Here is a 121,896-nt window from a genome sequence, read left to right as displayed (position 1 = left end):
ATGCAGAGACCCCGAGGAAAGCGCAGCGCCGCGAGCTGTGTTAGGAGAGAGAAGAGCGGGGAACGGGGGACGCCGGAGGCCCCGGGAAGGCCAGGAGCCCGGAGCGCCCTACACTGAGCGGCCCAGGACAGGTTCCAGGGGCGGGGGGGGGGGGCGCGAGGGCGGGGCAGACCCACAATGGGTGTGGAGTAATAAAGGGGCGGGCCGAGGGCGGGAAAGGGAAGCTCCGGAGGAGCGGAGAGGGGGAGGGCCAGCCCCAAGGGCAGGGCGGAGCACAATAGTCGCGTCTCTGGCGGCGCAGAGGCCTCCGGGAAACCGGAACTGAAGCTCGCACCCAGCCACCCTCCTCCTCCTCCCTCCGCCCCCGCCTCCAGCTTCGGTAATTATGAGGTAGTGGTGGGGGGTCTGCGGGAAAGGGGGGGCTTCAGGGAGGGGGGAGGGCGGGAGGCACAGGACCGGATTGAGTTCGAATCCTCCCTTTTACGAGTCCCCCTGTGCGTCCTGGAGGCCCTCCCCTCCCCCCATATTCTGGGAATCTGCATTTGGGCGGGGCTGGCTGGGCCGGGAGCGGAGCGGGACGGGCTGCACCGGGGTGCGAGTTTCCTGCGGGGTTCAGTGTATCCCGGGGCTGCTCCGGTGTCTGACGGGTCGGCTGTGGCCTTCGGCTTCCTCTTCGGGACCTTCTTGCCGGGAGGGGGTGTCCGGGGAGCAGGGAGTCAGGACCGGATGTAGTTTTACCGCGCCCTGAACGGACCCAGGAGTCCTGCCTTCCAGCCTCTGGGCCCGGACCCCGGGCTCCTACTCCCCCGCCCCCCGGGCAGCCTCAGCTTCAGTCACCCCAAGCACGCTCTGTTCAGGCTAAACAGGCAATAAGGAGTGGAGAGTGAAGGGGAGTTCAGGAGGGCTTCCTGGAGGAGGCGAGATTGCCCTTTGGGCTATAGGGAAGCCAGAGAGAGCCTGTGAGCCGCCCGTGGGGGACAGCCAGAGAAGGGCTCCCGGCTAAGAGCTGGAGGTGCTGCTGTTCATGGACCCCCCTGCACGTTAGTGTGTCTGGGGCCAGAGGGGGTGTCAGGAAGGGGGACCATCAGGGCTGGGAGTGCCGAAGAGCATCATGGGGGGAATGGGGGAGGAGGGCCCCGCCCCCATCGGGAGGACTGCCCTCTGCCTAAGGGAGCCCAGGGAGAGTGGGGGGCCTGCATGGGGAGGGCCTGGGTTCCAGTGTGGCCTCAGACCCTTCCTGTGCTCTCGGCAGCTCCCCCTTTTGTCTTTGAACCCCGAACCTGGCCTGGTCCTCCAGAAGGGTTTCCTGGCTGGAGGATCTCCTCCTGGAGGCTGGCTGGGCCCCCCAGAGCACTGGGAGGGACCCCCATGCCCCTTTCCCAGCCCAAGGGGCCTCCAGCAGGCACGTGAGAACTTCTGGGATGGGAGAGCTCCGGGGGTCCTCCTGCAGCCCCTCCCCCTCCCCTTTTCCTGCCCCCCACCTGCCTGATTCTTCTGAGATGGATCAACCCCCCCCAAACCCCAGATGGCCCCTCCTTGTGGGCCTCATATTCCCTCAGTACTCTCTATTGGGCCCTGCTCTCCCCCTGGAGCTCTCTGCTGCCCCCACCTTCCTCAGGCTGTATCTAGGGTGTGGGGGGAGGAGGGGCTGGATGGAGGGAGGGGGCTCTTTCCTGCCCAGCCTGGTGGGGGTGGCCCAGGGGGAAGCCCAACCCAGGGGAGGAGTCTAGGGGCATTGAGGGGCCATTCCTGGGGCCCAGGGATGCCTGACCCAGGTGTCCTGACCCCCAGCTCCTGCTCAGAGCCAGCCCTCTGGGAGGATCCCTGAGCTCTGCCTTCCTGCCTGGGACCCTCCCAGGAGCCAAAGCCCTTTCCATGCTCCCTTCCTTGCCCCCCTGGCCCTTGGGCTCTCCAGCTCCGGTTCCCTTGAGGGATTCCCAGCCTCAGCTGTCAGAGGGTCCCAGGTGCCCCTCCAGATTCTTGGGAGACCCCAGCATGCCTTCCTCCTGCTTCCCCAGGCTCAGCCACCCCAGGAACACTTGAGTCTCCCCAGAGTGCTGCCTTCCCTGCCAGGAGCTCTGTTGCACCCTGAGCCTTCCCAGCCTCTCCCTGGGCTCCCCCTTCTGGCAGAGCCCTCAGGCCCCTTTCCTGCCAAGGGGGTTTGGGCTCTCCCTGTTCCCCTCCCATGTGGGATCCCAATGCCCTGCTGCCTCTTGGGGGTCTGGGAGGAGGGGAGAAGGTTGGGGGCAGAAGAGGAGCAGCAGAGGGAGGGGCTCATCTGCTCCTTCACACCCTCTTCTCTTCCCAAGCTGCCCCACACCTTGCCGCTAGCAGGCTTGCCCCTGAGGGCCGGCCTGGCCCTTGGTGACTCCTGTGGCCCCTCACCCCAGGGAGATCCCTGAGGGGCAGCCTCAGCCTGAGAAGAGAAGGGAAAGCCTCTGAACTCTGGGTCCCTTCTCCCTTCCTAGCTCAGGGTGCAGAGGCCCAGGCCTGGCCCCAGGAGGGATGGGCTGAGCCAGATCTCAAGCTGGAGGGAGATCAGGGCAGCTTTGTTGTCAGATCCCACCAAAAGCCATTGGCCCCGAGAGGGAGCTCTAAGGCAGTGAGGAAGATGGGCTTGTCTACACTGGGGGAAAGAGGGGATGAACTGCCCCAGGAGGGGGGCTCCAGGCCAGCTCCTGCTGCTCAGAAGGGCAGAGAAATCAGACATTCCCTGGGCCCAGGGAGGTCTAATGGGAAGAGCTTTGGCTGGATCTCCATTCAAGGGGCCATATGGGGTTGGTGCAGGGCCCCGTGTGGAGTTGTACAAAGGAATTCCTTGTCCCTTTTTTAATTTATCAGGAGACCTGGACTTCCTCTTACCATAGTGATGTGTAGGGGTTAACCAGTTCAGTTACAGGAAGTAGAAACCACAGAAACAGGAAGTGAAGTAGAAAAGGAAACCCAGGGTCAGTTGGTGGGTTTGTCAGTTGCTGACAGGGCTGACAGTTGGGGGGAAGTTTGCTGCCATGTTAGGTTGGTGGTTGTAGGTTAGGTGCTGGAATATAAAGGCAGGCCTGAGCTTAATGAGAGGGCTTTTGGGTTTCGGGGTTTTGTTTTGGCCTGTGTGAGAATTGGAATAATATTTCTACCGAGTTATATATTTTATAAAGTTTATTGGAAAGGGTAGACAATCATTCCTATAAGTAACCTGAGCATGTTGTCCCTGACCTTCATGCCTCTTCCTCCCTCCCTTCACCTGCCTACTCTGTTCCCGACTTCCTCCTTCCCCGTCCTATTCTCAGTTCTCCCTCCAAAAAGCCCAAAACCTTGACTTTTATTGATGTACAACACTTATGCAGAATCAAACCTGGGGCAACTGTGTTATCTCAGAAATGTTTGATGGACAGGTCAAGAGGGGAAGGGGATAATCTTCCTTGACACAGGCTGTTAGGTTTAGTATAGACATAATAACTAGTATAGACATTAGGAAATTCTCTTTATCTCTTTCCTATATTCCTCTCCTTTATTCATTTTACTTCATTCTTTTACTATCTCTATTTCAATTAAACTAAATTGTTAATTGTTAAAAGCTGCTAGAAGTTTTCTTTCCTCTGGCTTAAAGGGATAATATTAATTTGCAACCCACTATATTCTCATTAAAACTTTGTCAAAACTCCTAATTTAACCCTTACGGATTGTAGGTTGGGAAAGGATGGAAGAGCTTCACCAGATGGACTCACTGGGGCTGCTTTGCTGCCTCCACAGGGAGCCTGGAGTGCCAGGGATGGCCTTGGAGAGGGACAGACTCCCAGCCCAGGTAAGTGCATTCCAGCCCCAGATGGAGCCCCCTCAGCCAGGGAGGCCCTTCCCTGGCTCTGACCAAGATGGTGGGGAAGCTGCTGCCTCCTTCCTGCTGGGCCATGTCTGTCCCTACATCCCAGGCAGGAGGAACAGCCCTTCTGGGCTCTCTTCTCCAGTTTGGGTGTGATTCTTGGGCCCCTGGGCAGCTCAGACCCCAAGAGCTCCCCTTAGGCACAAGTAAACACTGAGGATGACCACCAGCCCACTTCTTTTTCCTGTCTCGAGATTGTGTCTTTGCTCTCTCTGCTTGTCTGGTGACACTCACACCCTCCTCCTCTGCTTCTTTTTACTTTTTCCCTCTTGAGTCTGGCCTGCAGCAGAGCCTGAGGGTGTCCCCTGGTCTGTGCCATCCTCAGGGAAGACATTGTCCCCTGGAGCTGCTCACTGACTTTTGCCTCAAGTCCTCAAGTCTTCCCAGATATCTCTGGCTTCTTCCTCTTTCTCATTTTGTAGTACAAGTCAGTCAGTGTGGAGGAACACCTTGGTGGATGCTGGACACTGCTCAGCCCAAAGGAAGGGAAAAGCCATTAGCTACCCTCCAGCCCCTGCCCCTGCACCCAGTTTCTCTCCTACCTTCTTATAGTGTGATCTTTAACATTAAGCTCACATTTCCTTAAATCCCGTCTAGTAGAGTGTGGTGTCGGCTTATGCTCTGAACCTCATTTCCTTCCTGGCTAAATTCCAGTTTTCTTAGCAGTTTTTACCAAATAAGGAATTTTCTCCCAAGTTGCTTGTTTTCCACTTGACAGGAGGTATTTTCTTTAGCCTGTCCCTTTGCTTTACCTCCTTATCTTACCAGTCCCCCAGCTTTAGGATGACGGCTGACTCGTGATCTGGTCTGAGCTCTGGCCGTGCTGCTCCCCAGCTATCCGGGCTTCTTTTCATCATCTTCCTTGATATGGCTGATCTTTTGTTTTTCCCAAATGGATTTTGTTACGATTTTTTCCAGCCTGTCAGATACCCTCTTTCTCCTGCCATGAAGGGAGAAATTACATTTTTTCTCCTGGATTATATTTTCTGGATTTGATACTCTTTTTTTTTTTTAACCCTTACCTTCCATCTTAGAGTCAATACTGTATATTGGCTCCAAGGCAGAAGAGTGGTAAGGGCTAGGCAATGGGGGTCAAGTGACTTGCCCAGGGTCACACAGCTGGGAAGTGTCTGAGGCCAGATTTGAACCTAGGACCTCCCGTCTCTAGGCCTGGCTCTCAATCCACTGAGCTACCCAGCTGCCCCCTGGATTTGATACTCTTAAGAATTCTGTTCAATCTGAAGCAGCTTCTGTGAGGTTTCATTGGAGACATTTTTGTAACTAAAGTGTGGAGCTTCCCCTCTCTGAGGAGAGACACTGAGGCTGACATGTAGGATTGAGCAATAATACCCTTAATGACATTATTTAGTTTAGACATTATTTATTAGTTAGGCTGGATGGTGTTTTAAACCTAAGAGCGTTGTCTTTCTTCTTAACTAGGGCATCTCAAAGGGGTGTCCCTGTGATGAAAACCAAGTACAGGGAGAAACAGGATTCAGGATTCAGAAAAGAGACATCAAGGGGGTAAAGTATTGGTGGTTTGCCAGGGCTTAGCAAAATGCCTGGCACCCCTAGATGTCCTTTCTGTTACAAAACCTGTCAGAAGGGAAGTAATGTTGGCTGACTTAACCAAAGCCTCTTAGAACTACCTCCCTAATTGACCCCTTTCTCCCTCTACCTCCTTTAACATCTTCCAAAGATCTGTCTGACTGCATTACAATATAAATCATCAGTAGTTTATTAATATGACAAGCAAAGGATAGGTTTAGGAAAGTGGAATCCAAGAGATCCTTAGGCTAATCTATCCAGAGTGTTCTTGAGTCCCCAATGGTGGCCATCATCCAGAACCAGTCCAGAAAGAAATTCTTCTTTCTCATAAACTATATTAACTTAAACTAAATTCCTAAGTATCAGCTTGAGTCTTGAGGAAAGAGGTTATAGAGTCCAATGGTTACTTGGGGTCTGACACATAGACTGCCCTCCTGGGATTAATCATACTTGGGCAAAATCTGAAATGTCCTGTCTCACCACCAAAGTTTGACAAGATGAGTTTTTAGACAATTAATGAACACCAGAGGCACTGCAGTCAATTTGGGACACCCCTGGGAATTCGATGGGATTCCCAAATCTGAGCTCAGGGAAAACTTCCTGCCTCTCTTAGACACAGGATCCAAACTCCCTCTCTCCATCAGTTGAAAACTTTCCCAGCATCTCTCTGCCCATTCCGCCTCTCCATCTATCAAACCAACTGCCACTCCTAGTTGCCCCTTTCCCCACCAACTATCAGTCTTATTTCCTTTACATTCATTGGTCTTATTCAATTCATCTCTTTTAAGGTAAATAAGTCTCTTTTCCTCCCTGATTCTATCTCTCCTGTATTCTATCTCCCCTCTTTATTAACCTCTATTCCTACATATGGCTGCTGTTTCCAGAAAAATCTTTCTTCTTCAGTATTCCCATAAAGCATGGTCTCATCATATACGGTAGGGTGTGCGAAGAAGCTGGGACAAGCTGACCTTGTGCCAGCTACTGAACTGATGCCCTCTTGGGAGGGAAAGGGGGGCTCTGGTGCAGAGAGGGGTGAATTGTGGAAACATTCTCCATCTTCTGACTCAGTGCTGGAGTTGGCTTGGTTTCCTTCTGTTCCTTTGTGTGTCTCATCCAAATTCTTTCTGAGTAGGAAAGTTTATTCAATGGGGAGAATTGGGAGAAAGTTACATTTTACGATTTGAACCTCTTCCTGCCTCCCTGAAAAACTGAACTGCCTGTATACCTGCTGTTTAGAGACCCTGAGCCAAGGCCCAAACTTAGGTTGACACAGTAAGATTCTAAGACTAATGAAAGGAGGTTTCTTCTGATTGTATTTCTCAAGCATTCAGTGGGTCTTATCTGCAAACCTGGTTCATATTAATCAATCAGTTATTGCTTCTTTCTTCTTTTGATTGCTTACAGACATTGGGAAGGAGTGGGACCCCTTCTCAGGGAACTTCCTCTGTCCCTCTTCCCCATCCCGACTTAGAAAATCCCTAATCTTTTCTCCAGTTATAAAGCCAGATGACCCATGTAATATTTATGGGAGAGATGTGGGGAAATTGGAAAAAAACAGGGATAATAGGAAAGTCTGTAGTAGGGTATGGAGGAGTTTAATGGGAGAGAGGGAATATTGCTTGGTGAGGCAAGGGAGGGAGATGCCTCCTGCTAAGAGGGCACAGCAGGGGTCCGATAAGGACTGTTTGTTGTTGAATGACTGAACTGTTGTTCAGCTCCCTCTATGCCCAGAAAACTTATCTGACTGTGAATTCAAATAATATAAAGTTTAATAACCAGTTGGGATTGGAGTTTTTCCTTAGCTTCAGAATATAAGGCCGGCCCCAGAGGCTGGCGGAGGGTTCTCCCACTCCCGTCTACTCTATATCAGTCCAGTTTTGTATGATTCAGAATCTTAGCAGTAGACAGAAAGCAAACAAGAACATGTCTAACCCTCAGAGGTGATTGGGCCTGAATCGGGCTGAACCAAGAAGAGGGGGCACACCACACCAGACTGAGCTGAACAAGCTCCTCTCTCCTCCAACACCAGGAAGCAAGTTCTTCCCCCCCACCCCCCCGCAGGAAGAAAGTGTCACAAGACACTTTCACAAGACCCAACTGCCACTCCTAGTTGCCCCTTTCCCCACCAACTATCAGTCTTATTTCCTTTCCACACCCATAATTGCATTATTTCCTTTACATTCATTGGTCTTATTCAATTCATCTCTTTTAAGGTAAATAAGTCTCTTTTCCTCCCTGATTTCGATGTCCAAACCTAAGCCCAGGAAAGGGCCTGGTCCTTATTGGTTAGATAGTTGGCATACATTGCTTTGATAAATTGATGTGCTCAGAAGAGCAGAGCTTTGATTCCTCAGGCATTTAATCTTTCCCTTCTCACAGTTAATCTCATTATTTTCTTCTACATTTACCTGGAAATTGTTATAATTAAAATTAATATATCTACCAGTTATTATTTTTCATAAAGTGTATTAATAGAATAGGTAGATAAGCATAGATTTAAAGTCTCTTCCTTACTCTAAGTTCTGACCACATGTCACCTAACCTGCAAGAATCTAACTCTGTCCCTCATCTTTCTCCTCTAGCCCAGAGTCCCTGCCAAAAGACTCAGGTGGGCTCTGTCCACTCTCTTTTATTGATCTTCAGGGACACAACTCTGGCATGTGAAGAATGTTGATGAACCGGTCAGTAGCTCAGGAGGAGGAGGGTTTGAACTTCCCTCAACACAAAATCTGGTCTCTGGCTCAAAGACCCAATCCTCCATGTGCCGCACTGGACACCTCCGCCCTTGCTACAAGTTGCAGCACCTACCCAGCCCCCAGACTGCTGGTATCAAGTCTCTCTGGCCTCTGCATGAGTCCTCATCTCCCTTAACCCACAAGAACATTCATCAGTGGAACCCCTTTCCATGTCAAGGTAGGGCTTCCCATCCTTCATTTTCTCAGGCTTTGCCTTCTCCTCTGTACCTCCTCCCCTGTATGCTCTTCTCTTTCTGAGATGATAGAGACCACCTCCTCAGTCCTCTCAGTCCTGTCTGCAGCCTTTAATGCTGTTCGCCCACTTTCTCATCTCCAATATTCTCTTCTCTCTAGGGTTTTAGGACATGGTTCTCTCTCCTGATTTATCTCCGATCTCTGACCTGTGATTCTCTGTCTTCTCTGCTGGCTCCTCCTCTAGATCTTATAACAGTAGGGTTAGGGTGAGGGAGTTCCTCCAGTCTTGTCATTGGCCCACTACTCTTCTCCCTTTGGACTTCTTTACTTGGTGATCTTATCACCTACCAGGGATTCAAGCACCATCTCTCTGTTGATGAGTCTCAGATCTGCATTTTCTGCCCCAATCTCTGTTGACCTCCAGTTTTTCATCTCAAATTTCCTTATGGGGATTTCACACTTGGTGACCAGTAGACATCTTATGCTCAGTGTGTCCCAAACACATTGTTCTGTCTCATCTAGACAGAACCCCCACCTTCTCTATAGCTGTATCCTCCTTGTCCCTCATGCTCAAAACCAAAGAGACCCCCTTGACTCCTCACTGGCCTTAAGCCCATATCCAATATGGTACCAGGTCCTGTCAGTTTCAACTTTTCAACATATCTCCAATACCCTTCTGTCCCCCTTCTGTCCTGTGTCACTGACATCCTTCTGGTGGAGGCCCACATCACCTCCCTGCTAGACTATTAAGATAACCTCTGTTGGGTCTGTCTCCCACTGACTCTTCTCACGCCAAGGCCTCTTCCATTCTCCCACCAGAGTGATTTTTATACAGCACAGTTCTGATCGTATCAATCCCCTACTCCATATACCCCAGTGACTTGTGAATCTTAAAAATTCTCAGACCCTACTTCAGAACACTTGGTTAAGACCATTCCCCATTTTAAACAATAAAGGTACTTGGATCAGGAATGTGAGAACTCTACTCCACCCATACTTAAACATACTTTAGGGAAAGATAATGTTGTAAACTCCTTGCTGAACAATGAGAAGTACTTAACGCATACTTATAGTAAGGCAAAAGCCCTTAAGCTGTGCCTATTTTTAGATCTAATACAAAAGGGTGCTAAGTACCTATAAAGGTCAGGCAACTTGTAAACTTGCAAATGGCAAAGAGGTGAGAACTTACTCAGAGGTTTTAGTCTACTCAGGTATGAATTACTCAAAAGTTTCGTCTACTCGGGTGTGAATTAGGAATGGTCTGTCCTTTGGAAAACGTCTACTATGATTGGTAGGTATAAGAACTTAGGGGAGGTGACATAGGAGAAAATTCGCTTTAAAAAGGAGCTCAGAAAGGGCTCTGGGGTCATTCAGCTGGAAGATTCAGCTGGGAAAAGCTGAATTGGAGGAGGCAGCTGGCCAAAGCTGCCTTGAAGGGCTTGGTGGCTGAACTTTATTGAGCTAGCTGAAGCTGAACTGGTGTCTCTCTGAACACTAGAATTTTGCTTTGGACAGATCTTGTGATGAGTTGATAAAAGACTGACTGATCTCTCTCTTAGGGCTTCAGCCTAGGCTGGCCTAGGCTGGTCTAGCCCTTTTCTCATTATTTCCTTTTTCTCTCTCCCTTTCTTTAATTCCTCATTTGTATTAATTAAAATCTCTATAAAACCCAGATGACTTGGGTATATTTCATATTTGGGAATTTTCCCCTGGAGACCACTTTATATTTTGATTTAACTCAAGACGCTATCTTGAACCCATATTTCTGCAGTCACAATTTAAGCCAACCACTCTTTTAATTGTTACAGTTTATGGCTCCAACTATTTTATTTGCTACAGACTCCCTATTCCCTCCAGGATCAAATACAAACCATTCTCTTTGGTGTTCAAAGCCCTCTTTCCCCTCCTCTTATTCATTATTCCCCAGTCTGTGCTCTTGGATCTAGGGGAACTGGCCTACTGGCTTCCTTCAGCTGCAGATTTTTTAAAAAATCCTTTACTTCTGTCTCAGAATTGATGGTAAGCATCTGTTGTTAGGTAGAAGATGGCTAAGAGGTAGGAAATTGGGGATAAGTGGCTTACCCAGGGTCACATTGGTAGGAAGTGTCAGAGGTCATATTTGAACCTAGGGCCTTCTGTCTCTAGTTCTAGTTCTCTATTCACAGCCCCAAAGTGGAAAAGTTTTGTGGTTTGTTTGTTTTTTAACCCTTACCTTCCATCTCAGGATCAGTTCTAAGATACACGATGAGGTCTTGGCAATCAAAGTTAAATGACTTAGCCAGGATCACCCTGCTATAAAGAAAGTGACTGAGGTCACATTTGAACCCAGGTTTTCCTGATTCCAGATCTGACACTATCCACCGTGTGATCTGGCTGTGCCTAGTTCTGGCATTTTCAATAACTTTACTTCATGTCTGGAATATTTTCCCTCCACATTTCAGATCACTGACCCCTTTAAGCTTCCTGTAAGTCCCAACTAAAGACTAAAAACTTTCTACAAGAAACCTTCCCTCATCCTTCTTAGTCAGAGTGCCTTCATTCTTTCCATTCTTCCCTATTTCTTCAAGACAGAGCTTCCTTTGTGTCCATGTGTCTGTGTGTTGTCTCTCTCCCCTACTGGACTGTGAACTCCTGGAGGTTAAGGACTGTCTTTTGCCTCTTGGGGAATCCCCAGAAGGGCAGGACAGGTGCTGGAGATAGAGGGAATGGAAATGAAGGTTTCTTGTCCTTGAAATGCCCTGTGTGTGTCCCTGTCTTCTCTCTATCTACCTCCTCTTCTACCTTATGGTCCTGCAGTCCAACCCAAGAAGCCCCCTCCTAAAGCAGATGGGACACTAGAAGATTCTTCTCATGCTTCCCTCTATCTTTAGCTTTAGCCCTCCCAGCTTTCTGCCTTCCTCCCTTTCTCCTTGACTAGTTTTTCAAAGAAGTCTCTTTCTGCTCTGTCTGATGTGCTTCTGCTGTTACTGTTGTCTTCAGTTATTCAGTCCTTTTGTATTTCTGCTGCTTGGGGTATTCAAGAAGCAAATGGTCTCCTACTAAACATACTACAGACACCTTGATTAATGAACATCTACTCTTCTGTCTAACACTGTGAAGCCTCACATTTTCAGGTATTGGGAGTGAAATGTAACCAAAGGGTAAATTGAGGCAGCTCTCCAAGAAAGACAACCAAGGGAATCCTGCCTGTCACTGAAAGGGGTCAGGGGCTTGCCTCTCTTAATGCTCCAAACCCTAACCAGAAGGCTAGATCTTTTTGATAGGTTTGGGGGAGCACAGAACATAGAACAGACAATATAAGTAATGTCTATCATAGGATGGAAGGTCACCATTGGTTATAGAGCTTGGATAATCAGATACACTGTGATTGATTGGAATAATCAATAATAAGGTGCCAGCAATGCTCCGGCTCTCCATCTTTACCCAGTATAAGACAAAATTCTTGTGTGAGTCCAGTGCAAAGTCAGGGCCCTGACTTTGGGCAGCAACCCAGACATCTCTGAGATGGATGGGAGATTTAGAAAGACTAAACTGACTCCTTGGGGCTTGCCTGAATATTCCAAGGCCAGCTAAATTCTTGAAAATGAGGCTAGAATAGTTATGGGGTACCCAAGAGCTCTATTCTGTACTTCCCCTATTACAGACTAACTGAATGTGGAGATGAGTCAAAAGGCAGGGAGCCAGGATTCAATCAGTTACTGGTAAATGGGATCAATATGTAAATGATCTGAGATCAGCTCAGCCTTCTCTAAGGATAGCCCACCCTGGGCTGGATCCGGATCCTGAGTCCCCGAGCTCTCTGGAACGCCTTCTCTCCTTTCTCTTGCTCTAGGAGGCACTAACATTCAAGGATGTGTCTGTGGACTTCACTCGGGAGGAGTGGTGCCTCTTGTCCCCTCCCCAGAAGGAACTATACAAGGAGGTGATGTTGGAGAATGCCCGGAACCTGCTCTCTGTGGGTAAGGAGCCTTCTCCCTGCTGCCTGAGTCAGCCATCCAAGGGAAGTAGCTTGTTCTGAGGCACACACTTTGAAGTGGCTTGTGGCCAAATGTAAATTCAGGCCTTCCTGCCTCTAAGCCAGTGGTTCTCAACCTTTCTAATGCCATGACCCCGCAGTACAGTTCCTCAGGTTCTGGTGACCCCAAACCAATGTGACCGTGAAAATATGGTTTTAAGACTGAATTGCCATAACTGTAAAAATGATTTTAGTGTCTTGATTTTATATAAAAGATAAGTGGTCACCATGGGAAAATTCCCAAATATGAAATACCCAAGTCAGCTGGGTTTTATGGAGATTTTAATTAATACGAATTAAGGAATTAAGGGAAGGGAAAGATTCAGAGTAAGAGGAAATAGTAGGAAAAATACTTTCTCTTTAAGAGAGAGACTAAGTCAGTCTTTAATCACTCACCACAAGATTTTGTCCTAAGCAAAACTCCAATTCTTCACTTAATTCCTCAACTCAACTGAGTTCCAAGACCCAGTTCCGACTCCTGACCTCCAATTGAGCTTCCAAGGCTGAATTAACCCAGAGCCCTCCAGCTTCTTCCTTTTAAAGAAAATTTTCTCTTCTGTCACCTCCCCTAAATTTTCACGTCTACTAATCACAGTAGATGCTTTTCCTCGAACTGCCCATTCTTAGTTTTTAGTTCTCACCTTCTCTGAGAAGATTATATCTTCTGTGTACTTCACACCCTTTGCTAAGTTTACCCTTTCCAAGTTGCCTGATCTTTTAGTGATTAATTTGACCTTCATAGGTACTTAGCACCCTTTTGTATTACATCTAAAAACAGACCTACTTTAAGGTTCTGGCCTCACTATAAGTATGAGTAAAGTACTTTTTCATTGTTCAGTAAGGAGTTTTACAACTTTATCTTCCCCTAAAGTATGCCTAAGTATGGGTGGAGTAATGTTAGAGTTCCCAATACATTCCTGACCAAGTACCTTCATCGTTTAAAATGAGGAATAGCTTGATCAAATGTTCCAAGGTAGAGTCTGAGAAATTTTTAAGATTCACAATCCCTCCTAAATGATCATTGGGAGACTAGTCTTCCCATTGATCATTTAACATAATCATCTTGTAGTCCTAAACGCACTTCTAACTACAGATTTATACAATATTCAATTTTCGTAAGAGGAAATTACAGTAGTGAGGGAGGAATAGAAAAGAAAGAAATTAAAACCAATGTTTTGCTAGGTGCATTGACAGAAAGCCAAATTAGGAGCAGTCCCCTTTGGCAAAAAGTGTACATTTACAATAAATATTCAATCAAACTTCAGTTCAATCAACCATATTCAAAGTTCATTCTTGATCTTCTTGCTGTAGTGTAGGTTTTCTGGCATCTTTCTGCAACAATTCATCCTGTGGATTTAGGAGTTAACAAGCTTTTTCCTTGAAGATTTTTCTCGAACAAAAAATCAAAATCTTGGATTTTTATAAAAATACAATCTCAAAGAAAAAATCAAAAATCTTGGATTTTAAATTAAAATGCAATCCCCCCTGAAGTAGGTGTTAAAAAACATCCAATTCAGCTCAGGATGCAAGGTTCAGTTATGGAGTTGTAGAAGTCAATTATCAAAAGAAGAGAAAAATAAGCAAAATCTTGAGGGAAAAAAATTCAAAATATGCCCTTGTATAGGTCCAATTTAAAGTAATTTCTATCCCATAAGTCTCTACGACAGAATGCAGTAATATTTCACTTGCCCATTTGCAGCCAAAACTACAGGAAGTTGCCATAATATAAGAAGAAAAGGTACTAGAGTTCTATTTTATACGGAAGTATCATTTTTTTAAATTCTCAGGGATATAGGGAGCCAGCATGATTGTCAAACTTTGTACTTGTATGAGTACTTCACAAAAAGTGCAGATACAAGGAAATCCTATGACTTAACATATGTCAAGTGTCGCAACCTCAAGTCCACATTAGTATTTCCTGTGTGCTCCTTTTGGCACTATTCAGGTTAAGTCTGTGCTCTTTGCTTTTTATCCCATTTATCACAGTCCCATAATATTTTATCAATAAATGGCAGGTTCCCATACTTTAAAGCTTTTGGTATGCATTGATATTATAGCAAGTATATATATATATATATATAAAATTTATATTACTGCAAAAAAATAATATAAATTGTATGTACCTTTATTACAAGAAATGAGAAAAAAATGGAAAAAATCAAATATTCTAATCAAAAGAAAAGCAATAATAAAAATAAAAAAATCAGTAATTCAATGTGTCCTTGGAAAACATCATCCACTTGTCAATGGATTATTATCTCCAATGCATGTGATAGGATACAGTCAATCAGTCTCAACAGAATATGCTTTCTTCACATGTGACCAATGAATCCAAGAGTCCTTTTCTCCAACCTTTATAGATGTTGGAGTAGTTAACAATATTTGAAATGGTCCTTCATAGGAAGGCCGAGTTGCTCCAGTAAGCTTGAAATTCTTCATATACACTTTATCTCCTGGGTTCAGGTCATGAAGAGAAAAGTCTAATGGTCCGGCTTGTACTATAGCTCCAGATTCATGAAGTTCATGTAGTTTGTGCTGTAATTCCTGTATATAAGAAGCAATAGTAGTATCTCCCCCTAATAGTGATGTATTTGCCGGGGAAAAAGGTTTAGCCTGTATAGCAGATGTCCAAAAAGCATCTCAAATGGTGAGATGTGTAGGTCTCCTCTAGGCCTGCTTCTAAGATAAAATAGCGCCAAAGGGTGAATTTCAGGCCATTTTAAATGTGTCTTAGTGCATACTTTTCCAATCATAGTTTTAAGTTCTTTGTTTATCCTCTCTACTTGGCCTGAGCTCTGAGGATGATATGGAACATGGAATTTGGGAGTTATCCCCAAGCAAGAATATATTTGGTTTAGGAAAGAATCAGTAAAATGACTTCCTCTATCTGAATCAATACGTGCTGGTAGGCCAAAGAGAGGGATAATTTCTTTTAATAGTATATTAGCAACAAAAGCTGCAGTGGCTCAGGTCGTAGGAAATGCTTCCAGCCATCTGGTTAGTTGATCTACTATGACTAGACAAAATTTATAATGTCCAGCCTTTGGCATTGTTATGAAATCTATCTGTAGATGTTCAAAAGCTGTGTAAGCCAGAGGATGTGCACCAAAAGCTTTGCCACGAAATGCAGGTTGTTTATATGCTTGGCAGGTAGAGCAGGCTGAACATACTTTAGAGGCTATAGTAGTTATACCAGGGGCTATCCATACTCTCTTAACAGAGTCCAAGATGCCCTGGGTGCCAAAGTAACCATTTTTATTACTAGATTGGCAAATTTGGTTATAAAAACTTCTAGGGAGCAGGGGTTTTCCTTCAGATGACACCCATACTACATTAATCTGTTTTGCTTTGAATTTTTATTTCCATTTTTCCACTTCCTTTTCATTATAGTAAAGTGATCAGTTTAAATCATCAGTGGTTGTTAATGTTAAAATTAATTCAGGTTCTTCTATGGCTGCTGGCTTTGCAGAGGCATCTGCTCAATCGTTTCCTCTAGAGACAGGATCGGTACCACCTGTATTGGCAGAGCAATGAACTACAGCTAGGGCTTCAGGCATCTGGAGGGAAGAAAGAACTTCATTAATAATTTCTGCATTAGCTATAGATTTTACAGCTGAGGTTAAAAATCCTCTCTGGAGCCATAGCATTCCCGACTGAGTGACAGATGCCAAAAGCATATCTAGAATCCGTATAAATTGTTGTCTTTTTATCCTTGGCAATTATACAAGCATGCTTCAGAGCTATGAGTTCTCATTGAGCGCTAATGTTAGAGGACAGTGAAGCTGACCACTCAGTGGCAAATTCTGAGATTACGACAGCTCCAGTGTAGTGTATGACATCCCTCATAAAAGAGGAACCATCAGTAAATAAGATCATATCTGCATTGTCTAAGGGAGTGTCCAAGAGATTATCTCGAGGCTTTTCTTCCATGGACACTAAGGTTTCACAAGTGAGTAATGGTTCTCCTGAAGTTGGTAAATATGGAAGCAAAATGGCAGGGCTAAGGGTAGTACAACATTTTAAGATAATGTTTTCGCTATTTAACAAGGTTATTTCATATCTTGTAATTCTCTGATCTGAAAATGCCTGTGTTTTATGCTTTATCAACAATGCTATTACCTCATGTGGGCACATAATTTTTAATGGGCATCCCAATACTAGATCAATAGTTTTTGTCACTAGTAAGGCCGTAGCAGCTACTCCTCTAAGACGTGGTGGTGCTCCTGCTGCTATTGGGTCCAGTTGGGCAGAATAATAGGCAATTGGGCTCTGAGAAGGCCCCAAAGTCTGAGTTAAAACACCTGAAGGTACTCCTCTTCGCTCATGTATATACAAAGTAAATGGTTTGTTGTAATCTGGGATGCCTAGAGCAGGGGCAGACAAGATAACCTTTTTTAGCTCGGATAGAGCTGGCAAGTGTTCAGGCTCTACTTCAAGAGGTTTATGGACCAAATCCTTTATTAATGCTATAAGGGGTTTATTAATTTCCCCATAGCAAGGAATCCATTGTCTGCAAAACCCTGTTGCTCCTAAAATTGCTCTCAACTGTTTCTTCGTAGTAGGAGCACTTAAATTTTGAATATTCTCAATTTTTTTTGGAGAAATATAGTGAGAACTCACAGTCAGGAAGAACCCCAAATATTCTACTTTAGGGAGATCCCACTGAACTTTATCCTTCGAGATTTTATGTCCTCTTTTGTGCAATTCCAAAAGAAGGTGTTTACTATCTTCTAGACATGTTTCTGCGTCAGTTGAAGCCATGAGTAGTTCATCTATATTTTTGATTAATTTGCTGTTTTTAAATGTTATATTATCTGTGTCTTGGCTCAAAATTTGCGCAAATAAACTTGGGCTTTCCTCATAACCCTGTGGCAGATGACTCCATGTATATGTGATCCCTTCCAGGTAAAAGCAAAGATATGCCTGGAGTTCTCATGTATGGGTATGGAAAAGAAAGCTGAGCACAAGTCTACTATTGTAAAGTATGTAGCTGTGCTAGGAATAGAGGAAATAATAGTATTTATGTTAGAAACTACAGAGTGTCTCTTTATAATGTGGTTATTCACCACCCTTAGATCCTTTACGAATCTATAGAGGTGCTTGCCATCAGGCCCTATTTTTGGTTTTATAACTGGCAGGATGGGCATGTTATATTCAGATTTGCAAGGGATTATTATTCCCTGTTCAATTAATGAATTAATAATTGGGGTAATACCCTCAATTGCCTCCTTTGAGAGAGGATACTGAGGAATGGAAGGAGGTGTGCTAGATTTAGTTTTTATCTGCACAGGAACAGCAGATTGAATTAAGCCTACATTGGAAGAAGATGTGGCCCAAAGAGACTCTGGTATATCCCTAGGTATTTCAAAAGTGGGAGACTCTTTTGCCTCCTAGTTCTCTGAGAGAAGTACAGGTAGTAAATTTAAAGATTCCTCCAGTATTTCTAATGATAAGGAACCATCTGGGGAGCAAGTTATTGTTGCTCTGAGTTTGCATAAAAGGTCTCTTCCCAGCAAATTTAAAGGGGAGTCAGTCAGGGAGATTATATTAGAAGTAGGGTTTTCTGAGGCCGAGGGGGCAGGGAGAGGGGTGGGTTGGTTAGGAGGGTTAGTGTCCAGAGCAAGGTGGGACAGAGACTCTGATAGTGTTCTTAACTCTCTTTTAATGCTTCTCATAAAAGCTACAATCTCCCCCTGACTTTCTTCTATAAGCTCAAGCCGAGTGTTTATTTCTGCATTTTGTTGAGTAGTAGAAGGAACACTCGGTTGGTTTGACTGAGAAGTAGGTTTTGTAAGGAAATACAATATTACACCCATAACAATCAAAATCCTAAGGGGGAGTAGTGTGTCGATTATAATTTTCCATAAGCCCCATGGTATGAGAAATTTCAGAGAGTCAATGATTGCAAATTTTACAAGGTTGATCATGGAGCTGATGAGCCAGTTGTTAACTATGTTGTGAATTGGCTGTATCCACATATGTGGGGTGTCACTTAATGGACTTCCCTGATTAGCAGGGTCCCACAAGGGAAGGGGCTCACCTTTGTGATGGGACCCGGGGAGAGATAGGAACCGAGAACCAGGGTGGAGAATGAAAGACACGGACAAGTCAATGTTTGAATAGGCAGGCAGACCTATGATACTCCCTTTGATAGGAAAGTATGAGTACAAAGGAACACGAGGTGAATGAGGAAATTAAGGGAGAGAATGTAGGCTGAGATGCGTTACAGCCTCAGGGAAGGAGAAGGTGGGGGGGGGGGGAGAGAGAGAGAGAGAGAGAGAGAGAGAGAGAGAGAGAGAGAGAGAGAGAGAGAGAGAGAGAGAGAGAGAGAGAGAGAGAGAGAGAGAGAGAGAGAGAAAGAGAAAGAGAAAGAGAAAGAGAAAGAGAAAGAAAATATATTAAGGAGCCGACTGGAGAGAGAAAGCCAAGAGGAGGTTCATGGGTTTGCCTCTTAATTTAATCCAAACCTGCTTAGGCAGTACTCCCAAGCACGTAGTAACCACATCACAAAGTATAGACAATTCAGATTGGGTGTCAAGGTAGAGGGAACACCTTTGGGCGTGTGACAAGGAAATCACTTTAAAAGACTGATATATATTAATTTAAAGTCGCCAAGGAATTCAGCTATGTAATTCCTAAATGAAAACTCAAGTCAGCAGTCAACCTTTTATGGAGTTTTTAATTACAAACAGGAGGAAGAAATGTATTAGAGAGAGGGAGAGGGAGAGGGGAGAGAGGGGGAAGGGGAGAGGGAGAGGGAGAGGAGGGAATAGGGCTTAAATACCCCCTCTGTTTAGGCTGGGCCAAAAGGCCCAAGCCCTTAGATAGCTGAGGCAAAGAAAAGAGATCAGTCCCTATCACTCACGTGACCAAAATGGAGAAACAGTCTCAGGGGCCTCCACCTCCAGCCTCCTTCAGAGCAAGCTTCTCAGAGCACAACCTCTCAGAGCAAAACCTCTCCAACCAACCCTCAGTCCTCAGACCTTGCTATCTTTAAGGAAACCATCCAAGTTCCCTCCCCTCAGTTCTCACATCTACCAATCACTGTCCATGTCTTCCCTGTGCCAATGGTGGCTCTAGCTTAACCCAGGACCGTCCAGAGGTCTGCCCCTTTGCACATGTATGTTGAAGGTCATATTCTCAAATAATTAAATTTTGATCTATGCTGCAACCCTTCCTAAATCCTGTTAGGACTGAGTAGGGTGGAGATTGTAAGTTCCAAGACCTGGTTCTGTCATTCCAAGTATCTCTATTGTATCAATTCTAAAATCAATCATGACTCAAAGAACTTCCTGTTCTATGCTTAAGCATAGGTCAAAGCCCTTTTCCATTGTTCAGCAAAAGGTTTCTGTCCTAAAGTAATCTTAAGTATGGAGGAGAAGGACCCTCCCATGCCAAAGGGGGGTTCACAATCCAATAGACTATCAGTAGGAAATTTTTCAAGTATGAAATTTCCCAATGGTGAAATTTCCAACATTTATAAGTCTAAGAAATTTTAAGGTTTACAGGTGTGTAGATCGCAAACCGTGCTTTCCCGGGGAATTGAGTCTGAGCATGTTAATGAGTTTGTCTTGGCCAAGGGCCGCATGGCCAGTTCAAGGTTACATTCACAAGCCTCATTGATATAACCTTATGCTTGGAGACACAGTAATCATACAGTCATTTATATTTATAGATGTGAATATGCTTGGGATACTACCACATATTTCTAAAGTAAACACGTGGGGAGCAGGACAAGGCCAAAAGCTTTTCCCAGGTTTCCCTTAATCCTAATTTAGGCAGTTGTTCCCCAAAGGAAAGGATATTTAGATACAGCTCTTCTAGCCAGGACCTTAGGATCCTGTTGCTAAGATTTAAAACAGCTGTGTTCTATTTAATTTAAAGAGAAGTAGAAATTTTTTAAATCACCCACTCTTGCAGTTCTATTTTGAAGCTGAGTTAGCACGTTTAAAAAGACTGACTGACAGAGCAAGTAATAAAGAGGGAAAGGAAAGAGATTTGGTTTCACAGAAATTTTTGAGGGTTGTCATCACAACCTATGTGGTCTGCCATAAACTGTGATCGTGAAAATATAGTTTCAAGACTACGAATTGCCATAACTGTAAAGATAATTTTAGTGTCTTGATTTTATATAAAAAATAAGTGGTCTCCATGGGAAAAATTCCCAAATATGAAATACCCAAGTCAGCTGGGTTTTATGGAGATTTTAATTAATATGAATGAGGGAATTAAGGGAAGGGAAAGATTCAGAATAAAAGGAAATAGTAGGAAAAAGGCTAGGGCCTTGGCATAGGCCTTTCTCTTTAAGAAAGAAACTAAGTCAGTCCTTAATCACTCACCCCAAGATTTTGTCCCAAGCAAAACTCCAATTCTTCACTGAAATCCTCAACTCCTGAACTGAGTTCTGAGACCCAGCTCTGTCTCCTGACCTCCAATTCAGCTTCCAAGGCTGAATTAACCCAAAGCCCTCCAGCTTCTTCCTTTTAAAGAAAATTTTCTCTTGTCACCTCTCTTAAATTTTTATATCTACCAATCACAGTAGAAGCTTTTCCTAGGACTGCCCATTCTTAGTTTTTAGTTCTCCCCTTCTCTGGGTAAATTATATCTTCTGAGTACTTCATACCTCTTTGCTCAGTTTGCCCTTTGCAAGTTGCCTGACCTTTTAGTGATTAATTTGACCTTCATAGGTACTTAGCACCCTTTTGTATTATATCTAAAAATAGACCTAGCTTAAGGGCTTTTGCCTCACTATAAGTATGAGTTAAGTTCTTTTTCATTATTCAGTAAGGAGTTTTACAACTTTATGTTCCCTTAAAGTATGTCTAAGTATGGGTGGAGTAAAGTAAAATTTCCAATACATTCCTGATCAAGTACCTCCATCATTTACATAGGGAATAACCTAAACCATAACCTTAAGATAATGTTCCAAGGTAGACTCTGAGAAATTTTTTTTCCTACTTCTTTTTTTTTTTTAATATATTTTATTTGATCATTTCCAAGCATTATTCGTTAAAGACATAGATCATTTTCTTTTCCTCCCCCCCACCCCCCATAGCCAACGCGTAAGTCCACTGGGCATTAGATGTTTTCTTGATTTGAACCCATTGCTTTGTTGATAGTATTTGCATTAGAGTGTTCATTTAAAGTCTATCCTCTGTCATGTCCCCTCAACCTCTGTATTCAGGCAGTTGCTTTTTCTCGGTGTTTCCACTCCCATAGTTTATCCTTTGCTTATGAATGGTGTTTTTTTTCTCCTGGATCCCTGAAAGTTGTTCAGGGACATTACACCGCCCCTAATGGAGAAGTCCATTACGTTCGATTATACCACAGTGTATTAGTCTCTGTGTACAATGTTCTCCTGGTTCTGCTCCTCTCGCTCTGCATCACTTCCTGGAGGTTGTTCCAGTCTCCATGGAACTTCTCCACTTTATTATTCCTTTGAGCACAATAGTATTCCATCACCAACATATACCACAGTTTGTTCAGCCATTCCCCAATTGATGGGCATCCTCTCGTTTTCCAGTTTTGGGCCACCACAAAGAGCGCAGCTATGAATATTTTTGTACAAGTCTTTGTGTCCATTATCTCTTTGGGGTACAGACCCAGCAGTGCTATGGCTGGGTCAAAGGGTAGATATTCTTTTGTCGCCCTTTGGGCATAGTTCCAAATTGCCCTCCAAAATGGTTGGATCAGTTCACAACTCCACCAGCAATGAATTAATGTCCCTACTTTGCCACATCCCCTCCAGCATTCATTACTTTCCTTTGCTGTTATGTTAGCCAATCTGCTAGGTGTGAGGTGATACCTCAGAGTTGTTTTGATTTGCATCTCTCTGATTATAAGAGATGTAGAACACTTCTTCATGTGCTTGTTAATAGTTTTGATTTCTTTATCTGAGAACTGCCTATCCATTTCCCTTGCCCATTTATCAATTGGAGAATGGCTTGATTTTTTGTACAATTGATTTAGCTCATTATAAATATGAGTAATTAAACCTTTGTCAGAGGTTTCTATGAAGATTTTTTCCCAATTTGTTGTTTCCCTTCTGATTTTAGTTATATTGGTTTTGTTTGTACAAAAGCTTTTTAGTTTGATGTAGTCAAAATTATTTATTTTACATTTTGTGATTCTTTCTATATCTTGCTTTGTTTTAAAGCCTTTCCCCTCCCAAAGGTCTGACATGTATACTATTCTGTGTTTACCCAATTTACTTATGGTTTCCTTCTTTATGTTTAAGTCACTCACCCATTTTGAATTTATCTTGGTGTAGGGTGTGAGGTGTTGATCTATTCCTAGTCTCTCCCACACTGTCTTCCAATTTTCCCAGCAGTTTTTATCGAATAGTGGATTTTTGTCCCAAAAGCTGGGATCTTTGGGTTTATCGTATACTGTCTTGCTGAGGTCGTTTTCCCCCAGTCTATTCCACTGATCTTCCTTTCTGTTTCTTAGCCAGTACCAAATTGTTTTGATGACTGCTGCTTTGTAATATAGTTTTAGGTCAGGGACTGCAAGGCCCCCATCATATGTGTTTTTTTTCATTAATTCCCTGGATATCCTTGATCTTTTGTTCTTCCAAATGAACTTTGTTATGGTTTTTTCTAAATCAGTGAAGAAGTATTTTGGTAGTTCAATGGGTATCTGAGAAATTTTAAGATTCACACCAAAAAATTATTTTGGTGGCTACTTCAAAACTGTAATTTTGCTAGTTATGATTTGTAATGTAAATACCTGATACACATTATGCATTCACATTGCTACAAATCAAACAATTTAAACATAGTGATTAATCACAAAAACAATACTTAATTATATGTTGAGAAATATTAATCCAGCAGGAGGCAGCCTGAGCGCTGGGGCCGGAGTTAAGTCCTGCCTGTGGAGGGGGTCCCCAGACACTGCCTTCTTCCTGTCGTCTCCCTCCAGCTTGAGATGAGGCTTCACTTTGCTGGGGTTACTGGGCTCCGTTATTCGCTCCAGGACTCATTCTTAACCCCTCTGGAGCCAGCGCCCGGATTCTCTCTCTAGGTCTCTGTTTGTGTCCGGTCTACAGGCAACAGGGTAAATCCATCACCCCTCCTAGGGGGAGGGCTGCTGATAGGTAACTAATATTAGTACAATGTGCGGGCAGAAGGATCCCTATTCTTTCCGAGATCTTGCTATAAAGTAGCTCGATTTCTCAGCGGCTAAAGCCATCGGAAATATGATTTTCCGATGGTTTTAGGCAGCCCCTGTTTTGGTTGTTCAACCCCCTCCAGGGTCACGCCCCACAGGTTGAGAACTACTGCTCTAAGCTATTGCCCCAGTCCAATCCCGTTCTAGCTGCCTCTCATTTCCAGATAATGGAAAACTATGGACTCAGTCCAGCGTTTTCTAAAGTTAATGCCCCAGAACCAAACATTAGGATTCCAAATTGGTTCTCTAACCTTCTCCCCCCTCCTTTCCTTATCCATAATGCTGTGGAAACTCTCCTCTATGGCTCCCACCGGTCCTGATTGCCCTCCTTTGTGACTATTAGACATTAGATCTGACATAAGCCCTGGGTCCAGTCAGTAAACATTTATTAAGTAATAAATATGTTCTAGGAATCGTGCTAAGCCCTAAGCATACAAAGGAAGGGAAATACCGGTCTATGCTGTCCTCGGGCTCACAATCTAGAACCCAGACATGGAGGTAGTTTAGAAAGAAGCAACAGATCCTGAATCTCACTCTGAGATGATTTAGGCATTGGTGAATGGAAATGCATTTAATTTAGCAGGGAAATCAGGAAGTAGATGATTGAAGAGAACGACAGTTTAAGGAGAAAAGCAATCCAAGGAGGAAATAATCCAAATTCTAATCATAAAAATAAACATTTGCATATTACCCCCTAGTATGTATCATACACTTTATAAATTTTATCTCTTTTGATCTTCATAGGAACCCTAGAAGTCACTTGATATTATGTCCATGTTATAGTTGAAGAGCCTGAAAACAACAGAAGTCACTCCTGTAACTTCCCTATGGTTAAACATCCTAGCAAGTTTTGAGATCCAATGAGACTGTACCACCACCTGTATTGGGATTTTTAAAAAGAATATCATGAAAATACAAGTACCTATCTAAGGTGGGAAAAAGGAAGAGAATTGTATGAATTTTCTTGCCCATTTCCTTACAAGAGGATCGTGGACTCAACTTACTATATGAGACATCTTTTTAAACATGGAAAATGGCATGTTTTTGTTTAAATTGTATTCAGGAGGAGGATTTTATTTTTGTGAAAAGAAGCATTAAAAGAAAAGTAATGACAAGAAGTAGGGAACTGAACAAAATCTTTTATGCTTTGCATAAATGCAAAAAAGAGTGCTGAAGTTCTTCATCTGATCTCAGATATTAGAATAGAAAATAAGGTTGAAAGCAATCACTAAGGGAATTGAATTATGCTTACAGGGAAACTAGATGTTGAAATAATAGGAATATTTAGTCTACATGAACCCAGTAGTGTCATACCTATAGAGGATTGAATGTACAGATGTATAAATGGAGATTTTGAACCTTTAACTTCATTCCCCCAAAGTCCTTGGTATTTCCCAAAATTCCCTTTAATCTCTCCTGAGACTCCACATTTGTGAGATCACATTATTGGTATTTAAATGGCAATAACTCCTCCCCCGCCCTCTTTTAGGGATGATGTAGCAATCAGCGGTGATGGTGGTAAGATGGGAATTTTGAAATGACTAATCAGCAATTGGCACATGGTTTTTATTTTGTATCCTCTGTATTCATTGATTTCTAATGATCTTTAATAAACCTCTTAAAATATAATATTTTTATTAGAGATTTAATTTTATATTTTACACAGATAATGAAAATGAAAGCAAAAAGATTGAAAGTAAATTGTCTAGGGGGCAACTGGGTAGCTCAGTGGATTAAGAGCCAGGCCTTGGGATGGAAGGTCCTAGGTTCAAATCTAGCCTCGGCCATTTCCTAGCTGTGTGACCCTGGGCATGTCACTTCACCCCCTTTGCCTAGCCCTTACCACTCTTCTGCCTTGGAGCCAATACACAATATTGACTCTATGACGGAAGGTAAGGGTTTTTAAAAAGTGAATATTCTAGTACTGTGGACAGAGCATGCCCACTCACAAGATTTGGTCTCAGCTGCCAGGATTTCAGGTCAAGTCACTCATCGAGCCTTTCTGCAGCCAGGGTCTGAGGACTATAATAAAGCTAGTTTGTCCCAAATTCCAGATTTGTTATGAAGAGCCAATGAAAGCACATGGGAGGCTCTTTTTTATTTAAATTTTTGTTTAGCTTTTGGGCAATGACATTTTCAAAGGACGCATTGTGACTATTTAAGTTGGAAGCCTTTCTTACCTGAGGAAATCAGATATAAAGTGGTTTATATTCTAACAGTTGAGAAATTGTTGCTCTATATGTATGTTTTACTGTTTGTTTCTTTTAGGAGATATCAGACCTGAAATGAAAGCGAATCCAAGAGAGGTGAGCTTTCCTGTGGAAGAAATGGAACTACAAAGATTCATGCGTCATGGTCCCAATAACTTTTCTTCCAGGGAATTCTCTGTTGCACCTCAAAATTCATCTCATATTGAACATCAAAGAATGCACCCTAAGGGAAAATCTAGTGAAAAAAATCAGTGTGGAAAGATTTTTATGCACAGGGTCAGTCTTGCTGAACATCAAAGAATACACAGTGGGGAGAGGCTTTATAAATGCAAGCAATGTGGAAAGGCGTTCAGTGTGAGCTCCAGTCTTGCTAGACATCAGAGAATCCACACTGGGGAGAAACCTTATGAATGCATGCAATGTGGAAAGACATTCAGACATAGCTCCACTCTTGCCGCCCATCAGGGAATCCACAGTGGGGAAAAACTTTATAAATGCACACAGTGTGGAAAGTCATTCAGTCAGCGCTCACATCTTGCTAGACATCAGAGAATCCACACTGGGGAGAAACCTTATGAATGCAAACAGTGTGGAAAGACTTTCCGACTGAGCTCTAGTCGTGCTGAACATCAGAGAATCCACAGTGGGGAGAAGCTTTTTGAATGCAGGCAATGTGGAAAGGCATTCAGTGTAATCTCCAGTCTAGCTACACATCAGAGAATCCACACTGGTGAGAAACCCTATGAATGCAAGCAGTGTGGAAAGACATTCAGTCAGAGCTCCCATCTTGGTACACATCAGAGAATCCACACTGGAGAGAAACCTTATGAATGCAAAGAATGTGGAAAAACTTTTAGTCGGAACTCCAGCCGTGCTGACCATCTGAGAATCCACACTGGAGAGAAACCTTATGAATGCAAGCAATGTGGAAAGGCATTTAGTGTGAGCTCCAACCTTGCTGTACATCAGAGAATCCACACTGGGGTGAAACCTTATGAATGCAAGCAGTGTGGAAAGACATTCAGTCAAAGCTCCTATCTTGTTATACATCAAAGAAAACACTGGCAAGAAACATTATGACTGAAAACAATGTGGAAAGACATTCAGTCACAGTGCCAATTTTGCTGTTCATCAAAGAATCCACACTGAAGGAACCTTACAAATAAAATCTATTTGCAAAGATGTTCATATTCAGCAAAGGTCTTACTACTCTTTGAAGGAAATTCCCCCCCCCCCCTTTCTTGGGCAGCATTGTTTAATTAGAAATCTCTTGCTCTAAAAACTGATTCTCAGCACCCCATTCTCATCCTGTTTTTACATGCTGACATACACAGGATTTAAATTTAGAGGAGCCTTGCCTCTTGCTCTCCTCTTCTTGTGAGGGTAGCTAAGCACATGGAGTTTTTTGAGCATCTAGTCACATGGGTCTATTTTTTAAATAATAAACTAAAATTATAAGTGAAGTGTTAGACAATGTTGCATACCAGTTATGTTAGCATCTTGGAAGTATGATTGGTGTATTGGTATTGTATCTTATGTGTTCATATCCAGACTCATGGTCATGTTACTTATTGATTAGTGTATTTCCAAATTCAATCCAAAGGATAAAATAATTCTTGAGGACAATATTTGCCACAAGGTCCTAGCTCACACCTTATTAGATGACATTCCTTACCAAGTCACCTGTTTGATTAACCTCCTCTTTGATTACATGATTGTCAGTTGAGCCAATGTTAAAGCCTATACCATGTCACATGTTCATTAGTTACCTGCCACTCCCCATTCCTAAAATCTCCAATTAAAGTTTGAGGGCACGTGATGTAAGGTCCTCTCTCAATTCCATCAGAGGGACACGCAAGATGTAGCCTATATTTTTAACTCCTTGTCTCTGAGTATTTCTTTATCACTATCCATTTTCCCTCAGCTTTCAATCTTCTCAGGTGTCCACTCATGAAAATATTAATATGTAACTACAAGAGAATACAGACACTTATTTTAATCTTACAACTTTAAAGTAATCAGCAAACAAAATGTATGTATCATGATACAGGTACTGAATTTAAGAGTCTTTTTCAATTCCAATAGCTGTAGTTATAGACTTCTTCACTATTCAGAGTTAGCAATGGAGTCTGAAAAGCTAAGAATTCACCTCCAGACTCTAAGGTTCCTTTCCTTCCCTCGTGTCATTATTCATCTAGTTTCCAAGGTCATGCCTTTGGCATCTCCCAGAATAAGGGAGAATTCTTCACTGAGCATAGTCTGGAGGAATCTCATTTTGGATGTGTTGCACAGACCAGGCAGTCCAAAATGGCAAGGCACTGTAGTGAGATGAATTTCTAGCCCTGAATTTCAGGAGTATTTCAGCTAATTGCAAGGATATACATTCGGGAACTGTAGCTATTTAAGATATGTAATGCACTGCTTTTCCATAGAGTGAACCATGCTTGCAATTCTACTTCCTATCTGTATTTTGGAGGAGTAACCTTCCTTGCCCTCCCCTCTAGGGGCAAAATGCCAGAGGCCAGTTGTTTCCAGGGAGCTGTTTTTAGGCCACATGGTTGGGGGCATAACATAAGGTTTAAGTGGCTGCCATGCTTGAGACCCACATGGGGGCTTATAAAAAGGAAAGAGCAGACTGCAGGGAGCAAAATAGGGTTAAACTTTGTTCATTACAGCTCAAAAGTCAACAACTTCTAAAAACAAAAGTTTGAGAAGAACTGACTTCCTCCAGTTTTCTGGAGCTACAGGTAAAATCTTGTTGCAATATCTGGGTTGCTTTCCTTAGGTGAAAGAATTCAGGCGGGTTAGAGGCTAATTGTTGCTAAAAAACATACATCTCTCTTCTTTTACCTCACCAGGAGACATATTCCCTCTCTCCCTTCTACTCATTTCCCTGTTACAACATCTTCCTTACCCTCTGTATCCCCTGTACTTCTTCCCTCTACAATCCCTATAAATATTGCAGTACGAATTTAGGGTTAGGGTTAGTCTCAGGCAACTGTATCATGTAAAAAAAGTTGACGGACCAGTTCAGCAACCCAGAAGGGGTTGGGAATAAGATCCCCTTGGCACAATTCTCCCCCCATGATCCTTTGGGAGACCAGTCTCCCCAATGGATCATTTAAACATAACTATTTTAAACCTCCAAATACCTTCTAGCTAAAGGTACATACAATATTTCACTTTCCAAGAGGAAGTTACAATAGTTAGAGATGAGAGGGAAATAGAAGAAAAATACAAAAACTGATTGATAGGCACATTGACAAAATGTCCATTAGGGGTCAGTCCCCTTTGGCATAAGAGTTTACATTCAGAATAATTAAGTTCAACCCCCTTCAGTTCAGTTTATTATATCCCAAAGTTCATTCTGGATCTTTTGATGCAGTGTGTGGCTTCTTCAGACATCTGTACAGCACTTTCTCCAAAAGGGTCCACTTTCTTGATTCAAGATGTTGGCAAGTTTCTTTTCCGGAAATTTCTCCAAAAAAATTTAAATCTTGGTTTTCAGGATAATTGTACCATCCCCCTTGAGGAGGGTGTTGACAAACATCAGAATCACCTTGGGGTACATGGCTGAGTTATGAGGTGTATGAAACCATTGTCGAAAGAAAAACCCCTAAAAATCCCAAATGAAAAGCAAAAATTAAATTCTTTATAAAAACAATAAGTAGTAAGGAAATTATAAAAAAATAAAAAATCTTTTGTTTATAAAATTCTGAGTAAAAAATAAACCTGTAACAGGTCTTTGAATCAGTAGCAAGGCCCAATTAAAGTGACTTATGTCCCAAAATTCTGTAGGACAATATTAGCAATACAACCCTTTACTCATTTGCAGCCAGGACTATAGGAAATTGCTAAACTATTAGAAAAAAGGGACTAGGTTTCAGCAGCAAATGGGAAAAAATCATTCCCTGGTCTGATTGTACCTTCACTGTCAGAGATGGGGAAGCCAAGATGATAGCCAACTGAGGTACTTGATTCATAATAATGCACAAGGAGTGTGATACAAGGAGTCCTACATCTTAACATATGTCAAGCGCCACAACCTGGAATCTCACACTAGGTTCGAGTTTTTTTGCATCGACATAGAAGTTCAACAATCCTCCCTGAATTGCTTTGGTCCTTTGACCACATTCTACTTCGCACTGTATAGTGGCTCTTTTGTTCCCTTCTCCTGGAAGCAGACACAATCATTTTTAAAAAATCCCATTTATCAATAAATGGCAGGGTTCCATCGTCTAAAGTTTTTGGGTATGTATAGTTATTAGGGCCAATAGATACTGTAAACTAATACTGTAAACTTTACCCTTCAAGTCAAAAGCATTAATACTGACTTCACATATTTGAAGTATTACTAAGGATAGGAAAAAAGAAAACATCAAATATTCTATTGTGAATATAAAGAGGAAAAAAATCATAAATCATAGTTCACATTCCATGTGACAATGTGTTAGCCAAGCAGAGGCACAACACAAAAGGTGCTCAATCAAAAATGAGATTTATATCCCTCTTAACTTGTCTAGGATCCAGAATGTGAGTGTACATATTTTTTCACCAGTTAAAAGCCTTTTCAAAACAGTAGTACAACTAATACAGATTCTAAGAAGTACCAAAATCCCAAAAATTATAAGAGCCCATTAATGACAATAGCAAACAAACCTACAATCATTAGGATTCACATGAGTTTTTATATAGCCACTTTCTGTATGACATTCAAAGAAAGCTATGAACACATGAATACTTGTCATAAGTATTACAAATTTAGGCAGTCTTTCAACCTTGGATGAGATATTTTTTTTAACAAAGTCTATTTTTAACATTATTCCAAAATTTGGTAGGATAGAAACCAAAAAACTTCTGTACCATTGATGACAACCTCATGAGTCCAAAAATGTCACCAAGAATCTAGATTATTCTGGTGGAAGTGTAGAATAAGCTGAAGAGTTAAAAGTATAATAAATCCATTCCAAAGTTCCTTCCATTCCATCGGCTTCACAGGAAAAATCATTCCCACCTCCTGGATGAGATTATAATACATCACAGGGTAACTAAGCCACTTGGGCACCTCCCTCCCTCTTGGTATGAGATGGTAACAGTATAACAGAACTGTCTCCAATACGTCCCAATCATTTTCATGTGGAGCCGTGGACTAAAAGTGAAAATTGCTTCAGATGTCTCATCCGTTACATGTTCAAGAAATGCAGAGATGGGAAAACAGAATAATGTCATTGCACTTAACTTCCACTACAAATGGACCCTTATCTCTTGTTACAAACAACTCAGAGGCAGGCAAATGTTTAGTCAGAGGTAGGGATGCTCCTAGATATCTGAAAATCACTTCTGGAGACTCATTACAATCAATTGAGATTTTTAGCAAATTAAATTCTCCAGAACTTGTATACAATTTGAAACCAGTTTGATGGAGTTGTAATGATAGGGAGTAGGACAAAAGAACCATTGTGGGAAATGGAAATGTTGAGAGTTCTACAGTTGCATGAGGCAGGAATGAGAATTAGGAACTGAAGAAGGACTTCTGGAGAATTCTCCTGAGGAGGGCTTCTTGACACAGAAGGGAGTGGAAGGAGGAGCTGTTTCTAAGGGCCATTCAAGTCATCTTTCGGGATTTCTGACACTGACAGAAATCCTAACATCAATCACTCTATCAAGGAACTTTGATGGATGTTCCCTACTCTCCTGCCTGAGGAAAGGAAAACTGAAACCATTTTGGGGCCTTTCTTCCATTGTAGAGCAAACAGCAGTTGAAATGATGGAGTGAAGATATTGACAACAATAACAGTTGGTGGGGGGAAGAGAACTTGGAGAGTGACAGTTACTCTAAATGGTCTCTTTCCTGGCCCTCCCTCAGACTGGAAGAAGCACTCTCTTCCTGTCTCTAGATAGAAGTATCTCTATTCCTGAATTTTTCCAACACTGTGCTCTACTGGATTCCTGTGATTGTGTCATCAACCAAAAGGATTTAAGGGGAGTGGTTTGAACTGTAAGGCCAGTATTCAGGGGCATCAGTCTAAAGAGACAGGCCAAACCAGCTCTGAAAGTCAGAACCTTTTCTTCCTCTTGCTGTCCTCTGCTAAAGACTTTGAACTTAAGAAAACTAGCACAGATTCGCATAGATAGGAATAAAAGAAACCCTCCACCAACCTATGAGGCCTGGTCTCAGTTCAAATGCTGAGAAAGACTCAAACACAATCTGGGAAAAAGTATAGGGCAATCCTGATTCCCACTTCCCTGATACCTTCCCAATATTAACTTGCTATTAAATTCATCTTGAGTTAAATAACCTGCATTCAGATAAGAGGACTGTCATTTCAGTGGGACATAGAGGGAGCAGAACCTAAGGACAGCCATTCAAACATAAAGGGTCCTTACTGGACCCCTACCGGGCAACCTTGGTCAGGGGGAGACTTGTCCCTCAGGAGGGTCTGGGCTTACCTGCCCTGGGGTGTCTTCAACATCAATCGAGAAGATGTCCCCTCAGACTATCATAGGTGGCCCATTTCTCAGGAACCCCATTTGTCAAAGACAGCCTCTCAGCAGGGGGGTATCTCTCTCCTTTTACCTCACCAGCATCCATATTTCCTCTACCCCTTAAACACCTCCATTTCCTGTTACAAAACCTTCTTTATCTTCTGTACTTCTTCAATCCACTACAATTCTTCCTTTATTATGAAGATTAAATTGTAATTTCCTGATTGTAACAATAAAGGTACTTAGCTCTTCCTTTATTGGGAAGATAGACTTGTAACCCATAATATATTTTTAGATTTTAATCCCCAAAAGATAGTAACTCAGTATTTGAAGTAGATCTACCCATTTTAATCTAAAAAAGGGTGTTAACTAACTACAAAAGGTGAACTAACCAAAAAAGGTATAATCTAACCAAAGAAGGTGTGAACTAAAGAGTGGGCAGTCCTGGAGAGGAGTGTCTGCTGTGATTGGTAGATGTGAAATTTAGGTGAGGTGACACAAGAGAAAAATATCTTTAAATAGAGGACCACAAGAGAGAAAAAGATAGAATTCTGACTCGGAGTTGGACTAGAGGATCAGTCTCTTGAGTTTGGAGTGAAGAAGAATCACTCGGATGAGAGATTGGAAGACAGACACTCAGATTTGGCTGTGGAACTGGACCCCTGGAGGAGCTCCTGCAAGAGACCTCAGACTGATTTCCTTTTGGATGATCACCCTTGGTGAGTTAAAGGCTGACTTAGTGACTCTGCCTTTCTGGAGGTGTGAACTTCTGAGAAAGGCCCATAGTCTTGAGACTTCTTTCCCTGATTAGGGCCTTAGAATTTCTACCTGGCTCTGAGGAATCCAGAGCTCTCTCCCTCTCTACTCTTTTCTCACTTCCTTAATATCTTCTTTCTATAGTAAATAAACTACCATAAATTCCATTCTACTTTACTAATTCATTTTGGGATTTAGTAATTAAGTCCCTGGTGAACTAGAATAATGTAAACTGATGGAAAACGACTACTGATTGAAATAGAGAAAATGTAAACGGATTGGAAGCTATTTCTTATTGAAATAGAAAAGGTAAACTGGGGGGAACTGTTTCTTCTTCCAATGACTGCTGTCCTCTGGCTTTGACTGGAGAGAGCTGCTAAGGGGACCTGAGGCTGCTTTTTTGTAATGGAGGTAGGAATGAGAAATGCTGAGGGATACCACACAGGGACACTGCCACACAGAGATGCTGGTACACAGGGGACAGCTCTGGGGAATGCTCTAGGGTTTGCCTACTGATCCCTACTGATGGCTGATGAATCAGTATATCTTTCTAACCTCCTCCCCCCCTTCACTCCCTCCCTTCTCCAAACCTCTCCTCCCAGTTCTTCTTGAAGCCTTTGGCTGTTTCCCTCCATGTTCTTCTTCTTCATAAAATCAGCAAGGTCTCTCAGCTTAACCCCAGAGAGAAACAAAGTTCAAAATCTCTCCTTCGGCCTGGCTTGTCTCCTTTCTCAGCGTCAACCCCAGAGAAAAACAAAGTTCAAAGTCTCTCAGTTTCTCCTGGCCAGCTCAACTCTCAAACAGACCACCAACTCAAAGCCAAGTTTATCCTTCTTGTCAACTTCAATTGTCCAAAGCCAGAGAACCCCCAAACCAAGTCAGCCCCACCAGGGTCTTTTAGCCAGGTTCAATCTTCAGAGAGAGTGACCCCAAATCCAGTCCCCTCCCCCTGGTCAGCTCAAGTGCCACTCCTGGGAACATTTCGTTTTGGAAATTCCTTTTGATTGACAGACGGGTCTCCATTTTCTTGCATCTTGGTTTACAAGTTCTCTCTCCAGCCCTCTACCACACTGGTGATCAACAAATCATATATTCAGAGTCCAACCACTTAAAACTTGACACAGGGAAGTTTCAGAGAAATTGGGCCTGCATACATTTCAAAAGCCTGTGTGACTGTGGAAAGTAGCCATTTTGAGAGCAGTATTGAGTGCAGCTAATCTGCCTAGCAACACCACAGCCAATAAGTGATGACTCCTTCTGAAGGGAGGAGGCAACTCTTAAAGGGCCAGACTTAAAAACTTTTTTTCCTTTGCAAAAGGCTTTTCAAGATACAAGATGGCAAAGAAATTATAACTTGCAATGGGTTATCTAGCCTTGATGGGACATTTATTTTATATGATTTATACCTTATTTTTTGCCATGATTCCAGATTGTATTTATTTTCTGCTTAACATTTGTGAAAGCTTTCAGTGGCTGATGATTAGTTTAGATCACTTAATTTCATTTTGGTCCCACATGTCCTGGAGCATTATTCTTCTTAATCCAATTATAGTATGCCCTGACATAAGGTGTGCATCTAATTTATGGGGAAAAAAAAGCAAAAGACTATGAAATGGCAGTGATGGTTTTAGCCATCTGGGAGATGACACAACTAAAGCAAATGGTTAAGCAACTAACTGAGGAGAAACAAAGTTGCAAAGATATTAACACATGACAAGACACACCTAAAACTGACAATGTAGCTGAGCAAGAAAAGATATGGGGCTAAAGGGGGAATGCCCATACAGCCACTAAGAGATCAAGCAAGCCTGTAAGCCGATGCCAGCATAGTCCATATGAAAACACATAAGCCATTTATAGCAGCAGACCTTGAAAGTCTGAAAAAAAGGATGCCTCCCTGGTTTTCAGAGCCCATGCGATGTTTAAAAGAATTTAAAAAAGAGAAATTAGGCTTTATGGTCCAAATTTCCAGGACACTGAAATTCTTCTCTCAGAATTATTTTCAAAAAGGGAAAAGCAACAATTCATTGATGAAACTAGAAATAATCCATATTTAACATGATAGCCAAAGGAAGGAACAGACTTAGAGTTATCTAATAATGCAAATCTATGTTATCTAAAAAGGCCAGAGAAGATCTATTAGAGGCAATGAAAATTTTTTCAAAAAGACCAGATACTTGGGGACAATTTGAGAAATTGAAACAGGAGAGTGGAAAACATCCATCACAATTCCTGGATAGTGTTAGATTTAAAATAGTTTTGAGCGTTAAATAGTTGTAGATAAGAGAGTGGGAGCCATAAAATGTGATAATTAAAATGTTTGGGAGCAAAGAAAAATTATAACAATTATGACCGCTGAAATATGTTTTCTACTGTGTCTTGGTTTTATATAAGATGGTCGTCTGGGAATATATTCCCAATTTATGAATATGCCCAAGCCAACTGGGTTTTATAGAGAAATTTAATTTATAATACACTGATTAATCAATAGAAAAAGAAAGTAAGAAAGGAATAAGAATGAAGGGCCTCAAGCCAATAAGACCTAGACCTCAGTCCTAAGAGATAAATCATTCAGTTGGTTTTATCACTCACCCAAGATCTCTCTAGGTAAGGCTTCTCATGCCAACCTCAGGCTCCACCTTCAAGAGAGCCTCCTTTCAAGAAATGTTTCCAGAGAATCCTCCTCCTGACTCCTCCTGAGTTCTTCCACAGCCTCCTTCAAGACCTCTCCAGGAGACCTCCCTCCAGGACCTCTCTCCTCTCAGACCTCTTTCAGAGCACCAACCGCCTCCCTCTCAGTTCTCCCATCTACCAATCACTGTCGATCTCTCCCCTCTGCCAATGGTGGCTCTAGCTTAACCCAGGACCACCCAGAGGTCTGCCCCCTTTGCACATGTCTGTTGAAAGTCATATTCTCAAATAATTAAATCTTGATCTTTGCTGCAGCCCTTCCTAAATCCTGTTACTCTGAGTAGGGTGGAGATTGGAAGTTCCAAGACCTGGTTCTGTCATTCCAAGTATCTCTATTGTATCAATTCTAAAATCAATCATGACTCAAAGAACTTCCTGTTCTATGTTTAAGCATAGGTCAAAGCCCTTTCCATTGTTTAGCAAAAGGTTTCTGTCCTAAAGTAACCTTAAGTAGGGAGGAGAAGGACCCTCCCATGCCAAGGAGTTTCATATTCCAATAGAGTTCTTACTATCAGTAGGAAATTTTTTCAAGTATGAATTTCCCAATGGGGAAATTTCCAACATTCATAAGTCTAAGAATTTTTAAGGTTTACAATAGGGTGATTGAAGTAGCAGAGGATGTGCTTAGATTTGAAAAATTCAGTGAATAAAATCTCCAACACATAAGGAGACAATCTGTGAAAGACAGTAACACACCTATTAGATCATATTTTAAATATCAATTCCCAGACTGGGAAACACTAAGTCTGGAAGATTTAAGAAAAATTGCAACTTACATATTCACAGGTCATAAAGAAATCCTAAATGAAAAGGATGAAGTAATAAAAGAGCTTAAAACCAAGCTCAAAGAGGCAAATAGCACAATTAAACAAAAAGAAATTGAGGAAATAAAAAATATAGCCACTCTGCAGTCATACAAACAAACCCACAAGAAATTATACCCAAAACAATCAAAGCAGAAATGTACCTAAATGTTTCCTAATTTCTTTGCTGTCTTGTATCTTGAAAACCTTTTGCAAAGAAAAAATATTTTTAAGTCTGACCCTTTAAGATTTGCCTCCTTCCTTCAGAAGGAGTCATCACTTATTGGCTGTGGTGTTGCTAGGCAGATTAGCTGTACTGATTGGAACACTGCTCTCAAAATGGCTACTTTCTACAGTGACACAGGCTTTTCAAATGTATGTAGACTCTCTGAAACCTCCCTGATACCTCCAACTGCCTTCTTCCTAAATTTTTGGTAAAATAGGCTGGAATACGTCGCCGGCTTCACCAAAACTATAACCAAAAACTCTGCTTACAGATATTACACCAAGGTGAAAGGAGAGAAAGGCACAGATGGGCACCTCAAGATTTAGTCGTCCTTGAGGTTACCTAGAACCTTCTCCCCTAAGAAACTCTCTCTCTTCAGGCCCCCCTGGCCCTCCCAAAGGCTGTCTGACTGTGTTTATTTAACTAAAGATGACTTAATAACAAGCCCAAGCCGGGAAGGTTTTGGGGTAGAGGGAATAGGGACTGTGCTATACTTTAGCAACGTGGTTCTCAAGTCTCCCTCCACTTGTGAGCTGAACCCTGGCCTCACTGTCTTGCGGAGGGTTTTTTATTCCTATGCTGTGCTATACCTATGGGAGCTTTCTAATGTTCCAAGTCTTACAGTAGACAGCAAGAGGGAAAAAGGAACCTGGCCTTCAGAGCTGGGCCCACGTCATAACGACCGGCCTTCCAGGTCAAGCGCTTCTCCACCTCTCCAATGCCGACCCCGCACTACAGTTCCGCCTGTTGGGTGACCCCAAACCTTGGCGGCCACTTCCACACCGCAATTGTGCTGCAGTTCTGATTCGGAGTGTAAATCCCTGATCCGCATTATGCATTCTCATTGCTACAAATCACACATAATTTAAACAGTGATTAATCACAAAAACAATATTTAATCATATGTTGAGAAATATCAATCCAGCAGGAGGCAGCCCGTGCTTCTTGCTGCAGCTCCAGCTCAGGCTTTGCCTGGTCTCTCACTGACTCCTAAAGGGAGGCCACCCCGCCTCAGTCCCCGCCCCCTCTTCCGGAAGGGAGGCGGAGTTAGAGGAGGGAGATGGGGAGGGGGAGGGGAATGCAGGGGGGGGAATAGAGGGGGGGCAGGGAGACCGATGAGAGCGGGAGGCGCAAGGGCAGGAGCCTGAGAAAAGGGGAAAAGGGCTGGGGGGGGGGGGGGTGAAGCCTGAGGAGGCTGCGGGAAAGGAGGAAAGTGGGGGGGGGGGAGGGGATGCCGGGATGTAGGAAACCGCGTGATGGCCGGGGAGAGGCGCCAGGAAGCCTCAGTGGACAGAAAGGGGCTTCCTTGACTGAAGGGAAGGGGGGGAGGGGTTTGCACCGTGTCCAAATGAACAAGTTCCTAAAAAACCCTGCAAGGCCATCGTTGACAGATCCTGGAAGAACTGCAAGGCCACGGCTGGCTGTTGAGGCAGACATCTTGCTTATCCCCCTTTCAGGCTGCTCTCTATAAATATGTTCTCTCGGGTTTGCCCCGCGGGGTTCGTCCTAGTGCGCCTGCGCTAGTAACAAACCTCTCCCTGCCGCCCTTGCATTGTCTGCGTGTTCCTTTGCGGGGTTCCACTCGGACCCTAACAGACGGGCTAGGGAGAAAGCGAGCCCGACACCGGAAAAGGCCCGGATCTGGCTGGCCCGGCCCAGGAACTCCCTTCGGGCATCCTTCCGGCGTCCTCCTGACTGGCTTCGGGAAGCAGCGCCAGAGCAAGTCCCCATCGGAGCACGAGTGCCCACCTGGAGATCGCTCTGCTACCCAGAATGCCCCGCGCGTGCCCGCGGGCCCCCCTCCAGCCTCGCACTAGGCGGGAATGCAGAGACCCCGAGGAAAGCGCAGCGCCGCGAGCTGTGTTAGGAGAGAGAAGAGCGGGGAACTGGGGACGCCGGAGGCCCCGGGAAGGCCAGGAGCCCGGAGCGCCCTACAGTGAGCGGCCAGGACAGGTTCCAGGGGCGGGGGGGGGGGGAGGGGGGCGGGGCAGACCCACAATGGGTGTGGAGTAATAAAGGGGCGGGCCGAGGGCGGGAAAGGGAAGCTCCGGAGGAGCGGAGAGGGGGAGGGCCAGCCCCAAGGGCAGGGCGGAGCACAATAGTCGCGTCTCTGGCAGCGCAGAGGCCTCCGGGAAACCGGAACTGAAGCTCGCACCCAGCCACCCTTCTCCTCCTCCCTCCGCCCCCGCCTCCAGCTTCGGTAATTATGAGGTAGTGGTGGGGGTCTGCGGGAAAGGGGGGGCTTCGGGGAGGGGGGAGGGCGGGAGGCACAGGACCGGATTGAGTTCGAATCCTCCCTTTTACGAGTCCCCCTGTGCGTCCTGGAGGCCCTCCCCTCCCCCCATATTCTGGGAATCTGCATTTGGGCGGGGCTGCCTGGGCCGGGAGCGGAGCGGGACGGGCAGCGGCGGGGTGCGAGTTTCCTGCGGGGTTCAGTGTATCCCGGGGCTGCTCCGGTGTCTGACGGGTCGGCTGTGGCCTTCGGCTTCCTCTTCGGGACCTTCTTGCCGGGAGGGGGTGTCCGGGGAGCAGGGAGTCAGGACCGGATGTAGTTTTACCGCGCCCTGAACGGACCCAGGAGTCCTGCCTTCCGGCCTCTGGGCCCGGACCCCGGGCTCCTCCTCCCCCGCCCCCCGGGCAGCCTCAGCTTCAGTCACCCCAAGCACGCTCTGTTCAGGCTAAACAGGCAATAAGGAGTGGAGAGTGAAGGGGAGTTCAGGAGGGCTTCCTGGAGGAGGCGAGATTGCCCTTTGGGCTATAGGGAAGCCAGAGAGAGCCTGTGAGCCGCCCGTGGGGGACAGCCAGAGAAGGGCTCCCGGCTAAGAGCTGGAGGTGCTGCTGTTCATGGACCCCCCTGCACGCTAGTGTGTCTGGGGCCAGAGGGGGTGTCAGGAAGGGGGACCATCAGGGCTGGGAGTGCCGAAGAGCATCATGGGGGGAATGGGGGAGGACTGCCCTCTGCCTAAGGGAGCCCAGGGAGAGTGGGGGGCCTGCATGGGGAGGGCCTGGGTTCCAGTATGGCCTCAGACCCTTCCTGTGCTCGCGGCGGCTCCCCCTTTTGTCTTTGAACCCCGAACCTGGCCTGGTCCTCCAGAAGGGTTTCCTGGCTGGAGGATCTCCTCCTGGAGGCTGGCTGGGCCCCCCAGAGCACTGGGAGGGACCCCCATGCCCCTTTCCCAGCCCAAGGGGCCTCCAGCAGGCACGTGAGAACTTCTGGGATGGGAGAGCTCCGGGGCTCCTCCTGCAGCCCCTCCCCCTCCCCTTTTCCTGCCCCCCACCTGCCTGATTCTTCTGAGATGGATCAACCCCCCCCAAACCCCAGATGGCCCCTCTTTGTGGGCCTCACATTCCCTCAGTACTCTCTATTGGGCCCTGCTCTCCCCCTGGAGCTCTCTGCTGCCCCCACCTTCCTCAGGCTGTATCTAGGGTGTGGGGGGAGGAGGGGCTGGATGGAGGGAGGGGGCTCTTTCCTGCCCAGCCTGGTGGGGGTGGCCCAGGGGGAAGCCCAACCCAGGGGAGGAGTCTAGGGGCATTGAGGGGCCATTCCTGGGGCCCAGGGATGCCTGACCCAGGTGTCCTGACCCCCAGCTCCTGCTCAGAGCCAGCCCTCTGGGAGGATCCCTGAGCTCTGCCTTCCTGCCTGGGACCCTCCCAGGAGCCAAAACCCTTTCCATGCTCCCTTCCTTGCCCCCCTGGCCCTTGGGCTCTCCAGCTCCGGTTCCCTTGAGGGATTCCCAGCCTCAGCTGTCAGAGGGTCCCAGGTGCCCCTCCAGATTCTTGGGAGACCCCAGCATGCCTTCCTCCTGCTTCCCCAGGCTCAGCCACCCCAGGAACACTTGAGTCTCCCCAGAGTGCTGCCTTCCCTGCCAGGAGCTCTGTTGCACCCTGAGCCTTCCCAGCCTCTCCCTGGGCTCCCCCTTCTGGCAGAGCCCTCAGGCCCCTTTCCTGCCAAGGGGGTTTGGGCTCTCCCTGTTCCCCTCCCATATGGGATCCCAATGCCCTGCTGCCTCTTGGGGGTCTGGGAGGAGGGGAGAAGGTTGGGGGCAGAAGAGGAGCAGCAGAGGGAGGGGCTCATCTGCTCCTTCACACCCTCTTCTCTTCCCAGGCTGCCCCACACCTTGCTGCTAGCAGGCTTGCCCCTGAGGGCCGGCCTGGCCCTTGGTGACTCCTGTGGCCCCTCACCCCAGGGAGATCCCTGAGGGGCAGCCTCGGCCTGAGAAGAGAAGGGAAAACCTTTGTCCTCTGGGTCCCTTCTCCCTCCCCAGCTCAGGGTGCAGAGGCCCAGGCCTGGCCCCAGGAGGGATGGGCTGAGCCAGATCTCAAGCTGGAGGGAGATCAGGGCAGCTTTGTTGTCAGATCCCACCAAAAGCCATTGGCCCCGAGAGGGAACCCAAAGTCAGTGAGGAAGATGGGCTTGTCTACACTGGGGGAAAGAGCAGAGGGACTGCCCCAGGAGGGGGGCTCCAGGCCAGCTCCTGCTGCTCAGAAGGGCAGAGAAATCAGACATTCCCTGGGCCCAGGGAGGTCTAATGGGAAGAGCTTTGGCTGGATCTCCATTCAAGGGGCCATATGGGCTTGGTGCAGGGCCCCGTGTGCAGTTGTATGTAAACCTCAAAATTCCTTAGACTTATAAATGTTGGAAATTTCACCATTGGGATATTTCATACTTGGAAAATTTCTTACTGATAGTCTATTGGGATGTGAACCCCATTGGCATGGGAGGTTCCTCCTCCTCCCTTCTTCAGATTACTTTAGGACAGAAACCTTTTGCTGAACAATGGAAAGGGCTTTGACCTATGCTTAAGCATAGAACAGGAATTTCTTTGAGTCATGATTGATTTTAGAATTGATACAATGGAGATACTTGGAATAAATCTCCACCCTATTCAGTCCTAACAGGATTGAGTAAGGGCTGCAGCCTAGATCAAAATTTAATTATTCCAATCTCTACCCTACTCAGGTTAACAGGATTTAGAAAGGGCTGTAGCAAAGGATCAAAGATTTAATCATTTGAAAATATGACCTTCAACAGACATGTGCAAAAGCCAGAAACCTCTGGGCGGTCCTGGGTTAAGCTAGAGCCTCCATTGGCACAGGGAAATTGATGAACAGTGATTGGTAGATGGGAGAACTGAGAGGAGGAACTTGGATGGTTTCCTTAAAGATAGGAGGGTCTGGAGACTTGAGGGTAGTTGGAGGAGTTTGGTCGAGGTGATTGCGGTGGACTCGGAGAAGCTTGCGCTGAAGGAAGCTGAAGGTGGGGGCCCCTGAGACTGTTTCTCCATTTTGGTCACGTGAGTGATAGGGACTGATCTCTTTTCTTTGCCCCAGCTATCTAAGGGCTTGGGCCTTTTGGCCCAGCCTAAACAGAAGGGGTATTTAAGCCCTATTCCCTTCTCTCCCCTTTCTCTCTCTCTATCTCTAATTCCTTTCTTGCTCCTATTGTAATTAAACTCCAAAAAAGGCTGACGGCTGACTTGAGTTTTTCATTTAGGAATTACATAGCTGATTCCTTGGCGACCTTAAATTAATATATATCAGTCTTTTAAAGTGATTCCCTTGTTACACCTTCATACTGTTTCTCCAGGCTCAGCCACCCCAGGAACACTTGAGTCTCTCCAGGGTCCCTGCCCTCCTTGCCAGGAGCTCTGTTGGACCACGTGCCTTCCCAGCCTCTCCCTTGGCTCTCCTTGCCCAGGCTTCCCTGCTCCGCCTTCTGGCAGAGCCATCAGGCCCCTTCCCTGTGTGTGTGTGTGTGGGGGGTGTTGTGCTCTTCCTGGGTCCCTCCCATATGGGATCCCAAAGCCCTGCTGCTTCTTGGGGGTCTGGGAGGTTGGGAGAAGGTGGGGGGAGGGGGGAGAATAGGAGGAACAGAGGGAAGCGACTCTTCTGCCCCCTTTCAGATCCTCTTCTCTTCCCAAGCTGCCCCCTCCTCTGCTGGTAGCACGCTCTTCCCTGAGGTTAGGCCTCCCCCTGAGTGACTGTTGTGGCCCCTCACCCCATGGAGATCCTTGTGGGGCAGCCTCAGGCCTGGGAAGAGAAGGGAAACCCTATGCCTTCTGGGTCCCTTCTTTTTGCCCAGCTCAGTGTGCAGAGTCCCAGGGCCTGCCCCCAGGAGGGATAGGGCTGAGTCAGATCCTGAGCTGGGAGGGAGATCAGGACAGCTTTCTTCTCAAGTCCAGCCAAGAGCAATTGGCCTAGAGAGTGAGCCCAAAGGAAGTGAGGGAGATGGGCTTTTCTACACTGGAGGAAAGAGGAGGGAGTGCCCCGGAAGGGGAAAGGTTTAGCCATTCCCTTGGCCAAGGGCCGCCTGTTGGAAGAGCTTTGGCTGGAGCTCCATTCAAGGGACCATAAAGTGGGAGGAAGCTGGATGGAGGGTGGGGCAGGACCCTGAGTTAGGAGATATAAAAATGGAATAGTTCATTTTTTTTTTTTAATTTTACAGGGGACCTGGAGGTCCTCTTACCATTGAGATGTGTAGATATTAAGTGCTTACAGTGACAGGAAGTAGAAACCATAGAGACAGGAAGGAGGAACCATAGAGACAGGAAGTCAGGTAGAAAATAATATAAAAGGGGGCCAGCATCAGTTGGTCAGTCTGTCAGTTAATGACAGGGGGGGAAGTTTGCTGCTGTGTGGTGGGTTGGCAGTTGGCAGTTAGGGGCTGGAATATAAAGGTGGGCCTGAGCATACTGAGAGGGCTTTTTGGCTTTACCCATCAGAGGGTTTTGGTTTGGGCTGTTAGGTTCTTTTTCTTTTTTGAAATTTTTGGAAGGTGGCTGGTCCTCATTGACAGACCTAATTGGGGTTGGATTAAACACTAATTGAGTTGGGTTTGATTGGGCTATATTGGGTTGGAAATTTGTGGGGTGGTTGTTATTAGTGGTAGATATAGGAAGTTTTAGGTAATAAATACAGGTAGTTGTAAGATATTTTCTTTTTCTATCTCTTTCCTATATTTCTCTACTTTATTCATTTTACTGTATTCTTTTACTGTCTCTATTTTAATTAAACTAAAATGTTCATTGTTAAAAGCTGCTAGAATTTTTCTTTCCTCTGATTTAAAGGAGTAATATTAATTTACAACTATTATATTCTCATTAAAACTTAAATGATTAAAAGCTGCTCCCTTATTTTGTCAGAACTCCTGATTTAATACTTTGAGAGAGAAGGACTGGAAAAGATGGAGGAGCTTCACCAGATGGATTCACTGGGGCTACTTTGCTGCCTCTACAGGGAGCCTGGAGTCCAAGGGATGGCCTTGGAGAGGGACAGACTCCCAGACCAGGTAAGTGCATTTCAGCCCCAGATGGGAGCCCCTTCAGGCAGGGAGACCCTTCCCTGGATCTGACACAAGATGAACTGGGAAGCTGCTCCCCCCTTCCTGCTGGGCCATTTCTTTTCCCCACATCCTAGGCAGGAGGAACAGCATTTCCTGGCTCTCTTCTCGGCTTTGTGAGTGATTCCTTAGCCCTTGGGCAGCTCAGACCCCAAGAGCTCCCCCCAGGTGTTGCTTCCCAGGTCAGATTTTTTCCTGGGCATAAGTGAGCGCTCAGGGCAATCATTGATTTCCTCTTCCCTATCTCAGGATCATGTCTTTCCTCTCTCTGCTTGCCTGGTGACACTCACACCCTCTTCCTCTGCTTCTTTTCACTTCTTCCCTCTTTTCACCTCTTCCCTCTTGAGTCTGGCCTGGAGCAGAGCCTGTGCCATCCCTCAGGGAATACATTGTCCCCTAGTGCTGCTCACTGGCTTCTGCCTTAAATGTTCAAGTCTTCCCCAGTCTTTCCTGCTCCTTCCTCTCTCCTACTTCTTAGCGCAAGTCAGCCAGTGTGATGGAACACTCTGGTGTGTGCTAGGCACGGCTTAGCACAAAGGAAGGGAGAAGCCATCAGCCACCCTCCAGGCCCCCCCAGTCTGACTGAGGAGATCCCTCAGCAGCCTTTGTTAGGGGTAAAATTTAGGGTTGAGACTGTATATATTTTTAGTTGCTTGCCAGGAAATTTTAAATTCGAAATCCCAATGAAATACTTGAGTCAGTATGGAATTTTATGGTGGTTTATTTACAATAGAGAGAAGATATTAAGGAAGAAAAAAAGAGAAAGGGAGAGAGATAACAGGTAGGAGTTCAGAGGCCCCAGCCAGGGGTTGGGAGGTGGGACAGAGGATTAAATCCAGCACAGCTTCCAGCCACAAGGCCTCCCCCAAGATGGGGGGCCTCCTCAGAAGCTTGTGCCTCCAGAAAAGCCAAGGAAAGGGAAGTAAGCCTTGCACTTACCACGTGACAGTCTAAGGGAAGCAGCCTGAGATCTCATTATCAAGCTCCTCCACAGTCAAGGGTAATTTTATGGTAGTTTATTTACAATAGAAGGAAGAAATTAAGAATGAGAGAGAGAGAGCTAGAAGGGAAGCATAGCTGCCCCGGCCTGAGTCCAGCAGGAATTCAGAGTCCTCAGCCAAGGGGCTTTTCTGAAGGCCGTTGCCTCCAGAAAAGCCAAGGAAAGGGGAATCGTCTTTCTCACTCACCACGTGATCATCTAAGGGAAGCAGTCTAAGGTGTCACATTCAAGCTCCTGCAAGTCAAGTTCCACTGCCAAGCCCCTCTCACAGGAAGTGATGCAAAATATAAAGGCAGTTCTTTACATCACTTCCTGTGTCTCACATGTAGCAATGGTGGCTTAAATTTGGCTTTGGATGGCCCAGGGTATCAGTCAGTTGTTTCTGATTTGTCACTTGCTAGCACACATGGTCATAGACTTTCCTCCCCCACACTTAATCCTTAAGTGGGAGTGTCTACATTCCTGGTGGCTAAAATTCTAAAGCCTAAGCAGAGTGGAGTAAATCTAAAATTTACACAGTGTCCAAACAAGCTCTGTTGGGGCAGGATGGAGGGAAGCATTGTGGGAGGGAAGGCTCTCAGGGTTCTGGGGAGATGGCATTGGTTCCCAAGGGCAGGATTCAGCTGGGACTGGAAGGTAGCTCTCAGGCCAGAGGCAGGAGGAAGAACATTCCCTGCAGGGACACAGACAGCCCCTGGAAAGGCCCAGAATCAGACCATGGAAGGTCTTGGCTAAGAATCTTCCAGGAGGCCAGTGTCCCTGGGTCAGAGGTGTAGGAGTAGTGAGATGTGAGGGGAGAGGAAGGGGCTGGAAGGTGATGACTAATTTTAGATGATACTTGGTGGTATACGGAGGTTTGTATTAGGACCAGAAATCGGAAGAATCTCAGGGTCTAGGAAGGACATCAGGATAAAGTTAACAGATTACCAATAATATGTAACAGGGTTTATTCAAGTTAAGGGAAGGAAGGGAAGGAAATTAGAATGATCTCTCTTAATATTATAACTAAACCTCCCACCAAATCTAGTTGTTATCTAATGACAGTTGGGCTCTGCACTCTCACCTCTACCTAAAGTCCCAGTTCCCACAACAACTACACTTCACTAACCCTAATCCCCCCCCTTTGACAGTGATGGAGGTAATATGGTTGGAAGGTAAGCAGGATCAGGGCTCAAAGGAAAGGTCTCACTCACAGATGGCTCAGGAGTCTCAAGCAGCTCTGCAGGAATATCTCAGACAGTCCACAGGATTCACGGGTACGAGTCGTTTTTAGGATGGATCACCAGGAAAGTCACAGGACAAAGAATAGCTAGTTCACCAGGCCCACCCTAGAAGACTAGACAAAGCTCAGCCTCCAGCCCAACTGTCTTTTGGAAGAACACAGACCTGTCACTTCCCTGGAATTCTGGAACCTTCCTGCTGGTCTCATGCCACTTTTCTGTAGATGTCTACATTTTCCTTACAACAAAGGTCAGCATATGTGACAGCCAGAATCAGGCAGCTAGGGAGGCCCCTAGAGAGCTCCCCTTTGGCTTCTGTATCCACTCCAAGGTGTGACCCCACCACCACTGACCCAGAGAGAGTCCAAGGAGTTTGGGGTGAGCCCAGGAAGGACTCAGAAATGGGGCCTTTTTCTCAAAAGAGGAACTCCAACTGTTCTTGAGCAGAGTTGTTTGTACCAGAGCCAGCACCTGGGAACCTTCCTTCTCTCTTCAGTAGAATTCCTCCCTGGTCTAGTCCTTCCCTGGTTGGACAGGCTGGAGAGAAAGGGGTGAGTTTCTGGAAGGCCTGGAAGTTTTCTGTGCAAATAGGCTTCGGGAGGTTCTGAGGGAGACGTCCTGGCCTTGTCTCAAAGGCATCCTGCTCAGTGACAAAGAATAGGATACAGACAGACTGGAGTGCTTTGTGTTCTCCTAAAAATCTGCTTTCAGCCATCTGTGTAATAAATCTCTGGGGTAAAAGTTCTTATTCTCCACATCTCACAGTTGAGGAAATTGAGGCAAATAGAGATTCAGGTTCTGTGCAGAAGTGTTTCTGTTTTAAGGAATCAAACTTTTCCATTTGGGGAGTAATTGTCTATATCTGGAGTTCAGCTAAACATTTGTGTCCCTGAACTGCAAAGTAAAAGTCCTCTGAGGCACCCTCTCACGCCTGTCAAGAGTCAGAGGCGGAATGTGCAGAGGGATGCTGGGAAGCTTTTCAACTGACTCGAGGGGAGTTGGAACCAGAGCCCTGGAAGAGTGAAGGAGCATCCTGAGCTCTGATGTTAATCATCTTGAAGCTCGTCTTGTGAAACTTTGGTAGTCAGACAGTACATCTGAGATTTGCCCAAGAAGGATTAGTCCTAGGAGGGCAGTCTGTGTGTCTGGCCAGAAGAACCATCCATCTGTTACCTCTCAAGACTCAAAACTCAAACGAATATGTTGGAATGAAGTTTAAGTTAAATATGGTTTAGGGGAAAAGGAAGAATTGCTTTTGGAGTGGTCCCGGCTAGCGGCCACAGCCGAGGACTCGAGACCAGTCTGACTAGATTAATCCCACTTTCCCTTACTTGTCACATTAATAAACCAGTCTTAATTTATATTGTACGCAGTCAGATAAGTCCTTGGGATATATCAGGGAGATAGAAGCTGTCTGGGTTCAAATAGGGAGTCAGTTCTAAGAGACTTCGGTCAAGTCAAACTCGAGGTTGGCCACCATTCCTGACTGCCTGACAGGGTCTGTATCAGAAAGGACATCCAGGGGTGCCAGGCATTTCCCTACGTCCTGGCAAGCCGCCAATACTTCACCCCATTGATGTCTCTTACCTGAATCCTGGATCCCGTCTCACTTTGTTTTCATCACAGGGACACCCCCTTGACACCCTCGGTCGGGTTAAGAAGGAAGACAGCCCTGCCAGGATTCAAACACCATCCAGCCTAGCTAAAAACATCCTGATAAATGAGGGTTTTATTTCTCATCTTATAGCAGCATGCTAGAGCTGCTCTTCTCAAGCCTCCTTTGGGCTCTTACAGACTCAGCTTCTAGTGCTGGCTCTGACATTGACAAAGGGCGGGAGCTTTGGGCCTCTCCTTCTCTGTGGGTCAGTTTCCTCCTGTAACTGACCAGAGGTGGGCTCTTCCTTGTCATGTGACTTTCAGCCCTCTGTGCTCTGCCTTGGTCTGCTCTAGGAGGTGATGACATTCAAGGATGTGGCTGTGGACTTCACGCGGGAGGAGTGGTGCCTCTTGTCCCCTCCCCAGAAGGAGCTGTACAGGGAGGTGATGCTGGAGAATGCCTGGAACCTGCTCTTTGTGGGTAAGGAGCCTCTCCCTGCTGCCCAAGTCTGCCATCCAAGGGAGTATCACCCTCAGCAGCAGGCAGGATTGGGAGCAGTTTTCAGTCATGAGGAAGGGAGGAGGGCTGGTAAGGTGAGTCCCAGAGCCAGTGCCCTCCTGCTGCCTGGTTCTCCTATAAAAGGACTTTGCATTGTGTAATGGGACCTTGGGAGCTCCCTTTTGTGTTCCTGAAGCCTGAGATCAATTGTGTTTTGGAGAATCTCAAAGGTGGATGTAATCTCAGAGCTGATTCTGTCTTGCCTCTCCCTGATCCAGAATTGTGTCTCCCAAACCCCTCTGGGAAAGCTTTTCTGGAGTATTTTCCTCCCACCTTCTTCCCCTCTAGGGTGGATCTACTATTAGGGATCTTTTTCTTTTAACCAGCATAAACTTGTAGCTCACAGATCCTTGGTGTCCCCAGGAGAGATGGCTTGTCTTATTAGTCTTCCTTCCTATTGTCCTAAGCCCCCAGCAGAGCAAGTGAGGAAGGGAGGGAAGGGATGAAGCATTTATAATGACCTGCTCTTGGCCCAGGGCTCTGCTGAGGGTTTTCTCTATAATATTCTGGCACTTTTTCCTCCCCTTCATTTTCCTAATTTAGTGACACAATTACCCTATTTTACAGATTAGGAAATAGATTTGATTAAGTGGCTTGTTCTGAGACACCCCACATGGGAGCTGTTTGTGGTGAAATGTAAACTGAGGCCTTCCTGCCTCTAATCCCAGGCTCTTGCCCCTTCCCCTTCTAGCTTCTCATTTGCAGATAATGGAAAACTATGGAGTAAGTCCAGCCTTCTCTGAAAAAAAATGCCCTAGAACCTAACATTATGGTTCTAGATTGGTTCCCCCTCTCCTCATTCTATATGCTAGGGAGACTCCCCTCCCAAAGGCCCTGCTTGCCCTCCTCTGTGGTTGTCAAGATGAATGGACTGGCTGAGAGACAGCCTTGGACCCAATGAGGATTATTGAGTTCCCCAGTAGAAGAGTCAGAGACTCCCTAAGAGAAGAGTCCCTGAGGCTCACAGAAGTGTCAGGGAGGAGCAGGCAGAGTGGTGGAACAAAGATGATTCCTCTCTGTCCCCATGTTTGGGGCTTCAGACCGACCCAGAACACTGACCCTCACACCCAGTGTGAGAGTTTAGGAATTTCTACCAGAATGGAACAGAACAGGATGGGGAGGGAGGCTGTTGTTCATTTGAAGTCCCCCAACAGGGTAAAAGGCATATCCTACCCTGGGCTCCTTCATTACAGACACTGAGGGGTGAGGGCAGACTCCTGGGGGAATCCTATGGACAGAGTCTCTGAGTGGAGTCACTGGACTACCCAATATTTCCCTAATGAGAACTCAGTTATGAGCTTCTCTCCATCCTCCTCCCTGACTATTCCCCATGCCCAGGGCTTCCAGCTTCCCCAGAAGACATCCTCTCTTATTTGGAGCAGAGGGATGCCCCGTGGATGCTGAAGCAAGAAGGCCTGAAGAACTGCTGCCCAGGTGAGAGAGGGGAAAAGAGGTGTGGGAGAGCTGGGGTGACCAGAGGCTTTCTGTGTGCTCTGGTGAAGCCAGGGCTAGATTTCAGTATAGGAGGATATTAATTGGAATTTTTTTTCTCGGAGGTTGTGACTTACTGGGCAAGTCACTGCACCCCTGAGCGACAATTTCCCTATCTATAAGATGAGGCCATTGGACTCCATTTTCTATTAGTTCCTTCATGAGATCAGTCTATAACCCTCTAAGAGGTCAGTGTTAGGGAGTGAAGGAACTGGAAGTTTCCTGCAGGTGCCAGAAGGGCTGAGCTTATCCCCTCTTGAGTTCTTTAGTATCCAGAGACATATAGGAGTGCTTGTTCTGTGCTGGGTCCTGGGCCAAGTTATGAGGGACATAAAGCGCTGCAGTGGATATCCCCTGCCCTCATTGAATTCACCCTCTGCTGCAGCAGATAACAGCATGCGGACAGTTCTATAGAAGCCCTCTAGATCTGAGATCCTGGGCAGCCAATCATGAGAGGGAAGACCTTGAAAGGAAGGAACACAAGAGAGGTCTAATGGGGGAGGGGGGAGCGGTGGCCTGGGGTTCAGGAGAGCCATACTGAGGATTCTGGGGTTTTATAAAGAGAAAACAACAGAAAGGCATCTGCACAACTTGCAAATGGCCATCTAGCTGTTTAGCCCTCAACCCAAGTACAGATATTGGACAGTATCTCAGGTGGAGGAAAAGATCAAGTAAGAGTGTTTAGAGCATTGGGGAGAAATGGTTTATTGGTTCCCAGAGGAAGAGAGTCATTAGCTCATTAATGTGGGAAAGGCTGAAGCTGAAAGAACTGTGGGAGTCCTGAAGGGAAGCATAGATAGGCTTAGATGAGGGAAGGGATGGCTTCTTTGCCCATAGAAAGAGATTTTCTTTAGCTAGGAGAAAAATGACTGTTTCTTTTCATCCTGAGGCCAGAGAGAGAAAGGAGGCTGCCAAACTGGGTGATATTTTGAGGATAAGAGGACTCTTCTGAGAGGTCCAGTTTTTGTTCTGTGAAATGAGGCCACCTTCTCAGCTCAGAAGTTGAGGCAGGGAGTGAAAGGAAACCAACAGAGAGAGAGCTAGAGACCAGGGAAATATTTGGAAGGCTGCTTTGGTGGGTGGCAAAGGAAAATCTTGATGGAAGCATAACAGGATTGCCTTGCCATGGTGAGCACCCAGCTGAGGTCTAGGAGCCTCAATGTAGAGTAGAGCCAGGCATCTGGTTTCTTGATTTTCCTTCTCTTCATTGATCTGCACCCCACGAACAGGAATGAAGACTGCTGCCTTCCTTGAAAATAATCCAAGGCTAAACTTTCCCTAAATCATTAGCTCCAGGCCCTTTCCTGGTTTCTAGGGCTTTATTCTTAGATAGTCAAGTAAGCACAGACTTTACTTTAGGGAAATGAGAGCCTAGAGAGAAGCCTCTGGAATCTTCAAGATGGGGTCTTCTGTAGTTCCAACAGAATTACTGTTGACTGCTGAGAAATAAGGGCAAGAGAGAGATAGAAATACAGCTGAGGCCAGAGCATGCATTTTTCTTCCAGGAGAGTCCAGACAAGGATCCTGGTAGAGGTTGGGCCTGACATAAGCCCTGGACCCAGTCAGTAAGCATTTATTAGATAATAAATATGTCCTAGGAACCTTGCTAAACCCAATGCATACAGAGGAAGGGAAACACCAATCTGGGCTGTCCTGCAGCTCACAATCTAGAACCCAGACATGGAGGTAGTTTAGAAAGAAGCAACAGATCCTGAATCTCACTCTGAGATGATCAAGGGAGAAAGAAGTGTTGGGGAATGGAAATGTATTTAATTCAACAGGGAAATCAGGAACTAGAGGAGTAAAGAGAATGACAGTTTAAAGAGAAAAGCAATCCAAGGAGGAAATAATCCAAATTCTAATGATAAAAAGAAACATCACTATTTGCATATGGTCCCTAGTATGTGTCATACACTTTATAAATATTATGTCGTTAGATCCTCATAGGAACCCTAGAAGTCACTTGATATTATTATGTTCATGTTATAGTTGAGGAGCCTGAAACCAACAAAGCTTCTGTGACTTGCCCAGGCTTAAAAGTCCTATCAAGTTTATGAAGTACAATGAGAATGCACCACCACCTGTATTGGGATTTTTAAGAGGAATATTATGAAAATACCAGTATCTATATAAGGTGGGAAATAGGAAGAGAATTGTACAGTCTTTCTTGCCCATCTCCTTATAAAAGGACCATGGACTGAATTTACTGTATGAGACATATTTTTAAACATGGGAAATAACCATGTTTTTGTTTGAACTGTGTTTAGTAGAAGGATTTTATTTCAGTTTAAAGTCACTTAAAGAAAAGTAATGACTACTCTCAAGGAGTAGGGAACAGAACACAATATTTTATGTCTTGGATAAATGTGAAAAGAGTGCTGAATTTCTTCATCTGATCTCAGATATTGGAACAAAAAAAATATAGTCAAAAGCAATCACAAAGGGAATTACATAATGCTTACAGAGAAACTAAATGATAAAATAATAAGAATAATTAGTCCACATGCACACAGTGGTGTCATATCTAGGAAGAGAAGATTTAATATTTAGACAATGAAAATAAAAGCAAAAAGATTGAATGTGAATTGTCTAGTACTGTGGACAGAGAATGCCCAGCCACAAGATTTGTTCTAAGCTGCCAGGATTTCTATCGGTTCTAGTCCCTCATCCAGCCTTTCTGAGGTCATTGTCTGAGTTAGGAATGTAATAAAGTTAGCCTGTCCCAAATCACAGATTTGTTATGAAGAGCCAATGAGATCACATGAAACACATTGTTATTTAAATTGTTCTTTAGCTTTGAAGTAATGGCATTTTCAAAGAATGGATTGTGTCCTTTTCAGTTGGAAGACTTTTCTTCTTACCTGAGAAAGTAGGATATAAAGCAGTTTATGTTCTGACAGTTGAAGAAAGGAGATTGTTATATATTTTTATTTGTCCTCTATGTGTATGTTTTACTGTTTCTTTTAGAAGGAGAGATCAGACCTGAAATGAAGGTGAATCCAACAGAGGTCAGCCCTTCTGTGGAAGAAATGGATCTACAAAGTTTCATGAGTGATGGTTCCAATAACTTTGCTTTTAGAGAGTTCTGTGTTGCACCTCAAAATTCATCTTATATCAAACATCAAAGAATACAAATGGAGGAAACACCTAATGGAAGTAATCAATGGGGAAAGACTTTCATGCACAGGGTCAGTATTGATGGACATCAGATAATGCACATTGAGAATAGACCTTGTGAATGCATGGACTGTGGAAAGACATTCAGTCGGATCTCCCTTCTCACTAGACATCAGATAATCCACACTGGGGAGAATCCTTGTGAAGGTAAGCAGTGGGGAAAGACATTCAGTGTGGCCCCCAGTCTTGGTGAACATCAGGGAATCCACACTGGGGAGAAACCTTATGAATGCAAACAGTGTGGAAAGACATTCAGTCGGAGCTCCAATCTTGCTGTACATCAGAGAATCCATACTGGGGAGAAACCTTATGAATGCAAACAGTGTGGAAAGACATTCACTCAGAGCTCCAGTCTTGCTGTACATCAGAGAATCCACACTGGGGAGAAACCTTATGAATGTAAGCAGTGTGGAAAGATATTTAGTCGGAGCTCTCATCTTGCTGTACATCAGAGAAGCCACACTGGGGAGAAACCTTATAAGTGCAAACAGTGTGAAAAAACATTCAGTGAGAGCTCCAGTCTTGCTAAACATCATAGAATCCACACTGGGGAAAAACCTTATGAATGCAAGCAGTGTGGAAAGACATTCAGTTGGAGCTCCCTTTTTGCTAGACATCAGAGAATCCACACAGGGAGGAAACCTCATGCATGCAAGCAGTGTGGAAAGACATTTAGTCGGAGCTCCAGTCTTGCTGTACATCATAGAATCCATACTGGAGAGAAACCCTATGAATGCAAGCAGTGTGGAAAGACATTTACTCAGGACTCCAGTCTTGCTAAACATCAGAGAGTCCACACTGGGGAGAAACCTTATGAATGTAAGCAGTGTGGAAAGACATTTAGTCGGAGCTCCAGTCTTGCTTTACATCAGCCCATCCACACTGGGATGAAACCTTATGAATGCAAGGAGTGTGGAAAGACATTCAGTCGGAGCTACAGTCTCACTGAACATCAGAGAATCCACACTGGAGAGAAACCTTATGAATGCAAGCAATGTCGAAAGGCATTCAGTCACAATTCCAGTCTTGCTTTACATCAGAGAATCCACTCTGGGGAGAAACCTCATGAATGCACCCAGTGTGGAAAGGCATTCAGTCGGAGCTCCAGACTTGCTGAACATCAGAGAATCCACTCTGGGGAGAAACCTTATGAATGCAGACAGTGTGGAAAGGCATTCAGTTTGAGCTCTCATCTTTCTGTACATCATAGAATGCACACTGGGGAGAAACCTTATGAATGCAAACAGTGTGGAAATACATTCAGTTACAGCTCCAATCTTGCTGTACATCAGAGAATCCACACTGGAGAGAGACCTTATGAATGCAAGCAGTGTGGAAAGACATTCAGTCGGAACTCCCATCTTGCTGTACATCAGGAAATCCACACTGGGAGGAAAAATCATGAATGCAAGCAGTGTGGAAAGACATTCTGTCAGTGCTCCAATCTTGCTAGACATCAGAGAATCCACACTAGGGAGAAACATTAAGAATACAAACTAAATGGAAAGATGTCCACTTGCAGCTCTATTCTTGCTATTGTGTGAAGGAAATTTACCCTCCCCCTTTCTGGGGCATCATACCTGGTGTGAGCCTGAATTTGGCTCAAAGAGAGGATTGCATGTTGGAAACCATTGAGAATAAAAAGGTAGCAATAGAGTTGAGATCATAAAGTGATATCAGTCAAAAAAGAAGGCCACAGTTGGCTCCCGAGATGATATTTCTGAAATAGTGGGTGGAAAAAAAGCTTGATAAACTGAGGCAACACTGAATATCCAAGAGTTTCTCTTTTAGTTCTGTTGCTGGCTAGACTTCCTTGTGAGCATGGTTCAGGTCCCTAATGGTGGCCCAGAATAGCAAGCTAAATGGAACAGTGAGGAAAGTACCTCTTCTATTTTTCCATCTTTTTCTTCTACTTCCTGAGATAAAATTAATTTAGGGCCAGTCTCATAATTTTCCCAACCACAGACATTCACACTGAGCTCTCACATTGCTCAAAATCAGACAATTCACTATTTCATGGACTCTCCTCACATTAGGTCTAAATGGGCATATGATTTCGACCTAGTGTGATCCCATAGGAAAATAAAAGGCATGTAAAAATTTACCTTTCAGTTCAATCTATTGATAAGGGAAGAATTTATGACCAAGTTTAATATGAAGTATGAAATAGCTAATTTCCATTATGGTAAAATTCAGAACTGTACAAACAAAACTAATGTGATCAAGATTAAAAGTGGAAACGAAGTTATCATTTGCTTTACAACAATATGCCCAATTAAATACTTCTCTTTTTAAAAATCCTAACTTTTCTCAAATACTTAATTCATCATTTCATGGCATCTGGATATAAAGAGGAGTTGATTTAGAAAACAAATAATGCCTTTGCTCTATAGAAGTCATTTGTAATTATTGTTACCTATATAAGGTTTTCCAAAAAATTCCTATAAAGCAAAAGTTAAAAGAAAAAAATATGATATTGTGGATTTCAAATATGAAATAAAACTTGGCATTGCAATGACAAATTTTACTTATTTGAATGCATTACCAAAATAATTACATAGAAAATCACCATGCATCTTTCAGTTTAACACTGGACTGATTACACCCAGAGGCCAGTGTAACATAACTGATACAGTTAAACTTATTTCTACAATTTCTAAACCTATTACTTGCATATTAAATCTTACACCTTTTTTTCATCAAGGTCTGTGCTACATATGTGGCAAAAATTTATCACACCAATACAGAAATCCAAGCTTAATAGTTTTGTTGGGAGGAGGCCAGACACCCAATAAAGCCTGTCCCCAGTCAATTCAAAAGCAGAGACCCAGAGCCATAAGAGATAGTCTTTTTATGCAAGAAAATCTAGTGACACAATGACAGAAAATAGTCATAATTAAAATGGAATGAATGCAAAGTCATTCATATAGACACCTTAATGACAGAAGTGCTGATAAATCTGGTATGTGTAAGAAAGATCACTATGGGTGGTTGCTGGGAGCCATCAGGCTATGATGCCTTGACAAAATCACTCATGGCAGCCAAGAGGTCACAGAGTGGCTCTTAGCAAAATGGAATTGCCCACTCAGCCCCCTCTATATGACTTCTCTCATCTATATCCCTCACTAATGGAATTGATCGGATTCTTGTTCTCTCCCTAACCTTAGAAGGAATAATATGAGCAATATATTTGCACTCTATCTCCCCAAAACATCACCAAAAGATCAGACTCTGAAATCCAAACCCGAAAATCTATCATGGGTTAACTTTTACTTAGGTACAGAATTCCCAGCAAGCCCAGAGTTCCCCCTACTCCCTGCACCAAAACTTAATCTAAAGCTAACATATAAAATCAACCATAAAGGCCCATACAAAATGTACAAGTACACTAAGCTTCACCATGCCTTAGTGACTCAATTTTACCAGAAATTCCCGTTGGTAGAAACTCCCTACTAACCCTGAATAATGATCAGCCTAATAATTAATCTGAATTCTGTTCTCAATGCCTCTGATCTGTCCATGCCAATGTTATGATTGTTGAATTTTCTTTCAGAATTTTTGACTTTTTTTTTTATCAAAAGTAATAAGTAAATTTCCTTGATTGTTTATAAGCTCAAGCTCCTCACAAGTTAATGAGAAAATTAAGCCACCTGTGAAGAAATCATTTGTCTTAGGTAGAATCTTTATTCATCCTATCAGCATCTGTAATCACAATACAAGAATATAGAATGATCTCAGAATGTTAATCACATGATTTGTTAAAAGTTAATGTATCACTTTTCCAATTATCTTTACTCGAATGTGTGTTGAAAGATGTACCTGTGTGCCAAGAAAATGGGGATCAAAGTAGGCAATGAGAGATGAAAGTATCAGTCTTTGCAGATTATATGATGGTATATTTAAAGAACCTCAGAAAATCAACTAAACGGCTAGTGGAAATAATTAAGAACTTTATTAAGTTGCAAGGGACAAAATAAACCCATGTAAATCAACATATTTATATATTTCCAACAAACCTCAGCAATAGAAGATAGAAAGGGAAACTCCACTTAAAATCACTCCAGTCAATATAAAATATTTAGGAATCTATCTGCCAAGGCAAACACAGGGATTATATGAACACAACTACAAAACACTTTCCACACAATGAAAACTAGATCTAAACAATTGGAAAAACTAATTGCTCCTGGGTAGGATTAGCTAATATAATAAAAATGACAATTCTACCCAAATTAATCTACTTATTCAGTGCCATACCTATTGAACTACCAAAAAACTTTTTTATAGAATTAGAAAAAATATAACTAAAGTTCATCCGGAAGAACAAAAGACCAAGAATATCAAGGGAAATAATGAAAAAAATGTGAAAGATGGGGGCCTAGCACTACCAAATCTTAAACTGTTCTATAAAACAGTGATCATCAGAACAATATGGCACTAAGAGACAGAAGGGCAGATCAATGGAATAGACTAGGGGTAAATGACCACACTAACCTAGTGTTTGATAAACCCAAAGACCCCCACTTTTGGGGCAAGGACTCAATATTTGTAAAATACTGCAGGAAAAATTGGAAGACAATATGGGGAACTTAGGCTTAGGTAGACATCTTACATCCTATACTAAGATAAATTCAAAATAGGTAAATGACATTAATATAAAGAGGGAAATCAAACAAATTAGGTGAACATAGATTAGTATACCTGTCAGATCTGTGGGAAAGGAAGGAATTTAAGACCAAGCAAGACCAATAGAGAACATTGCAAAATATAAATTGAGTGACTGATTATATCAAATTGAAATGCTTTTGTACAAGCAAAACCAATGCAACCAAAATTAGGAGGAAAGCAACAAACTGGGAGAATATTTGTATAACAAAACTCTGAAAAAGGTTTAATTTCCCAAGTATACAAGGAGCTAAGTCAAATTGACAACAAATCAAGCCCTTCAACAGACAAAGGACATGAATAGGCAGTTTTCACATGAAGAAATCAAAACTACCAATAAGCTCATGAAAAAGTGTTCTAAATCCTGACTAGAGAAATGCAAATTAAAACCACTCTGGGCTATCACCTCACACCCAGCAGATTGGCCAATAAGACAGCAAAGGAAAGTGATAAATGGCAAAATTGGGATGCTAATACTAATAATGATAGAGTTGTGAATTGGTTCAAGCATTCTGGAGGGTAATTTGGAACTATTCATAAAAAGCTTTAAATGACTGTCAACCCTTGGATTCAGCCATAGCACTCCTGGGTTTGTACTCCAAAGAGATAATAAGGAAAAAAGACTTGTACAAAAATATTTCTAGCCACGGTCTTTGTGGTGGTAAAAAAATTGGAAAATTATTGTGCTAAAAGGAATAAAGAACTGGAGGAATCCCATGTGAACTGGAACGATCTCCCAGAATTGATGCTGAGTGAAAGGAGCAGACAGCATAACATTGTACACAGAGACTGATACATTGTAGCATGATCAGACATACTTGACTTTGCTACTAGCAGCAATTCAATGACCCAGGACAATCCCAAGGGACTTGTGAGAAAGAACGATATCCACATCCTGAGAAAGAACTGTGGGAGCAGATACTCAGAAGAAAAACAGATAATTGATCACATAGTGTAATGGGGATGTGATTAGGGTTTTGATGTTAAAGAATCACTCTACTACAAACATGAATAACAAATAGGTTTTGAACAATGATGCATCTATAACCCAGTGGAACTGCTTATTGGCTTTGGGAGGGGAGAGGAGAAAAGGGGGGGGGGGGGGTCATGAATCATGTAACCATGGAAAAAATATTCTAAATAAAAATTAATTTAAAAAAAAGAACCTTAGATTCCCCTCCCCCAAAATGGAAAAAGTGGAAAGGGATAGAGATAGAGGTGTGCCTCTTGGGTGGGGGGGGGGGGATATGATAGTTAAGGGAGTCTGCATGGAGAAGAGGATGAGGAAGGGACAAGCAGAGAGTATCACTCAAATACCATGGACTAGAGTTGGAATTACTAGGAAGCCTAGACCCCAAGGAGATGAGAGAGTGCTGGGGCAGGAGTTTGGGTCTTGTTTTATACTTATCTGTGTTGGGAGAGGGGAGGGAAACAGAATAGCTTCTCTCTGTGCTACCTTGCTTCATGTTCATGAAGATATCCAAATAATTTCCAAGTTATTGTTGTTACTTCAAAGTCATGTTGCTCTTCTGGTGTTCTGATGGTTCCTGCTGACTGGTTTATATCTGCGATTTAGAGATCAGAGGATCATAGAACTTGAGCAACACTACCTCAATAGTTTCTCCTAAGTTGGCACACATCACTAGGATGTGAATTATAACAAATATGTGATATGATTTGTAAATTATGCTCCTTTGATCTTTGGCATGATTTGTAGGTGACTTCCAGGTTCCCCTTGTAATCTTATTCCCTGTTAAAACATTCTTATTGACCAGGAGAGGGAGTGACCAGTGTGTGATAGAGGCTGGCACTAGAGGAAAAGTGTCAGGCTGAAGAGTATGTGAAATTGATCACCCCAACGGGGGTAGGGCCCCAGGAGTGGAATCCGGAGGGGGAGAAGACTCTGGCTGGGAGAGCAGTGAGGGGCTCTTGGTCTTGAGAAGCTGAAGAGAGAAGTTGGGGAAAAGACTTTCTCCTGAGAGTTACCCATTTTCCATGCTGGTGACTGGAAATCTTTCCCCCAACACTTCCCAATTGAAGGGACTTTCTGAAGAGAAATCTGAGAAGACTTTACCTTGGCTCCTTTTTCCCAGGGGTAAGTCAACCTGACTTTCTCTCCAGGGGCTCAGGCTGCCAAGGCCTGAGTTCCCCCCAAACTCGAGGAGGGAGGGGAAAGGGTTTAGATAGAGACAGGGACCCCCTTTTCCCACATTCCTTTTCCTATTCTTCCCTGCCCGTTATTTCCTTTTGTATTACCTGATTGAGTTGACATTAAAAATTATCTGTTCCCCAAGCTGAGTGTGAGTGAACAGATCAAGGGGAGACTCTTTGGTCTTGAGTAGTGGAGCGGGGAACAAGAGGGACAAGAGTGAATCTGGGAGAGCAGCTTTTTAGCAGCTTTAGCTAAGGAGGGAAGGCAGAAAGGGGAAATCTTCAAACCCCCTCTCCTCTCTCTGAGCCAACTCATTATATCTGCTGTCTCCCCTGAACCTTGCTTTGAGAAGGGGATTCTCTCTTTCCCCCTCTCCATACAGAAAGTCCAAACTTCTCTCTTTTATCTTTTTTAAATATAGATGGCACCCCGGATTTAAAAGAACCCTATTTAATAATAATAATAAAAAAAAAGCTTTAGTGCCTAACTGTCACCAACTGTAATCAACGGTCAGTTGTGAAGTTGTTGTCAATTACAACTTCTGAGCCTAGCAGCCTTTATCACTGACTCTGCCTAGCAGTTTCTACATAGGATCAAAAGCATCTTGATTTCTTGGGGGAAGGGGGGGAGAACAAGTCAGTTACCAAATGCCAATCTGGCCTGTTACAAAATGGAGGGAGAGAGTCTATTGTAAAAGGGAAGCTGTACTAGGGCTGTCAGCAATAGAATCTAGCCATCTTGGATCCTATCTAGCTAAAAGCAAAGCTTGTGGGGACAACAACCATTTTTCTAACTGTTAACTCCTTTCAGTTAGACCCTAGAAAAGATCTGATGGGAAACATGTTACAACTAATACTGAAGTCTTCTGGGCTAGGAATAATTGCCATTTGTTGGGGCTACTGTATCATTTATAACACAGTGGCAGGGATGACAGACAATGTTCTGGGGACATTAACCAATATGACTGTGGGATGGACACAGTTACCATTGAATTATCTAGATGTTAATTACCTCTGGCAAATCATACCCCAAGTCTAAGTTGTGTTCGTGGTAGTAACTAACATCTTAAAGAATATCAAAGCTGGTGCCAACCTGATTTTCCAAAAGAAAACTGTACATGCTCTAGTCGTTGATAATAGATTAGAGACATTGCTTGGTCTGATCCCTATTTTATAACTGAGATATGCCAGGATTACATGCAGAGAAAACAAGGCATGGGGAAGGGAACCGAGGAGGAGACTGGGGACGTAACTGGACAGACTAATAAGGACGATGTAGTTACTAATACTAATACTGAGACACCATTAGGTGCAATAGGGGTAAATGACCTTGCAAATAGCATAAAGGCACCAATTAATGCATCTGCTAACAATCTTGCAAATGCATCAAAGGCTCAAAAGATTATGCCTTTGCATGATATCGCCAAGGTCACTAATAACTCTGGCATTTTACATGCAAAGGTTCATAAGTCATTCATCACCCATGACTTAGAATCTTTACATAAACGTTTGCCTACATTTTTATTAGAGCTTCATCTCACAATTAAATAACTAAAGAGAGCATTTAGCCTCTATGAACCAGATTTTGAGGATGTAGAAATTCTTTTATCTGAACTTTTTACACCCCAGGAACATAAAAATTTTATTGAGCAAACTAGAAAAGATTCTTCTCATGAGCTGGCCAGAAGTGTTTGAGGATCTGGATTTTTCTAATCCAAGATCAATGGCTTATCTAAGAAAATGCCATGAGAATCTATTGCAGGGAATGAAGCAATTGTCAGAAAGACCCAATGCATGGGGGAAATTTTACAGGTTATCCCAAGAAAAAAATGAACACCCAAGCAAATTTATTGATCGCCTTATCAAAAAAACTGAGAGACTGTTGGGTTTTAACCCTGATTCAAAAGAATCAGAAGCATATGTGAGGAGACAATTTCTCAAAGGCTGTGATAAGCACTTGAGGGATTTCTTCAGGAACTATTGCCCTAAGTTTGACACCATCTCATTTGATGAATTTAGAGACACTGCCACCTATCTTCATGATAACACAGTAGATCAAGAAAAAGAAAAGGACAATTAAAGAAAAAGCTCCAAGAGACCTCTGAAATATCAAGGCAGAAAGAATTAGAGGAGGTTTATGAGTACATCAAGCTCAATGATAAAGTTCACAAATATTTAGATGAATGAAACACAAATTGGCATAGTGAACACCTGAATTCAGAACAAACAAGCTTTTCTGATTCTGATTCTGATGAAGCAATTGAAAACATAGGAAGCTCTTTATCAGTAGAGGAAATACTGTATATTTCAGGAGTCAGTAGTCATGAAGAATTTTGTGAGAAATATGACTTAGAGGACAATGATACTGAATTGGAAGTAATATGATAGAGAATTGGTGCCAGGACTGGTTTGAGTTCTATACGGTAACAAACAACACGAAACCTTATAAGAACTCACACTGGCACTAGGCATAATATCTGACACTTAATCCATGAAGTTACCTTAATCAAATCAGGAAAACCCCTAAGCCATAATGACAAGCACTGACTGAAAAGAAAAACAAAACTGAGACAAGTCCATGAACTCCAATAAATGTCAATGAGAAGCATCCAAGATGCTATTGGAGCATCTCACCCAAACAAAAATTATTACATGAAACCAAAATAAAATAATGCCCAAGACATATAGTATAAATTTGGGTTAATTAGATCAGGGAGGATTAGTGTAACCTGTGAAACATAGGAGAAGCTGTTCCTTGCAGAACCTGGGAGTTTATTTGGGTGGATTTAGAATCCCTTAGAATTATTAAACCTATATATGAATTTCAATCTCAAGGCTAGACTAAAATACAAATACAATCAACCGCATAGGAATAGAATAATCACCTTACAATCACACATTTAAAAGATAACTACATTCATTACATAAAATAAAAGAATCTCACTTGCACAAATGAGGATGGCACAAACATCCTGTATAAAGTTTCACTCACATGCATCAAAATACTCACTCTTCCATGCATGCACATGTGAATCTTACACACACACATGATCCTGTAGTTCCAGATACCTGAGATCATCTTTCAAGATGAGACGACAGGCAAGTATGTATCTTGTAAAGGAGAAGGCACCCCGGACCTGTGACAAACTTCAAGCAATACCAAAAGATGTAAGATATACAGACAACTGGAAAGAACTTTGAATCAAAGATATTATGAGGAATGAACTTCAGGAAAATGGGTCACGTAAGATTAATCGCCGATCACATTAACTTCACCTATAGGGAAGTACATTCACATGCACATTGGAATAAATATGCATCCACCACGACATATCTAGAACACGAACAAATTTTACACTGACATTAGGGGCTGTGCCATAAATAAGGACAACCCATAAATTGTATATCTATAAATAAATCTCTACTACCAGAAAATATATATATGTATTTAAATAACATGTGACATATGTAAATGTGTACAAATAGCAGACATGTGTGTTTATATGTATATGTATATAAAATAAAATAATGATCTAATCCAGTAATATAGATAGAAAGGAGAGTTAAAATACTAACCATTAATAGACAGGGACAAAATAGTTTAGGGTGGAAAAGGGAATATTGTAACTAGAGAGGTAACATAGGGACAGAATAAATCAGATTTCATTAGATACAACTTTATCTATATATACATACATATATATGAATACCTATAAATGTTATGAATTGTTACATTGAAATTAGCATTATATAAGGCATAGTATAGTTCAATTTTACTTAAGATTTAAATTTTATATTGATTTCAATAGGAATGACTTTTGTATTAAGAAATTGTTATATTGTAAAAAGTTTGTTGGCACATAATCCTAACCTTCTTCCCACAACTCAGTCTTAGCATAAGGTAGGAACTTAGATTAGCAAATAGGCAGATTAGGAAAAAATTTATTGTTTTGGGAGGGGGGAGTTTAGATGGGAACATTAAGCTCCTCACAGGTTAATGAGAAAATTAAGCCACCTGTGATGAAGTTATTTATGTTGTGTAAAACCTTTGTGTATCCTGTCAGAATATATATATATACACACACGATATAAATGTATAGGATGATCTCAGAATGTTAATCAAATGATTTATTAAAAGTTAATGTATCACTGATTCAATTATCTTTATTCGAATATATTGTATATTGAATAATGTAGCTATGTGACAAGAAAATGGGTATAAAAATAAAAGCTAAACCTGGGGATGGCGAAGCAGTCACTTCATGCAGAGCTTTGCCCCAGGCAGATACACACACACTGCTGCTTTCCTTCTCTCATTTCTGCCTACACCATTACAAGTAACCCTGGAGCCACAAGCAGGGCTGGACCCGCACCCATGGCATTGTCTAGCACTTAGAACAGGGACCCACAACTAGGTAAGCCCCACCCCCAAATAAAAAGCTTTCTCCAAACTGGATCAGCTAGGAACCCACCCTTAAGTAGGATCATGACCTCCCCTGTCAGAAGGATAGGGAAAGGGGGTGGGTAATTCAGAACTTATAAGTTGAAAACTATGCCACGGGGCACAGTGAATCAAAAGAAAGAAAGCTATTCACTGGAATAATTAAGCATACTTTACAAAAAAGTGGGTCAAGATCAGTAAGCCACAAATTCTTAGATTTTATTCAAATTTGCAGTCCAAGGTTCCCCGATAAAGGGATGGTAGATTTAGACACAGGAGAAAAACTTGGCCTTGATCTAAAATCTCATAACAATACTGATTGGGGCTCTCCCGTTCGGGTTAGGCAGCCACTGACAACCCCTCCACTGAGGAAGGGAGGAGTAATGAGGGGTTCCCCTCCTCCTCCACATTCACGACCCCCAGATCCTCAGCTCCAGCAGAGAAGAGCCTATCTTTCAATCCCTTGCCACCTGCCCTTTCAAATGTTTACACCTAAGGCTCCTGGAGCCAAAAACTTTTTTTTCATCTCTCACAGTTTTTAAAGAAATACCTTGGAAAAAGTGAGATGGATTTTTTTCATTCCTTCTTCCCCTTCCCTTTTTCCTTTCTCAAGATCTTGAGTAAACACCTTAAATTTTAAAAAACATGCTTCTCTTAGTCTGTGATGAATGTTTGTTTTATATGTCTCTATGTGTGTCCACATTACAAGTCTTGTCTTTGTGCTTTTCTAATTGGGCATTCACAAATTATGATCAGAGTCTTCCACCAAAAAGAGGTCATTTATTTTGGCCTCTAAACTTGACAGACTATCCCGTAGATCTTCTCTCTCTTTATTTTGGAAAGGATCCACCCAGGTAAAGAGGAGAAAGATTGATTTGGAATACACACAGGGAAATTTTATCCCATAATTTGGCTATGCTCTTAGATTTAATACTAAAGTTCTACATATGTAACCTTGGAAATTTGCTAATTAGTCTGAAAATGTACTGTGATGCAGTGTAATTTTATGGTGATAATTGTGTATCAGTTAAGGTGGTATGTTAGATAAATTCTGCACAATGCCTATAGCCATAGAATTGTTTATTATCACTAGGACTGATAAGAGATAATCATTTCAGTAAGTTTCAGAACTTTTTGAATGAAATTAATAAACAGCTTGACACCAAGAGGGAAGTTCCCTTTTCAAAGGAAAAAAAAACACATGCTGGATGCTTAGTAAAACACAAGATATTTACATGCAAAATTCAGTTAGATAACAGGTGTAGTGTATTTTTCTAAGATTTAAATGTTGGATTTGAAAATAAGATGTCCTTCAAAAATAGCAACAAGTGGTTGCATGCTAACATTGGGATTTTAGAAGCTTAAATTTGATAATTTGCAAGCTGACTTGTGGACTGCAAAGCCAAGGGTTCTTCCTGACTGTGTGTGGTGACTTGGGCAAAATAATGATGAATGGGAGACAGCTTTCATTTTCAACCCACAGCACAGATTTCACAGGATAAACTGCTCTCCCTTGTATGAATCTTAAAATTTCTCAGACTTGTGAATCTTAAAAATTCTCAGACTCTACTTCAGAAGATTTGATTAATCATTCCCCATTTTAAAACAATGAAGGGACTTTGGTCAGGAATGTATTGGGAACTCTAACATTACTCCACTCATACTTAGGCATACTTTAGGGGAAGATAAAGTTGTAAGCTCCTTACTGAACAATGAAAAGTACTCAATCCATACGTAAAGTGAAGCAAGTACCCTTAAGCTAGGTCTATTTTTAGATCTAATACAAAGGAGTGCTAAGTACCTATGAAGATCAAATTAATCAGGCAACTTGCAAAGGACAAGATTAGTCTACTCAGATGTGAATTACTCAAAAGTTTTAGTCTACTTAGGTGTGAATTAAGAATGGCCAGTCCTTTGGAAAACGTCTACTGTGATTGGTAGATGTGAAAACTTAGGGGAGGTGACATAGGAGAAAATTCTCTTTAAAAGGAGGTCAGAAGGCCTCTGAACAAAAAAATTCAGCTTTGGAGCTGAATTGGAGGTCAGGAGTCAGAGGAGGATGCTGGGGCTCTGAACTGGGTGCAGCTTTGGTAGCTGAGTTGGAGCTTGAACTAGTTGGAGTAGCTGGGTCTCTCTGAACACTAGAATCCTGCTTGGGACAAATCTTGTGGTGAATGGATTAAAGACTGACTAGTCTTTCTCTTAAGGCTGAGGCCTAGGCCATGTTGGCCTAGGCCCTTCATACTATATTTCTCTTATTCTCTCTCCTTTTTCTTAATTCCTTTATTTGTATTAATTAAAATCTCCATAAAACCCAGCTGACTTGGGTATTTCATATTTGGGAATTTTTTCCATGGTGACCACTTTATTTTTAATATAAAATCAAGACACAAAAAATTATCTTTACAGTTTGGAAATTCAACGTCTTGAAACCATATTTTCACAGTCACAGTTTATGGCAACCACTCTTTTAACTGTTACACTTGGCTGAGGCTTAACTTTATTTTATACCCTCATGATCACACATCTACTTGGCACACAATTTCATTCTCAACATATGTGTTTCTATAGAACCTAATAACAGATGTGAAGCCTAAGTAGATAGTAAACATAAACACTGTTACTAAGTGCAGGGTCATAGGGTAGAATCAACATGACACAGATTTTCCAGAAGTTTTAATGCCTAGAAGAAAGGGTCCTATCTAAGTGGGTATATAAGAATTCTTAGGTTTAATTTTGTAGGTGGGATGTCCTGGTACTATTCTGGGGGGACAGAGTGGGAAATTTGTATTAACCCTACAAGCATGTTTCTCTCATCTATTTCTCCTGGGGCTAAGTAAGAGTAATAATCATAGCAATTCCAATAATAAGAGGATGTTAATAAGGAAAGTCACTTAGGGAGGTTTCAATGGGTGTTTCCATCCTTTGCAGTCCCCAGTTTCCACATGTGACCATGTCAACCAGCATGGTCTTTGATGGCTTCCAGCAGTATATGTGAATTTGCATAGGTATTAAGAATTTGGTGTATGGCTAAGATTGGAAGTTTTAAACAATGTTATACTTGATTGGGAAAATATGTGCTATAAATAAGAAGAAACTTATATCTATTCAAATATAATTTGTTATAAAGTCATAATGGATGTACACAAAATATGTACGAATTTGTGCTGTGAAGAAAATTAATTTTTATGCAAATTGTGTATAATGCAGTTGGCAAAGGAAAGTTGACCTGTCCAGAAATCAAATAAGATTCATTATTGGTTATTAAATATAGGTAAAAAGTAGTCACCTCCCCCCTATTTATAGTAAAAGTAATAGAGGCAAAAACTGAAGGTTTTATTCTGCTTTGAGCAGAAATGTGAAAGGAAAATTGGAATATTAAGGAAACATTGTTAAGGGACTTTAATCAAAGCCAAGTGAAGTTGTTAAGTTTCTAATTAATATCCACTGGTAGTGATTTAACATCAAGATTTTAAAAACATGTAACTTAAGTGTTAAAAAGGATTGGAAAGAAAGGAACAATTGTTTTTCAGACTCCAAGGGCAGCCAAGAATTGAGAAAAACAAACAAACAAACCTCTGGAGCTTTTCCAAAAGTAATTTAACCCCTTTCTCAGGCACAGGAAAGAGAACAAAAGTGCTTGCAATTATTTTACATTTATATTAAAGGACTAATACAACAAGACATTTTAAACAGGTACAAGTTCTCAGTTACATTATATAAACTTTAAAGATATAATTTGAAAGACCGGAGATGTTAGTTGACAGCTGGAATAAATTTTGATCTGATAATGAGATCTATTACAACTAACAGGAATTTTAAAGTTTATTTGAGTATGTCCAAATACTATGATTCCTATATATTATTATTAAGTAAAAATGATTTAAAATATAATAAAAAATAAAATTATTAGGGAAAAAGTAAAAATATGATCTTTTCTAGAAACAGATTAGGTTATAGATTAGACTAGGGACTTAGAAAATAGGTAGAATACATTAGGCGTAAGTTAATTAAGGATAGTATAGATGGTTATACTTGGGAATAAACAAGCTGCATTTGCAGATAGTAAACTTTTAATTCTTTATTGTAAAGCTGATGCTGAAATTGTGTTTAATGGAAATATATAGAGATAAAATAGTTTCCAAATAATTATAGATATATAAAATAGGAAAAATGTTTGTATTAGTTTAACTTAGCAAGAGTAAGTTGTATTAGTATTTAGAATCAAATTTCTTTGTAATGGTTTGTTCAAACATTTATTGTACTGAATTTATTGTAAGACCCTAAAACTATCCTTACCCAAACTTTCCTGCATAGAATTCCTTAGAGTAGATAAAGTTAGCATAGAATAGTGATAGAGTAATTGAGGAAAGTTTATTCTTTTGGGAGGGATAGTTAGAAAGTAGATTTAGTAGATTGGTAAGTATAAAAAATATAAAAAAATAAGGGACCTTGGGAAGTTCACAACAAAAAAAAAGGGATGATTGTGGAAAGGAAAACTAAAGCAAGTTTTGGACTTTCTGCCACTCAGGTGGAAGAAACAGCAGTTGGAATGTCAGAGAAAAGATATTGACAAGAATGACAGTTGGTGGGGGGAGGGGAACTTGGAGAATGACAGTTGCTCTCGAAGAAGGCTCTCTCTTTCCTGGCCCTCATACTGGAAGGAGCATTCTCTCCCTGTCTCTGGATAGAAGTTCCTCTATTCATGGATCTTTTCCAACTGTGTGCTCTACCTGGATTCCTGTGATTATGTCATCGAACAAAAGGATTTAAGGGGAGTTGTTTGAACTGTAAAGCCGGTCTTTTGAGGCATCAGCCTGAAGAGACAGGCCAAACCAGTTCTAAATGTCATAATCTTTTCTTCCTCCTGCTGTCTTCTGCTAAAGACTTTGAACTTAAGAAAACTAGCATAGATATAGCATAGACAGGAATAAAAGAAAGCCTCTATAAGCCTATGAGGCCTGGCCTCAGCTCAAAAGCTGAGAGAGACTCAAACCCAATCTAGGGAAATCCCAATTCCCTCTTCTCTTATTCCTCTCCAATCCAAACTTGTTATTAAATTCATCTTGAGTTAAATAACCCACAGTTAGATAAGAAGACTATCATTTTAGGGGGACATAGAGGGAGCAGAACCTAAGACCAGCCCTTCAACCATAAACAGTCCTTATCAGATCCCTGTTGGGCAACCTTGTTCTGGGGGAGGCTTGTCCCTTAGGGGGATCCGTGCTTACCTGCTCTGGGGTATCTTCAACATCAATCCATAGAGAAGACATCCCCTTAGGCTATCATAGGTGGCCCATTTCTCAGAAACCCCAATTTTCAAAGATAGCCTCTCAGTGGGGGTATCTCTCTCCTTTTACCTCACGGCAGCCATATTTCCTCTCTCCCTTCAACTCCTCCATTCCCTGTTATCAAACCCTCCTTATTCCCTGATACCTCTTCAATCCTCTACAATTCCCTTTAATAATAACAGTACCTTACTTTTTTTGAGGTAAATGTTTTAGCAATTGCTAGGTTATGTGAACATGCAAGCAACCTGTTTCCAAATTATGATAATGATTGGAATTGGAGTATTATTGATATGAGTGGAATTTTTTGTCCTTTAAGAAGAAAATAACCATATATATTATACTTTGTTTTTATTGATTTTGCTGCTTAGTCTGTGCATGCGTATTTCTAAGTAATATCTTTTCCCTTGCATTTCTGAGGTTCCGATTAGCTTACAATTAAATGTCACATGTATAATCTAGTTATTTATAAGGGAAATATAATCTAAAATTTTAAATTAAATGTTAGGGCCTCGAGAATTTCTATATCTCCCGAAATAGAAGAATTTATTTTTCAATATGTTAGTTTAACCTGTAAGGGGGAAATGGGGTTAGGCTGGGAATTACCAAAATTTTTCTTAATGAAAGGATGTGTTCTGCGTTCAGGTCCCACACTTTAAGCAGGCATTACACACCCTGGGAGGCCATTCAGTGGAGGCCAGCTAGGAGAATAAAGGAGATGCCCATCACGTCACTGGAGAAGCAGACAGATTGGTCGAAACACTGATTCTTGAGTTTTAATTTGTTAGGTAAAGAGGAGGCTCACAGAGGATGGACCAATGAGAACGAGAGCTCCATCCTCAGGCCACTTCTGTACCTGGTGCCAGACCAGAGAGGCACAAAGACTCAGTAGGCTAGGACAGAAAAGCTCAAAGAAGCCTCCATAATAACCTACAAATGCTCGTCCCGTCTTTGGAGATGCTGAGACTGAAACAGCAGAGCACGAAGCTAAAGAAGCATGAATTGGGGGTTGCTCTTAGGATTAACTTGGATCCAACAGTGGATCGAGTGCTGGGCCTGGAGTCAGGGAAATTCATCTCCCTGAGTCAAAATTGGGCCTCAAACACATACGAACTGGGGAACCCTCTTTGCCTCCATTTCCTCATCTGTAAAATGAGCTGGAGAAAGAAACTGCAAATCACTCTAGTGTCTTTGCCAAGAAGATCCCCAATGGGATCACGAAGAGCCTGACTTGACTAAAAAATGACTGAACAACCAGGTGACCTTTAACATTCACCTCCCTCAGGATTCTCCAAACAATCTCCTGCAGTCTCTGTCTTCTGGCAAGCCAGGCCAGGCGTTGCCTTGCTTCTCCTGCCCTTGGTCTTCCTCTCCGTGGAATGGCCCCTGCAGGCTCCTCCTCAGAAATGCCTCAATGACAGATGAAGCCTCTGGAAGTTCTTATCAAAGAAAAGTATTGGGCTAAGATCTGGGGGTACCAATGGCACCGGGAGGGATGACAGCCCCAAAGTGCTGACCCTGAGTCCACTGCTTGCCAGTGAGGATCCCGTAGCACCAAGTCTTCCCAATAGACTGACTGACCGGGGAAGAAGCAGAGGTCATATCTAAGAAGCAGAGACCAGAAGCACAAGAACATATCTAAGTCCTCACACCATGTGATGGCAGGCAGGGAACCTTCAGCTACAAGTGGTACAGCCAGATCACGACTTCCGAAAAAGCCAGCTTCGAGGTGGCAAAGGGAGGGTCCACCCGGGTGAAGGCGCAAAGACCGACTCATGGACGGGGAAGAACAATTCACTGAACGCATCAAGAAGGGGATGAAATCTGGGATCAGCAGGGCCTGGGCTGCTGGGTTAGGGAGAAAAGAATGAGGCGGGATGACACAGCAGTTGATGAGCCCAAAATTCTCAACACAAATGGATGCACCAATCTGATCCAGCCTGGATTTGGGGCTTTTCATTGATAACACCAAAATTACAGGGCGGCCAACAGCAGTGGGCGCTGATGGCTTCATCGAGAGCTGATGTTGGGCTGGAAGACTTGGGCTGCCTCTCGGGACTGTAGAGGTGGTGGCAGCTACAGGGAAGGCAAATTGGCCTGGAACAGATTTTGTCTGGGTCTGTGGAGGGGAGCAGCTTCCTTTGGACTCCTTTAGGTCCCCAGAGGGTGGGATCCACTGAAACTCACTCAGAAAGTAGTCACATTAGGGGGCTCAGGAGCACCTTCTAAGGAATGTCCCAACACACAGACACCCCTCCCCCTGGGAGGCCCATCTGTACAATCTGGGGTTGGGATCAGGACACTGACTTAGCCCATCCCTCAGTATTCATCACAGAAAGGAGATCTGTTGATGATGACAATTGAAGACGCCAGAATGGAAAGCGTGGAGCCAGGATGCACAGGATGCTCCCACACCGTCTCCTGTAGGAATATAAGTTAGGGATAAGTCTGGTTTTCTAGGATTAGTTTAAAGAAAGGCATTTTCAGATAAGCCCTGGGAAAGGATTCTGGGTAAGAAAGGGATTGTGGGAGTCAAAAATGGAAAATAACTGAACTTCACTTCCTTCTTGGATTTCATCTGAGCTGGAAGTAGGTCTTGTCTCTCTGCCTACATTTCTATCAAGCCGAAGGAGGGGTTTTGCTCTAAGAGATTCTCCCTGGATTGTCAAGATTTCGTGGAGAAATCTTTGGTATATAGGTAGAGGATTTATTTGGAGAAAACTAATTTTTCCCTAAGTCTAAAGATCGTCTGCCAGTGGTCCAGCTGCTAGAATTCCTTTTGGCTAAGGTAATCCAAAGCTTTCCATCTATAACTTTGGGTTACTTAGTACGGCAGCCGAACCCAGGGGTTTTCCCTTTCCTTAATAATTACTGATGGGAAGATTAGGTTAAGTCAGATGGCTTGGGAAAGGGTTTTAGGCAGGACCCAGAGAAGAGAAAGAAGGCTCCCCTTAAGCAGGGGACTTAGTAGTTGGGCAGAGGTAGTCTGAAGAGTGTCAGGGCCATACCTACCAGTTTCCTTCATTCCACGTATTAAAATAAACTTTGTTTCCATAATGCAAGGGTTTGGTGCTTAACTAGCCCTGAGGAGTTCCTCGGTGGGTTATAACAACTAACATCCCTCTGGGACACTTCCACATTATACCCTCACTGTGATGAGAAAGAGAGGTTCATTCAAGGAGGTCACAGGGGTGGGGGGAGAGTGGGGGTCCCACAAGGAGCACCAGGACAAGTCACCACCCTCCTGCTGTCAGCAGCATAACACAGTCCAAGCCAGGTGAAGTGGCTGCTGTGGCCGGAGGATGTGGAGCCTTGCCATTAGGGCTGCTCGACACTCTCTTCCATCACCAGAGAGGGAAGGTGACTTGGATCCTGGGGGCCTGGACCTTTCCTGCACCCTCCTCCTCTAAGAATGTGAGTGGGGGCCACACTATCCCATGCTTGGCCAAGACTGGGGCAGGTCCTGCTGCAAGCATCCCAGCGTGCTGAGTCTCCAGCTTAGCAGCTTCCTTGTTCTTGGAGAGCCTTCCCCCTCTCTTCATCTTGCCCATCAGAAATAAAAGTCACAAGGAATGAGACCTTAAATGGGCTTTTACGACCCCACCCGGGAGCTCCCTGATACCTTCAGCCACGTTGGCTACTATTGAGGTCAGCTCTGAAAGAGGAAGGTCTCTGTGGCCCTCAGGGCGAGCTCTAGAACCTCGGTTGGAACAGGAGCAGCTGCTTTTCTTCAGACACCCCTGGTGAAGGCGAGTGTGTTGAGTAGGGGGCTGCTACTTAGGGCACATGCACAGGCAGCAGAGCCAAGCCAGAGGGATCAGAGTCACCAGATTGGGAAAGTCTCCCCCAACCCCAGCTCTAGTTGTGGTCTTGATTCCCCAGTTCACTCGAGACCACCCCTGTAGAGGTAAATTGGGGCCCCGGGCAATGCGAGACCCCCAAACTCCCTTCCATGTGGTTCACAGCATCCTTAGGATGCACAGAGGATGCCTCGTTTAACTCTCAGAGTTGAGTCCTGTGGAGCACTGGCCCATTTCATGCTGAAGAAGCTTCTTTGTTAGGGTGAAGCGGCCTGCCTGACAGGAGCCTTCACCTGAGCTGACTGACCTCATCCCAGAGAAGCAGGAAGTATGACTGCTGTCCTCAGTCACTTGGATATCCTGAGGCTTGAGTGGTGCAGCTAGAGGAGAGAGACAGGGGACATCCCCTTTCTGCCCAACATCCTCAGGCCAGCTGTGCCACTCTGGCATGGCTTTTCACCCATTGTAGCCCCAAGAGTCTGTGACAAGGTGGCTCCTTGGATCCCGTCTTCCCTCCAGCTCTGAGTGACTGATCCTTCACTCCAAGCCTGGGTGACTGACTGCCCTCTTCAGTCTTTCCCCCCTCTATTTAAAGATCTTTTCCTCTTGTGTCACCTCCCCTAAATTTTACATCTACCAATCACGGCAGACGCTTTTCTCCAGGACTGCCCACTCTTTAGTTCTCACCTTCTCTGGTTAGATTTTATCTTTTTGGGTTACTTAAATCCTCTTTTGTAAAGTTCACCTTTTGTAGTTACTTAACACCTTTTTGTAGTTAAAATCTAAAAATAGATTGTAGCTTACAGTTCTAGCTTCACTAGAAAGGAAGAGCTAAGTATCTTCATTGTTACAATCAGGAGATTAGCCAAATCCAATCTTCACACCAGGAATTTTGGCCAAAATAACAGAGCTAAAATTGGCAATCAGATAGACCTGTTACTTATGCAACTAGGGGAAATGAGGTGAAAGGGTCCAGGTGTATTAGGTGTACTTTTGTTAGGTAGTTTATGGCCATATGGGGAGCAATACGGTGTCCCTTCCCCCCTCCCACCAGACTGTTATTCTCTTCGGTTGGAGTCAAGCTGGGATTCAGACTGAGTGAGTTGACTGAAACTTTACAGATAACTCACTCTAAATCGTTAGACACAGGGTTTACTTTAAGGAAGGAGGGGGAAGAAGGCTGGATAGGAGAGAGGGTGAGGATGTTCCCTGATCTATAATCAATCCTAAATGAGTAAACAGAATTAGATGGTCTTATAAGAGGGATGTTGTTAACAGTTCTTAAAGGTCTTCAGAGAGAAAAAACAGTAACCGAAAGCCCAGAAATCTCCTGAGCTCTTCCTCCCAAAGGTCTCAGGAAAAAAGTTCCCAGCAGCAATTTGTGTCCCTCTGCTTGACTGCCTTCTCCAGCTCACATCCTCCCCGGGATCTCTGAGCTTCCATTCATTGCATCTGTTTCTCCAGGCTTTGGCAGCATTACTCTCTCCTACAGAGGGGTCAGGGCAGCCTCCTCCTAGCCCAGAGAAAGGAGGCGTGAAGCCCTCCCATCAGGTGAAACCCAAATCCAGAGTGCCAAGCTCAACGGGCCTGACTGGTCACTCCAGAGCCCACTGGTTAGAGTCTAAGAGTGTTCAGGCACGAGAGCAGATAGACAGATAGACAGACAGACATAGACAGACAGACACAGACAGACAGTGCTGGACAGGGCTGCAGACTTAGAGGGCTGCTGCCCAGAGATGGCCCTCAGCAGATTCCACCTTCTGTGTGCTTCTAGCTTATGCCTGCTGCAGGAGTCTGGGCTGGATGACTCCAATTTGGCCTGACTTAGTGGGTTATATTAGCAGGAAGTAAGACAAAATCCTGGGGTGTATGGGGTGCTCAGGGAGGGGTAATATCTCTGGTATGGGGGGGCTTGTCATGCCCTCCTAGGGCAGCTCTCCAGTCTCTGACCCTCACCTGACACCCAGCTCTCACTTGTGGTTCCTAGTAGCTGCTAGCATGAGGCAGCGGCCACACCCTGGGCAACGACTTCGACAGGCCGGCTAAACCTTGTGAGGGTAACCATTGGGTCATCGTGGACCCCTGGTGAAATAGGGCTTTGCTCACCCAGCATGTGAAGACTGCTTCCATGGAAGAGGCGGAAGAAATCAACAAGAAGGTTCAACGGCTGAGATGGCAACGCAGCAAGGCACTGTGGAGTGCTCAGGGTGTGTTGGAGCACAAAAGACAACGCGGCCACCCAATGCAGCTGAGGAAGTCTCCAGGTGTAACGACTCTTTGTGCCACTGGACCCAGGCTTCCAATGCCGAGAGAGGGGGACTGTCTCTGTGCATCGACTTTTCCACTTAAATCTCCTTCACACACAAGTGTCTTTGTGCACACTCATCTACATCACAGATGAAAGCGCACAAAGACAATCGTCATCCTCGGTTACCGAGAGACTACTACTAAGACAAAATCCACCTGGAGTCACATGACTAGACGCTGCTGCCAGTCAGTGGTCAGTGAAGGAACTGCAGCTCACTCTGCTCAGTTCAGCAATGGGGCACTTCCAGGCCCCCAGCATGGCCCGCGGAAGCCCCTGTGAAGATACCTCCGAGACGTGACTCCCTGTCCGAGGAGGTCGGGGCAGAGCTTGGCCCCGGGTTCCCCCAGCCAGGCACCTTCTCCGTGATGTTGGCTCCTCTCCCAAGAGCTCCTGGGCCAAGGGAAACTGAGTCACTGCTGTGAGGGGATGCTGTGGACCCCTGGGCTCACCCTCCACTCCACCAGTCATGGTTCTCAAAGCCAATTGATGCCAATTGATGCTGGGGAGCAGCGGGAGGTGCTTTGTGAACAACAGGAGGGGGGCAGTTCTAGACCATGAAGAGGAATTGTGTTCGCCCGTTGGGGACCCAAAGGAGGGGTGACGTGGGGGAGGGACCCCCAGAGGGCTCCCCAGGACTTTTCTGTGCTGTCTCAGGCGAGCTCAGGGGGAGGGAGAGGAGGGGCTCTCCTTAGAGTGCGTGGAAGCGGCTCCGCAGATCATCTGATGGAGGCAGCCGTGAAGGAAATGGGACCGTCGAGCTCTGAGATCTCCTTTCTCACCACTTAGCCCTAGTTCGGCGGAAACTGCAGAATCTGTTCTTGTACTCGGTTGGCCCTTCTGCATCGTTACCGGAACTGCCGGGTCAGTGCCTTAGTTCAGACCGGTCAGGCCGCTTTGTGCCTCAGTTTACCTCTGTTCACAATTGCTCATGGCCGCTTGCACTGTTCACATGGTACCTTCCTGCCGTCCCCCTGGATGAAGGCGTCCCAGAGGGGCAGTGAGACTTCCCGGCCCTAACGGGGCCACCCAGGGCTCTGGGAATCCGGGCCTCCATAGCTAGGCAAGCCGGATCCCAGCAGCCCACGAGGCCCTTCCGCCCTTCCACGCCCAAAGCGCTCCTCTCCTGCCTTCGGGACGGAGGGCCAGTGGGGCCTCCCATTCCGGGGCTGAGACCCCCTCGCACTCCGCTCTCCATCCTGCGTAGAGGAGAGGATGCCGGGACTCCCTCCCCAAGCTGCGGCCAAGGCCTTCCACGCCCCCTTTGCAGCAGGGCCCCCACGTGACCCCCGGACTGTGACAGGAGCTGCTGGAAGGTCCGCCCCTCGCCAGGTTCGCCCCGCCCTCTTCAGCCCCCAAAGGGACTCTGTATGACAGCAAGGCTGGCCTCCTCCCCCCCTCCTTGGCTCCCTATTGCCTCCGCGGTCAAAGACAAAATGCCGTTCGGTGCTCGAAGCCCTTCAGGACTAGCCCGTTCCTTCCTTCCCAGTTTCGCTCTCGGTCCTTCCTCGCTGACAACTACTCTCTCTGGGCCTGGAGCTAGTAGGAGCGTGGGCGGAGCGAGAGGGGCGTGGCCAGAGGGCGGCCCACAGGGGGCGTGGCCAGAGGGCGGCCCAAAATACGGGGCTTTCTCCTTTTCTCCTTTTTCTGCCTGTGGCTCTCTGCTATCCTCCTGCCGACCCCCCCCCCCCCCAGGTCTGTCTCGTCCCCACTCGGCTGGCTGTCAGGAGCCGCCACGCCCACATTTCTGTTCCGAAAGCGGGGGGGGGGGGGGGGGGAGGGGAGGAGAAGAGAATATTCGCCTTCCCCCCCGCCGAGCTGTTTTAGGAGCCAGAAGAGCTGGGAACGGGGGACGCCGGAGGCCCCGGAGCCCTTCCCGAGAGTCTTCCCGAGAGCCGAGAGACCGGAGCACCCTCAAGTGAGCAGGCAAGCACAGGCTTAAGCGGCCCAAAGACCCGCGGGGGCGGGGCTCACACTGGAGGACCCTAAGGCAGGCTCTGGAGAGCGGAGGGGGGCGGCCAGCCGCACCGGGCAATCTAGCCCTTGAAGCGGCGGCGCAGAGGCCTCTGGGAACCCGGAAGTGAAGATCGTACCGGGTTACCCCCGCCCCCACTTCCAAAGCTTTTCCCGCCGCGGCCCCGTAGCGGGCCGTAGAGCTCCCTCCGCCCCGCGACTCGAGCCTCGGTAAGGAAGAGTGGTGGCGGGGACCGCGGAAAGGAGGAGGCCGCGAGGGGAGGGGCCGGAGGGAGGGGAACCTGGGGGAGGGCGGGAGGCAGAGCGCCGGACTGAGTTCGAATCCTCCCTTAGAAGAGTCCCTCCGGGGCAGATCCCTCCCGCCTGGGCCGCCGGGAGCCCCTCCCCTCCCCCCAGGCCATGGACTCAGCAGCTGGGCGGGGCTGGCTGGGCCGGAGCGGAGCCTGACTGGCAGCGCGAATTTCCTGCGGGGTACAGTGTATCCCGGGCTACTCTGGAGTCTGACAGGGGTCGGCTGTGACCTCCGGCTTCCTCTTCGGGATCTTCTTTGCTTCTTAAACGTCCTGCCTGGAGTGGGACTGCCGGGGAGGAGGGCCTTCCCCACCGGGAGGACTGCCTGGGCCTCTGGGGAGCCCCGCGGAGAGTGCGGGGCCGGCATGGGGAGGGCCTGGGTCCCAGTCTGGCCTCAGACCCTTCCTGTGCTCTTAGCGGCTCCCCCTTTTGTCTCTGAACCCCGAGCCTGGCCTGGCCCCCCGGAAGGGCTTCCTGGCTGCAGGATCTCCCCCTGGAGCACTGGGAGGGACCCCCATGCCCTTCCCCCAGCCTAGGGGGCCTTCAGCAAGTACTTGAGGACTTCTGGGATGGGAGAGCTCCGGGGGTCCGCCTGCAGCCCCTCCCCCTCCCCTGAGAGCTGGCTTTGGCTTTGGGCCAGTTTCTTGTCGGATTGGACCCACCTCGGCCTCTTGGCCACATCCAGGCCCCTTTCCTGGGTCTCCCCTTTTCCCCTCCCCCCACAGCACTGACACTCCCCTCACCAGCTTGATTCTCCTGAAGTGGTTCAAACCCCCCTCCAGAACCCCCAGAAGGCCCCTCCTTGTGGACCTCCCATTCTCTCAGTACCTCCCATGGGGCCCTGCTCTCCCCCAGGAGCTCTCTGCTGCCCCCACCTTCCTCAGCCTGTATCTGGGCAGTCTGGGGGAAGCTTAGGGGAGGGTCCCTTGGATGGTGGGGGAGGGAAGGAGGCACTGCATGGAGGGGGAGGGGGGCTCTCTGCTGCCCAGACTGGTGGGGGATGGCTCAGGGGGAATCCCAACCCTGGGGTGCATTCTAGAGGGAGAGAGGGGCCATTGCAGGGGCCCAGGGATCCCTGACCCAGGTGTCCTGACCCCCAGTTCCTGCTTAGAGCTTCCTCTGGGCTGCCCTCAGACCCAGCCCTCTGAGGATCCCTGAGCTCTGCCTTCCTGCCTGGGACCCTCCCTGAGCCAAAGCCCTTTCCTGGCCCCTTCTTTGGCCCCCTGGCCCTTGGGCTGGTCCCCATCAGGGGACCCTTTAGGGATTCCCAGCCTCAGCTGTGCCAGAGGGTCCCAGGAGCCCTTCCCCAGAACACTTGAGTCTCCCCAGGGTGCTGCCCTCCCTGCCAGGAGCTCTGGTGCCCCCTGAGCCTGCCCAGCCCCTCCCCAGGCTCCCCCTCAGCTGCCCCTTCACACCCTCTTCTCTTCCCAGGCTCCCCCCTGAGCACAGGCTGCCTCTTTCCTGTATTTCTCCCCTTCAGTGACTCATTTTACTCTTTTACTGTCTCTGCTTTAATGAACCTAAACCGTTCACAGGAAAAGCTGCTGGGCGGCTCCTTTCCTTGGCCTGAAGGGCTGACCTGAATTTACTCGTCTGCCGTATTCTCAGTAAACCTGAACCGATTCAAGGTTCTCCCTTATTGTGTCCAAACTCCTCATTTAACCCTGGCAGAGACGAGGCCGGGAAAGCTGGAGGAGCTTCAGGGGGGACTCACTGGGGCTGCTTTGCTGCCTCCACAGGGAGCCTGGAGTGCCCGGATGGCCTTGGAGAGGGACAGACTCGCAGCCCAGGTAAGTGCATTCCAGCCCCAGATGGAGCCCCCTCAGCCAGGGAGGCCCTTCCCTGGCTCTGACCAAGAGGGCGGGGAAGCTGCTGCCTCCTTCCTGCTGGGCCACGTCTGTCCCCACATCCCAGGCAGGAGGACCAGCCCTTCCCGGCTCTCTCCCCGGCTTTGGGAGTGATTTCTGGGCCCTCGGGCAGCTCAGGCCCCAAGAGCTCCCCCCAGGCGCTGCCTCCCTTGTTGGATTTCTCCCTGGACACAAGTGAGCGCCCAGGACGGCCATCGACTCCTCCTTCTTCTTCCCTGTCTGGGCATCCTGTCTTTGCTCTCTGCTCTCCCAGCGACACTCACACCCTCTTCCTCTGCTTCTTTTCACCTGATCCCTCTTGAGTCTGGCCTGGAGCCAAGCCTGAAGATGTTCCCTGGTCTTTACCATCCTTAGGAAAGACTTTGTCCCCTGCAGCTGCTCACTGGCTTCTGCCTCAAGCCCTCCAGTCTTCCTGGAGCTTCCTTCCAGCTCCTTCCTCTCTCCCACTTCTTAGTCCAAGTCAGCCAGGCTGGAGGGAGACCCTGTGTGTGCCTGGCACTGCTCAGCCCAAAGGAGGGAAGAAGCCGTCGGCCACCCTCCAGCCCCCCCCCACCCCACCCCAGTCTGACCCAGGAGAGCCCTCAGCAGCCGAGTCCAAACAAGCTCTCTTGGGGCCGGATGGAGGCCGGCATTGTGGGAGGGAAGCTCTCAGGTTCTGGGTTGATCATTGGTTCCTGAGGGGAGGATTCAGCTGGGACTCAAAGGAAGCTCCGAGGCCAGAGAGAGGAGGGAGAACCTTCCCTGCAGGGACACAGACGACCTGGACACAGACCCTGGAAAGGCCCGGAATCAGACCGTGGAAGGTCTTGGCCAAGGATCAGCCCAGTGTCCCTGGGTCAGAGGAGGAGGAGGGAGGTGTGAGGGGAGAGGAAGGGGCTGGAAGGTCAGTATAAGCCAGTGAAGCCTGTTGTAGGAATGGTCGGGGTCCTTGCCAGGGACAGCCTGAATCAGGCAGCTGGGGAGGCCCCAGAGAGCTCCCTGTGGCTTTTGTATCCACTCCAGGGTGTGACCCCCTCCCTGGCCTTCTGCTGAGCTCCCTGACCAGAGAGAGTCCGAGGAGTTTGGGGGAGCCCAGGACAGGCCCTCACACAGAAATGGGGCCTTTTTCTCAGAAGAGGAGCTGTTTGTACCAGGGCCTGCAGCTGGGTCCATTCCTTCTCTGTTCAGTAGAATTCCTCCCTGGTCTAGTCCTTCCTTTGTTGGACAGGCTGGAGAGAAAGCGGTGAGTTTCTGGAAGGCCTGGAAGTTTTCTGTGCAAATAGGCTTCGGGAGGTTCTGAGGGAGACATCCTGGCCTTGTCCCCAAGGCATCCTGCTCAGTGGCAAAGAATGGGATACAGACAGACTGGAGTGCTTTGTGTCCTCCTATAAATCTGCTTTCAGCCATCTGTGTAATAACACTGGGGTAAATGTTCTTATTCTCCACATCTCACAGGGGAGGAAACTGAGGCAAACAGAGGTTCAGGTTCTGTGCAGAAGTTGTTCTGTTTTAAGGAATCAAAGTTTTCCATTTTTTTTGGTAATTGCCTCTATCTTGAGTTTAGCTAAGCACTTGTGCCCTTGAACTGCAAAGTAAAACACCCCTGAGGCACCCTCTCACGCCTGACAATTTGGCTATCATGCCAGAAAAAGGACATGCTCATGTCAGAGTTGTGTGAAAGCTGTGACGCTCATGCATAGTTGGTGGAATTGTCATCTATTGATTGACCATTTGGAACATTGACCAAAAAGCTTTCAAACTGTGCATACCCTTTGATCTAGGCATGTATCCAAGAGATCCTAACAGGAAGAAAGAACCTATTGATACAAAGATATTTATATAGCAGGTCTTTTTGTGGTAGCAGAGAATTGGAAATAGAGGGACATTCATTAACTGGGGAATGGCTGAACAAGTTGTGGTGTGTGATTATAGTGTAACCATCAGGCTATGAGGAATAATAGGCAGCACATTTCAGAGAATCCTGGGAGACTTCCATGAACTGTTGCAAAGTAGGAGCAGAAGCAGGAGAACATGTTATAGGTAACAGCAACGCTGTGTGGTCAGAAGCTGTGAACGCCTCGGCTGTTCTCAGCAGTTCAGGGTTGTAAGACAATCCCAAAGGACTCGTGATGAGAAAAACCATCCTGGTCCAGAGAGAACTGATGGACTCTGAGTTCAGACCAAAATGCGTTTCCCTTTTTTCCAATTTTCTTTGGTTTGATATTTGTTCCACAAATGACTAAAAAGGAAAAATATTTCACATGATTGCTCAGGTAAAGTCTAGATCAGATTGCTCACTCCGGGAGACTATTTGGAACTCCAAAAAAAAAAATGAATGCATGAAGCTGTTTTTATCTGTAATCTGGGAGACAATAAATGATTATTCTAAATACATCTCCCTGTAGCAGTGAGATATGTATGAGCTGTTTCTCTCCTACCTTCTATCTTTAACTTTAAGCTCACATTTCCTTAAATCCCGTCTAGTAGAGTGTGGTGTCGGCTTATGCTCTGAGCCTCATTTCCTTCCAGGCTACATTCCAGTTTTCTTAGCAGTTTTTACCAAATAAGGAATTTTCTCCCAAATTGCTTGTTTGCCACTAGACAGGAGGTATTTTCTTTAGCCTGTCCCATTGCTTTACCTCCTTATCTTACCAGTCCCCCAGCTTTAGGATGACGGCTGACTCGTGATCTGGTCTGAGCTCTGGCCGTGCCGCTCCCCAGCTATCCTGGCTTCTTTTCATCATCTTCCTTGATATGGCTGATCTTTTGTTTTTCCAAAGTGAATTTTATTATGATTTTATCCAGTCTTGTCAGATATCCTCTTCCTCATGGCATTAGGGGTGAAATTACATTTTTTCTCCTGGATTTTATTTTTGGATTTGATACTCTTTTATTCGATCGAAAGCAACTTCTGTGAGGTTTCATTCGAGAAATTTTTGGGGACCAAAGTGTGGAGCTTCCCCTCTCTGAGGAGAGACGCTGAGGCTGCCATGGCTGCTGTTTCCAGAAAATCTCTGTTCTCAGTATTCCCATAAAGCATGGTCTTAGTGTTTCCTGTAGGGAGTGTGAAGAAGCTGGGACAAGCCAACCTTGTGCCCCATCTGCTGAGCTGATTCCCTCTTGGGAAGGAAGGGAGGGCTTTGCTTCAGAGAGGGGTGAATTGTAGAAACATTCTCCATCTTGTGACTCAGAGCTGGAGCTGGCTCAGTTCCCTTCTGTTCCTTTGTGTGCCTCGTCCAAATTCTGTCTGGGAAGGAGAGTTTAATTGGGAGATTTGGGAGAAATCTACATTTTAGTATTTGGGAATACTGGGAAACTGAACTGCCTATTTAGAGACCCTAAGCTAAGGCCCAAACTTAGGTTGACCAGAAACAGTCAGATTATGAGACTAATGAAAGGAGTTTTCTCCTGATTGTACATCTCAGGCATTCACTGGGTCTTATCTGCAAACCTGATCCATATTGATCAATCAGTTATTGCTTCTTTTTTCTTTTGATTGCTTAGAGATATTGAAAAGGAGTGGGACCCCTTTTCAGGGAACTTATGTCTCTTTCTCCCCTTGATTTCGATGTCCAGCCCTAAGCCCAGGAAAGGGCCTGGTCTTTATTGCTTAGGCAGTTGGCATGCATTGCTTTAATAAATTGATGTGCTCAGAAGAGCAGAGCTTTGATTTCTTAGGCATTTCATCATTCACTTCTCACAGTTAACCTCGTTATTTCTTCTATATTTACCTGGTAATTGTTATAATTAAAATTAATATATCTACCAGTTATTATTTTTCATAAGTTTTATTAATAGAAAAGGTAGATAAGCATAGATTTAAAGTCTCTTCCTTACTCTAAGTTCTGACCACATGTCACCTAACCTGCAAGAATCTAACTCTGTCCCTCACCTCTCTCCTCCAGCCCAGAGTCCCTGCCAAAAGACTCAGGTGGGCTCTGCCCACTCTCTTTTATTGACCTTCAGGGGCACAACACTGGCATGTGAAGAATGTTGATGAACCGGTCAGTAGCTCAGGAGGGGGAGGGTTTCAACTTCCCTTAACCCAAAATCTGGTCCCTGGCTCAAAGCTATCCCAGTCCTCCATGTGCCACACCATATTCTCTTTTCTCTAGGGTTTTAGTACATTGCTTTCTCTCCTGGTTTAGCTCCTATCTCTGACCAGTGATTCTCTGTCTTCTTTGCTGGCTTCTCCTCTAGATCTTGTAACAGTAGGGTTATGTTGAGGGAGTTCCTCCATCCTTGTCATTGGCCCACTACTCTTTCTCCCTTTGGACTTCTTTACTTGGTGATCTTATCACCTACCAGGGATGCAAGCTTAGAGTCTCAGATCTGCATTTTGTGCCCCAATCTCTGTTGACTTCCAGTCTTTCATCTCAAATTTCCTTATGGGGATTTCACACTAGGTGACCAGTAGACATCTTGTGCTCAGTGTGTCCCAAACATATTGTTCTGTCTCATCTAGACAGGACCCCCACCTTCTTGATAGCTGTATCCTCCTTGTCCCTCAGGCTCAAAACCAAGGCACACCCCTTGACTCCTCACTGTCCCTTACCTCCATATCCAATATGGCGCCAGGACCTGTCAGTTTCAACTTTGCAGCATCTCACCAATATGCCCCCTTCTGTCCTGTGTCATTGCCATCCTCCTGGTGGAGGCCCACATCACCTCCCTGCTGGACTATTAAGACAACCTGCTGCTGGATCTGTCTGCCGCAAGGTTCTTCTCACTCCAAGGCCTCCTCCATTCTCCCACCAGAGTGATTTTCATACAGCAGAGTTCTGATCGTGTCAGTCCCCTACTCCATGAACCCCAATGGATCCCTATTCCCTCCAGGATCAAATACAAACCATTGTTTGATGTTCAAAGCCCTCTTTCCCCTCTTCTTATTGATTACTCCCCAGTCTGTGTTCTTGGATCTAGGGAACCTGGCCTGCTGGATTCCTTCAGCTGCAGATTTTTTAAAAAATCTTTTACTTCTGTATCAGAATTGATGGTGAGCATCTGTTGTGATGTAGAAGATGACTAAGAGGTAGGCAGTTGGGGATGAGTGGCTTACCCAGAGTTACATTGGTAGGAAGGAGGTCATATTTGAACCCAGGACCTTCTGTCTCTAGTTCTAGTTCTCTATTCGCAGTCAACCAACAGCCTCAAAATGGAAAAATTTTGTGGTTTGTTTTTTTAACCCTTACCTTCCATCTCAGGATCATTTCTAACATACATAAGATACAGGATGAGGGCTTGGCAATCAGAGTTAAGTGACTTAGCCAGGATCACACTGCTATAAAGAAAGTGACTGAGGTCACATTTGAACCCAGGTCTTCCTGATTCCAGATCTGACACTATCCACCCTGTGATATGATTGTGTCTAGTTCCAGGCATTTTCATTAGCTTTACCTCATGTCTGGAATATTTTCCCTCCACATTTCAGATCACTGACCCCTTTAAGCTTCCTGTAAGTCCCAACTAAAGACTAAAAACTTGCTACAAGAAACCTTCCCTCATCCTTCTTAGTCAGAGTGCCTTCATTCTTTCCATTCTTCCCTATTCTTCAAGACAGAGCTTCCTTTGTGCCCATGTGTCTGTGTGTTGTCTCTCTCTCCTACTGGGCTGTGAACTCCTGGAGGACAAGGACTGTCTTTTACATCTTGGGGAATCTCCAGAAGGGCAGACCAAGTGCTGAATGTAGAGGGAATGGAAATGAAGGTTTCTAGTCCTTGAGTTGCCTGGTGTGTGTCTCCGTCTTCTCTGTATCTACCTCCTCTTCTTCTCTATTGTCCTGCAGTCCAACACAAGAAGCAGCCTCCTAGAGCAGATGGGACACCAGAAGATTCTTCCCGTGATCCCCTCTGTCTTCCCCTTTAGCCCTCCCAGGTTTCCTCCTTCCTTCCTTTCTCCTTGTCTGTAGTTTTTCAAAGAAGCCTCTTTCTGCTCTGTCTGATGTGCTTCTGCTGCTACTGTTGTCTTCAGGTATTCACTCCTGCATTCTGCTGCTTGGGATATTCAAGAAGCAAATGATCTCTTCACTTCAGGGTCTCTTCCTAAACATACTGCAGACTCCTCTTGATTTGTGAACATTAACTGTTCTAACACTGTGAAGTCTTACATTTGCAGGTGTTGGGAGTGAAATATAACCAAAGGGTAAATGAGGCAGCTCTCCAAGAAAGACAACCAAGGGAATGCTGCCTATCATTGAAAGGGGCCAGGAGCTTTCCTCTGTTAATGCTCCAAACCCTAAGCATAAGGCTAGATCTCATTGATAGGTTTGGGGGAGAACAGAACAAAGAACAGACAGAATAAGTAATCTTTATCATAGGATGGAGGGTTACCATTGGTTATAGAGCTGGGATAATAAGGGACACTGTGATTGATTGGAATAATCAATAATAAGGGGCCATCCCTCCTCCTCTCCTCAGACTAAGAAGAGATTCTTGTTTTAGGGTTGGGACCTAATCTAAGTTCGATTATTGCTCTCCAGGGGATATCCAAAATAAAATACCCAAGTCATCTTGGAAATATATGGTGGTTTAATCAATATATAGGGAAGAACTCAAGGAGAAAAGAGAGGGAAAGGGTATAGGATTTCTCCCGCCTGGCCTGTGCTAGGGAATGTTCAAAGTCCTCCGCCATAAGGTTTCTGAAGAAAATTAGAGACTTCTAAGTGGATAGTGTTTGGAAGGTAAAGGAGAAAAGAATCAGCCTAAACTCTGAGAGAGCTCAATTAAGATGCCTCACCTGAACTAGGCTACTCAGCTTCTCCCAGTACATATCAAGGAAAACTCACTGCCAAACTGGACAATAGCTGCCACCACGCCAAGATGCTGAAATGCTCAGCATGCTGCCAGCCAGAGCCACCTCTCTGCAGAAAGAGTGCCAGAGAGAGGAAGTGACGTGAAATATATAGACAGTTTTACATCACTTTCCTGTGTCTCACATGTACCAATGGTAGCTTAAGCTTGACTTAGGACAGCCCAGGGGTCCATCAGTTGTTTCTGATTTGTCATTTGCTAGCACATGTCTGTCATAGGCCATCCTCCTAAATACTTAATCCTTAAGTATGAGTGTAGACATTCCTGATTTTGTTAGACTAGGGTGGAGTAAGCTAAAGTTAAGAATGGGTCCAGTGCAAGGTCAGGGCTGTGACTTTGGGCAGCAACCCAGACATCTCTGAGATGGCTCAGTGGTTTAGAAAGACTAGAGCCGACTTCCTGGGGCTCTCCTGAATCTTCCAAGGCCAGTTAATGCATTGAAATGAGGCTGGAACAGTGATGAGGTACCTGACCAAGAGCTGGATTCTGCACTTCCCTATTATAGGCTAGCTGAGTCAGGAGGCAGAGAACCAGGACTCAGGCAGTTCCCAGAGAAAAGCAGTTACTGGTAAATAGATCAATAAGTAAATGATCTAAGATGACCTCAGCCTTCTCTGAGGATGGGTCACCTGGGCTGCATCCCGAGTCCTCGAACTCTGCGGAACACCTTCTCTCCTTTGTTGTGCCTTCCACAGTGTTATAAGTAAAGACTGATCTGGGGACTCATTACCAGATTGATGAGCATTTATTGGTAAAGAGAGAGGCAGAGAGTGAGAGAGGTCTCAGCCTTTCTAGATCTCCTCCTTGATTCAGCTTGCTCAGGCTGGGCTTACCAAAGATCAAGAGATCAGGAAAGCTCAGAGAGAAACACACAGCCCAGAGAGCCGCTAGTCAGTTCTGGGGCAGGTACAAAAGCCCCCTCTCCTGCCTTTTACCTTCTCCCCCCTAAGGTCCCCCCTCCATGGCTAGGGCTCTGGCATGTTGATGACTCTCATACAGACGCTGACTGCCCTGAGACACAGCAATAGGGCCACAGACATGTGACTGACACCTATATCCCACTGTGGGGCCCTGGGATCCAGGCTGCACTGGAGGTCCCCTAGAGATTTCCCTTCACACTCTAGAAACTCCTCAGCATCCTAGAGCTGCTCTTCTCAAGCCTCCATTGGGCTCTTACAGACTCGGCTTCTAGTGCTGGCTCTGACACTGACAAAGGGCAGGACCTTTGGGTTCCTCCCTTCTCTGTGGGTCAGTTTCCTCCTGTAACTGACCAGAGGTGGGCTCTTCCTTGTCATGTGACTTTCAGCCCTCTGTGCTCTGCCTTGGGCTGCTCTAGGAGGTGATGACGTTCAAGGATGTGGCTGTGGACTTCACTCGGGAGGAGTGGCGCCTCTTGTCCCCTCCCCAGAAGGAGCTGTACAAGGAGGTGATGCTGGAGAATGCCTGGAACCTGCTCTTTGTGGGTAAGGAGCCTCTCCCTGCTGCCCAAGTCTGCCATCCAAGGGAGAATCGCCCTCAACAGCAGGCAGGGTTGGGAGCAGTTTTCAGTCATGAGGAAGGGAGGAGGGCTGGTAAGGTGAGTCCCAGAGCCAGGGCCCTCCTGCTTCCTGGTTCTCCTGTAAAAGGACTTTGCATTGTGTAATGGGACCTTGGAGGCTCTCTTTGGGGCTCCTGAAGTCCAAAATCAAATGAGTGTTGGAGAATCTCAGATGTGGAAGTAATCTTAGAGGTGATCCTGTCTCTTGTCTTTAGGACCTGGAATTAGGTCTCCCAAGCCCATCTGAGAAATCTGTTCACAGGGTTTTCCTTCCACCCTCTTCCCCTCTAGGGTGGATCTACTATTGAGGATCTTTTTCTCTTTAACCGGCATAAACTTGTAACTCACAGCTGCCATGTGTCACCAGGAGAGATGGTTTGACCTTAGTCTTCCTTCCTATTGCACTAAGCCTCCAGCAGAGCCAGTGAGGAAGGGAGGCAAGGGAGGAAGCATTTATAATGACCTGCACTTGGTCCAGGGTTCTTTCAAAGGTTTTCTCTGTAATATTCTGGCACTTCTTCCTTACTTTCATCTTCCTAATTCAGTGACACAATTATACCCATTTTACAGATGAGGAAATAGATTCAATTAAATGGCTTGTTCTGTGGCACCCACGTAGGAGCTGTTTGTGGTGAAATGTAAAATGAGGCCTTCCTGCATCTAATCCCTGGCCCTAACCCCTTCTGGCTGCCTCTTATTTCCTGGTAATGGAAAACTGTGGTCTGAATCCAGCCCTTTCTGAAGAAAATGTCCTAAAACCTATCATTCTGGTTCCAGATTGGTTCCCTGAATTCACCTACTCCTCTCCCCACCCTAAATGCTGAGGAGACTCTCCTCCAGGATTCCCTGTAAGCCTCCTGAAGGCCCTGCTTGCCCTCCTCTGATTGAAAAGATGAATGGACTGGCATAGAGACAACATTGGGCCCAACGAGGATTGTTGGGTTCCCCAGGAGAGGAGGCAGAGACTTCCCAAGAGAAGAGTCCCTGAGGCTCAGAGAAGTGTCAGGGAGGGAGGAACAGGCAGGGTGATGGGACAAAATCCGATCTCTCTAGGTCCCTGTGTCTGGGGCTTCAGACTGACGCAGAACACTGACCCTTGGACCCAGTTTAGGAGTTTAGGAGTTTCTGCCAGAATGGATCAGAACATGGTGGGAAGGGGGCTGTTGCTCAATCAAGGTCCCCCAGCAGGGTAACAGGCACATCTTACCCTGGACTCCGCATTACAGATACTAAGAGATGAGAGCAGACTCCTATTGGAACCCCATGGACAAAGTCTCTGAGTGGAGTCACTGGACTCCCCAGCCTTTCCCTAAAGAGAACTCAGTGACGAGCTTCTCTCCATCCTCCTCCCTAACTATTCCCCATGCCCAGGGCTTCCAGCTCCCCCAGAAGACGTGATCTCTTCTTTGGAGCAGAGGGAAGTCCCATTGATGCTGGTGCAAGAAGACCTGAGGAGCTGCTGCCCAGGTATGAGAGAGGAAAATAGGTGTCGGAGAGCCAGGGTGACCAGAGACTTCTGTGTGGTGTGATGAAGCCAGGGCTAGATTTGGGGATAGGAGGACCTGCCTTGGAATTCTTTTTTTCAGAGGTTTTAGCAGAGGCTTCCTTGGCAAGTCACTGAACCTGTGAGCCTCAGTTTCCCTATCTGTAAGATGAGGCTGTTGGACTCCATTTCCTATCAGCTCCCTTCAGTGTTTTGGACTGAATGGCTTGGAAGTCTCCTATGGGGACCAGAAGGGCTGAACTTATCCTCCCTGAGCTCTTTAATATCCCGAAACACTTATGAGTGTTTGCTCTGTGCTGAGTATTGGTGTAAGTTAGTGGGGGCCTAAATGGCTGTAGTGGACTTACCCTGCCCTCAAGTAGCTTACCCTCTGCTGGGGGAGGTAGCAGCATGCCAACAGTTCTGTAGAAGCCCTCTAGATCCCAGCTCCAGGACAATCAATCACAAGAGGGAAGGCTCTGAAGGGAAGGAGTAGTAGAGAGGTCTAAAGGGGGGAAGGTGGCCTGGGGCTTTAGGAGAGCCAGACTGAGGACTCTGGGGATATGTATAGCAGAGAAAACAAGGGAAAGTTACCTGCACAACTCACTGCAAATGGCCATCTCTAGTAGTTTAGCCTTGAACCTGAGGATAGACATTGGACAGTATCTCATGGGGAGGAAGAGATTGAGTGGAGTGTTGGGGAGAAATGGTTTATTGGTTCCCAGATGAAGAGAGTTATTAGTGTGGGAAAGGCTAAAGATGAAAGAACAATGGCCCTGCAGGGAGGAATATACAGGCTTAGGTGAGGGATGTGAAGGGCTTCTTTGCTCATAGAAAGAGATTTCTTTAGCTAGGAGAAGAATGACTTTTTCCATTGATCCTGAGATCAAAGAGAAAAGAGAGGCAACTGCGCTAGGTGAGATGTGGAGGATAAGAGAGCTCTGCAGAGAGGTCCGGCTCTTGTTCAGTGGAATATGAGGCCAACTTCTCAGGTCAGAAGGTGAGGCAGGGGGAAATGTAGAGTGGGGCCAGGCAGCTGGTTTCCTGATTTTCCTTCTCTCCATTTGACCTGCAGCCTATGAGCAGGATTGAAGACTGCAGCCTTCCTTGGAAGTGATCCAAGGCTAAACTTTCCCTAAATCATTAGCTCCAGGCCCTTTCCTGGTCTCTGGAGCTCAGTCTTTTTCCTATTCTCGGACAATCTGGTGACCACAGCACCTCACTTTAGAGAGATGAGAAATGAGATAGATCTACTTTAAATACTGAGTTAACACTTTGGGGATTAAAATTCTAAAAATAGACAGGAGATTACAATTTAATCTTCACAATAAAGGAAGAGCTAAGTACCTTCATTGTTATAATTAGGAGAGAGCCAAATCTAATCTTCACAATTTTTAAGAAGAATATCATGAAATTGCCAGTATCTATATCAGGTGAGAAATAAGAAGAGAATTGTACAATCTTTCTTGCCCATTTCCTTATAAAAGGATCATGGACATTACTATATGAGATATATTTTTAAACATTTGAAATGCCATGTTTTTGTTTAAATTATATTCAGTAGAAGGATTTTATTTTATTGAAAAACATCATTTAAAGAAAAGTAATGGCTGCTCTCAAGGAGTAAGGAACAACAAAATCTTTTATGCCTTCAATAAATGAAAAAAAGAGTGCTGAATTTCTTTATCTGATCTCAGATACTAGAACAAAAAATAAGGTCTTAAGCAACCACAAAGCGACTTATATAATGCTTACAGAGAAGCTAGATGATGAAATAATAGGAATATTTAGTCTACATGCACCCAGTGATGATATACCTATGAAGAGGTAATTGAATGTCTAGACAATGAAAATGAAAGCAAAAAGATTAAATGTGAATAGTGTAGTACTGTGGACAGAGTGCCCAGCCACAAGATTTGTTCTCATCCAGCCTTTCTGAAGTCATTATCTGAGTTAGGAATGTAATAAAGTTAGCCTGTCCAAAATCCCAGATTTGTTATGAAGAGCCAATGAGATCACATGGGAGGCTCTTTGTTGTTGAAATTGTTTTTTAGCTTTGAAGTAATGGCATTTTCAAAGGATGGGTTGTACCCATTTGAGTTGGAAAACTTTTCTTTTTACCTGAAGAAGTAGGATATAAAGCAGTTTATGTTCTGACAGTTGAGGAAAGGAAATTGTTATATATGTGTATATGTCACACTATATGCATGTTTTGCTGTTTGTTTGTTTTAGAAGAAGAGATCAGACCTGAAATGAAGGCAGATCCAACAGAGGTGAGCCCTTCTGTGGAAGAAATGGACCTACAAAGTTTCATTAGTGATGGTTCCAATAACTTTGCTTTTAGAGAGCTCTGTGTTGCACCCCAAAATTCATCCCATATCAAACATCAAAGAATACACACTGAGGAAAAACCTAGTGGAAGTATTCAGTGTGGAAAGACTTTTATGCACAGGGACAATCTTGATGGACATCAGAGATTGCACATTGGGAATAGACCTTATGAATGCAAAGAATGTGGAAAGACATTCAGTCGTATCTCCCTTCTCACTAGACATCAGATAATCCACACTGGGGAGAAACCTTATGAATGCAAGCAATGTGGAAAAACATTCAGTCGGAGCTCTAGTCTTTCTGTGCATCAGAGAATCCACACTGGGGAGAAACCTTATGAATGCAAACAATGTGGAAAGACATTTAGTTACAGCTCCCATCTTGCTGTACATCAGAGAATGCACACTGGGGAAAAACCTTATGAATGCAAGCAGTGTGGAAAGACATTCAATCGGAGCTCCAGTCTTGCTGTACATCAGAGAATCCACACTGGGGAAAAACCTTATGAATGCAAACAGTGTGGAAAAACATTTCGTCAGAATTCCAGTCTTGCTGGACATCAGAGATTTCACACTGGGGAGAAACCTTATGAATGCAAGCAATGTGGAAAGACATTCAGTTATAGCTCCCATCTTGCTGGACATCAGAGAATGCACACTGGGGAGAAACTTTACGAATGCAAGCAGTGTGAAAAAACATTCAACTTCAGCTCTAAACTTGCTGTACATCAGAGAATCCACACTGGGGAAAAACCTTATGAATGCAAACAGTGTGGGAAGCCATTTCGTCATAGCTACAATCTTGCTGTACATCAGAGAATCCACACTGGGGAGAAACCTTATGAATGTGAGCAATGTGGAAAGACATTCAGTCACAGCTTCAGTCTTGCTGTACATCGGAGAATCCACACTGGGGAGAAACCTTATGAATGTGAGCAATGTGGAAAGTTGTTCACATGCAGCTCCAGTCTTGCTGTTCATCAGAGAACCCACACTGGGGAGAAACCTTATAAATGTAAGCAGTGTGGAAAGACATTCCGTCAGAGCTCCAGTCTTGCTGTTCATCTGAGAACCCACACTAGGGAGAAACCTTAAGAATACAAGCTATATGGAAATATGTTCACATGCAGCACCAGTCTTGCTGTTGTGTGAAGGAAATCTACCCTCCCCCTTTCTGGGGCAGCTTACCTGGTATGAGCCTGAATTTGACAGAGGAGAGGATTGCATGTTGAAAACCATTGAGGATAAAAAGGCAGCAATAGAGTCAAAATATAATGAGATGAGGGCAGGGTGATGTCTCCTGCACTGCCCCCTGGGCAGCCCAGGCAAAATAGAAAGACAAGGTTAGCTCCTGAGGTGATATTTGTGAGTTAGCAGGTGAATAAAAGCTTTAATAAACTGAGGCAAGACTGGATATCCAAGAGCTTCTCTTTTAGTTTTGTTGCAGGCTGGACTTCCCTGTGTGCATGGCTCGGGTGCCCTATTGGTGGTCACAGAATAGCAAGCTAAATGGAGCACTGAGGAAAGTATCTCTTATTTTTTCCATGTTTTTCTCCTACTACCTTAGATTAAATAAAATTAATTTAAAGCCAGTCTCATAATTTTCCCTCTTATACTATGTGTCACAGAAACCACAGCCATTCACACTGAGCGCTCACCTTGTTCAAAATCAGACATTACACTCTACTATGTCATGAGTTCTCCAAACACTAGGTTCAAATGGGCATATGATTTAGACCTAACGTGTGATCCCATAAGAAAATAAAGGGAGCGTATAATAGTTTATCTTTCAGATCAATTTATTGACAAGGGAAGAGTTTATGACCAAATATGAAATAGATAACATTATAACACATGAAATAGTTAATTTTTATCATAATAAAATTCAAAACTTTGTACAAGCAAAACTAATGCAAGCAAGATCAAAATTGGAAAGAAGTTATTATTTGCTTTACAACAATATGTCCAATTAAATACTAAAGTTCTTCAGAATACTAATCCTATACTTTTTTTTAAATTTCATTTAGTCAATTTAGATCATTATTGCTTGGTTACAAGAATCTTATTCTTTCCCTCCTCTCCCCCACCCCTTCCCATAGCTGACTTGCAATTCCACTGGGTTTTACATGTGTCCTTGATCAAAACCTATTTCCATGTTGATGTTTGCACTAGGATGTTCATTTAGAGTCTACATCCCCAACTATATCGCCTCGACTCATGTAATCAAGCAATTGTTTTTCTTTGGTGTTTCTACTACCAGTTTTTCCTCTGAATGTGGATAGTGTTCTTTCTCAGAGATGCTTCCAAGTGGTTCAGGATTACTGCATTGCCACTAATGGAGAAGTCTGTTACATTCAATTGTACCACAGTGTATCAGTCTCTGTGTATAATGTTCTCCTAGTTCTGCTCCCCTCACCCTGCATCAATTCCTGGAGGTCATTCCAGTTCACATGGAATTCCTCCAGTTCATTATTCCTTTGAGCACAATAGTATTCCATCATCAACATATACCACAATTTGTTCAGCCATTTCCCACTATTTCCTTCTACACCAATGTTTTGTTTTTAATCAGTTCCCCTAATTCCCACCCTTATTTTACTTCCCTTTCTACCCCCCCCCCCCCTTCTTATTCCCTTCTTATTTCCTTTATAGGCTTTTTAAACTACTCCCTCACCCTGTCTCTTCCTTGTATTGCTTCACTCCCTCCCTACCAAGAGTCCTCTCCAATCTTTATAGATGTTGGAGTAGTTAACAACTCTGGCTTACACACCTTTTGAACATCTACAGATAGATTTCATAACAATGCCAAAGGCTGGACGTTATAAATTTTGTCTAGTCAGAGTAGATCAACTAACCAGATGGCCAGAAGCATTTCTTGCAACCCAAGACATGGCGGATTTTGTTGCTAAGATACTTTTAAAAGAAATTATTCCTCACTTTGGACTACCAGTATGTATTGATTCAGATAGAGGAAGTCATTTTACTGATTCTGTCCTAAATCAGATATATTCTTGCTTGGGGATAACTACCAAATTCCATGTTCCATATCATCCCCAGAGCTCAGGCCAAGTTGAGAGGATGAACAAAGAACTTAAAACTATGATTGGAAAACTATGCACTGAGACACATTTAAAATGGCCTGAAATTTTCCCTCTGGCCCTATTTTATCTTAGAAGCAGGCCTAGAGGAGATCTACACATCTCACCATTTGAGATGCTTTTTGGACATCCGCCTATACAGGCTAAACCTTTTCCCCCTACATATACCTCACTATTAGGATGAGATACTACTATTGCTTCCTATGTACAGGAATTACAACACAAACTACGTGAACTTCATGAATCTGGAGCTGCAGTACAAGCCAGACCACTAGATTTTTCTCTTTATGACCTGAACCCAGGAGACAAAGTGTATATTAAGAATTTCAAGCATACTGGAGCAACTCAGCCTTTGTGGGAAGGACCATTCCAAATATTGTTAACTACTCCAACATCTATAAAGGTTGGAGAGAAGGACTCTTGGATTCATTGCTCACATGTGAAGAAAGCATCTTCTGTTGAGATTGATTGACTGTACCCTTTATTTTAAGCATTTTTATTTGGTCAATTTCATATGCCCTTGATCCAAACCCATTTCCATGTTGCTGGTATTTGGGCTAGAATAGTTCATTTAGAGTCTACATCCCCAATCATATCCCCTTGGCCCATGTAGTCAAGCAGTTGCCTTTCTTCGGTGTTTTTGTTCCCACAATTTGTCCTCTGCTTGTGGATAGTGTTTTTTCTCATAGATTCCTGCAGGTTGTTTAGGGACATTGCATTGACACTAATGGGGAAGTCCATTATGTTTAATTGTACCACAGTGTATTAGTCTCTGTGTACAATGTTTTCCTGGTTCTGCTCCTTTCGCTCTGCATCACTTCCTGGAGGTTGTTCCAGTCTCCATGGAATTCCTCCACTTTATTATTCCTTTGAGCACAATAGTATTCCATCACCAACAGATACCACAATTTTTTCAGTCATTCATTCCCCAATTGAAAGGCAGCCCCTCATTTTCCAGTTTTTTTTTTTGCCACCACAAAGCGCAGCTATGAATATTCTTGTACGTCTTTTCCCTTATTGTCTCTTTGGGGTACAAACCCAGCAGTGCTATGGCTGGGTCAAAAGGTAGGCAGTCTTTTAGCGCCCTTTGGGCATATTTCCAAATTGCCCTCCAGAATGGTTGGATCAATTCACAACTCCACCAGCAATGAATTAATATCTCGACTTTGCCACATCCCCTCCAACATTCATTACTTTCCTTTCCCGTCATGTTAGCCAATCTGCTAGGGGTGAAGCAGTACCTCAGAATTGTTTTAATTTGCATCTCCCTGATTATCAGAGGGATAATCTCTTTTAAAAGCACCTTAGCAACAAAAGCTGCAGTGGCTCGGGTTGCAGGAAATACTTTTAGCCATCTGGTCAGTTGATCTACTATGACTAGACAACATTTATAATGTCCAGCCTTTGGCATTGTTATGAAATCTATCTGTAGGTGCTCAAAAGGTGCGTAAGCCAGAGGATGCCCACCAAAGGCTTTGCCACGAAATGCATGTTGGTTATATGCTTGACAGATAGAACAGGCTGTACATACTTTAGAGGCTATAGTAGTCATACCAGGGGCTATCCATACTCTTAACAGAATCCATGATGCCCTAGGTACCAAAGTGGCCATTTTTATTTATTTTTTAATTTTAAAAACATTTTTAATTTTTTTTTTGTTTTTATTTTTTCCATTTGGATAAGTTTATTTAGTCAATTTAGAACATTATTCCTTGGTTACAATAATCACATTATTTCCCTCCTTCCCCTCCACCCACTCTTCCCACAGCCAACACACAATTTCATTGGGTATTTACATGTGTCCTTGATCAGAACCCATTTCCATGTTGTTGTTTACACTAGGATGTTCATTTAGAGTCTACATCCCCAACAATATGCCTTCAATCCATGTATTCAAGCAGTTGTTTTTCTTTGGTGTTTTTATTCCCACAGTGTTTCCTCTGGATGTGGATAGTGGTTTTTCTCGGAGGTTCCTCCGAGTTGTTCATGGTCATTGCATTGCCACTAATGGAGAAGTCCATTAAATTCGATTGTACCACAGTGTATCAGTTTCTGTGTACAATGTTTTCCTGGTTCTGCTCCTCTTGCTCTGCATCAATTACTGGAGGTTGTTCCAGTATCCATGGAATTCCTCCACTTTATCATTCCTTTGAACACAATAGTATATCATCACCAACATATCACACAATTTATTCAGCCATTCCCCAATTGAAGGGCATCCCCTTATTTTCCAATTTTTTGCAAAGTGGCCATTTTTATGAATAGATTGGCAAATTTGGTGATAGAAACTTCTAGGAAGCAGGGGTTTTCCTTCAGATGACACCCATACTCCATTAATCTCTTTTGCTTTGAGTTTTTGCTTCCATTTTTCCACTTTGTTTTCATTATAAGAAAGAGATAAATTTAAGTAATCAGTGGTTGTTAATGTTAAAATTAATTCAGGCCTAGCTTTGTAGTGGCATCTGCTCCATCATTTCCCCTAGGGACAAGGTCAGTGCCACCTATATGGGCAGAGCAATGTACAATAGCTAGGGCTTCAGGCAACTGGAAAGCAGAAAGAACTTTATTAATAATTTCTGCATTAGCTATAGATTTTCCAGCTGAGGTTAAAAATCCTCTCTGGAGCCATAGCATCCCAACTGAGTGACAAATGCCAAAAGCATATCTAGAATCCTTATAAATTGTTGCCTTTTTATCCTTGGCAATTATACAAGCTTGTTTTAGAGCTATGAGTTCTGCTCCTTGAGCACTAATATTAGAGGGCAGTGAAGCTGACCACTCAGTGGCAAATTCTGTGACTACAGCAGCTCCACTGTAGCATATGCCATCCCTCATAAAAGGACCCTCAGTAAATAAGACCAGATCTGGATTGTCTAAGGGAGTGTCCAAGAGATTATCTTGAGGCTTTTCTGCCATGGACACTATTATTTCACAACTGCGTAATGGTTCTCCTAATGTAGGTAAATCTGGAAGCAAGGTGGCAGGGTTAAGAGTTGTACAGTATTTCAAGGTGATGTTTTCCCTATTTAACAAGGTTATTTCATACCTTGTAATTCGCTACTCCAAGAATGGCTGGGTTCTATGCCTTAGCAACAATGCTTCTACCTCATGTGGGCAGATAATTGTTAACAGGCATCCCAATACTAGATCAACAGTTTTTGTCACTAGTAAGGCTGTAGCAGCTACTCCTCTAAGACATGGTGGTGCTCCTGATGCTATAGGGTCCAGTTGGGCAGAATAATAAGCACTGAGAAGATCCCAAAATCTGAGTTAAAACACCTGAAGCTACCCCTCTTCGCTCATGTACATACAAAGAAAATGGCTTGCTGTAATCTGGGATGCCTAGAGCATGAGCAGACAGGATAGTCTGTTTTAGATCTGATAGAGCTGACAGGTGTTCTGGCTCTAATTTAGGTGGTTCAGGGACTGAATCCCTTGTTAGTGCTATAAGGGGGTTAGTAATTTCCCCATAGCAAGGAATCCATTGTTTGCAAAACCCTGTTGCTCCTAAAATTGCTCTCAACTGTTTCTTAGTGGTAGGAGTGCTTAAATTTTGAATATTTTCAATTCATTTGGGAGAAATAGAGCAGGCACCTGCAGTCAGGATGATCCCCAAATATTCTACTTTGGAGAGACACCAGTGAAACTGATCCTTTCAAATCGTATTCCCTCTTTTGTGCAATTCCAAAAGAAGGTGTTTGCTATCTTCCTGATATGCTTCTGCGTCTGTTGAAGCCAAGAGTAGCTCATCTACGTATTTGATTAATTTACTGCTTTTAAATGTTATATTATCTGTGTCTTGGCTCAAAATTTGTGCGAATAAACTCGGGCTTTCCATGAACCCTTGTGCCAGCCAACTCCAGGATTACTGAGAGCCATTCCAGGTGAAAGCAAAGATATGCCTGGAGTTCTCACATATTGGGTATGGAAAAGAAGGCTGAGCACAAGTCCACTACTGTAAGGTATGTAGCTGTGCTAGGAATAGAGGAAATAATAGTATTTATGTTGGAAGCTATGGAGTGTCTCTTTATAACATGATTGTTCACAGCCCTCAAATCCTGTATGAGTCTATAAAGATGCTTGCCATCAGGCCCTCTTTTTGTTTTTTTAACAGGCAGGATGGGTGTGTTGTATTCAGATTTACAGGAAATGATGATGCCCTGGTCAATTAATGAGTTTATTACTGGGGTAATACCCTCTATTGCCTCCTTTGAGAGAGGATACTGAGGAATCAAAGGAATTGGGCTAGATTTAGTTTTAATCTGCACAGGAACAGCTGATTTAAGTAGGCCTACATTGGAAGAATATGTTGCCCAAAGAAACTCCGGTATATCTGTAGGTATTTCAAAGGTGGGATGTTCTTTCCCTCTCCTGACTCTCTGAGAGAAGTACAGGGAGTAAATTTAAAATTTCCTCAGGCACTTCCGAGGACATAGAGCCATCTGGGGCTCAAATTATTGTGGCTTGTAGTTTGCATAGTAAATCCTTCCCCAGCAAGTTTGTGGGGGATCCAGGCATTAAAAGAAAAGAATGCTCAACAGTTGGGAGTCTGTAAACCTTAAAATTCCTTAGACTTATAAATGTTGGAAATTTCACCATTGGGATATTTCATACTTGGAAAATTTCTTACTGATAGTCTATTGGAATGGGAACCCCATTGGCATGGGAGGTTCCTTCTCTTCCCTTCTTAAGATTACTTTAGGACAGAAACCTTTTGCTGAACAATGGAAAGGACTTTGACCTATGCTTAAGCATAGAACAGGAATTTCTTTGAATCATGATTGATTTTAGAATTGATACAATGGAGATACTTGGAATAAATCTCCACCCTATTCAGTCCTAACAGGATTGAGTAAGGGCTGCAGCCTAGATCAAAAATTTAATCATTTGAAAATATGACCTTCAACAGACATGTGCAAAAGCCAGAAACCTCTGGGCGGTCCTGGGTTAAGCTAGAGCCTCCATTGGCACAGGGAAATTGATGAACAGTGATTGGTAGATGGGAGAACTGAGAGGAGGAACTTGGATGGTTTCCTTAAAGATAGGAGGAGCCGGAGACTTGAGGGAGGTTGAGGAGTTTGGTCGGGGTGATTGCGGTGGACTCGGAGAAGCTTGCGCTGAAGGAAGCTGAAGGTGGGGGCCTCTGAGACTGTTTCTCCATTTTGGTCACGTGAGTGATAGGGACTGATCTCTTTTCTTTGCACCAGCTATCTAAGGGCTTGGGCCTTTTGGCCCAGCCTAAACAGAAGGGGTATTTAAGCCCTATTCCCTTCTCTCCCTTTTTCTCTCTGATAGTCTATTGGAATGGGAACCCCATTGGCATGGGAGGTTCTTTCTCTTCCCTTCTTAAGATTACTTTAGGACAGAGACCCTTTGCTGAACAATGGAAAGGACTTTGACCTATGCTTAAGCATAGAACAGGAATTTCTTTGAGTCTTGATTGATTTTAGAATTGATACAATGGAGATACTTGGAATCAATCTCCACCCTATTCAGTCCTAATAGGATTGAGTAAGGACTGCAGCCTAGATCAAAATTTAATTATTCCAATCTCTACCATACTCAAGTTAACAGGATTTAGAAAGGGCTGTAACAAAGGAGTAAAGATTTAATCATTTGAAAAATATGACCTTCAACAGACATGTGCAAAAACCAGAAACCTCTGGGCGGTCCTGGGTTAAGCGAGAGCCTCCATTGACAGGGAAATTGATGAAGAGTGATTGGTAGATGTGAGGACTGAGGGGAGGCAACTTGGATGGTTTCCTTAAAGATAGGAGGGTCTGGAGACTCGAGGGGGGTATTGAGTTTTGGTCGGTGTGGTTCCTGGGCTCTGAGGAAGCTTGCTCTGAAGGAAGCTGGAGGTGGGGGCCTCTGAGACTGTTTCTCCATTTTGGACACGTGAGTAATAGGGACTGATCTTTTTTCTTTGCCCCAGCTATCTAAGGGCTTGGGCCTTTTGGCCCAGCCTAAACAGAAGGGGTATTTAAGCCCTATTCCCTTCTCTCCCCTTTCTCTCTCTCTCTATATCTCTAATTCCTTTCTTGCTCCTATTGTAATTAAACTCCAAAAAAGGCTGACGGCTGACTTGAGTTTTTCATTTTGGAATTACATAGCTGAATTCCTTGGCGACCTTAAATTAATATATATCAGTCTTTTAAAGTGATTCCCTTGTAACAAGTCCCACACATACCATGTGAGGAGAAAGTTTTGGGACCTTTAAAGGTGTTCCTGATACACCCACTACATTTAGAGAGCCAATAGAATCAAATTTTGCAACTGGTTTGCTTACCAAAACTGACCTAGATACCCCTGTGTCCAAAAGACAATCATAGTATGAATTTCCCACTTTTAAAGTGACATGAGGTTCCTTACTATGTGTGTGTGTGTGTAGGGATTACAGGCATTAAAATATCAAGGTCTGGAAAATCAAAGGTTTCACTCTTTGATTCCAATATCCTCACCCCCACTTCACACCTTCATAAGGTGCTTGGTCAGTTTTCTGGGATCCCCCACACTGGTGGGTATTCTCACCCAGTTTATAGCATGAAGGAGCCCCATTTTTTATATATTGTTGTTAGGTGTTGTGTTGAGTATTATCATTTTCCTCATTTGGAGCACTGTCATTATTTTGATTGGCATCATGATTCCTATAGTTATTATTTCTAAAGTTGTTATTATTTCTTTTTTCCCATAGCCAGCTCCTATAGACCATCATTACATGGCCTCTCTTCCCACAGTAAAGGCATGTTGATGACTTATCTGTGGATTCCTGCAAAGGGGCTATGGTCTCTCCCTGATTTTTCCATTGTCCTTTTAACATTTCAATTTCTTTCTTTAAGTCATCCACTGACGTATCGGTTGCTACTCTCCTCAATTCTTCAAGGTCCATAGAGTCCCAATTAGGACAACTAGTTTTAAAGTTGTCTTTTACCACTGTACAACAATTCTCAACGTAATGCCTATATATTTGCCTAATGTCCCTTTCTCTGGACAAATCAAGGTCCATATATGTATTTCCTACGTCAATAAGTCTGTCCATAAACTAGGAGGGGGTCTCATCAATTTCTTGTCAGGTTCTTTCAACTTTTGACTATTTTTCAGGTCTATCAGAGCAAGCTCTCTGGCCTGGTTTAGTTTTGTGTGATCTAGTTCAACATTGGGGTTCCAGTGCATTTTCAGTTGGCCAATAATTTGCTCCTCTACCTCACTTCTGATTAGCCAGAGAGATGACATTATTTTTCTCTCTCTTCATCAGAAATTTTTATAATAAATTTTTAACATCCATCCAAGTGGGGTCAAAAGTTTTGAATATGTTCTCTAATATTTTTATAATTAATATTGACTCTTCCTCAAACGAGGGAACGTCTTCCTTGAATTTATTTAAATCTTCAGGGTTAAAAGGTGTATGGTGTCTTATAGATACCAAGTTCCCATTTTTAACAAAAATGGGAACTTCCCTTAAAGGAAATAAGCTATCTGAATCATTTGGTGCTCCTGTTTCTACGCTTCTTGCTCCTTTTTCAATGGGGTAAGTAAGAGAAGTGGAAGGGGTGGGATGATTAAAAGTGTGGGGAAGTTTAAGGTAGTGTGGGCAGGGCAGGTAGCATGGGTGGGTGGGGTAGCCAGAGCAAGGGGGTTGGGGATGGAAGCAACATGAGCGGGGGTAGGGGCTAGGGCTGAGAGGGCGGGGCAGAAAGCATAGGCAGGGGAGGTGGGGCAGAAGGCATAGGTGGGGCAAGAGGCATGGTTGGGGGGAGGAACTAGAGCTGAGGGGGCAGGGAAGGAGGTATGCATGTGGGGAGGGGCTAGGGCTGAGGGGGCAGGGCAGGAGACATGGGCAATGGAAGGAGTGGGTTGGTTAGGAGTGGGGGGGCTAGGGCTGGAGGAATGGGCAGGGGGAGGAGTGTGTTTGGTAGTGGGGGGGGGGAGTTGGGTATGGGAGGGTGTGGTTTGAGAACTAGAAGCCAAATTGTGAAGAGCAGAGTGGGACAGGGATTCTGATAATGATAAAGTATATAGAGATAAATCACTCCTATTATGGGATATTATGGCATCTTTTTTAATGCTTTTCATAAAAGCCATGATCTCCACATTTTTCTCTAGAAGCTCAGGCTGAGTATTTAGTTTTGCACATTGTTGAGTAGTAGAAGGAACAATTATTTGGCTTGGTTGGGAAACCTGTTTTTCAGGGGGAGACTGACCTAATCCTCCTATTTGATTCTCTATCTTATGCATGGTATTTTCCATGGCTCTCTTAGAGAAAATTAGATACAATATTACAGCTCCAACAAGTAAAATCCCAAGGAGGAGTAGTGCAGCGATTAGTCATAGCCATAAGTCCTCAGGGATGAGCCATATCAGAGAGACAAGGAATAATACATTTCCAAATTTGGTCATGGAGCTGATATGCCAGTTGTTAAGTAAGTTGTGAACTGGATGTAACCACATATTCCTAAAGTCAAACATTAAATTGCCTGTAATTTTGCCTTTTTTCAGTAGATGGTTCTACTGCCAAGGGTCTTATTTTATTGTAAATTTTCCTAGGGGGCCTCACAAGTTGTTTTTGTTTTTTTTGTTTGTTTGTTTTTACTCCTCCCTTAATTTAAAACTAGAGACACATGGGGTGCAGGACAAGGCCAAAACATCCTCCAGGTTTCCCTCACTGCTAATTAAGAGTAATCTAGGCAGTATTGTCAGTGAGGGTTGCCTAATTGGGTTGTTTGTTCCCTAAGGGAAAGGGGATTTGTATGTAAACAGCTTCCCCAGTCCTGCCTCTTTTAGGTTTAAAAAAAAATGGCTGTGTTAATTTCAAATTAAAGGAAAAAAATTATACTTACCTGATCTCACAGCTGTGTTTCAAATTGCTTAAAAAGCTGACTTGGGGATGTAATAAAGAGAGAAAGGAAAGAGTTTTCACAGAAATTTGAGGGTTCTGGTCACATTCTTCATGGATTACCCAGACTGTAAGGATAATTTTAGGGGTGTGACTTAATCTAAATTAATTTTGGTCGCCAGAGGAAATCCCAAATAAAATATCCAAGTCAGCAAGAAATTTATGGTGATTTTAATTAATATAGAGGAAAGGAATTAAGGAGGCAAGAAGGGGAGGGTATAGCATTTCTCCTGCCTGGCCTGTGCCAGGGGGAGTTCAAAGACCTCCACGATGAGGTCTCTGAAGATTAGAGGCTTTCTAAGAGGATAATTTTTTGGAAGGTAAAGGAGAAAAGAATCAGCCTAAACTCTGAGAGAGCTCAGTTAAGATGCCTCACCTGAACTAGGCTACTCAGCTTTTCCCATTATCGTATCAAGGAAACTCACTGCCAAACTGCTCAATAGCTGCCACCATGCCAAGATGCCGAAATGCTCAGCATGCTGCCAGCCAGAGCCACCTCTCTGTGGAAAGAGAGCCAGAGAGAGGAAGTGATGCGAAATATATAGACTGTTTTACATCACTTTCCTGCATCTCACATGTACCAATAGTAGCTTACGCTTGACTTCGGACAGACCAGGGGTCTGTCAGTTGTTTCTAATTTGTCATTTGTGAGCACATGTCTGTCATAGGCCATCCTCCTAAATACTTAATCCTTAAGTATGGGTGTAGACATTCCTGTTTTTGTTAGACTAAGTATGGTGGAGTAATCTAATGTTCACATGAGTCAGGAATCAGATTGGATCCCCACAGATGGGGTTCCAGGAGGCACCAGATCGCTTACCTTCAGATATTTCGGCTGATGGGATGAGATGTCAGTCTCCCCTGTCAGCAGCTCCAAGGGAAGGTTTCTATATTACCTTCCCCAAAGGAAATATGTGGCAGGCCTTGTCTGACCTCACCACAGAAGAAGGACTCATCTAGAGCTTTGAGGCCTGTCCCCAGTTACCTAAACACCCTTCTTTTTATTGAATTAGGCCAACCAAAAATCTGACTGGTAACTAATGAATTTATTGAAAGGATAAGGTAAATAGGTTGAGGTAGCCCTGCAGATTATCTATGAAGTTGCTGGTCCAAGGGGTCAATGTCTGTGCCCAAGAATGTCTCTGCCCCTTTCCCAGCTAAATGCCTTTTTTTTTTAAAAACCCTCACCTTCTGCCTTGGAATTGATACTGTGTATTGGTTCCATGGCAGAAGAGTGGTAAGGGCTAGGCAATGGGGGTCAAGTGACTTGTCCAGGGTCACACAGCTTGGAAGTATCTGAGGCCAGATTTGAACTTAGGATCTCCCGTCTCTAGGCCTGGCTCTCAATCCACTGAGCTTCCCAGATGCCCCCCTAAATGCCCTTTTTTATCATCTAAATGCTAGTGTATCCTAAAGGACTAACTTAGAAATAGTGTAGGAAGTCAAGGAGGACTTTCAGGAGGGCTGGGCTCTGTGATCAGAGAGCCTTAGCCAACACCCCCTGTATTTTCATAAAATCCAAGATTTAAATTTTGTTCAAGATAGATCTTCAGAGAAGAAGCTTGCTAACTGACTGAATCCAGAGAATGAACTGTTTGCAGAAAGATATCTAAACCCTTTCACTACAGGAAGATCCAGAATGAACCTTGGGGTGTGGTTGATTGAACTTTTTTTTTAATGTACACTCTTATGCCAAAGGGGACTGCCCCCTAATTGGCTTTTGTCAATGCGCCCAGCAAAACATTGGTTTGCTGTCTCTCTCTCTCCTCTATTTCCCCTAATCTACAACTATTGTAGTTTTCCTCTTAGAGGGTAAAATTTTGTATATGCTTGCAGTTAGAATTTTTCAGGGTGCAGGACACTTATGTGACTAGTCCCCCAATCATCATCAGGGGGGATTGTGAATTTTAAAATCTCCATCTTGCTTGGTCTAGCACCCAGGATTGTGTACACCCACACTACAGGGACATGTGCTAGTCAACGACAAATCAGAAATAACTGACTGGGCTGTCCTAAGCCAAGCTTGAGCCACCATTGGCACTTGTGGGGCACAGGAAGTGAGGTAGGGAACAGCCTCTGGAATTCGCTCACTTCCTGTGGACAGGGCTAGGTAGCAGTTCCTGCTAGGAGCTCGAGCAGGGAGGAGGCCCACAGACAGCTTCCCTTCTGATTGGTCACATGAGTCAAGGACTGATTCTCTTCTCTACCTGGGCCTTTGAGTCTAATCTCCCTCTGGCTCTGCCAGAAGGTTGAGTAAACCCTTTCCTTTTCCTCCTCTCTCCTTCACTCCCTGTCCTTTTTTCTTACTACTGTTGTGATTAAACCACCATAAACTCCATTCTGACTTGAGTGTTTCATTTTAGGAATTTCATAAGTAAATTCCTTGGTGACCATAAATTAATATTATAACAATCTTTAAAGGTGATTTTCACCATAACACCCCTCAGGAGTCTATGTTGGTTGTAGCAGGTGAAGGAAACAGTAGTAGGATTTCTGGAGAGAAAGTAGCTACTGATTAAAGGCAGGAATTCAGGGTCTTCACTCCTGGCTTCAGGGGTCCTTCAGCCACTCAGAAACTGGACCTTCCAGCTCTCAGTCCTGAGACAGAAGACCCCTCCAGCTTGTTTAGAATCCCCTCCAGCTCACCATTCTTGTCCCATAAGCCCTTGCTCTTCCAACTGCCATTCTATTCCTGTCCATCAACCGTGGAATTCCAAAAAACCTCCTTGCCATCCTAACAAATGAACTTATCATGAAGATATTAAAGATGTATTCAACAATTCTTGTGAGCAAACAATATGCTCATGTAACAGACTTATGAATGTTCTTACATTTCTCATGATTGATTTCTTGATCCTTGTAACAAAGTGAAACTCTAATCTTAGGGTATCCTGAACACTCCCTAAGCCTACAGTCCAAAGGTCAATTGGACCTCTGGGTGGGGCTCTGAGTCCTAAATTATCTTAGCCTCCACCTCTTTGGTCTTGTCCTTGTTAACCAAGCCAGTGTTAAATTTTCTGCCATGTCACATGTTCATTAACTACCTCCCATTCCCCATTCCTTGATTCTGCAATAAAAATTGGGGACATGTGTGGCTTTTTCCCCCCTCAAACAATTCTATTTAATAACAATAAACACTTGACAGAATAAGAAAAAAAGTATGTTCTTACAAATAGATTTCCAAATGTCCACCATCTTAGGTTTCAGTTTTTATTTCTTTCATTCATGGCTTTTCCCAGTTTATAGCTATTAGTATTCAATCTGTCCCCCTTCCCTCAGAGAGTTGGACTCCATTGCTTATCTCTAAACCAACATCTAACTAGTGGATCCGTTTCATTGTTACTAGAAAGGGTAGAACTTTTTCTACTCTGAAGTGATCTCTTATGGAAAAAAATGCAATAGAAGATAAGGAGCATACGAAATACTGCCAACCTATGCTGGGGTCACAATAGAGTGTCTCTGTGGCCCTAGTCTCATTCAATATCAACTACAAAAAATATTTAACAAAAAGAGATAACAAAAAGACCATTTTCAGGGTCTTAAAACTCAAATGGACTCAAACACCATCCCCTGAGAGAGAGACACACAGACAGAGACAGAGAGAGTCAAAGAGAACAAGAACAGCAAAGACATGCAGACTGGACTAATAAGTTCTAAATTGTGCTATTGGAGCAAACTTGAATTTGGGATCTGACTGGTCTCCTCCATATGCTATGTAATCAGCAACTTTACTAGACTCCATGAAATGAAAGAGCATATGTATACATTCTGTAAGTGTCCAGCCAACCAGGTGCTTGGATCAGTCATACAGGGGAGCAAAGTGAGAAAAGAAGAGAGGTGGAAATGGAGAGATGGAGTTCTGGAAAATCTGCATTCGTTGTCCTCTCTCTGTGGGAAGATGGCACCATAGCTGATGTAATTTAGGGCTCAGTGCCCCGTTTAGAGGTCCAATTGACCTTTGGACTGTAGGCTCAGGGAGTAGTCGGGATACCATAAGATTAGAGTTTCATTTTGTTACAAGGATCAAGAAATCAACCATGAAACATATAAGAACTATATTCATAAGTCACTTACATGAGCATATTGTTCGTTCACAAGAATCAGTTTTTGAATACATCTTGAATACCTTCATGATAAGTTAATGCCTGGATCCCAACACAACCCCTTTGCCGATATCTTCTTGGACATGGCTCTTTCCCTTTCAATGGCCCCAGTGCTTACAGTAGACATATCCATCCCCAGGAAGGGAAGGGGACTTTGATTCTGGGCACCTGAAAGTTTCCTATACCATCCTCCTCTAAAATCCTGGGGTAGGAATGTTTGTGAGCCACACAATCCCATACTGGGGCAGGTCCTGCTGCAAGCATCCCCGTTTGCGTTTGCTGAGACTCCTGCTTAACGGCTTCCTTGTACTTAGAGAGCCTTCCCCCTTCTTTCATGTTGCCCATTGTTAAAAGAAACCACAAGGGATAAGATCTTGAAAAGGGTTTTATCACCCCATTCAGAAGCTCTCTTTAAAAATATTCTGCATTATAACAACCAAGATGGCAGAGGAAAAGCAGGGAAAGCTCAAATCACCCTGAGAATCCTCTCCAATCAACCTCAAAATAAAGCTTCAAAACAAATACTGGAGTGACTGAACCCATAAAAGGATAGAGTGAAGCCACATTCCTGCAGAAAAAAACATGAAAGTTAGGCAGAAAGGGTTTGGTTCAATGGGGTGAAAGGGGACAGCAGCCCTCAGGAAGTTCCCACGAAGGAATATTAGCCCAAGTCAACAGCAAGCCTCACCCCACCTCACACCTACTGTTGCAGCTTCTGAAGTTGGCATCAAGATGCTGAGACCCTAAGCCAAAGTCAGTGCCACACACACACACACACCCTTAACGTTCCAGGCACCAGCCCAAGTCTGTAGTGAAGCACGAAGCCCAAGTGGAAGGCACTTCACAATATGGCTGGTTGGTGCAGGCCCAGAGAAGGGAAGGGAAAATAGGAAGTGGTGATTAAAAGCAAAATACTTGGGAGAAGGGACAAAATGAAAGGAGAGTCAAAGAGCAGGATAAAGAGGAGAAAATAAGCTGGAGGAGATTGTTAAGCACAATTTTGAATGTGAATGAGATTAACTCACCCATAAAAAGGAAGGAGACGGCAGAGTGAATTAAAAACAAGAATCCTATGGTATGTCCTTTACAGGATATACAGCTGAAGCAGGGAGAGCCACACAGAGTAAAGGTAAGTGGCTGGAGCTGAATTTATTGTGCATCATCTGCAGTAAAAAAGCAGGAGTAGCAAAAAATGTTCCCCGATATCTCCAGTCACATTGTCCATCATTAAGGTTACTGGCATTCTTTTAACTGTAAGGGTAAATTTAGGAATTTTTGACTAATATATTATATTTATGGTCGCCAGGGATTAATTCAAATCCCAATAAAAATACTCAAGCCAGTTTGGGAATTTTATGGTGGTTTAATTAATAGAGGAAAGGAATTAAGAAGAAGAGAGAGGGAAAAGGGCATAAGATTTCTCCAGCCTAGCCTGAGCCAAGGGGAGTTCAGAGATCTCAACCACAAGGCTTCCTCCAAGATTTAATCTAGCTAGGCCTCCAGCCACAAGGCATCCTCTGAGATGAGGGGCCTCCTCTGAGGATAGCATTTTAGGAAAGGTAAAGGAAAAAAAAGGAATCAGCCTAAACTCCAAGAGAGCTCAGGGAAGGTGCCTCACCTGACTCACACCAAGATGCCAAAACACTGCCACGAGTCACACTGCTAGTTGAACCCGTCTGTGAGAGAGACCCCGAGCTCAACCCCTCCACCGCCAAAGATTGACTGGCAAGAGGAAGTGATTCCAATGTAGAGACTTTTTTTACATCACTTCCTGCGTCTCACATGTACCAGCGATAGCTTTCCAGAATGGTTGGATCAATTCACAACTCCACCAGCAGTGAATTAAGGAATGGCTGAACAAACTATGGTACATGTTGGTGATGGAACTATTGTGCTCAAAGAAATAATGAAGTGGAGGAATTCCATGGAGACTGGAACAACCTCTAGGAAGTGATGCGGAGTGAAAGGAGCAGAACCAGAATAATGTACACAGAGACTGATACATTGTAGCACAATCAAATGTAACTGACTTCTCCTTCATCACCTTAGGGGAAATGCGATGATCCTGAACAACTGGGAGGGATCTATGGAGAAAGAATACTATCAACATTCAGAGGAAGAACTGTGGGAGCAGAAACACAGCAGAAAAACAACTGCTTGATTGCATGGGTTGATGGGGATAGGATTGGGCATGTAGACTCCAAATGAACATCTTAGTGCAAACACCAACAACATGGAAACTGGTTCTGATCACAGTCACATGTAATACCCAATGAAATTGTTTGTTGGCTGGGGGGGGGAGGGTGAGTGTGGGTGGAGGGGAGGGAGGGAAACAATGTGATTATTGTAACCAAGGAATAATGTTCTAAATTGAGTAAATAAACTTATTCAAATGGAAAAAAAAATATTTCCTATTTATCCTGTATATAGTTTGTTTTTGCAAAATTATTTATTATCTGCTCTATTATATTGTAAGTTTCTTGAGGTGAGAAACTATCTTTTGCCTCTTTTTGTTAACCCCAGCACTTAGTAGGCACTGTTTACTGTTTTGTTATTTATTTCAATGATAATAAATTTATACCATATTATTGACTTAAAAAAAAAAGAAAGAAAATAGCCATCCTCCTCCCCGCCCCCAGATCAGGTGAGTCTGGGGTAATGGTCATCACTATTTGCCTTGTGGTTTGGCCTTTAAACTAATATGGGCTTTTTGAAATGAGCTAACCAGTCAGCTTTCAGCTTTATAATTGGGTAACTTTCTAAATAAGGTCTATATGATGTTATGTCTTGTGATATGTCATCAACCTTGTACGGAAATAGTGATTTTGTATATAAACTTGGTCTTGGCCTCTGGGCATTGTCTCTTGCTGAGGTCCAACAATGTAATATGTGCAAGAGAATGCTCTATTTACCTAAATTGTCTATATGGAGTCTGTGGGTTTCTATTGCACAACAGTTGGCGACTCTGATGGGACCGAGTGACAGCTTTGTCACCTCCGATGGGTTTCTCTTTCATACAGAAAGATACTGATCTCAAAAGGGTACCCACACCATTTATTCCTGTTTCTTTTTCTGTGTGAGAGAGAGGCTGAGTTTCGGTGGGCAGCCAATGGCTCCTCTAGTCCAAGAATCCTGTCATCCAAGTAAGATAAGAGGATCTGGAATTCTTCAAGGCTGCTGACTTGAAGATATTTCCAGACCTGTCTCTCATTTTTTTTTTAGTTTTTTCTTTCTTTCTTCCTAATTTAAATTTGATTCTTTAAAAAAAAAAAAGCCTTGAGTTTATGGAATCAGTCCTGCTATCTGGTATTGAAGGATCACTTTACAATTCCTATCAGCCCTGACAACATTGCATACCCAACTAAGAGCTTTAGACTATTGAAGGCTGGTCTTCGCTGTTTTCTGCCTTTAAGATATGAGACTAAAATATACTACCTGTGTTTAGCTTTAACTCTGGCTTGCTCTCCCTATGATAGACATTGAAATCAGGCCTGGGGATCATACTTCGCTTTTCGAGACAATTTTGTCCCCTCTTCCTTCTTCTTTTGAATGGCAGTTTTGTGTAGTCTTGGCTGATGGTGGGTAACTGTAATATTCCTGCACCTGTTCTGCATGCCTGTAGGATATAAGCTACCTCCGTTGGACCTTGATGGTGAATCAAGGACTTGGAGTTTTAGTTTATATTTCTATTTATATATTATATGATTTTAATCTGGTTTTCATTTACATGTTCTCTCTTGTCTTGGGAGAATTGATTTCTACATTATTAAATGCCTCTTAAACTATCAGTGACCTACCTTATAGTTTAGTCATGTATCCTGTGTTATACACCCTCCTGAAGGGGGATTATGTAATTGTCCTGAAGTCCAAAATGTAAGCTTTTACAGTAATTCTAAGAGAAGATAATCACCAGAAGAGGCCGTAAGGACGCTTGCAGAAATCGCGCACTACATTAGGAGATTCCGAGTGAACTCTTGGATATACTGAACTGAACTGGGGGACTGGGGGGGGCGGTTAGCCTCCATTTATCCTGATGGTAAACACTTATGCCAAAAAGGAGGAGGCCACCTACTGTGCCTATCGACCATTTTTCTTTCTCTCCTCTTTCTTTTTATTACCCAAATCGTAGTCACTCCCTCCATAAAATGGACAATAATTTTTGTGCTCTTAGGCCCCTTGGTGAGAAAATCCTAAAAGTACAGACTCCATATGTGGAATGATTCGATGTTAATCTCCTGGAAAACCAAGAGTGGGGAAACAACGTGCTGGTCTCCCACAGAAACAGGGGAGGGGGAGATTGTGTGAAGTAAATATCAACACCGAAGGGGCAGAGGCGTCATAGTCGCACGTCTGATGTGACAGCATGACAGCTTGAGGCACCATGGAAGCAGATGGCAGGCCATTGGCCAGCGAAAAGATCTGGGGCTGAGAGGGAGGTTTGAAAAGTCACGGAGGGAAGCTGCGGAGGGAGGGCTCTTTGCTTCCCTGCTGGGCTCTGGCTGGCGTCTCTGACAAGCAGTGGCTCAGAGCTCTGGCTGCAGAGTGGAACTGCATTTTTACCTTGAGTTGGAAAAGCTGGAATCATATTTCTCTCTTTATTTCTCTGTACTCATGAATGCTTATAAATCGAGTAATGAGCCTCCACGATGAATTTTTCCTTATAACGGGATTTTCCCCAGTTAATTTTCTACTTCCTTTTCCTAGTGGCCTGGTATGTAGCAACAACCTCTGGGACTTGTACAAAGAAGCAGCTGGAGTGAAATAAGCCCAGGGGTCTGTGGTGTAGTCTGATGACAGCATCGCTTCTCTCTCCATTGATCTTTACCTGCACCCTCCATCCGGCTCCTCACTTTCCTCACATGACAATGGCTTACTATCACCTCCCCCCTTTTGCTAAGGAGGCAGCATAGTACAGGAGCATGGTGGGAAGCCAGGAAGAGCTCTCTGACACTGACTGCTGTTCTAGGGAAGGCAGGGCTTGCCTACATCAGTTAAAGGGATTTGTTCCTCACTAGGGAGTTGCGTGCTAGTGAAGTCACAGATCCAGTCTCAGTTGCTACCCTATCTTGTTTATTTTGTAACCCTAACCTTGTGTCTTAGCATCCATAAGTATCCAACCAAGGTAAGAAGCAGTAAGGGCTAGGCATTGGGGTTGGGTCTTGCTCAGCAGGGTCAAGGAAGTGCCTACGGCCATCTTGGAATCGAGGACCTCTCTGGTCTCCGGGTCAGACTCTGGCCATTGAGCCACCTGGCTGTCCCTCGTTAATTCCCAATTCTCACTTCAGTTGTCGGGGGCCCCCAAAGACGTCTCCCGTCAGTTTCAGAGGTAATGCCGAAGGCCTGGGGGTCCGTTGCTCAGGACCCTCCATTCAGGCTGCTCCCTACCGATCAGTTTGAATCGGTATTGGAATTGGGTGAATTCCGCTTTACAAAGGGAAACAGCATGTGCACAGAGGTGGCACAGTACAAAGTTAGTGCAGAATTCTTCCCTCAGACCCGGGGGATCTGCCAAGCCCAGGGTCTGTGGGACTCCGACGTGTCCAAAGGGCAAGCCATGACTCCTGCTTCCTGGAAGCCCTTTTCTCCCTTCGTGGATTCTCATGAAATTCCCCTGGATATGTGAAGCAGCCTCAGGAGCCATCCAGAAGGAGGGGAGGCTTGGCCAGAGAGCTGAGGCTGGGAATGAAATGTCCCTCTTCCCTCAAACTGGGAATCTCCACTTTGGGGCACCTCAAATGTGCTGGGGTTTGGACTTGGTTCAGGCTATTGGGACCAATCACAATGTGAATCAGATGAAAAGCTAAGATGACTCGGCCGAGGATGGGGAGAAAAGGGGTAAATGATGAGAAAATCCACCGGTGCCTCCTCCAGGCAGGGAGGGAAGCCAGAGGCAGGGTCAGTCAGCTGTCCTGGGCTGCATCCAAATCTTCATCAGGAGGCTGCAAGGCCTGGAGAGTGAATCCCCAGTCAGCACTGCTACGGCTAGGCTGAGCTTTGGTCCAGGCCTTTTTACGGTCCCCAGAACCCATTTAGGCCCCAGTTTTCACCCTCCCAGGGATGGCTTCCTAAGCTTCCCCACAGGACCTGGGCTGTGTGGGGCCCGACAATCCCACCCCGGGGCCAGGGCTGCTCCTGCACGTCTACAGACCTGTTACCATCTCTCTCTGGGTAGTTTTTAGCAAAGCCTCAGTCAGGAACTCAAATATGACGACGCTCCTTTTGTCAGGCCACAAAAAGAATCTGAAGCCAACATGGCAGGGGGAAGCAGGCCAAATCGAAGTCAACGGGTGCACCATTGGTCCAATGTCTCCCATATGAGGATTCCAAGATGGGAGCTCAACCTCAGGCCTACCATCTTCTTTTGCTTAATATAGTAAGCACTGGCATCCATATGGCACTTAAAGGTTTGCAAAGCACTTTACATCTGTTGCCTTGTTGGGCCCTCATAACCCTATGAAGTAGGGCTACAGATGAGACCACTAAAGCCGAGACAGATTCAGTGACTTGCTCAGGGTCACCCAGCTAGTTGATATCAGGCACTTTTCTATCCACGGTGCCGCTTGGCTCGATATCACTAGTTTCCGTCATATTTTCTTTTAAGAACTTAAAATGCTACGTTGAAAAGGGTGCACAGACATCAGCAGATTGTCAGAGGGGTTCATCACCCAAACGTCCATTCTAAGACGGTATCAGGGGTCCCGAGACAGCACACTGGCCCAGTTTGGAAGCACACGGTATACAGAGGCCGAGAATGTCGGAGCTCCGACAGTCAAAGGCTGGGGATCTCCACATCACCCCTCATGCTTGCTGCTGACAATTCCTCCGGGCTGTTTCTTTAAACCCATCTCTTCCATCTTAGAAACAATACTGTATCAGTTCCGAGGCAGACGGGCAATAAGGGCTTGGCAGTGGGCTAAGTGACTTGCTCAGGGGCTGAGGTCAGATATGAACCCAGCACTTCCTATCTCTAGGCCCGGCACTCAACCACTGGCCACCTCGCTGTCCCCTGACCCCCAGTTATTTGAACATAGTAGAGAACAGGGGCATGAAGTGTTGGCAACATATCTTTGTGGAAATGCCCCCCTTCCAAGGGAATCCAAACCAGCACTGACTCAAATCATCCCATCATCCCCTTTGCCTTCTCTACGGCCACCATTGTGCTCGTTTCCCGACCCATGCTCCATCTGCACATCCTCTTCCGTTTCTTCTCTTTGCCCCCTCCAACCCCCACAAGTCCTGACTCTGAGGATCTCATCTCAGGTCCACAGCACTCTTCATTCCCAGTGAGAACTCAAGCCAGGTGCCTCTGCTGTCTTCCTCCTCAAGGACGTGGCTGCAGAATCCATCTGGCAAACATTAGCAAGAAGTACCTTCTGTTCACCGCCAGTAAGGATTTGTGAAGTCCCTGCATTCCGTGGACTGTGCTGCTTCCGAGTTCCCAGTCTCAGACAACAGGGCCACTCACAGCAAGAGTCCCGACACCCTCAGCTCAGCCTCTCCACTCCAGCCGGCCACCAGACACATGGCGCCCAGTGTTTTACCCTCATGAATAACGCTTACAAAGGCGGGCTTCCCCCCGCTGCCTCGAGAGCGTCCTTGGCTACACCTCAGAGGATCTCTAGAATGAGTACGAAAGGGGAGCGTGCGGTGCCTCATGGTAGGATTCCATGGGGCTTCCCCAAATGATGGCACCATCTGCCGGGTCTCCCAGTTTGTCATAATCTCCTTAGCTTCCACCACCCCATCGGTATGGGACGGAACAGTTCTTACCTCAGGTGGGCAATATGAGGAGGCGGGAAATGAAAGCTCAGGCCTGACTCAGAGGGAATCATGAGGCCCAGCCTGCAATCCGGCCTGGCACTTGCTATAGGGTCACAGACTGGTCACTGAACTCATTTCCTCATGTGTAAAATAGGGCTGGGGAGGTCAGCAACGCCAGGGAGGAAACAGTCCTTTGTGTTCTTTTCAAATGTTTTATTGATGCCCCACTCCCACTTTCTCAACATCGCTGTCAATTCCCTCCCACCAACAGGAAGAGCATCCATTCCGAGAACTAAACACAGCCAACCAAAGCATAGCACATCGCCCACTGCTGTCTCCTCCGATGGCGGTCTACGGCCTGCGCTTGCCATTCTCTTGGCTCTTGCTTACTCAGCACCAGTTCAAGCACCCGTCCTTCTGACGATCTACTTATTACCTCTCGGAATGGAACCGAAGCCGGGCTTTCACGGGTGTGAGGGACTCCTGAGGACACCACATTTGCCAAGGCAGCATCTCTGTCAGCTTGGAGCACTGCCTCAGGCGCTGAAGAGGGGAAGGGATTTGTCCAAGGTCCCCTAGCCAGTACATCAGCCCGAGTGGGCCTCTGAACCCAGGCCTTCTTAATGGTGTTCTGCTCCGACACAAGGCTGCATCTTTGTAGTCACCCCCAAATGATGGGCACGGACTGTGTCCACCTTCAAAAAGTGCTGGGAACCTTCAAGGTCTCTCCCTGTCTTGGGCCCTGAGAGCCTCTGCTTAGTCCTGGTGTCAGTGGGCCAGAGGGTTGGCCTGATTAGTCTTTTGGGGGTTCGTTCCAAGTTGCTCACCCAAACATGTGGACCAAGAGCACGTCGCTGTGCTTGGCATTCCACGCACATCCCTCCGCCTCCACTAAGTGCCTTTTCTGGATCATTTTTGCCAACATGATGGGTGTGAAGTCTCTGGGCTCATTGGGAGCTCCTGAAGCAAAAGCTGGGAGGCCTTTTGTCAGGTGCGATGAAGGGAGATTCAATCCTGATTTGGGGACAGGTCAGGATGGCCTCTGGGACTCCAAAGGGCTTGAGTCTGTCAAAGTGCTTTGTAGAGCGCAGAGCCATTTGCATTTGCGCTATGAAGAGAACCCAAACAATTTTAGGTGCTAGTGGATCATCCGTGCTGTGTCACGGCTGCTCAGGCCCATCCTTCAACCCGCTGGCCAAGGCTCTAGGCTGAAAGGGCATGAGGGCCTCCTGGGACGTGAGGAGCTGGGGCCTAGAGACAGGAAGCGAGCAAGCAGGGAACAGGAAGAGGGCTGATGCCTCCATCCTCAGGGACGTCCAGCCCCCTCCCTGGATCCTTGGCAGCAGCGCCTTCTCAAAAGCCAACTCTCGGCTTGGCCCTATCATCCCAAACAATGTGGCAGGGAGGACCAACGAGAGATGCTCCTTGTTGGGAGACCGAAGCCCCTTATCTCAAGACCTGAACAAGAACTGGTCCGGGATTCAACAACGGCATAGCGCCCACTAGAGCCCCCCAGTTAGCAGCTGCCCATGGGTGCTCCAGTGACCCGCCTCCACACAGCCCGCGCGTCACGCCGGCAGGGCGAACTAGTGACCGGGCGTAGGAATGCAGAGGCCGCCCCGGCACTCCCTGAGCCCAACCTCATGCAGTGTGGCCGCACGGCCTGAACAATGACCAATTCTGCGTTTCTTTGGGTGATACGGGAGCCCCTCGTGGGGAAGCTTCAGAGGAAACCTTCCTTCATGGCCAGACCCCACGGGGCACCAACCAGTCATCCTCATGGAGCCTTCCCCCAGCTGAGGCTCAGTTGGCACCTTTACGGTTCCCCGTGCGACAGACGCAAGTGTGCTCCACAGCAAACTCTGCTTCAGTCAAGGCAAACCAATATTAAGTGACTTCAGAGCTTTAAGGGGCTCAAAGGACAGAGTTAAATAGGACACAGACCTCTCCCAGGGGCCTCAGCAGAGACACGGGTGAGAGAGCAAGGTCACGCAGGTAGAAACAAAGTGCTAGGCGAGGTTGGGGGTGCAGGGAGGTAAACAAAGGTACCGAGTCTGGCTTTGACAGACTTGCAAGAACTCAGCAGGTGGAAGTGAGGGCGGATAGAAAGCACCATTAGCAGAAGCAGAGGCCCCAACGTGGAAGCTGGCTTTGGGGGGTGACCCCAGAGAAGGGTGAGGGGAGGTTTAAGACCGGGGTGCCTTGAAATGCCAGGCAAAGGAGTTTGGCAACTACTCTGCAGGGGCAGGGCATCCTCGAGGCTCTCTGAGCTGGCTTAATTATGGAGCCACAGGGGCAACGGCACAGAAGATAAATGGAAGGACAGAGGATGAGCTGGGGAAGAGGAGCAGGACGGGCACATGCCAGAGGGCCCTAGAGGTAGAAGCGAGAGGCTGAAAGAGCCCCAAGATGACCAGTGGTGTCCTGGCCCCTGGGAGAGGGCCTCAGCCCGGCCAAGGTCTCTGAATGAGGTCAGGGCTGGATTCTGAGGGCCACCTGCTGCAAGAAGGCAGTTGAAGCCCTGGGATCAGTGCTCTCTGGCAGTCCCTTGGGCCAAACCTCAGGACCAAAGTGATATTGCACACAGCTCTGGCCATCAGCGATGGAGAAATAGCTACACACTATTTCATACATGTGCACACATGTGCAGACACACACACACACACACACACACACAAGAAAATCTGCCTTCTTCTTTCCATGAATAAGGCACCTTTCTCACTCATCCCTTCTCCCCTCCAGCCTTACAGGTCCCCAGAGGGCACTCTGACAATGATCCCCATCCTCCATCGATTTATCCTTCAACAGCCAATCCAGCTTTCGTGGCACCTTGCAGAGTCTCTCTCCACTGGTATCAGCACCTCACTCAGCCTCCAGATGACCTTTCTCTGATCCCTGAGGCTTATGACCCTCTGGAGGACCCCTGAGGGATGCCTCACTTCCTGCCCTGGTCTAGAGTCCAATCTGATTCTCTACTCTCTCCTGAACTCTGAGATCAAATGCTCTGAAAAAATAACAAGGCCATTCTTCCCCAGGAGAAAGCTAGAGCCAGTGGGCTTGCTAAAGGGCTGGCCAGCAGGTAGGGCAAGAGGGGGATCTGTCCTGACCCTGCTGCTGCCCAAACTTGTCACATCCTCGCTTTTCCCCAGATGCTGGCTTTTGCTGATATTCCAGAAAGTTTTCTTTCGGCCCTTGTTTTCCACAATGGACTGTCACCAGAGGAGAGAAGTGAGAGAATGGAAACAAAAAAAGGAAGAGCTGAATACTAGAGGAGGGGAAAGGGTGTTGGGAGGAGACCCAAGTGCTGTCAGGGAGGAGATTGCGTACAAGGGGGTGGTCATCAGTCTTAAGGTTTCAAAGAGGAAAAGGACTGAGAAAAGGCCACTGGACTCAGTGATTGTAAGATCACTGATGGCTTCTGAGAAAGGTCTTGACTGAATGATTTTAACAGATCCAGCATGGCCTCTGAAAACAAAGCGCTGACGAGACCAGAACACGTCTACAAGCAGCTGTGAAGACATGGGCTGAAAATGCACAAGAGATGACAGCTAGAGTGAGACTGGGAGCAGGTGAGGAGCTGAGGATTTAGCAAGGAGTAGGGTGGCCACTCTTCTGAGACTAGAAGGAGAAGAGAGCACGTGGCAACTTACAGATTTTTTAAGGAGTGGAGCTGTAGGAACAAGTTCTTCTCAGATCGCCATGATTTTCTCGATGAAAACTTGTCCATCTCATGGTAGGGGTGGGAGAAGGGAAGTGGAGAGACTAACTTTTAGAGGCTGAGGCAACAGCCTTGTGGGAAATTTGACTGGGTCTGGCTAGATCTTTAAAGTTTCCCTTGAGTGCAAAACCACCACATTGCAGAGAGCACCTTCCCCGTCAACCATTGTGCATCGTGCTCATGACCTTCATGAGGCCTCACCATTCAAAAGGCTTCATTCTGTTATGAATCCTCTGGTGTTGGATAAGTTGTGTGCTCAGGCAGAAGGCCTTGCCACACTCAGTGCATTCATAGGGCTTCTCTCCAGTGTGCATCCTATGATGCCTGGAGAGCTGGGTGCTCTGGCGGAAGGTCTTCCCACATATGTTACATTCATAGGGTTTCTCTCCGGTATGAATTCTGTGATGGGAAGCCAGTCCTGTGATCCAGCGGAAGGCTTTCCCACAAACATTACACTCATAGGGCTTCTCACCAGTGTGAATACTGCGATGCTGAATGAGGTGGGCACTCAGGCGGAAGGCCTTCCCGCATTCACTGCATTCATATGGTTTCTCTCCAGTATGAATCGTGTGATGGGACGTAAGTTCTGTTCGCCAGCGGAAAGTCTTGCCACACTGATTGCATTCATAAGGTTTCTCTCCAGTATGGATTCTCTGATGATCTGTGAGGCCAGTACTCCGTCTGAAAGCTTTCCCACACTCCTTACATTCATAAGGTTTCTCTCCTGTATGAATTCTCTGATGTTGGATGAGTTCTTTGCTCTCACGGAAGGCTTTCCCACATTCATTGCACTCATAAGGTTTCTCCCCAGTGTGAATTCTCTGGTGTTCATTAAGCCCAGTTCTCCGTCGGAAGGCTTTCCCACATTCATTACATTCATATGGTTTCTCCCCAGTATGAATCCTCTGATGTTCGTTAAGCCCAGTTCTCCGTCTGAAGGCCTTCCCACAATCTTTACATTCATAAGGTTTTTCCCCAGTATGAATCCTCTGATGTCGAGTAAGTTCTTTGCTCTCACGGAAGCCCTTTCCACATTCTTTGCATTCATAAGGTTTCTCTCCAGTGTGAATCCTCTGGTGTCGAATAAGTTCTTTGCTCTCTCGGAAGGCCTTCCCACATTCATTACACTCATAAGGTTTTTCTCCGGTGTGAATCCTGTGATGTACGATGAGTTGTGAGCTCTGTCGGAAGGCCTTTCCACATTCATTACATTTATAGGGCTTCTCTCCAGGACCAAGTCTGTGAGGGAAATAATGGAGAGGCTGGAGTTAGTGGCTTTGGGGCATATCCTGCATTTATAAGGTTTCTCTTCAGTATGGATCCAGTGATACTTAAAATCCTTAAGGAAGGATTTTCCCCATCTTCATTGTACTTCTGAGCAAATTCTCTAGTACTTAGGCTGTTCTGGAAGCTTTATAATCAGAAGATTTAGGCTTGCACCTTGTCTTTGCTATTTACCAGCTATGTAACCTCAGTCTAGTCACTCAGCTTCTCTGGCCTTCAGTCCTCTCATCGGTAAAATGATGGAGTTGGACTACAAGGACTCTGAATTCTTTTCCAGGCTGACTCCTTTCATTTTAGCCATAAATCTATGATCCTGTATCTATCTATCCCAGAGCCCAAACTAAATGTGTTTTAGCCCTGGAGCCCTTCCACTTAGGAAGCCTTTTATAATGGATTTTTTTTAACTGTAGATGATGGCTTGGTCCTAACCCAAATCTGTTGTTATTTTCATTGCTTTCATGACCCTCCTGTTTTTGAGTTTTCCTGGAGATGATTTTTACTTACCTGGGATGTCTCACAACTTTCCTCGGCTGCTTCTCAAGCCTAGCCTCACATTCTGAAGTTTCCCCCAAACTAGAAACACAGGGACGATCCCAAGTGAGTATTTCCTGGGATGACTGTTCCATAGAGAAGCCCAGCTTTGGAGATGACACCTTGATTTCAGGAGCCGCCTTCCCAATCTGAAAAAAGAACAAAATATAAATGTCCCTGCTCTTCCTGCTGAGAGACGGGAATTCCTGCTTGCTTGCTTAGTTCCACCTCCTGCAGCTGCATTAAGAACTTCCCAGGGCAGAACCCCAAATGACAGTATCTTAAGTTGATGTCCCTTTTTTGAGGAGATGGGAAGAAGACAGGACTCATGAACTCTCTTCCTAGATAGATCCACTCAGTTCTGGAGAGTTTCTGGAGCCTGCTCAAGGTTGTACAACTCATACATGTCATGAGCAAGAGTCTTTTTGACTCCTAAATTCTCTCTATACCCACTATACCACTCTAGGCATGAGAGTCAATTTATGGTTGGCAAA

At 44.8% G+C, this 121,896-nt stretch overlaps 4 protein-coding genes and 1 long non-coding RNA gene across 8 annotated transcripts in view; 3 read left to right on the top strand and 2 right to left on the bottom strand.

Annotated features, from left to right (window-relative positions):
• Positions 1-202: 202 nt before the first annotated feature.
• LOC100617201 (zinc finger protein 114-like) lies at positions 203-89,632 on the top strand. Its single transcript, XM_056820265.1, has 4 exons — positions 203-379; positions 3,684-3,799; positions 88,001-88,127; positions 88,979-89,632. The coding sequence occupies exons 2-4, from the start codon at positions 3,695-3,697 to the stop codon at positions 89,023-89,025; spliced, it is 279 nt and encodes a 92-aa protein (XP_056676243.1). The 5' UTR covers positions 203-379; positions 3,684-3,694; the 3' UTR covers positions 89,026-89,632.
• Positions 8,200-27,166, top strand: LOC100616997 (zinc finger protein 239-like). 2 transcript variants are annotated; one of them, XM_007506714.3, is made up of 3 exons: positions 8,200-8,335; positions 12,185-12,311; positions 25,808-27,166. In XM_007506714.3, exons 2-3 carry the CDS (start codon positions 12,278-12,280, stop codon positions 26,827-26,829), a joined length of 1,056 nt encoding a protein of 351 aa, XP_007506776.1. In that variant the 5' UTR covers positions 8,200-8,335; positions 12,185-12,277; the 3' UTR covers positions 26,830-27,166. The 2 variants fall into 2 exon arrangements, with proteins under 2 accessions (XP_007506776.1, XP_007506779.1); XM_007506717.3 differs by lacking the exons at positions 8,200-8,335; positions 12,185-12,311 and adding an exon at positions 24,315-24,470.
• On the top strand, positions 37,594-58,478 carry LOC100617249 (zinc finger protein 260-like). Of its 3 annotated transcripts, none has more exons than XM_007490153.3 (5): positions 37,594-38,647; positions 43,854-43,999; positions 48,221-48,347; positions 49,764-49,859; positions 52,884-58,478. In XM_007490153.3, exons 2-5 carry the CDS (start codon positions 43,895-43,897, stop codon positions 54,578-54,580), a joined length of 2,025 nt encoding a protein of 674 aa, XP_007490215.1. In that variant the 5' UTR covers positions 37,594-38,647; positions 43,854-43,894; the 3' UTR covers positions 54,581-58,478. The 3 variants fall into 3 exon arrangements, with proteins under 3 accessions (XP_007490215.1, XP_007490214.1, XP_016288364.1); XM_007490152.2 differs by lacking the exon at positions 37,594-38,647 and adding an exon at positions 38,751-38,911; XM_016432878.2 differs by lacking the exon at positions 37,594-38,647 and adding an exon at positions 38,815-38,922.
• LOC130457870 (uncharacterized) lies at positions 69,975-77,342 on the bottom strand. Its single transcript, XR_008917117.1, has 2 exons — positions 75,545-77,342; positions 69,975-72,059 (listed from the first exon to the last, which is right to left on the bottom strand). It is a non-coding gene; the product is annotated as an uncharacterized LOC130457870 (long non-coding RNA).
• A 26,435-nt stretch (positions 89,633-116,067) lies between the features above and the next one.
• The window catches only part of LOC100617160 (zinc finger protein 883-like), a 13,506-nt gene continuing 7,677 nt past the window's right edge, over positions 116,068-121,896 (bottom strand). The window contains exons 2-3 of the mRNA XM_007490289.3: positions 121,376-121,551; positions 116,068-120,826 (exon numbers count right to left, since the gene is read on the bottom strand). Of these exons, the coding sequence (XP_007490351.1) occupies positions 119,785-120,826; positions 121,376-121,551 (1,218 nt within the window). The 3' untranslated portion in view covers positions 116,068-119,784. The remainder of the gene's footprint in view (positions 120,827-121,375; positions 121,552-121,896) is intronic.

This window comes from Monodelphis domestica, chromosome 3 (genome assembly GCF_027887165.1).
Source record: "Monodelphis domestica isolate mMonDom1 chromosome 3, mMonDom1.pri, whole genome shotgun sequence".
Taxonomy (NCBI): Eukaryota; Metazoa; Chordata; class Mammalia; order Didelphimorphia; family Didelphidae; genus Monodelphis; species Monodelphis domestica.
Note: the sequence above shows the minus strand (reverse complement) of the source record. Positions and strands in the feature narration are given on the sequence as shown.

What these genes read in the sequence shown, in the direction of transcription:
- LOC100616997 (XM_007506714.3), top strand. Translation starts at nt 12,278, where the DNA reads ATGTTGGAGAATGCCCGGAACCTGCTCTCTGTGG. An exon ending in CCGGAACCTGCTCTCTGTGG is followed by an intron (nt 12,312 to 25,807) that starts GTAAGGAGCCTT and finishes TGTTTCTTTTAG; the next exon opens with GAGATATCAGACCTGAAATG.
- LOC100617201 (XM_056820265.1), top strand. Translation starts at nt 3,695, where the DNA reads ATGGAAGAGCTTCACCAGATGGACTCACTGGGGCTGCTTTGCTGCCTC. An exon ending in GGGACAGACTCCCAGCCCAG is followed by an intron (nt 3,800 to 88,000) that starts GTAAGTGCATTC and finishes GGGCTGCTCTAG; the next exon opens with GAGGTGATGACGTTCAAGGA. An exon ending in CTGGAACCTGCTCTTTGTGG is followed by an intron (nt 88,128 to 88,978) that starts GTAAGGAGCCTC and finishes TTCTGGTTCCAG; the next exon opens with ATTGGTTCCCTGAATTCACC.
- LOC100617249 (XM_007490153.3), top strand. Translation starts at nt 43,895, where the DNA reads ATGGAGGAGCTTCACCAGATGGATTCACTGGGGCTACTTTGCTGCCTC. An exon ending in GGGACAGACTCCCAGACCAG is followed by an intron (nt 44,000 to 48,220) that starts GTAAGTGCATTT and finishes GGTCTGCTCTAG; the next exon opens with GAGGTGATGACATTCAAGGA. An exon ending in CCTGAAGAACTGCTGCCCAG is followed by an intron (nt 49,860 to 52,883) that starts GTGAGAGAGGGG and finishes TGTTTCTTTTAG; the next exon opens with AAGGAGAGATCAGACCTGAA.